The following is a 122,734-nucleotide window of genomic DNA, read 5'->3' on the forward strand; positions in this document are numbered from 1 at the left end:
CGCTGCTTCCAGGAGCTGCGCGGTACAGAGGCTAGCAGGGAGTTTGTCAGCCCCACAACGCGGTGCTGCCAACTGGACAGTCAACGGCCCGGTCAGGGGTGCTTACGTGAGGTGCCAGGATCCCTTTTCGACTGGGTGTTCCGGTCGAAAACCAGATATCTGGTCACTATACTTCATGCTGGTATCTGTCTGATAAAGAGATTAGGCCTTTCACATCCTCACGCTCCCCCAGTACCACATTGATTGCTACATGGTAGCTCTACATGGTACTGCCATAACTGCAAAGTCCATTTTTTTCCTGCAGCCTCCATACTTGTGGCCTTCTCACAGACACTTTCTCTGAGACCCTGTCTCAGTCCCCTCCCCACTATACACTGATCAGTGTGTGGCCCTTTCTGAGCAGGGGTGCTGGAACCATTTTTATAGTAGGGGTGTCACAGGCCCCAGGACTCCCTCCCTCAGCGGGTCCCATGGGGAGGCAAATCAGCATTGTATGTTGCTAATGCGGTTGTAAGCATTGCAAGGCATTCCAGGAGAGGGCCAAAGGTGTGAATGTGGAATGGAAGATTCCTTGCAGGGTGCAAGAGGCCAAGAGGGGGAAAGAAGGAAGAGCAGAGAATGGGTTAACCCAGCTCTTCAGCTAGCTCCGTGTGGAGATAAGATGCTGGCCCTGGCCCAAGTTCATGGGCTAGATGAGAAATCTACAGCTGTCCAGCAGTGAGAAGAGGAGAACCAAGTTGAGCAGAGCTGCAGAGATAGCAGTGAGAACAGTGAGAGAGAATGAGGTGGTGACGGTGAAGGCCAACAGGAGGGAAAACAAAGTCTCCGGAGCTGGTGTGTTTTGGGCAGCCGAGAAGGCCACAGCGAGCCAATTGGGACTGGTACAAAGAGCACCAGGCACAGAGGGCCCTGACTGGGACACCCCCAAAGGAACCCAGGACTTAAAACCGTCCCGAGAGCCCAAGCAAGGCGGAGATCAACAGCAGACCTCAGACAGCATGGGGCCAGGACAGAACACCCGTCCACCCTTCTCCCTCTTCTTCTTACATTACACCCAGGCTTGGCCAGCCGTGGGTAGAGCGTGTGTGAGTATGAAAGTGGGTTAGGGCTTGGGGTACTAATGCTTTCTTCCTTCCTCTGAGTGATGTAAGGAGTACCCATCACTCTCCGCTGTTATTTTATTATTTTATTAATAAAGTTTTAAAATTTAAACCCTTGGTGTGTTTCATCACCTCCTCCCCAAACGATCGTGTGGCCTCAACCTGATCACCTGATGCCTCAGGCAGATTGGTAACTGAAATCTGTCACAGGGGTGCTGAGAGCCAATGAATCAAACTATAAACCCTGTATATGATGGAAATCACTGCTAGCCATGGAGTGCTGCAGCAGCTGTAGTTCCAGCACTATGTGTCTGAGTCCCTGCCATACAGTGTTTTGCCTCTACCATGAGCTTCTGCTCCCCAGTCTCATTGCCTTGGTGCCCCTACCAGGGATTTATTTCCATCGCTCTTCAGGCCTCATCTTCCCCACAGATACCATTCTTCTCAAATTCATTCTTCAAGGGGCTGAACTGCTTTGTGTCCCATTTTCCCACACCTGAAACACTCAGGCTATCACTACTCTTCCTGCCCTCTGACAGATGTTATATTCCCCAGGTATAGCCCTACTGCTTTAATTGGCTCAATCAGGCCCACCTGCTATGGCATAGGAGTGCTAGACCTGGTGAAGGTTCAGGGCCCAGCTATCCTGTGACAGGTTGGCTACTAGAAGGAGACCTGACCACAGTCAGTTAGCCAATGTATTATATGTGCACTGCTGATAACGTACAAAGTGCATAACCTGCATTTGTGCTTTTGAAAAACTTCCTTGCAATTTTTGTCAACAGCTCTAATAATTGTGGATAAAATCCTTGTGCAAGATTTTATGCTTTCTCAAGATGAATTGAAGCAACAGTTAAAAACTCAACCTTTAAGATACATGTAAGTAAGTAAGTAATTTTTTTCTTTGATTTCATCCACACTTTATTTCACCCCAAACCCAGTAAAAGTACTTGTCTCTTTATTGTAACCTTACACGCCAGGCTGTTAGCTTCTGTTAAAATGTGCAGTGTGTATTCCTGTTAACTCTGCAGACAACAGAGGAGATTGAAATTGTGTATTTTTATATTTTTCCAAAACCTGGAGGTCTTACTCTATATTTTTACTCGGTCCTTACTCCAATAAAACATTCATTGACTTCTGCAGAAAATCTGGCAAAAACCTTCAGGATTTGGCCTATATTGTACATATGGCCCATATGGTATACATTGTAGAAACCACTTCCCACTAGCATGAATATTGTTGTAGCAAGTGTTAAGGGAATTGAGTTCCTTATTTATTTTTCAGAAGGTGCATACAAATGATGATAGGGAACTTGAACAGAGAGCATTAGGAAGTTGTGAACAGAATAGCATAAAAATGCATCCTAATTTCTAAATATGTTTTATACTCTGCAAATATCATAAGTTTCCTATCTTCCTTGCATGAAAGCAGCTTAAAGGTTTTGTGAACAGAATCCTTACCAAAGGGAATTCCAGCTGTTTTTCTATCAGAGATGCACAGTACTAGTGCATAAGTTCCTGTATGAATTGTGAAATGGAGAAAATGGAATATGAGGCAGCTGTGACTAGGTTAATAGTAAATTAGCATTTTTCTATTGGAGTGTGAAGAGGGAGGTGAGAAGCATTGTTAATTCTCAGTGTCCCTAAAGAGCTTTAAGAAAACTAGTCAGTTATCTCACAACTTAACATTTTCCAGTGCTGCTTAACATTCAGCTACAGTGACTGAAAACCAGCATTGGCTACTGTGCTATACTTATTAAAGCTAGCAGAGCATTTAAGAAAAAGATTTATGGTTACCTACAAAAAAAAATTGTTTCCAAAAAGAATGAAAATAAAATGAATCAAAGCTCAAACGCTATTTTTAGTTTAGTTCATATACCATCTATAATTTACACAATGCTGAAAACCTAAAAAAATACATAATGCTTAGAAAGAAAATCACTCAGTAATAAAATTAATATTTCATGTAATAAATCAGCTAACTTCAGTACAAAACAAAACGGATTCTACTGTCTTCATAATGAAGAGCTTTTGACTGTTGAATGATATAATCTTCAGTCCCAAAATAATGCGCAAAGAAATATGGACATATTGCATCCTAATATTTCTTTAGTAACTAGGTCTGAATATGGAGCTCTATCCAGAAGAAAATATATACCATGTTCTGGGTTATACATGCTAGTTGTGCATCAGCCCAGAATAGAAAATCTGCTTGCTGCTACATAAGGAAAAGAAGTGTGGAGGAAAAAGTTAGATGAGCTGTGATCTCACAAAGGTAAGCTAAGTAAGTAAGCATTGTTGTAGCCATGTTAGTCCCAGATCTGTGGAGCTTGAAAGCTTGTCTCTTTCATCAAAAGAAGTTGGTCCAATAAAATATATTACCTCACCCACCTTATCTCTCCCAATAAGTAAATAATTAATTCTATTCCATGTAACTCAACTCTCTTTTCTGGGTCTCTCCAAATCCCAATCTTCTTTTTAAACATAAAACAAATATACATAACATTAGTTAGGAGGTAGGTGCTTTCCCTGTTTTTCTCCTCCTCTTTTCCTCACTTGCGCTCAATTTTTCATCTATTATGTGGGTCATTGTCCCTGTCTCTGGGCCATCTCCTTCTTTGGTGATTACACTTTTCATGTACTTCACGATGTGGGAACTTTGAAAATGGTGGAAGGCAAAGTGTGTGTGTGTGTGTGTGTGTGTGTGTGTATGTGAGAGAGAGAGAGAGAGCGAGGATCTTTAGAATGCCAGGAGTGGCTTGAAGAAAATGTTTATTGTAGTAATTTTCCTACCAGTATCACAATTTATCTTGGAGACGCTAGGCCCAAGTTATTAGCCAATATTTGGGGCTTTGCCAGGTTGATTCTCTGAAGACAGTAAGAACACAGCAGGCAGCTTTGTTGCTCACGATTTCCAAGCCTGCCTTTCCAGCAAGTTGTGTATCCCAAAGAATTCTGTCATTGCTCCCTTTCAGGGCTACCCTCACAACTGCTTCTCTAGCTGTCTGCTAGCTTTCTGACACAAAAAAACACACATAGCTGAAACTAGTTGATGCTCCAACCCCTGTGTTTGCAATCAGTCCTCAGGTTTAGTGTCCATCAGACCTTGCTATGCTGGCCAATGCCTTGGGCAGTAGCTTTCTGTTGTTTCAGCTATCACTACACAAAGGGGATTTTAATTGCTTCTTCATTTAGCCAGAATGAAGTGTGCTTAGTACACCCGTTGACTTTACCCAGGTCTGTGATTGATGGATGCCATTAACACCTTCTAACACAACAGCCTGAAGAAGGATCATTCTCCTAAACCACTATTTCAGCTATATATCCTCATCTTTTTCACACTTCAGTGTAGAAGTTTTACATTATCTGCCAAGTAAGCAACTTTAAAAATCAGAAAAATCAGAAATACTGCATATGATGGGTCATGAACTTCTGTCCAATTTAAATTCTAACTGATGCATTTGTAGTAGAGTATGAATACTGATGGACTGTATTGTCTTATGTTCACATTAGCTCAGTGGTTTAAACATTGGCCTCCTAAACCCTGGGTTGTAAGCTCACTCCTTGAGGGAGCCATTTAGGGATTGGGCAAAAATCTGGGGATTGGTCCTGCTTTGAGCAGTGGGTTGGACTAGATGATCTTCTGAGGCCCCTTCTAACCCTGATATTCTCTGAAACTTTTACTCAAACAACTGTATCCTTTCCAAACATGAAGGAAGCTCAAAGGTGAATTTGTAAATAAGAAAGAGCCTAAATCACAATGTTTGGAACTGAATCTGGACAAGTTTGTCCAGACCTGGAAATTTGTCTTGGACCCATCTCTAGTAAGTTACAATTCCATCACATGTTAAAGGTAGTATGAGCTACTTATTTTGATGATAGAAGTTTGTGTCCAGCTAAGAAAGCACAATGGACTCAACCTTTTAAAAATATGGAGTATGAAGTATGGAGACCACTTAGAGATGTGAAGAGACATGATTTCATAGAAAAATGGGGAAATAAAAGTAAATTCTGATTCAGAAGGAAAAGGTAAATAGATGTTTCTGTGCTTGAACATAATTTTGAGAGAATTTAACCTACTACTATTTATAACGGGAATGTGTAATTTTACTTTTGGAGAGATAAATGAGGTAATAACTCTAGATGTTTACTTCAGAGCCCAAAGTCATCTAGTGCATGTATCAAAAGGTAGAGGTCCAACGACAGACAGACATCTCTTGGGTCATCACTAAAATGTCAACATTTAACAATAGTTACCATAGTGTGAGTCATACCTCGGATACTACAGTTATTTCTTATTTTAATGTAGGAGGAAAAACTGAGGGTATGTTTACACTGTGAAAACACACCCGCAGCTGACTTGGACTTGTAGGGCTCGGGCTGTGTATTCAATTGCAGTGTAAATGTCCAGGCCTGGCCTCCAGGACCCTGCCCCCCTCACGGGTCCCAAATCCTAGGCTCCAGCCTGAGCCCAGATGTCTACACTGCAATTATATAGCCCCATAGCCTGAGCCCCACGAGCCCGATTCAGCTGATACAAGCCAGGTGTGGGTGTTTTATTGCTGTGAAGACATACCCTCAGATACCTCCTTGTATTGAAAATGTTGACATTTTAATAGTGATTGTTTTAATAGTATTTAAAAGAACAAAAAATCCTGCTAACTGCTTTGTTTCTCTTTTTAGATTGAAAAATCGCTGAGCATGGACCATTTCTTCCTCTGGATTTTGAAAAGTGCCAAGAATGATCTCGGCACTTAAATATTACAGAACGTGTTCTTCCTGCAGGGAGAGAATGAAACATAACCCAAATTTTGTCGTAGTTCTAACAACCAAAATGTGTGACACAACAATTTCCTTACATTAAGAACTAACCTTGTTGATTGTTTGTTCTATTGAATTCCTTTGTATGATGTTATCCAGTGTATTGGAGGGGAGGCGGGGATTAAAAACCCCCACATCTGTTCTGTTTTCATTCAGATCAATGAAAAATACCACTTGAAGAAAGGATACATAAGATCCATTATCAGCGCATTCAAACTTACAAAACACAAGATGACTAATCTCTCATTTTGGGGCTCTAGAGAACTAGCAGAATGGTCTCTAAGGATTAATTTAAATGAATGCTCATTACAAAGAGATACAATTTAGATGTTTCATTCACCTTAGTCTATATTGGACTTAATAAAGAAATTGACTCTTCCATCTTTTTATGATTTGATAATTGAAATGTTGTTTCTTATTTTCCATCTGTGAGGAGCGGTAGCAAATTTGTTAAAGAATTTTTATAGTAGATCAATTAGATTATCTAATAATTATTTTACTTTGCAATTTGCTGTTCACTGATGGTGTCTTGTTTCTAACAATATTTGGCTGATTATGGCACTGTAGGATTCTTTTATACTTCAGTGCTTTTATTCCCACTAATTAACATTCACAGTTTCTAGCCAGGATTGCAGACCCATGAGTTTTTATAGTCACATCCTACAATCCATTGCACAAAATCTGCATTTAAATATCAAGGTGACCAGATGCCCTAGAAATAATGAAGATAGACTTGTGGCTACATTCTTTAATCTTTCTGCATATAGATGTTGTATTTATTACATTAACTCAGTTTACTGGGGATTCAAGTTATAGTCTCCAGATAGTAGTTGCTAGTGTTTTTTTCTTTATTAAAAAAAGATCAATACCTTATTTACTTTCTCAACTCCACAGGTATGTCTCTGGCTCTCCATAACTTATGAAATATAATTACTCATTATTCAGTAATTTTATTAGCTAATTCACTTAAAACCTTGGGATGCATATCATCCAGACCTGCTCATCTGTATATACTCTATTTCTCCTTATATTCCCTTACCTGCTATTCATCACCAGATGTTTTGACATGGTCTTCATTACTTAATCACCAGGATCTCTCAGCAGCTCTCCTAGCCCAGACATATAACTTCCAAACAAACCCTTTTGGACAGATCTGCAACCAGTTCTAAAAGCACTTGGCTCTGGGAATATTGTCTACTCCTTGTCTAGAAAAATCTCTATGAGAATAAGTAATATTGTATTATTTGAGGGATACTATTTAATGATTGTCATAATGCAAACAGACAAAGGGGCAGAATTAAGGTTGCACATGCACTTACAGCTGTAGAATTTCATGACTTCTGAGAGCTCTAAAATGCAAATTCAGTGTTCTACAGTATTAACATTTGTGTGGATCTTTTATAGGAAAAAAAAAGATATGGGGGTGGGGAAGGAGCTTGAAACTGCAGGTCTGTGAAACTTTTCTGGCTTGCAACAAATTGTAAATTGTACTTTAGGAGGGTGGCAGGGGATCGCTTCTCTTCTATGCTCCTGGGGATGGCATTTTGTTTTTGTTTTTCCTAACTACGCAGGTACTACTAAGCTGCAGCAGAGTGAATCTAACATAGTGTGCAGTGGCCCTTATTTGGTTTTGCCATGCAGAAGGCACAGGAGATAGGATGACTGTTCAAGGTGTTTGAATCCCAGCTCTCAATGAGTTTGTGCTCCTGGATGTTTCTTCTGCACTACTGTGGAGTGGTTTGGTTTTTTTGGCAGAGATGGAGGAAGGCAGATTATGAACTCCTGGACCAGGGTGGGGAGGTACAGCAGTTTCATGGTAATATTTGTCTCTCATGGGAGGGAGTTCCACAGTCCAAGTCATTCTTGTTGCTTGCATTCTGGTACACTTAGAGACGCCAACTGAGATCCGGGGCCCTATTGTTCTGGGTGCTATGCATACATTTAGTAAGAGACAGACGCTCCCCCAAACAGCATACAATTTAAATGGAAATACTTCCTTTGACTATATTTATCATCCCCATTCCTCAACTGGGAAATTGAGGCACAGAGAGATTACATGACTTGCTCAAGATTGTGGAGGACATGTGTGGCAGAACCAGAACCTGAGCCCCAGTCCAGTGCCTTAGCAACAAAACGATCCTTCTTCTCAGGTCCAGCTCCCAGGTATGTCCTGTCTCTTGCACTTCAAACTCTCATCCTAATGGATAACAGATTTGTTGTTCTGGTGGAACATAGCTGTTTAGGAAGGTCATGGTTGCAGAGGGAGAGATCTTGCAGGTAGAAATCCCCCAAAGGGCTCTCATTATTGGGAGAGACCTTTATCTGGACTCTGAGGGGTAAGAATGGCACAGAGCAGCACACCAGTGTGATGTGTTCACACTGACCCTCTACTGCTGGACAGAAGGGCAGAAAAGTAGTGTTTGGTGATCAATGGTTTGAGTATAGATATCCTTCCTTTGTCTGTGGCGAGCCAGAGGTCATCCCCCATAGCAGCAAGTGCCATCTCTGTATCAAGCCTGATTAAGAGAGATCCAGGATGCTTGTAGGTAACACAGGTGGGGTTGAAGAGTGTCATGCTAGGTTTTTTGTTGACTGAAAAAATTAGCCAAATTATTGGAAGGAGGGGGGATGCTAGTGGGTGTGCTGAGAGCCATTGAACCAAACTATAAACCTTGTATATTATAGAAACCACTTCAAGCCAGGGGGTGTGGCAGCACCCCCAGCATCCCTACTTCTAGCATCTTTGGGGAAGGTATTGTGTTTATGGTCCTGCTCTACTGTGAAGTTTTTATTACCTCCCAAAGAAGGAAGCAGCTTGACCAGGACAGAAGTTGATCTTGCATTTCTTGTGTACACTTCCAATCAAAGGATTCAGTCCAGGTTATGGCCCACTATGTGTATGGGTCTGAGTTGACCTGTGGGAAATCTAAGGTGAAGAATTAGGATAAAAAGGTTTGGTTTATCCTGACAGAGTCATTCTCTCTGTGGAGGTTGAAATCTCCCAGAGCAACAGGTCTTGTGAACTTCATCCCTTAAAAGACAGAATCTGTACTGGCTTCTCTGGAAAGGTTTATATGTCTAGGAGAGTTATGGATTAGCAAAATGGCCAGGTTAGTTTTGCCTCTGGACTCAGGGATTCAGTGTGACTGGATAACGTTAATAGAATATCTTCTCTGCCTCCAGTTTTGTCCTTCCTGCTGGTGAATCTATGGTGAATAAAGAGTACATTGGGAAGATGAAGTGAGAGCACTTGTTCTGCACTGTTAGTCAGTTTGGGTTCTGTGTAATTTTTCGTGTCTCATGATAGGCTACGTCCTCATTACCAGAGGGGGGGGTGGGGGTGTCAATTTAAGATACGCAGTTCGCGTAGCTGAATTCGACGTATCGGAGCCGACTTACCCCACTGTGAGGATGGCGGCAAATCGACCTCCGCAGCTCCCCCGTCGACGGCGCTTACTCCTACCTCCGCTGGTGGAGTACGAGCGTCAATTCGGGGATCGAATGTTGCGTCTCGATGAGACGCGATAATTCGATCCCCGAGAGATCAATTTCTACCCGCCGATTCAGGCGGGTAGTGGACACGTAGCCAGAGACAAGATTGTGGATGATGATGAACAGTTTATCAGCAGGAGATAATTTGTTCCTAAATCTTTGGCCTGGGTAGTTGTGAACGAACCCTTAAACTGAACTGAGTGAAAGACAATGCAATGTTTTCCTGAATTTCTAACAGATTGAAACAATAGGTCTGAGAAGAGTTATCTGCTCGCTACCCAGCAGTCTCTCACACCCCCAACAATGTAATTATGCGGTCTCAGTAGAAAATCTTCAGCTCATTGAGAATTAAAGGATTACATATAATGAGTCTTATGATCTTCATTGCCATTTCAGATTGCATCTATGCCCACTTCTAAAAATTATTTTGGCTATTGGAAGCTTTTCCTTCAAGATTTCATCATTCTCTCACTAATTTGATTATTTTATCCTTCCTTGCTCCTTGCCATCAGTAGTAGTTTAGTTTCCAAGGTACATTAGAGGCAGCTTTTTTCAATAAATATATTTGACTTTCATCCATCTTCAATTTTTGCAAGAAAAAAAAAGAAAGGTGGAGTATACAGAAAATCAAAAAATCACCAATTTGGGGAATATTTTTTAAATGAAAACCAGAAATCTGATCCAACAGTATGTTCAGGGAGCACTGGACCAGATCCTCAGCTGACACAGTAGTACAACTTCATTTACTTCAGTGGAACTGTGCTGTTTTTCACAATCTAAAGATCTGACCGATAGCTTTGAATGCTAGCCACAATGGTTATTTTAAAGTTAGATTGCTATCTGAATGTCTTTGTTCTTTTTTCACTTAGACACCAAAAGACTTCTGTGTACCTTAACAGAAATAGATTTAAAATATCATTTACAATATATAGTCAACATAACAGAATAGGAATAAAGTCTGGAAGGGAAAAACAAAATAAAATATAGTGGAAAATATAATGCAAAAACCACACAGCACATAGGGGAAACAAAAAGGTCATGAGCCTAGCCCTAAAGGCAGCCACTGATGTACTTTTGACTATATAGAGAGGAAGAGAAGGAAAGACTCTATCTCTCAAAATTGCATCTTGGAAAGGTCACTAATTCCAACCCACTGATTTCAGTTGCCATAATGGGAAATAGAGATTAGAGAGTCCCCTTCAGGTATGCAGCTTCTGTGTTCCTTACAGAGAATATTTTCAAAAACACAAATGAGAAAGTCAATGGGAACTAGGTGCCTAGCTGCCCTTCGTACCTCTCAAAATTTCCCCTTACAGTTCTAACTACTAGTAAAAAAACATTGTAGCACATTCTCTAAAGAACAGGCAGCCAGTGCAGGTCACACAGTGCAAGAGTTATAAATTTAATCTTATAACTCACATAGATTTTCTTGTATTTAATTAAGAGGTGGTGAAATGCTAATAAAAGCAATGATTTATGTTACTTTGATTATTAAACTTGTAAAGTGTCTTTCTTTGCTCCAAGACAGCCCTCTTGTCACAATATACACTTAGAATATTAAACTATTAACCTAGTGACATTTTATTTCCATATGATACTGAGAATGATGTACTTTAATATATAAGCCTGCATCTTATGAATATGTACATATTACTGAAATGCCATTTACTCTATATCTTTTGTACCACATAATAGATATGATTTTGCAAACAAATAAGTTGTTACATAATATGCAGCAAATAAAGGTAGCTTTATTAAAAGAAAATGCTGTTTCATAAACTAATTCAGGTCTTTGTTTCTCTTAAAGTCCCAGTTGCTGATACCAAGAGATTGCAATGTGGAGCTTGACTTTCATTTTTTTTAAAAAGGAAGTTTCTAGTCCTCGTGATTGTGGAGAAAAGATTGAAAATATGACGCAAGTGTAACTTAAAAGTTCAGAAACGAAAAAGCAAATACCCTTCCCCCCAATAATGTTTGGTTTTTTTAAAAATCTCATGGTTTTTAAGCCAATCTCATGATTTTTCAAGTTGTGACACATTTCTGAATAGTTGGTGTTGGTAGTAGTAGGATTAGATTCTCTGGATAAGAATGGAAATAGAGGGTGCTAAAGCTATACCATCTTTATGGACATATCCTCTCTTTTGGGCTAATATAGGGGCTTCTCCTCTCTTCTGATCATGTGGCAGACCTGTCTCAATCATTATTCCCCGAAGATCGATGAACATATTAAGAGCCAAATTATTACTTTACACCATGGCCCACATGGTTGGGGCAATAGGATGAGGAAGGGTTCATTGCAACAACCTGATCCCTCCTGGGACTTCTGATTCATCCAGAATTCCCCTTGAAGTTGTGGGGGATCCCATACTGGAGCCACAAGTCCATTTCCTTTTATAAGGGTGCACCATGTGATTCTTTCATTGACAGTAAATGTCAGCATGAACCAGAAGCCATAATGTAGTGCATATACTTGTGCTAGATTTAGAAAAGAAGAATGTTAATATTCGTTAAGAATTTTAAAATTAGGATTTAAATTTTCTATTTTGTGTGTTATGGAAATACACTAACCTTGCAAAAGAAGATCGATGTTTAGAGCTGACTTGCAAAGGAAATGTAGTGCTACTGCATAGCCTCCTAAAAGTTCTCTCAAGTTGTTTTGTTTTGTTTGTTTTTTAGCCTTTCCAAATGCTAAGGTTGGAGCTTGTGCATGCACAGTGTGAACTGAAATCCTGGAGTTGTGGCCAAAGTGTATGAATATTACTAACTGTGTTCAACAAGCCAGAGCTGTAAATGTTAGCATGCAGGTTTTTAGTTTTTCACTGACCCAGCCTATGGCTATCTTCAAAATTTAGTTACTTGTATAAAACTAGAGCGTATATAGCTCTTTAACATTGGGGCCAGTTGACTAAGCCAGAACTATTGCTACCTTAATGACTGGAAAGAAGATGATGTGAGAGAACTAATTATATTTTATTTTATATTATTTTAACAAGGTGCTTCTGATTTAGCCTTATTGCTAAAAATCAAAGATGCTGCCAGTTTCAATATGCAGCTTGGAACAGTAATAATTTCAATAACTATGCATGAGAAACAAAGCAGAACCTAAAAAACCAAAAATATGTGTACATATTTGGAGTATCCATGAGAAAACCAATTTTACCTTTTTATAAGTACCTCCCTCAACTGTAGCTAGTCAGCTTTGTTCAAAAAGACATTTATATAAAGTTCTGTTAACTTTTTAGTTTTTTTGTTGTGAGTACTAATTCTCTTCCAGTGCTTTTGTCTTTCCTTTTTCTCTGCTTTGCTATATGCATGTCCCTTTTCCCTCCCTTCTCCCCAGTTCCTTGTATGTCTCGCTCACCCCTCTGTGTATGCCTATTCTACAGATGGAAAACCATTAATAGTGAATTCTTCATTTGATGGTTACCCTCATTCATGGACAGGATAATCTGTGAACAGATGTATATTGTTTCTGTCCCAAAGAATGTACATTCTAAGTAAGAAGCATGACTTCTTGGCAAGTGATGCAAATAAGAATTGCCTTCAGACTGGTCAAATTTACACTCAGGGAACTCCCCAGGATCATGTGAGAGCAAAAGGTGTCTTAAACTGCTTTGTGCACACACCATGAATTGTGCTGTGTGTTCCTTAGTTGCAGCTGAATCTCTGGGCAGTAGATTCTTCAGGTATACAAGCAAAGTGTACAGTGTTCAAAGCTGAACGAAGTCAGGTTTTCCCTTCAGATAACAGATCTTCTCTTGAAAGTATTACTAGGTGCTTGGATCTCAGAGAATGTTGCCCTTGCAGCAATAGGTGAATGCCTTAATGAGACCCAAAAGCCTGTGCAACCTTTCCAGTGGGTGAAAATGTAATCACCAAGAGACTAGCTTCCAATGATTCATGGCAGCATATGTTACAGATACCATCATTATCATAGATACTACAGAATCCATAGATATAACAGTCAGAATAGAATTCATTATGTGGCTCCAAATGTCATCCGCTGTGCCTATTGTACTAATAGTAATATTAAAGAAGTGCCTAGAGACCCCATTGTGCCACGGTACTGTACATACATGTAACAGGCAGTCCCTGCCTGGAAATGCTTACGGTCTAAACCAGGGATCGGCAACCTTTGGCACGCAGCCCATCAGGGAAATCCACTGGTGGGCCGGGATGGTTTGTTTAGCTGCAGCGTCTGCAGGTTTGGCCGATGGCAGCTCCCACTGGCCGCGGTTCGCCCCCAATGGGGGCTGCGGGAAGCAGCGGCCAGCACATCCCTCGGCCTGCTCCACTTCCCGCAGCCCCCATTGGCCTGGAACAGTGATCCGCGGCCAGTGGGAGCTGCCATCGGCCAAACCTGCGGACGCTGCAGGTAAACAAACCATCCCGGCCTGCCAGCAGATTTCCCTGATGGGCTGCGTGCCAAAGGTTGCCAATCCCTGGTCTAAACAGACAATGCAGACAAAGGGTGGAGATAGGAAATATCTCAATTTTACAGGTGGGGAACTGAGTTAAAAGAGCAGCTAAATTAATAATGTTTGCAGACCATCTTTTGGTTCACTGTGCTTGTATGTTGTATCTCTTTCTCCTACCCCGAGTCTGTCTTAGCTATTGCAACTGAAAGCTCTTTGGGGCAGGGACTGTTTATACAGTGCTGAGCACAGTGGGGCTCCATTCTTGACTGGTCCCTAGGCACTACCATACTACTAATACTCAATGATAGGAGAGATTGATGATTGCATGAGCATTCTGCTAAATTCTCTCCAAAAGGGGATAGGAATATCAATATACACCCTAGCACAACACAAGCAGACCCTGCTCATGTCATTGCTATATATTTTAAACACAGTGGCCTTGGTCCAGGCATTTCTGGTAGCAACTTCTATTGCCTTTCATCATTCTGCTCTAGAACTAGAGTAGACATTGCCTCAGAGGAGATTCAGGTGCTAAATAAAGAGCTTGCTTATTAACCTCCTTTTCCCAACTGCTGTGCAAACAACTGTTTTCTTGTAAACACACCTCATTTGTTTAATAGATGAAAGGTGATATTCTTGGTTTCATGCTCATTGTTTGTGTTGTGTTATAAAACTAATGGAACGTTAGGTTTGAAGTTCTGATTTTCTATTGCTTATTTTAAATATATAAAATGAGTTTAATTATACAAACTTGGGACACAAGCACAAATTAAAAATATTAGTGTTCCACAGACTTGGGATCTGTTGAACTTTCAGGCAAAATGAATTCCAGCACACAAGGCCTGTCTGCCCTCTGCCCCATGGCATTTAAATCTAAGGACTGTTAGCATGAACATCTCTCATAATCTCTACTGCCACAATGGGAAGGGATCTATGTCTTCAGTTCACTGGGACCCAGATCATACAGGACTTTAGTGTTCATAGTTAACACCTTAAGTTGCACACACTCTTATTCTTTATTTGTATTATGGTAGTATCTAGAGGGCCCAAAATCATTGTGCAAGGCATCGGTCCCTGCGCTGAAGAGTTTATAATCTATGGACAAGACAGAGAAGTGAAAGGGGAGATTGAAGAGAGAGATATATATGGGGGATAGGGGTGGAATGAAAGGAAGAAAAGGGAGATATAGAAGGAAGGAGGGGAGTATAAAGGATAGGTGAAGTAAGCCTGAACTGTAATGAAGTGATTGTAAGGGAAGGGGCAAACAAAGGTTGAACCAACAGCCAATCAATAGAAGGGAAAGAATATCCAGAATAAAAATCAAAGGAAAAAAATAGTGTGATGAAACTGCTTTCCTGTTGAAACTGCTTCTATAGCAGCACCTGCCAGGTTGAGTTGTAGTTGGAGGAATAAGCAACAGAGAGTCCTGTGGTACCTTTAAGACTAACAGATGAATTGGAGCATAAGCATGCATGCATCCAACGAAGTGGGCATTCACCCACGAAAGCTTATGCTCCAATACATCTGTTAGTCTTAAAGGTGCCACAGGACTCTCTGTTACTTTTTACAGATCCAGACTAACACGGCTACCCCTCTGATAGTTGGAGGAATGCTTACCTATAATGACAATCTGGGTTTGGTTTGAGAAGAAGCATCTGAGCCATTTCAGGGTATTTATGTTTTCCTGTTTTAATGCACAATAGCAGTATGGTGTCAATTACTGATCCAGCATAAATTTATTCAATTTGTTCATCATAAGATCCTGAAATGCTTTGCCACATATGACTGAGTTTAGCTCAGGGATCGGCAACCTTTGGCACGTGGCCCATCAGGGAAATCTGCTGGCAGGCTGGAACGGTTTGTTTACCTACAGTGTCCGCAGGTTCGGCCAATTGCAGCTCCCACTGGCCGCAGTTCGCCGTTCCAGGCCAATGGGGGCTGCAGGAAGTGACGGCCAGCATCCCCCATTGGCCTGGAATAGCGAACCATGGCCAGTGGGAGCTACAATCGGCCGAATCTGCGTACGCTGCAGGTAAACAAACCGTCCCGGCCCACCAGCGGATTTCCCTATCAGGCTGCGTGCCAAAGGTTGCTGATCCCTGGTTTAGCTTAACTAAACTACTTTTTACACATGGTGCCATCTAGTGGCTGAACAGTATAATACAGTTAGGCATTCCATTACATCTCCCCCTTTAAGTTCTACTTTCCTACCATTTACACTATCATGCTGTATTTGAAGTTCCGTACATATCACTCTGTTAAGTGTCTCTGAATCATACTGGCTTTCTAACTATATGATGTAACTGTGTAATAACTTGGTCATCTGGCTGTCCATTAGTTGCAATAACTAGCCTATCAGTCCAGAATCCTTGAGTTTTCTTCTTGTTCTGCATCGACCATCTGTAGAGTTTGCTCTGTTGATTTTTCTCTCTGAGGAACAGACTAGCTGTCAATGGTTTCTGCTGAACTCCCCACTGTCAGTCTCAATCACGTGTGATCTGGGCATTTAATTTTTTTTTTTATGACAGCTAGAGTTGTCCATCCCTTTTCTCCATTCAGGAATAATAGAATGCTAAACTATATTATATTATTATTCTATGCATCCGAAGAAGTGGGCTGTAGCCCACGAAAGCTTATGCTCAAATAAATTTGTTAGTCTCTAAGGTGCCACAAGTACTCCTGTTCTTTTTTGCGGAAATAGACTAACACAACTGCTACTCTGAAACCTGTATTATACTGTTCAGCCACTAGGTGACAGTGTGTGTAAAATACCTCATTTAGGCTAAACTCAGCCATAGCTGGCAGAGCATTAAAGGATCTTATGACTAACACATATGGCCATAGGTACTGGAAATAGGGATGCTGGGGGTACTGCTGCACCTCCTGGTATCCATTATATATACGGTTTACAGTTTGGTTCAATGGCTCTCAGCACCCCCACTATACAATTTTTTTCTAGCATCCGTGTATCTGGTGTGTATAAGGAGCCACACGGAAGCAGGGATGGAGGCAGTTATCTGACAGATGCCATCATCATCTCATTATCTTGCATCTTAATTCCCACAACATCCTCTTCTCTGGTCTTTACAAATTCAATCTTGCCCAGCTCACATCTATTCAAAATACTGCTTCAAAGATCATTTCCCTAGCTTGTTGCTTTGATCATGCCACTCCACTCTTTGCCTTCTTCCACTGGCTCCCCTTTCTCCATCACATCAAAGATGCGATTCTTATTTTCAGTTTCAGGGCCCTTCAGGGCCTATTCTACCCTATATATCTGTTATTCACTACTGAGATGTTGACTCCCACTTCCGATCATCCCGGATGTCATGATGCCTACAAAAAACTTGGCAATGTTTAGGCAGCTGGTGTGCTAAGCTCACTACCTGTTTTACTGGCTAATATTGTTTCAATATTTCCTCATACTTCCTCATCTGTCTCTTTGCATCCACCTGTTGTCTCTTGTCTTAGAGAAGAACTTTGGGGCATGGATTGTCTTTTTTGTATTGTGCACCTAGGTGAATGTGGTCTTGGTTCATAACTGGGGCTCATGGGCATTACTGCAATTAATAAATGGTGCTTGATGAAGCCAAGGGGGCATAGGAGTCACATGAAGCTCATCAAGGGAAGAGGCAGATTTATCCAAAACCTTGATGGAAGTAATCTGTCATTTTAAATCTGATGCAATAGAACATGAGGAGCCAGTAGAAGCATTCAAAGAAGAAAGTGACCTAATCAGTTCAACTGGCCCAGAAGATGTGCCAGATCCAGGCAAGGTTCACCTCAGTTGTCTCTCCGCAAATGGCGACATGTCCCTGCTGCTCCTAGGCGGAAGTGCGGCTAGGTGTACTGCTTCTGCCCGCAGTCACCGCCCCCACAGCTCCTGCTGGCCATGGTTCCCGGCCAATGGGAGCCGCGAAGCCAGTGGGGGCAGTGCGCAGAGCTGCCTGGCCGCATCTCCGCGTAGGAGCAGCAGGGACATGTCGCCGCTAGTGGGGAACCACGTGGAGCCAGGTAGGGAGCCTGCTGGCCCCACGCCAATCGGACTATAAACCAGACTTTCAATGAAGACCTGAAATGCCAGTTTCTAGAGCTTTCCGGTTGGCAAAGTGCCAGATACAGCTTTTACTGTACATTGCTCAGGACTGTGAACCCCTCCCCCCCCCGCCTCCGAGGGACAGTTAAACCCACCTCGCCCCCATTGTAGCCAGCCCTAGGTTGACAGGATAATTCTCCTGTTGGCCTAGTTACTGCCTCAGCTATGCTGATGGGCACATCCCTTCTTTTGGTGCAGATAATGCCCACACTGAGGCGCCGCTGCAGCAATTTAGGTGTAGACGAGCCATAAGCCACATGATGGCCAGCATCTGCAAGGGCCAAGAGGCTGGAGCCTTCCTCTCTCAGCTGGGCAGTTGTCACCAGTGCAAGAGGCTGTGGCCTGGGGCTGACTGAAACCTGCAGGCAGGGAGATGCGACAGGGGCTGCGTTGCTCGGGGGGGGGCCAGGCCGTCAGCCGGGCCCCCTCCTGTGGGCCAGGGCACATTTTAGGAGGCTCCCGCCAGAATGAGCCGTGTACTCCCCGGAGCCAGCGGTGAGCAAGAGGGCACCGAGGCCGGGGCGTGCCGTAAGCCCCGCCCCCTCCTCGGCCAGCAGTGGGGGGTGGAGCTCGGGCTGCTGCTCCTCTCCCCGCCGCCGGTTCCCCTCCCCGTCCGGGGGCCCGTGGAGAGCAAATCCATGCGCTCGGCCATCCACTGCGCAGCTGCACTGAGCCCCGCCGGAGCGCGCGAGAAGGAGGCCGGGGCCGGCGGCGTCTCATGGATCCCCGAGCCGACGGATGAGGCGAGGGCCGCTAGCTCTCCCCGAAGCAGGCAGCTCCGCTGGGCTCAGGTCTGAGGGGGCGCCTGGCCCCTCCCGCGGCGGCGGCGGCTCTAGCGCGGGGCTCGGCGGCTACAGCTCCTCCTCCCGTGGCGGTGTTATGGCCCCTTGTTGGAGCACAAAAGGGTCCCCAGGCTGGCGGCCGGCGCAGCTCCTGTTCCTCGTCTTCTCCTGTTGCGGTAGGTACCCGTGTCTGGGGGGCCCCGCCGCCCCCTGGGCAGGGGGGCCGGCGGATGAAGGCTGCTTTGTCTCCTTTCTCCTGTGTGAGGGGCGGGCATCGCAGCCCCACTGCTAGGGAGAGGTTCCCTACCCCCGCCCCGGTTTCATTACCCCAACCCTCTCTGCCCCAAACCCCCTCCCCGGGCCTGATCTCGATTTAACCCCCCTCCCCCAGGCCCCCTCTTCTGCTTTATCTCCCTGTTGTTGTTTCAGTCTGTGGTGGTGGACTCTTCCCCAGGGGCTTCCTTAAACTCAGCCTGGGACTTGGCCCAGATACCTCCTTCCTCTATGCGCATCTGCAAACTCCAGAGCCAGTGTATGACTGTAAAAATCACTGAATTAATAAATCCCTGCAAGGTGCTCCAGCCTGGCCAGCTTGAGACAGATAAGGCCTGGTCATCACTGGATGTGGTTCCCCGGACTATGTTGGATGATAAAATGATAATACTCATATTATGTGATGAGTTCCTGACCCATCCTCACACAGAGAAAGACTTTGAAGCCATTCCAGAGATCTGTGCTTTTGTTTTGGCTTTTTGTTTTGTTTTTGTTCAGCCTTTGTAATGATACTGTGTTTATTTATATTAACATAAACACTCATATTTATTTCCTAAACCTCAGCCTAGTGTAAAGAAATACTTAATTTCTATCTCTTACAGAATTTCTCCTCCCAAAATGACAGGTTTCAGAGTAGCAGCCGTGTTAGTCTGTATCCGCAAAAAGAACATTTGGGCTGTAGCCCACGAAAGCTTATGCTTAAATAAATTTTAGTCTCTAAGGCGCTGCACACTGGCGCTGCACAGTGCTGCAACTTGCTGCGCTCAGGGGTGTGAAAACTCCCCCCGCCCCGAGCACAGCGAGTACAGCGCTGTAAAGCACCAGTGTAATCACAGCCTACAGCGCTGCACGCACGCTCGCAGCGCTGCAAGCTATTCCCCTTGGAGAAGTCCCGAGTGTAGCCAAGGCCTACGGTGCCACAAGTACTCCTGTTCTCCTCCCAAAGTATTTCAGAGTGACTTACAGACAATAGGCCAAATCCAGCAGTTGTTACTCAGATTTTACTGTGGAAAATTCCTGTTGGCTTCTTTGGGAGTTCTGCCTGAGGACAAAATTTCATTACGGGGTTCTGGTGTTGTTTGTTTTCATTAGGTTCCACAGTGTGTTAGTGTTTTCCTAAGGTAAAGGATGTCTTATGCTGTGAAGAGCTTACAAACTGCAGTGCTGATTCAGCAAGCTACTTAGCCCCTTGTCAAACCTTAAGTATGTGCCTAAGTATAGTGTTGAATTTGAGGCTTCAGGGTTTATTGTGCTAATTAACAGAACAGGTGTAAGGCCCTGATCCTGCAAACACTTAGGGTGTATCTCCATTGCAGCTAGGAACAAGTCTTCTGGCTGCATTGAAAGACTCATGCTAGCTTTGCTGGAGGTAGCGCACAGAAAATAGCAATGTGGACATTGAAGCCCTGGCAGATACTCAGGCTAGCCACATGAGCTCGGACTAAGTGGGTTGGGAGGGCTTGAGAGTCTGAGCCACAATGTCCTTTTTTAGCTTGCATGGGGGAGCAGAGCTAGTGCAATGCTGTGTACCCAGGCTGAGAGGCATAACAGCTGCAGTGTAGACACAACCTTACAGGTTCCTGCTCCTGAGATTTTTGCACCAGTGTAGCTGCACTAACGTAGTTACGTTGCTGACAGCATTGTAACCCCCCAAGGTAGATGCAGTGCACTACTGCAAGTTGGAAATGGGTAAACTGAATGGGTGCAAGCCCCATTTTACATTGGAGCAGCACATCTATCCTGGAGGTCTGTGTTGATGTAGCTACTGCTATGTTAACTGCAACTGCACAAATCTATAATATGAACAAGCCCTTACATGTGTTTAAATTTACACATGTGAGTAATCCTATTGAAATCATATATGAGAGTACTTGTGTGTAGAATGAGGCCTGATCTTGTATCACATTCATCCATTAGATTTTCTTCTCCCTTGCTGAAATTCCTAAGTTCTTCAGCATTTTTCATCAGTACAGTGCCCTTAGTTTCAATTATCATGCCATCAAAAGGACAGGACTACACAGCTATTTTGGCATCTTTGACAGAAGTAACATCTCCTTCAGTTTCTTCTTTTTTTAAAAACCATACCATGCAGGACTGAAGAGGCAGAGATACCAGAGCCCAAAATTTTGCATACTCTGATGCTGTCAACATTGAAATGACCAGAATTAGGAAGAATAGATAGATAGGGATAAAGAGTATAACTTGTAAGTAAATTGGTCAAGGTTTGGAATATGCACCAATATGGCATCAGCACACATGAAATAAAGCCACAGTTGGAAGAAAACTGATCCGTAGTACAGCAGGAAGTGGTAGGGAAATCTTGGCCCAAGACACTGGGAATGCTATATAATGTACTATGTGATCTTTAATTTCCATGCAAAGCAGACAGGACTTCATTTTTTAGGAAACTGTGTATGCCCATCTATGCAGTTTGCATGGCACTCAGCCACTATGGGATATTTTTTTTTAATTGCTCTGAGGCTTTTTGACTAAACCAAACAAAAAGGAAATCGTGTTTAGAATAGTGATTCCTGATGTCACTTACAGTATTTGTATAGTATTATAAAATCATATGCATGCTTTGTAATAAGATGTCTAACATATCTATATATTTGCCCACAAAAAATCTTCCTTGATCACAACCTGCAGCTTTAGTCAGGATTTGACAAGGTTTTTACCAAGGACCTACTAGTCAAAGATAAGAGGAGAACTGAGTCTGGGGACTCCACAAATGATTTCCCTGGGCAATGCCTTGCTGAGCAGCTCAACCTCCTCTGTTATGTCTATTGCCAAGAAGAAAAAGGGTGTTGAGACTTCTACCAGGGTGCTGTCTCTAACCTTTCTTGAAGGACTCGTCTTTTATATCAGTCAGTGGCCAACAGATGTCTGACTTATTTGCTGACCAGGAAAATAAATTGCTGTAGGAAAAAATACTAGTGTTCTGAGACTTGAGGTATTTGGTCCTGGACCAGTACCAGTCCAGGTTTTAGAGATATAAAAGAGTGATTTGATTTACAATAACCTTATTGTAAATCAGTTCGTTTTTCTTTTTTAGTTCAGCTTGCAGAATTGCCATGAAAACGTACCCTTCTGGGTACAAATTTTACTCTCCTGCTAGTCTATAATGATGAGAGAGGGAGGGATAATAATTTATTCATCCATTTAAAAACAATTGTTTGACTCAGGCAAGTGGGTGAGAAGAACTTTGCTAGGCTAGTTTAGTTAATTTCCTAAAGAAATGATAATTCTTGTAAGTTGATTTGAGAGCCAAAGCATGTTCTCCCAACAAGATAGTTTAGCTTAACAAGTTGCTGTACACTAAATTCAGATTCTTCAGTTACTTTGTAGTAATATTACTTTTACAATTTCCTGGACAAGCATATTTCGATAAGCAGTAATTGTTTGGAATTGCTTTTAACACAACTATTAAAACCAGCATGTTAGAATGGTTTTGTATTCCTTGAAAATAAAAATAAATTTAATGGTGTGTCAGCCTAGTTGAATCAGATAGTACAAACCCATAAATATACTTTAGTGCCTGTTATGACAAACGGTCCCAGAATTTGTCTGAGTAAAATCTTTCACCATCTTCTGTGCAAGGGTGCATAGATCTAACTTGCTCTTCACAATTGTGCTTTAGATGCCCTTTGGGATCAGGGCCAGGTTAGGTATACTTACAATAGACCCTTGCCTGTGGCTCCAACTGCAGGGTCATACTATGAAACCTAAATCCTAGCTTTCATTTAAAAAGTTTGTAGACCGCCTGGTTGCAAAATGCTCAAAAATATGACCTGTGTGTAACTGATGCAGTGATGTCTACAGACTCGGAGAACCTGCAGTAAATGGAAGAGCAGCAGCCACTAGACAGAGCAGTGTTCTCAAACATGGCCACCGTGGCCGCACACAGCTACCAGGGGCTTTTCATGTGGCCACGACAGCCTCCTGGGTGGTGATGGTGGGAGGCAAAGCATCAGCCCTTTGAATTCCTCCTTGTTGCTCCTGGATGTGCCGCCCTGCACTGCCTCTGGAGAGAGGTGAGACACAATGCTGCAGGAGCAAGATAAGTTCATGACCCACATTTGGGGGGGGGGAGGGGAGGGAGTTTGGGCAGCAGGCTCCAGCAGCAGGACTTCAGGAACCTGGCTGTGCGGACCCGGGCTCCTACCGTGGGGCAGCATGTACTGCCCCCCTCTGGCTATGGCCATGTAGTCCTGGCTTCCAGCTGAGGGGCTTCAGCCTCTGGCCCCTGCTTCCAGGTACGGGGCAGCAGGCTCTGGTCCCCAGTTCCAGTCCCGGGGTCCCTCCACGCAGTGGTAGGCACTGGCCACAGGCGCTGACCCCAGTCCCAGCCACGCTTGAGATGGATTACCTACCCTGATGGGAGAATCCCTCCTATAGGCGTAGGTAATGTCTATGCTGAAGCGCTACAGTTGTGCCGCTGTAGCATTTTAAGTGTAGACAAGACCTTAGTACTGCCATAGGGAGCCTCAGGCTCAAATGAATTCTTTTGAGAAACTGAAGCTTGTAGTAAATAATTGAAGTTTTCCATAATGAGGGTTATAATAAATGCATACAAATTATCCTTTATATAACAAAACTCAGTGTCATCAAACAGTAGTGCTAACTATCTTTCCCCCCTTAGGTAGAGTTAAAGGAAGTTGTCTTCAAAGGCACAATGACCTCAGAGGCTTAATTCACAAGATGTGGCGGTACTATGAACACCAAGGATGGGTGGTCTGCTTCCCATACTAATCAGCACATTTAGTTTTCCACTTATCCTTCTTTGTATATGTGCTGCAGGGGTTTAGGGAAGAAACTACTGTAGCATGCTTGCCTTCTTAAAGTAAATGAAAATATCTTTAACAGGATATATACAACTATCATCTCAAATTGTTTCCAACAGAACAGTTATTTACCACTAGCTTGGAAACATAACATTTAAAATCTCTGATATTGACATAGTAAAGTAAGACAGGCTAAAGCTGAATGTCTGCAAGGGGTGTTTCGGAGCATATCAGTTGGGAAAAGGAAATGTAAAATCATCATTTCACATCTTTGAATTGCAGCGCTGTGCAGCTGGATGCCATATCCTGGGGCTGAATTATATGGTGGGTTTAATTAGTGAAGGCATCTCTGTTGTGGAGACCACATCTTTCCATTTCCCTAACATGCTTCCTGTCAGAAGGTACTGAAAAAGCAACCAATTCCATGGCCAAGGTTTAATTAATAGCCCTGGGCAGAGCAGTTCACAAAGCCTGCAAAAGCTGTGGTGACAGAGGATCCTAAGTCGGGAAGGACCTTCACAAGAAGGCACAGTCATGCCTTCTATGTTGCGGAGGGAGAGGAAAGGGAGTAAGTTCTCTTTAATAGGGAAGAGAAGGAACAATATGGCCCAAACTCTGCTTGGTTTTCTTTTCTGTTTTTAATCTTTTTAATTTTTTAAATGGGTGGAGAGAGAAGAAAGTAAGGGATCCACTTCTGTTTTCACTGGGGACAGTTGCGGGGGAGGGAACAAGGATCAAGTCAGCTTTTGAGTTACTGCTTCTTTAAGAGTAGGAAGGGAAAGTAAGGAACAGAAGCACTTGGTTCAGAAGAAGGATGCTAAGCAACTTGTGCATACCCAAGTGCAATTATGCTTAGTCCTCAGGCAATGAGGTGTCATGGAAATTTTGAATCCCTGTTCTTTGCTGTTCGCCCTGATTGAGTGAATGAGCAAGCTGTGACTTGTGAATAGTCAGGTGATCCGATCCCCAGACTAGTACTGGGCGTGCTGGAGCTGCTCAGGGGCTCCTATTTGCTTGCTGAGACATGAGTGCAGAAAAAATGTTTGGGGATCAGGCCCTTTCTAGCTGTCTTACCCATTGAGTATATCCCCTCCTCTGGGGACCCAGCTAATTAGGCCTGAATGTTGCTGCTACGTTGGCTGAAGTTTGTGTCCCTTAGCTGTTACCTGATTGCTGTAGTATGTATACTGCCTAACTCCAGGCCCAGCCTCTTCTCTCCCCTGCTGTCACTCCTATGTGTGCACTCTCTCTCACAGTTATAATTAAAAGCATGAGTTGGGTAGCTTGATTACATAGGTGAGGACCAATTGAATAGGTTTGCTGGTAACCCTCTGTTGTTGTTGAACTCTTTGTCCCTTGCCTTAGGAACCTAAAAAGCTGGTGGTTCTGGAACTTGGCAGCTAACAATGTGGAGCTTGGGGACTCAACAAAATCAGCTATAAAATGCAATAGCATTTGAGAACCGTGAACAGCCTTAGTGAATACAGAGGAAGTAAAATGATTAGTTTTAGGTCCTGCTTGGTTCCAAACTCTAGTCTAAATCTACACATAGACTATTCCTTGACAACTTCTTATGGTATTGCGGAACACAGTCGAGACAAAATATGTAAATAAAATGTGCGGTATGGTTGGCAATAAACTACTACACATATCTAAAATTTGAAACAAACTTCAACAGTTCCAGAGTCTTGTGTGCATTATTTAAATTGTGATCTTTTCAAACAATAATTTTCTCAAGGATTATAATTTGGTCTGAGAAGAAAGTGGATTGGAATAGCTTTAGAAACTACAAGATGCTGAATTCTTGCCTTCATATAAAGGCCATGTTTGCAGATCAGAGGTCCCCAAACTGTGGGGTGCACCCCTGTAGGGAGACATAGGGGAATGTTATGGGGGGGGCGTGGTGGGTCCGGGCCAGCCCCCACAAGAGGTGTTTGGGAGGGAACACCATCCAGCCCCACTTTGCTTCTAGCACTGCTCTAGCCCCAGCTGCAGGCCCCGCCCCCAGCCTCAGCCCCTGGTTGTGGCTCTGTTCTGGGCCCTGCCCTCAGCCCCTGGCACTGGCTCCATTCCCAGCCCCAGCCTCTGCCCTCTTACCCCTGTCCATGCCCCCACCCTCCATGAGCAGCAGCCCTGCTCCCAGCCTTGGCTTGGTGGGGGTGGGGTGGGGGGGATGTGGTCAGGGGTAAGGGAGGGCACAACCCTGAAAAGTCTGGGGACCACTGGTGTAGATAAATATAACAAAATTACTTGCGGGTATGCACATATGAAGGAATTTATATACTTAAATGGAACACCAGCAAGTAGCACTTCCTTAAAAAGGTCTGATGGTGAAATCTTGGAAATTTAGGGACATGTTTTAGAAATGCTTGAGGTTAACAACATTTATTTGAGCATGGTGATCAGTCTTTTGCGGTTTCAAATTACTATTGTTTTGGCCCTGTTTTTCTACATTTTTTTTCTACATATCTGGAAATCTGCTGTTAATAACCTGTTTAAAATGTCTACTGTAATTATAGAATTTTAAGCAATCCATTCTTTTGTGCAAGGTAATGCAATTTAAAGAGTTAAATAGAAATTAGAGGATCCAGTCAATCTACCTGAAATTAGTTCATCAGGAGCTCCACTGTAAGAGTGGTGGTGTTTTTAAGGTGACGTTCCATAGAGCGACGTTATGAACAAATTGTGAATTTTGCTAGCAAAGAGGCTCTTAATTTGAGTAGAACATGTTTTTATTACACTTATTCTTTCTGTAAAATTTAGTGTATTGAAGCCTAACTCAATAATTTTCACCCTCCCGGGTGTATTCCTTCAACTGGAAATCTTCACTCATTTTTGTTTTTTCCCTCATCTGAGCAGAAAGGAAATTTTCTGAGCTTGATTTCATCTTCTGTGACAGCTTAGAATACTAACGACTGCACTAGCTTATTTTGTGGCATCTGTCAGGCTTTTAAATAATTACATAAAATGCTACATTTTGGAACAGCAGTATTCCTTGTCTGCTAGGATTGTTTTTGTGAAGAACAAGCTGAGAACTTCCATGTTATCACAAAATATTTTGTGGATTGGGAGCCCAATCCAATGTCCATTAAAGTCAATGGCAAGACTCCCATTGACTTAATTGGGCATTGGATACTAAACCAGGCCTGATTCAAACTCCTAGTTGTCAATTGAAATTGATAGGGATAATATCTGGGTTGGGTATTTCTAATATGCACATGACTTTGGTATGCAAATGCCAGTATATAATCTGTTTTGCTTAAAATTAATTACCAGCAATAGTTAATAGCGGTGGATCTTTCAACAACACTCAGCCTTGGCCTAGCTCTGCCTTGTTGTAGTCAATGAAAGTTTTTTACTGTTGATATCAGAGTAAAGTTAGATCAACACTGATGGCTTTTGAAAAAATCTCACTCCTGAGGTCTAGCAAAATCAGTGTGTCTGAAGCACTTTCATCATAAGTGAAGAAATTAATTTTAGACATTATGTATACACGTAATTTAATATGCTTTAATTGATCAATTCAGAATGAGTTTTTAAAAAAAACAACACCTTGGTTTGTGGACTTCAGTTGGTTAATGAAAGTTTTGACCACTCCCCAATGTAGATCTTAAAAAAAAGAATTTGCCATATTGTATTGCAAACAACACATAGTGTTGTCGGTCATTCATCTTTTTAGTTGAGGATGAAAGGTTTGGCCCTACTGAACAGCTCTAAATGATTCAGTTTCTTAGGAGAAAAAGCCAACAAAAGCAAATGTTTATCCTATGGTTTTATTTTTATCTGGCAGGATGTTTAACAATTACCATTTGGGAACTGAGCCATATGAACTCTTCAAGAATGAACATGCAGGTTGCATGAGGGATCAGCTTGGCTGCAGCTGCCCCAATACGCATGGTGATAACCTGTATATATGGATTCAGTCATTTGATAGTGGACACACATTCATTCTCAATATATCTAGTCCAACGTATCAGAGGATCAGTTTTTTTTAATGCTGAACCAGATAGCAATTTGTGTATTTTATTTGCAAAGCATAAATGTCATAAAAATATAGTACTACTATAGCCATCTCTGTGGCAAATACTTGAGTGTGAATAGGGCCTGCCCTTTACATTTAAAAATATATGTATCTACTTAGTTTTATTCAATAGCATTTAAATACTGTAAGTAAGGGAGGAAGAATTTTTTTTTAAATGGAAAATTAGGTACCATGAAATGTTTTGAACTCCCTCTTAATACTTCTCAGAACTATAGATCTCATAGTACTGTCATTCTCTTCTTTAATAGGAACCACAGCAGGAAATTAGTTCTTTTAAACTATGGCTTATTACTATTGATGGTAAGCAAGGTTGCCAGTAAGGAATTGTGCATTGATGAAAATAGATTACATCCCTTGCAAGTGTAACAGTATTTTTCATGCAAATTTAAAACAAACGTACCCTAAAGAATACAACTCCTTCTCAATATATATTTTTAGTTATGTTCACTGGATTTAAAATTTTAGAACTTGTAACATCAACTACTTTGATTCAGATGCTGTCTGAATATTGAGAGTTTTGCAATAAATGACCTTGTTTGTTTTTTGTTTTTGTTTTGTTTTTTGCTACCTTTTGTATTTTTGGGATTTCTTGTGAAAGAACTTTAATTCACAAACCAATGATTTTAGGTGCTGAGCTTCTTCAAAATGATTTTACGCTGAAAACAGTTAACCTAATTAGCTTCAAAATTCACTGTGTTTCACAAATATAATCTGCTAATAAAAATACTCCCAAAGGTTGGGGATTTGTATGTAATATGCGGTTTTGTATTGTAACTCTAGACTTCTGTATTTTCTAAGTTCTGAGTGTGTCAGTTCAGGGCAACTATACCTGTATTTCCCCTCAGTGGTCCAGGAGGATCACGCACTCTCAGGCTTCCAGCTTCTTAGCTGTTGCCTTTCTTGGAGAGACACGAGTCTCTCCCCCTTCTGACTGGAACATTTCCAGGCTGTACAGTTCCCCTCCTTCACTGTGTATTTCCCAGTAAAGACATTCTCCTTAAACAGACCTGCTTGCTTTCTCTTCAGAGACTGATAAAAGTATTGCTACTAATAATAGGGATGTCAAACGATATAGAAAAATTAATTGTGTTATTAATCACGCTGTTAAACAGTAATAGAATACCATTTATTTAATTATTTTTGATGTTTTCTACATCTTCAAATATATTGATTTCAGTTACAACACAAAATACAAGGTGTACAGTGCTCACTTTATATTTTTTATTACAAATATTTGCACTGTAAAAAACCCCAAAAGAAATAGTATTTTTCAATTAATCTAATACAAGTACTGTAGTGCAATCTCTTTATCATGAAAGTTGAACTTACAAATGTAGAATTATGTAAAACAAACAAAACCCCCTGCACTCAAAACCAAAACAATGAAAAACTTTAGAGCCTACAAGTCCACTCAGTCCTACTTCTTGTTCAGCCAATTGCTCAGACAAACAAGTGTGTTTACATTTGCAGGAGATAATGCTGCCCGCTTCTTGTTTACAATGTCACCTGAAAGTGAGAACAGGCGTTCGCATGGCTCTGTTGTAGCTGGCGTCACAAGATATTTATGTGCCACATGGGCTAAAGATTCATATGTCCCTTCATGCTTCAACCACCATTCCAGAGGACACATGTCCATGCTGATAATGGGTTCTGCTTAGTAACGATCCAAAGCAGCATGGACTGACGCATGTTAATTTTCATCATCTGGGTTAGATCCCACCAACAGAAGGTTGATTTTCTTTTTTGGCAGTTTTGGGTCTGTAGTTTCCACATCAGAGTGTTACTCTTTTAAGACTTCTGAAAGCATGCTTCACACCTCTTCTCTCTCAGATTTTGGAAGGCACTTCAGATTCTTAAACCTTGGGTCGAGTGCTGTAGCTATCCTTAGAAATCTCACGCTGGTATCTTCTTTGCATTTTGTCAGATCTGCAGTGAAAGTGTTTTTAAAACGAACAACATATGCTGGGTCATCATCTGAAACTGCGATAACATGAGATATATGGGAGAATGCGGGTAAAACAGAGCAGGAGACATACAATTGTCCCCTAAGGAATTAGTCACAAATTTAATTAATGCATTATTTTTTTAATGAGCGTTGTCAGCATGGAAGCATGTCCTCTGTAATGGTGGCCGAAGCATGAAGGGGCATACGAATGTTTAGCATATCTGGCACGTAAATACCTTGTAATGCCAGCTACAGAAGTTCTGTGCGAACATCTGTTCTCACTTTTGGGTGACATTGAAAATAAGAAGCAGGCAGCATTATCTCCTGCAAATGTAAGCAAACTTGTTTGTCTTAGCAATTGTCTGAACAAGAAGTGGGACTGAATGGACTTGTAGGTGCTAAAGTTTTACATTGTTTTGGTTTTGAGTGCAGTTATGTAACAAAAAAAAATTCTACATTTGTAACTTGCACTTTCACAATACATATTGCACTACAGTATTCATGAGATGAATTGAAAAATACTATTTTTTATCACTTTACAAATATTTGCACTGTAAATCAAATATAAAGTGAACACTGTACACTTTGTATTCTGTGTTGTAATTGAAATCAATATATTTGAAAATGTAGAAAAATATCCAAAATATGTAATAAATTTCAATTGGTATTCTATTTAATAGTGCGATTAAAACTGAGATTAATCACAATTAATTTTTTGAGTTAATTGTGTGACTTAATCGAGATTAATCGACAGCCCTAAATATAAATTACCACACAGTTTTCCAAGCAAGGTAAAAAAAATTGCAGAGAAAACATACTAAAAGAATAAAAGAACTTACATGCATGCTAATAAGCTTACCAGAGTTCATCCCAGCTCTAACATGGATTCTAGCAGGATAAGTCCTTCAAATCTCCCTCCCCTCCCCCCAACCTAGGGGAGTCCTTGTGGTTTACAAGTTTCACAGCTTCAGCTCTGATCAAGAACACAGTCCTATGAGGCTTCAGTAGCAAGTCATTTCAATCCTTCCTGTAAGGATTGGGGTCTCTGGGGACCCTGGGGTCTATCCAATTGCTGGATCAGGAAGAAGGCCCTCAGGCAGCCTAAACTCAAGCTTTTTATCCCAAAAATCTTTTCTTTGCTGATCTCTGGAGAATCTAGTTTGAACTAGTTATGAATATCTGTACAGGGAGATTTCAAAGGCTGATAATAGAGGAAGTTCATTAGCATTCCTCCTCCCTACTATAGAAGGTACATCCAATGCTATGCCAGCACATACACAGTTGCATTTTTACTATGTTACCAATAGGTTACTCTTGGGGAATTCTGTGCCACTGCACAATTAGTGCAGAAGTTCATGATTTTTTGCACAGAATTTTCTTCCCCCTCCCAGAAATGGGCTGCAAAGCTTCTGGCTGCCACTAGGGAGTATTGGACCCAGCAGAGCCCAGCTCGCAAATAGAGGGAGCTGGAGGGTTCCTGGCAGCTGCAGTTCACCTCCTTCCTTCTGGGCATGTGTGGGCATACAGCAGGGGTTCTGAAACTTCATTGCTCCGTGACTGCCTCCTGACCAAAAAAGAAAAATTGGTCCCCTCTCCTGGGGTAGTGTAGTAAAGCCTGAGCCTGCCTGGGCAGTGGGGCCAAAACCCAAGGGCTTCAGCCCAAGGTGGGGGCCCTATAACCTGAGTCCTGCACCCAGGGCTGAAGCCCTTGGGCTTCGGCCCTGGGCCCCAGCAAATCTAACACCAGCCCTGGTGAACCCTTTAAAACAGGGTTGCAACTCACTTTGGTGTCCTGACCTACAGTTTGAGAACCGCTGGCATACAGGAAACTCCGTACAAGCCCAGGGCCTAGCATCAAGCTGTTTCTCCCTCTGAATCCCTGGGGTCTATGAGGGAGAGGGTGCGAGTGTCTGGGCTCGGGCTCCGCTGCTGGGCTCTGGTGGGGAGGGAGTGAGACTGTCTGGGCTGGGAGGGGCAAAGCTGGGCTCTGGGGAAAGTGGTGTGTGGACCCCTTGCTGGGCTCTGGGGGGAGAGGGCAGAGAAACGGGAACTGATTTGTCATAGGGGTTTCCTTGACTCTCTACTCCTGGAGGAAATTTTTTGTATCTGTTGTTATAGACATAATTGCTGATAGGTGTTTTGAAATAAATTAACAAAATAATTGAAACTAGTGTATTGTATAGTGTTATTTTGGCAAATAAAATATGCAGAATTTTGCAGAATTGTAAAATATTGTGCACATAATTTTCAATTTTTTGGTGCAGAATTCCCCCAGGAGTAATAGGTATTATTTCTAATTCAGTAAGGTTTAATTTAAACTTTATTGAACAATCTTAATTACCTAAAATTTGTGCAGGATTTTACAGGATAGTGTCAGTTGGTCACACAAGTATCTAAGAAATACACAAATATTAATGAACTCTCTCACCACTCCAGTAAACTAGTAGTTCCATTTTACAGATAGGGAAACTGAGGTATGGAGAAATTAAGTGGCTTCTCCAAAATCACACAGGAATGTGGAACCAGGAATAGAGCAGATCTCCTAATTCCCAGTCTGTGCGTGCATACTGTGAGAGAACTTGACAGGGAGTGCTGAGCACATGCAAGATATGCATGTGGTGTCTGACAAACATCCTGAAGAATGGCGTATCTATAAAATGTGTGGGGAAGTGGAGGAATGGTGGTGTGGGGAAAGACAATATTCTAAAACATCTAAATAGTCCTCCCAGGAATAAAACTTTTTTCATGGGAACTGAACACGTAGTTATACAGAGGGAAAGCAAAAAGGTAGAAATTCCCCTGTTTCAAATCACCCCCCTTTTAACTTTATATCATCTGTAACAAGTAGCTCTTCAATTCCCCTCCCCCCCGCCCCAAATTCCCAGTCAGCTACCCTGCCTCTACTCCTTCTTCCTGGGAATGGCAGTCATTTGAAGACAGAGGCCATTGCTTTCTTAAAAATAAGCACCTTCTGCAAGTTGCTTGATGTGAGCCCATTGTTGAGAATCTGAAGAAGTGGGCTGTAGCCCACAAAAGCTTATGCTGAAATAAATTTTAGTCTCTAAGGTGCCACAAGTACTCCTGTTCTTTTTGCGGATACAAACTAACACAGCTGTTACTTTGAAACCTGTTGAACTGCTGCTACTACTGAAAGCTGCCTATTCGAATAAATCCTTATCTGGTGGGAACAGAAATGGCTTGGAGGGTCTTGCTGAAATTCTGACATCATCCAGTCGTCTACTGATTGTGAAACATTAGCAGCTTCTTCTTTTTACATGCACCTTTTATATATATATCTTCCTCCTCTGTCAGCTGGTAGAAGCAGTATCTCAGACTTGCATGTTTTTCCTAAAACAACAAGCAGTCTGGTGGCACCTTAAAGACTAACAGATTTATTTGGGCATAAGCTTTCGTGGGTAAAAACCTCATTTCTTCAGATGCATAGAGTGAAAGTTACAGATGCAGGCATTATATACTGACACATGGAGAGCAGGGAGTTACTTCACAAGTGGAGAACCAGTGTTGACGTGGCAGAGGGGCATTGCTGGCACATGATGGCATATAAATCTGTTAGTCTTTAAGGTGCCACCAGACTCCTTGTTGTTTTTGTAGATACAGACTAACACGGTTACCCCCTGCTAGTTTTCCTAATGATAGCTCTTTGCATCCTCTCACTTGAACTTCCATTGATCAGCTTAGTGAAGGTAATTTTGTTTTTATAATTAAATAAACTTTTTTGCAAAGTTTACCTGTTATTTAGTATGTATGGTGAAGTTGCTGTAGAGTCCCAGTGTTTAAATTCATTGAGAGAGTGTTTGTTAGGCTGACTTTCAGATATGCTGAGCCTCTCCAGTTGACTTTCTTGGAAGCTGTGGGTGCTCAGCATTTCCAGAAATCAGTCCATAAGCCTCCATATGAGAGAGAAATGTGCTATTGTTCTGATCACACAAATAGAATGTGAGTGTTCCCCTGTGCTGCTGCAGCAATTAAATATCAAACTTACCTGAACAGTTCAGTCATTGGATATTGGTGAACAGAGAACAATAAACAAGTTAACCATTTAACTAGTGCAGCAATACATACATAGAAAACTTAAATTTGATTCCCTAAGGACTGAATACCAATCCCACCATGCTTTTGTTGAATGTCCCTATATATTTTCTTTTCTTTTGCAGACAGTAACTGAATATGTAATTTATATAGCTTTAAATATTCATATTTCATACACTTTCATTCAGCATTTCTCGTAGGAGGGAGTGGAGAGAGGTGTTTTTCTGTGCCACAGTGGACCTGAAATTCTGTAGCAGCAGGAAAGATGGGGGCAGGGAGAGAGGAGAATCTTAATGTTACCTACTTATAACACTTAAAACATTGTAATTAGCTGGAAAACTCAGTTCTTCAGTACCTGTCTGTACCTCTCTCAATGCTGCAGGAATCAGCAGCTAGTATAAAGCAGGACTTGTGGGAGGGATCGTAGACACAGAATGTAGGTAGGGGGCCACAAGCCAGTTTCAGGGGGGTCTGTGATCCTCAGTGTTCTGTGGGGCAGAAGCCCTGAGCTCACGGGGCGAGTTGCAGGGGGTCATGGGGAGGTATTGCACCCCCACCCCCCAAATTACCCCAGCCCCTGGCCTGTCAGATGCGGGGAGCCAGAGTCGGGCAATGTGGGGTGGCTGCTGCTCTGGCTTGTCTCCCGCTGCTGGTGCCCAGGGCTGTGGCTGCTTCTTAGCTCCCAGCCCCTTTGACTACTTGCACAGCTGGTAAGAGCTGTGGGGGAGGGAGGGGTAACCGGCTTCGGGGCTGGCAGAGCCATCAGGGAGCATCAGCTTTGGGGAAGGCCTCTCCCTGCACACAGCCCCTAGCTACCTCTCTCCCTGCACCCAGAGTTACACTCTTGCTTGCACATGGCCCTTAGTTGACCCCTTACCTGCACCCTGACTTCCCCCTCTGCTTGTACACAGCTTTTAGCTGTCCCTCTCCCTGCACCCTGAGCTACACCCCTCACTATGCACAGCTCCTAGCAAACCCCTACCTGCCCTCTGAGCTGTTCTCAAGCCTTTTGAGCTGAGCCCCCCCCCTTTGATAATTTTTCATTGTGTCCCCCTCCCCTCCAGTCCAGACAGGCTGGGTGGCCTGCTGAGGTGAGTCAGGAGGTGGAGGTGGCACTCCCTCCCTGAGCCCTGCTGTGCGGAGCTGGCCCTTGCTCCAACAGGCCCTGCCCTGCCCCCAAATAGATGTCAAACTAGGCCTATACCTGAGGGCCCCCACCTGGTGGCTGGCACCCTGCAGGGCACACCCCTGGAGCCCCCTGTGGGCCTTGGGGGTTTTTATAGTATGTTCGGGGGTTGGGGCTTCAGAAAGAAAAAGGCTGAAACCCACTGCTGTAGAATATGGTTTTGTTTCCCCTGCTGCTGATTAGAAGGGTCTTTTCAGCTGGGGAAGAATGGGCAGGCCTAAGAGCAACAGTACTAAAGGGACTTTGGCCTGACCCACCCTCTCAGCCCTGAAGAGAATTCAATTTTTTGTCAGTCTAAAGTAAAACTATATCGCATGAAAAACACAATATTTACCATTCTAAGGCCACTTATTAAAGTCTGAAGTTATTGTAAGCTAGCTGTTTTATGGTGACTTAAGATGTTGCAGCTGTCTGTCCCATATGATAAATATTAGACATTGTTCTTAAAGATTTAAGAAAATGCTGTGTAACAATATTAACTATCTGGTAATATCCCGTGGCTGAATTCAGAGTCTTATCCTGTGGTTTCAATGGTTCAGATATTTTCAGATGCACCTCAAGCACAGAAAACTGAAGTCACTAATAATTCATTAGTGTATGGATCCACAAAGGTTTCTGTGCTTTTTTTTGCTGCCAAAGGTGGACAACAAATTCTTTGATAGGCTCTTGTATGACTTAGTTGGCCCCTTTCCCTTTGTGTGAGCTTGGAATTTGAGAGATTTCTTTCAAAGAGTGTCTGACGGAATTGATCAGTGTTACTAGAGTCCAAGGCTACAAGTCAATTGACACTTCTCTTCTGTGGCTGCTACTCTGAAATCTTACTCAGGTTACTGGTCTTCTGTTCCTGACCCTTATGGATGTCTCCTCCCAATTTGAGCATGTGATCACAAAAAACAAAATCTGCTATTCAAGTTATTGCTACTGTCTAAAGCTGCTGAGCCTGCTGGCTGCAGCTTTTGGACATGAACCTAATTCTCTGCTTGTCTTCCTGTATACATTTGTTTATATCCTCACCTTTACATAGAGCCATAGCTGTGGTATCTGTGTACAGTAATGTTACATAACACTGAGAGACCTTATTTGCTTCACAATAGCAAATACTTTACTTTTGTTGTGTGTGTGGATCTTTCAGCCATTTAACCATTTAAAAAAAAAAACACAAAAAAAAACCAATCTTGGAAGAATGTTGAGCTCAGGTATTGTCAGTGCTTCAGGTGCTGGTTAATCACTCAAACCAGTATGTGACTTCTTTGTGTAGAAACCTTTGATCTGAGCAAATTACTTGGACACATCAGATTGGGAGGGGGATTTTGATTTTTTTTTTAATTAGTTGGAAAATTATTTTTCTTTGAAATCTCACTTTATCTGGAGCTCAGTCTGAGATCATTCTTGTAAATTACTCACACGCAAATCAGACACCAAGAAAAAATATTGAGAGTAAGTCTATTTAGTTTACTGAGCCAAAGATGTAAATAGATGTGTTGATTCTACCACAAAGATTTTGCTCTTGAGACTATTTATCATTTGTATGACTATAGTGTCTAGGAGCCCTAGTCATAGACCAGGATTCAATTTTGCTGGGTGATGTACAACACAGAACAAAGAGACGATCCCAGACCCAAATACTTTTTACACTCTAAGTGTAAGCCACAAGACAACAGATGAGTACTGACAGATAAATGGGGGGAGAAGGGGAGTACAAGGAAACAATCAGACAATATTAGCAAAATTGACTGGTGACACAAGAGTTTCCATGTGTATAGTTGTGGATTACTAACTTTTCAATGCATGTCTGTTTGCCAGAGTATTGTTAAGGCTGTATGTTTGATGTCAGAGGGTCAAGGAGACAAGACTTTTGATTGTGTCCTGTTCTCTCTTCCGCCGCCCCCCCCCCCCCCCCCCGGCCCGCCCAATGTTGTCCTTTCTGAAGATGTGATGTTTCAGGAAGGATTTGAATAAAGAGGGAGTGCAGCTGGAGCAGAAGGCACAGTAGGGAGTTCAGTGGTAACACGTGGCATGACAAAGGCACAGAGGCAAGAATGAGGAGAATAATAAAAAGAAGCAATTGAGAGAAGTCCAGTAGAACCTCCGTGTTACAAACACGTTGGGAATGGAGGTTGTTCGTAACTCTGAATAAAATATTACGGTGGTTCTTTCAAAAGTTTACAACTGAACATTGACTTAATACAGCTTTTAAACTTTACATGCAGAAGAAAAATGCTGCTTTCCTTTTATTTTTAGTAGTTTGTTTAACACAGTGCTGTACTGTATTTGCTTTTTTTCTCTGCTGCTGCCTTATTGTGTACTTCTGGTTCCAAATGAGGTGTGTGGTTGACTGGTCAGTTCATAACGCTGAGGTTCTACTGTATTTGCAGTATGCATGCAGGGGATTGGACATTTCTGAAGTTACCCAAGCCGCCTTCTTATAGAATTGTCCTAATAATTCCCTTCAGGAGTCACTGGGTGCAGGAATCATTGGGTGCAATTTCATGGCCAATTTTATTGCTAGGTATAGGCAGTCTGATCAAATGATTATGGCGTAGGAAGCATATTTGCATATTCTGACTTCCTGTAAACTTTTATTTTTTGATTTTTTTGAATTGCCCAGCAACTATTGATCACATCAAGAACATAAAATTTCTTTCCTACGCCGTTTCTGCCTTCAATTGGCTAAAGAGCTAGGTTCTAGTAATTGGTTTCACTGAGCCACAAGTTGAGATACTGTGGCCATTCAAATGATCATGCGTTCATAAAGGCAAAAAGGTTGGATACTGTGCTTTCCTGCCAGGCCATGCCTACACTAGCACTTATATTGGCAAAACTTTTCTCGTTCAGGTGCATGGGGGAACCCCCCCCCCCCCCCCCGAGTGACATAAGTTTTGCAAGCATAAGCACTCAAGTGGACAGTGCTGCGTCAGCGGAAGATGCTCTCCCGTCAACATACTTACACTCATTAAGCTGGTTTTATTATGTCGACGGGAGGGCTGTCTCCTATCAGCATAACGAGGCTACATGAGCAATCTTACAGCAGTACAGCTGTGCTGCTGTAAGCGTCCTTGTGTAGACATGGCCTTAGTGTCATCTTCGTGTCTCATTGTATATTGTATGGCCATTTGTTTGAGCCAATGCTCAGGTAATATCTAGGCCCTGTAATACAATTACAAAGTGTTAATTGGAGCTGTGTTTGCTTTCTTTGTAAAGTCTTTAGTTTTCTATCCCTGTCGGGTACTCTTTTCCTCCTTAAGTGTCCTATTCAGAAAATAACTATGAAGCCCTGTGAGTCATGCAATCATTTATTATTGAAGAGGATGTGAAGCTTTAGGTGTTCATTATGCTCCCAGTAGGATTTAGTAGCTTCTTCATGGGCTAATAAGGTGAAGGATCCAACCTCTGAAAAGCATGAGGTAGCTTTGTAGTTGTTCTTATGCAAATTTATGAATCATATGGTTTCATTTAGTTTATCTGAACTTCCTTTCAGGGAGAAGCATGTTCAGGCATTGATGAAACCAGGCTAACACACAGTTTCAAATCTTGTGAGCATATCTAGTGAATAACACTTTTGTAAAATATTAATTTGTTATCCTGACTCCTGATGACAGGCCTGTCGTGGTACTCTGATCACGAATAGATGTTCTCACTCCTGTTTACAATGTTGCAACGGAGTGGACAATTGCCTACTACCACTTCCTCTGCCTGTTGTGAGGCATTAATAGTGAGGTTAGTCTGATGCTGTATAGAGCAGAAGTGAAGTATTTTGCTCCCAAGGTAGTGTAAAATAAGTAGATGGGACGAGCATGCAGTAGGTGGGCAGCATAGTGGCAAGAAAAAGCATGGTCCTGAAGCAGTTGCAGCATAGTTCCTCAGTCTGTAAAGACTCGAGAGCTCACATGTCAAAACTTGCCTCTGCTCTAACATTTCATTTTCTCACGTATAAGCTACTACTTTCTCTCTGCAACTGTGGATTCAGATGACTAGAATTACTGTTTTTAAAAACTTACAGTAGGTTCAAACAGTGGATGTTCCTTTTTTTTTAAACACAAGTAGCAATTTTATTGTAACTTTAAGATACCTAATAAATTTCAGCATTTTCTCTTTGTAATATGATATATGCATATTTGGTATGAGTGCTTTCAAAGAACACCAATCTAACAATTTGCTTTCTTATACGTAATAGGATGTAACTTCTTTGAGACCAGGTGTGTAAATCTTATGCAGGAGATATTTTAAGAAATGTGTGGGTGGAAAAACTGTTCATTGTTTGTGTCTCTCTTCCCCCCCCCCCCCCCCCCCCCGGTAGCTTCCTTGTGACTGATTTCCTTGATACATTTATTTTATTTTTAAGCAGATATAAGGGAAAATGAATTGTTTACTTTAATGTATGATCTTCAAAAGAGGCAATAGAATACCAACATATTTATATCCAATATTTCAAGTAATGTCAGTGTTTTCAGTCTTAAGTTCCTTTTTTTTTTTTTTTTTTTTTTTTATACCCTCTAGCTTGGTAAAATAAATACAGCCTAAACATATTTTCACCAGACCCCTAAAATGGAACATCAAAACCTAGAGACAAAAGCCTAAATTCAGGAAATATTTCAGCACATGCCCGACTTATACAGGAGTTGGTATCAATGGCCTACTCGCATGCTTAATGTTAAGCATCTTGCTGAATGTGAGCTAATGTCCCTGCTAGATTCCAGTTCCCATCATCTATTGCTAAAAATAAAAAAGGGATTCATAAAAAGATTGCAGAAATTTTGAGTGAACACACAGTGGCTGTCGCTTCCCCCCACCCCACCCCGGTCATGTCTGGAAAAAGTCTTAACTGTTTTTGGTGAAACTCTCAGGAAAAATTGCTCCCTGACTGAGACCAAGGGTACGTCTTCACTACCCGCCGGATTGGCGGGTAGTAATCGATCTATCAGGGATCGATTAATTGCATCTCATCTAGACACGATAAATCAATCCCCGAACACGCTCCCCGTCGACTCCGGAACTCCACCAGAGTGAGAGGTGGAAACGGAGTCGACGGGGGAGCCACAGCCATCTATCCCGTACCGTTAGGACCCGAGGTAAATCGATCTAAGATATGTCGACTTCAGCTATGCTATTCTCCTAGCTGATTTCCCCTCTCTCTCTCCTCCCCCCCCCCCCTGCCCCCCTGTGTAGGTCTGCCCCAAGTATACTGAAGAAGTAGAATTTTGAGAACCTTATACTTGGGAATTGAAAGTTTTGACCAGTCTTAATACTGGTATTTATTCTACCCATAGCTACAGGAAAACTGAAAAATACATGGGACATTAACCACAAATTTCCTCCTGTTATATAATATTGCTGAAGTGACCATGTACAGTGTGGTATTTTTTTTATGCCCCAGTGTAATTAGGGTCCCTTGTATTTGTAGACCTTGATTTTTTCCCTTCAATTGCGGAGTGCTTGGGTCTCTGTAGAAAGCTTTCCCTGCTGTCTCCTCCACTGTAAGTTGCTCTCCAGCAAGCAGAGCAAATGCATGGACTAGTGTTCAGTCCGAAGCAGCTGAGTACCGATTCCAGAGAGATTCTCTGCTTTAATAAATGTAACTGGCCGTGATGAGGAGTTGCTGCTTCTCTTGCCAAGTGGAATAGAGATGAAGGTGAAGAAGGAGGAAAGTTACCAGGAACCCGACACCCACTAATGAGAGAACCTAAGAGGTGTACGTCGGCCCCTCCTTCTGTATTACCACAACTCTTGTTCCTTTTTCTCTCAGCTGCCAAAGGTACCTGCTTCACCCACCAAATTCCCCACTACAGTCCCTCCCCAAGGTGCCAAATCCTCTGGTTTTTCCCCGGGATAATGAGATATTGTACTAAATTCTGTAGTAAACTGAATTGTGCTTTCAATTTTTTACATTGCTTTTGATTGCTGCCATCTTTATTTAATGACCTATTAAAATGAACAACATAATCAACTTTACATCAAATTAAAATACTTAAAGGTTCTGCAACTGGAAGTTTGCCAACAGAACTGAGACTATTGTGAGTAGAGAAGAACCCAGTTTAGTGTCCTTGTGCTGTTAGCTTTGCAGTGCTAGCAGGAGTAAAAAGTATTTAAAAACTTTTGTTGTCACAGAAGTGAGTAAATATTACTCAAGGTACACACAAGAAGTAGATTTTACAAATTGTCATACTTAGCATATTTCAGATTAAAACTGTGCTTTAAAAACATGCTGTTTTGCAGAGAATTAGTTGACATATAAATCTTTTTTAAAACATGTAATGTTTTATATTCTTCATGCTAAGCTATATGATAGAAACATAGTGTTAGAAGTTTTTCATCATGGTAGGATTCTAGATTCTAGGCCAGTCACTATTATTAGACAGACAGGAGATAAAGATGAATAATGATTTAAAGTCTGATTTTTTTGAAAGTGCTAAGCAACTGCAAACTCATTTGAAGTCAATAGGAAATGCAAGTGCTCAGACACTGTGAAAATCAGATCTTAATTGCACAAGTTCGTTCTTTTGCAACAGTGAAGACTTTCAGCAGCATTGTGCAGTCTTTTTATACTTAAGCAACAATTTTTCATGGCATAAGGTAGTTATTAAAAGGGCATTGTCAATTGTGCATTATGAGTCATTTAATGGCGGAATTGATTTTTCTAATTGTTTTGTCTTTTTTAAAATAAAAATTACACCACAATTGCACTTAAAATAATACTAGGTTACACTTTTAACCTTAATATGACTGCACCAAGTAATGTAAACTCTGTGTGGCTGTGTGTTTTATTCAGCGCTCTGACAGTGAATGTTTGTGCACGCATCTCATGCATTCGTATCTTAAACAAAAGTGTTTAAGTAAGCCATAATTTCAGTATATCCTCATCCGTGTGTCCCTCTTTCAGTTAAATAGTAAAGAGAAATTATCAAAGGGGATTAATTGCATTATTATACAGGTTGAACTCTCTAGTCTGGCACCCTCGGGACCTGACCGGTACCGAACCAGAGAATTTACCAAACCATGGGAGGTCAATGCAGCGGGTCTCCATAGGCGCAGGAAGTAAGGGTGTGGGGGGTGCTGCAGCACCCCCAGACTTTGCTCCCAGCATGGCCCCCTGCTTGGGGGCCCCACTGCCACCCGGGGTCCTGGCCGCTCGCCCCCAGACCGCGGGCTCCGAGGCTGGCCCCAGGTCCTCCTCCTCCCTCCCAGAGCTTAAACGCCACGAATTAGCTATTTGCGGCACTCTGGAAGCACTGGGAGGGAGGAGGAGGAGGAGTTGGTAAGTGTGGGGGGAAAGGGGGCAGAGAGCGGAGCTTGGCACCGGTGAATGCTCCGCACTCACTAATTTTTCCCCATTGGTGCTCTAGCCCCAGAGCACCCAGGGAGTCGTCACCTATGCCAGACCACAGATGTTGTTGGACCAGAGTGTGCCAGATTAGAGAGGTTCAACCTGTAATACTGTTGAAACATTCATTTTCCCGTTTCCCATGAAACACTTCACTATCACTAAATTTGTAGCTATAATATTTACAATATTTTTGCAGCAGAGATTCCTCAGCTATAGAAATCTTGTTGGTTTTTATGCTCACCCTGGTTAGGCAGGAAACTTTGGTTGATGTCTGCATAGCACCAAGGCAGTGTAATTCCATTATCTGAGCATTTGTGCTCCCATTGAGTGTCTAATTTTGTATTATTAAAACAAATGGTTATCTCTTCCTTTCTCTACCTGCAGTGGAAACAAACATCTTATTGAACAGCTTACAGTGTTAACTTTCAATTGAACATTTGTCAAATAATGTTCTGTGAATCCAATTCTTAATTTTAAAGAAAGATAATAGAGAACATGCAGTTGACAAGATTTACATATTTTATTTAACCAACGATCCTGTCATGTGTTCTTCAGCCAAACTGGAAATTATAGATCAAAACAGATAATGCCTAAAAGCCAGTTGCACCCTATCCACAATATCTTTTTTTAAATTGCCTATTGACATTTAACAATCATTACAAGATAAGTGAAGACTTGTATGGGAAGTGTGATACCCTTTCTTGCACATGCACAGGGGGTGGAGGTTATGTCTACAGAGCAAAAAAAAACTTGCAGCTTGCACATGCCAGTTGACTTGGGCTTGGGCTGCAGGATTGTTTAATTTGTGTGTAGACTTCTGGGCTTGGGCTGCATGCATTTTGGAAGATGAGATAATTCAACTTTGGTAAAATAAGTAGAGAATCTGAAGTTTCTCACGTGTATTACTAAATAAATTGTGTGAATATAGTTGTGTAAGTATTTAGGAAATACATGAGTGTGGTTCATTGTTATTTCTGTAGTGACTAGAGGCTCCAACAAAGAGAGAGGCCCCATTATCATAGGCAATGTACAGTCACATAGAGATGGACCCAGCACATGCATGCTTACAAGTAGAGCTAGTCAGAAAATAGTCTCCAGTTTGGCCCTGTCAAGGCTGCTTCCCCACTTTGAACTTTAGGGTACAAATGTGGGGGTCTGCATGAAAACTTCGAAGCTTAACTACCAGCTTAGATCTGGTCCGCTGCCACCATCCCAAAGCTAATTCCGTTCCCTGGGTAGCCTTGAGAGACCTTCACCAATTCCCTGGTGAATGCAGATCCATCCCCCTTGGATCTAAAAACAAGGAAAAATCAATCAGGTTCTTAAAAAGAAGGCTTTTAATTAAAGAAAAAGGTAAAAATCCTCTCTGTAAAATCAGGATGGGAAAATAACTTTACAGGGTAATCAAACTTAAAGAGCTCAGAGGACCCCCCTCTAGCCTTAGGTTCAAAGTACAGCAAACAGAGATAAACACTCTAGCAAAAGGTACATTTACAAGTTGAGAAAACAAAGATAAACTAACATGTCTTGCCTGGCTGTTTACTTACAAGTTTGAAATATGAGAGACTTGTTCAGAAAGATTTGGAGAACCTGGATTGATGTCTGGTCCCTCTCAGTCCCAAGAGCGAACAACTTCCCAAACAAAGAGCACAAACAGAAGCCTTCCCCTTCCTCCCCCCCTCCCCCCCCCCCCGATTTGAAAGTATCTTGTCCCCTTATTGGTCCTTTGGGTCAGGTGTCAGCCAGGTTACCTGAGCTTCCTAACCCTGTACAGGGAAAAGGATTTTGGAGTCTCTGGCCAAGAGGGATTTTATAGTACTGTACACGGGAGAGCTGTTACCCTTCCCTTTATAGTTATGACAGGCCCCCTCTTCTCCCCCCCCAGTCTGTTTTTTCTATCCCCTTTCCCGTTCCCCCTCCACCCCCCAAAAAAAATTGTTGTGGAAAGCAGGCACCTTCTGCGAAAAATGTTGCTTTGTTAAATAGTTTCAACCAAAAACATTCGTTCAGTCCTATGTACAATCTAAGTGGACAGCAGTCAAAGTGTGGGAGAACTGAGGCACACAGAAGTTGTTACTTTCCCAACAGTTACACAGATGGTAAAGGTTTGTGATGCACATACTGTGCATGAGTGGGGAAGCCAGGAATTATTTAATTCCCAGATTTGCTTTTCTAAGACCCTAGTGGCACTCTGAGCTAAGTCCCTCCTGAAACCTGATCCTTTTCTTCCAGTTCTAGTCATACTACGTAAGTGATTACATAGGTCACCTCAAATGAGCGCCGTTAAAACTTTCACGCTACACCATCATGTATTTTGTATATACCACAGAATACCTATTTTAGGAGAGTGTTTGAGATATACAAAAAAAATATTGGAACTGCCTCTTATCTCTGTTTGAAATGTCTTGGTTATTAGTGGTGACAATATACAGATTACAGAGAGAGCCTTAAAAACCTATGAATTACCCAAAACAGCTTTTCTAGAAATAAAATGGCACAGTTTAACACTTGATACTTAGGGTCTCTCCAGGGTTATATGCAAATGTTGGACCCATTAGTGAACTGAGAATCTTCCTTTCTCAATGGCTTAAAGTCCCTGATTCTATCTCTGCAGGGCTTTAAGATATCAGACTTACTAATCGTTATATTTATGTATTTACCATACTGCTGGTACAAGGTTAATCTTATCTGTTCTGGGTTTGTGGCAGGAGGAGACATTTCTGGGGTGTGTTGGACATTGTTTTAAATGTAAGGCAGCCTTATTTAGTTGGTCAGGGTTTTGGGATGTTAGAATAAATCTCGGGAAAAAATTTGTGCACCAAGTTCAGAACAGGCACTCACTGGTCAGAATAATTTTTTAATTCACAATTCTTGTAGTTTATCTCACGGATATGTGCTGGAGGTGTGGAGGGATATCTCCATATACTGTGTGTGTGTGTGAATATATGAAAATATTAAGACTGAGGCTTCAAAATTAATCACACAAGTCAAAGAATAACAAAGAAAATTGTGAACTGCAAAGCTTTTTATTTATATATAGTGTAATATGAGCTCTCACACCTTAGCTGAAAGGATGAGAAACTGAATCTGTAACAAAAATGCCCTTTCTTCAAAATGTTCATTTGTCAATTAAGTTAAATGGATACTAAAAACATTTTATTTGTTCTGACAAAACATCCTTTCCTTTCAATTGCTCAGCTTTCAGTTCCTTGACTCTCTAGTGATGTCATCTCACTGGTGGTTCAATTGCTCTGATAACGTCAGGCAAGGAAGCACCTGAATGTCTAATTAAAAAATGTTTAGGCAGGAGAAATAGAGAGAATTGCCTGGAGAAATATTTAAAGACTTCTGGACACCTCATAATGAAGCAAAATATGAACACAAGCCCAATTTTTCCCTCTTCTGGTCACCTTTACTTTGCTTTGTGTGTATGAACTACAGTACAGAATTCATTTAATGAATCATAATTAAGGCCCTACCAAATTCACAGTCCATTTTGGTCAATTTCACGGTCATACGTTTTTTAAAATAGTAAATTTCATGATTTCAGCTATTTACAACACCATGAATTTTCAGATTTAATTGTAGAGGTCCTGACCCAAAAAGGAGTTGTGGAGGGTGTGTGTGTAAAAGGTGGTTATTATAAGAGGGTGGTTGTGATACTGCTACGCTTACTTCTGCGCTGCTGCTGGTGGCGGTGCTGTCTACAGAGCTGGACAGCTGGAGAGCGGCAGCTGCTGTTCAGGAGCCCACCTCTGAAGGCAGAGCCATCACCAGCAGCAGCACAGAAGTAAGGATGGCATGGTGTGGTATTGCCACCCTTACTTCTGCGCTGCTGCCTGCAGAGTTGGGATCTGGAGAAATGGTCTGAAGTAAATAGGATGAAATTCAATAAGGACAAATGCGAAGTACTTCATTTAGGAAGGAACTATCAGTTTCACACATACAAAATGGGAAATGACTGCATAGGAAAGAGTACTGTGGAAAGGGATCTGGGGGTCATAGTGGACCACAAACTAAATATGAGTCAACAGTATAATGCTGTTGCAAAAAAAGCGAGCGTCATTCTGGGATGTATTAGCAGGAGTGTTGTAAGCAAGACATGAGAAGTAATTATTCCCCTCTGATTAGTCCTCAACTGGAATATTGTGTCCAGTACTGGGTGCCACATTTCAGGAAGGATGTGGACAAACTGGAGAGAGTCCAGAGAAGAGCAACAAAAATGATTAAAGGTCTAGAGAACATTACCTAATAAGGGAAAATAGAAAAAAATTGGATTTATTTAGTCTGGAAAAGAGAAGACTGAGAGGGGACGTAACAATTTTCAAGTATGTAAAGGTTGTTACAAGGAGGAGGAAGAAAAATTGTTCTTAACCTCTGAAGGTAGGACAAGAAGCAATGGGCTTAAATTGCAGCAAGGGAGGTCTAGGTTGGACATTAGGAAAAACTTCCTAACTGTCAGGGTGGTTAAGCACTGGAATAAATTGCCTAGGGAGGTTGTGGAATCTCCATCATTAGAGACTTTTAAGAGCAGGTTGGACAAACACCTGTCAGGAATGGTCTAGATAATTAATCCTGCCTGGAGTGCAGGGGACTGGACTAGATGACCTCTCGAGGTCCCTTTCAGTTGTATGATTCTATGATTTAGAAAAGCTTGACTTGCACAAGTCCACGGGGCCGTTCTCAGTGGTGGCAGATGACAGAACAAGGAGCAATGGTCTCAGGTTTCAGTGGGGGAGGTCTAGGTTGGATATTAGGAAAAACTATTTCACTAGGCAGGTGGTGAAGCACTGGAGTGGGTTATCTAAGTGGGTGGTAGAATCACCATCCTTAGAGGTTTTTAAGGCCTGACTTGACAAAGCCCTGGCTGGGGTGATTTAGTTGGGGCTGGTCCTGCTTTGATCACGGGGTTGGACTAGATGACCTACTGGGGTCTCTTCCAACCCTAATTTTCTATGATTCTTCTGTGACATGTTTTTCATGGCCGTGAATTTGGTAGGGCCCTAATTATAATCTTATTTCTGCTAAACCCCACCACATTAAGGTTGAATAGTCAGTTGTGAACAAAACTGTTTATCCTGTAGGTTTAGTAAATAGTTATATTTTGCTCCTAAGTCTCAGATCAGATCTCCATAATTTGACTGCTGTCTTGTTTACAGGAATGGTTTTAAAATGAGCAAGAGATCTTTAACTTAAATTGCCCCAATTCAGGTCAGGCAAAGACTTTAGTTTCGTTTCCTGGTTTGTTAAGAATATTTATTTGGCATGAACCTTTTTGAATCCTTACAACACTCTCCAGAATAGGGGATTGGATAATAATGGGATTTGGAATCTCTTTGGGTCTCATTATAAATCTGATCCGAGTTGGGAGTTGAGTGAAAATGGTTACCCTTCTGACAGCTTTTGTATAGACAATGTGTAATAAGCTGTTTAGTCCTGTCCAGTTTACACCACTACAACTGGCACTTATTTGCACCATTATCTCTGCTCTTATCTGATAAGTCAACCATTAGATGGGTACAGAGGCTGAACATCTCACTTCAGGTCAGAGTGACAGGGAATGGATCACTTGATGATTTAAACCTTATTTTGCAGTTACTGCAGTGTTAATTTCTCTAAGCAAATGCATTTACTGTGACTGTACATTGGTGTAATGGAGAGCAGATTTAGACTTTCAGTATTCAGGGTTGATGATTGTCTGTGCGCCTGCCTCATTCAGTGTACAGGTAGGCAAGCGTGTAGTCAACAAGATCATGGATTGTACGCACCTGGAAGTATAATATTGAATGATAATTTTTTACATATTAAGACAGTCTTCCAGATTTGAATCTGATAAAGAATGCCATATAACGTTGCCATGCATATATGCACAGTAATACTTAGACCATTGGAAGATCATTTTAAAAAAAAACCCAAAACTTGTTTTAATTTACCACATGTTTGGAATTAAGATTTTTCAAACTATTGTGATTCTTCTAAATCAAAGTGAATCTCGATCAGTAGGTACATGTTTAATTTAAGGTCCCTCTCCTACGTCAGAGGGGATAGAAAGTGAATCTGCTTAGGAGTTATTGTTTAAATAAAGATTGCAAACAGTTGTTATAATGGCAAAAATATGTGGGAGAAGTATTTTGTTTGACCATAAAGTAACGAAAGAATACATGTGCAATTTAGATTCTTAAACAACCTATTTTTTTCAAGATGCAGTCTGGTTAAATTTTGTGTTTTGGCTTTGGTAAGACTTTTCTGATAACAAGCAAGTGAATGTATACCTGCATTATGACTGAGGAGTCCTGCAAAAGGGGTGGCCACACATTTCTTGCCGAGTGAATGTTTGTCAGGTTACATAGATAGACAGGCATTGGAAAGCAGCTGAAGGAAACCAACCAGAATGGCTCATACAATGTATTGTGCTGAAAATTACAGCAAATTGAAGTGCACATAGTGTGGTAAAGCATATTTGGAAATGTTTGTTGTATAAGAGCTGTTCATTTGACACCTTATCCCTGATAGTTGTGTGTTCAACAGAAGTGCTTCCATTCAATCTGGTGCTATGGCATAATGCTAGCACATTACATTTTAGCTTTTGTTAAATTAGCTATAGTTATCACTTTTTATAGCAATTTTGCCATGGCAGGTCTTCAATTTATAAACCTCTATTTTAGGTTTCATAATCTGGCTATTAAAAATAATGGCCCAGACTTAATCTTGACATGGCAGGCTTCAGCTTGTGAGAAAACATGTCTGCAAAAATTTTGGAGGAGAGGAATAATTACTGGGTCTGATTGCAAAAATATAGCACAGTTAAATCTTCATATTTTGCACTTGGATAAAGACCTTTTTAATTTCAGCAATAAGATGAATTCCTCTTTAAAACAGGCTTTGCATTTCTTTAGTCTGTGTGTGTTTACACATTTTCCCTAAATTTAATGTAATTAATTGAATCAGTAAAGTATTCCCAGGCAGTGCATGTATATATTTGTGTGCACTGTAAAATATTGAACACTTTAAAATAGGATTTACATAAATGCAATATAATAATGACCAGTCTGACTGAATACAATAATAGGAGTTTACAATTAGGGTGATGTTTGGCATTTCACTCTTCAACACTGAGGCACAATTAGTTGTTGTTAATCTTAAAATTCCAAACTGCAACTGTTGTTAGCCCCAGACAGGGCCCCCCAGAGGATTCAGGGGGCCTGGGGCAAAGCAATTTTGGGGGCCCCTTCCATTTTAAAAAAAAGTTGCAATACTGTAGAATACTATATTCTCATGGGGGGCCTCTGGGGGGCCTGGGGCAAATTGCCCCACTTGCTCCCCGCCCCCGAGCGGCCCTGGGAAAAATAAACATTTAAAAACCTTCCGCATCTCGGCACAAACCCAGTTTTGAGAGAACTTCTTTTCAAGTCACCTTTACAAGGTATCACTGGTTCTCAGCATCAGCTAGTGCTAAACGGCACTAAAGCTCATTAAAAGGGTTGGACAAATATTTTCCGTCAAAACTTTGTTTGGATCGAAAACCAGGGGTTTTTAAAAAGCTGAAATTAGTCTGCCAAAACCTGGACATGGTTTAGGGTTTCAGAAGTGTGTGGCCAAATATTTGCTGCTTGCAGTATTTTATTGTTTAAAGAAACAGTAAAAAAAAATTCTGCTTAAAAAATATCCAAAACTTTTGAACCACCTCAGCTTGTGACCAAACGCCTGAGCCCATCCAGTCAGAGATTTTTCCAGGTTTCTGATACTCTGATGGCTTCCTTGACTCATATCTGTCTCCATAACTTTGGGTTCATTTAGGTTAGAACATAAGAATGGCCATACTGGGTCAGACCGAAGGTCCATCCAACCCAGTATCCTGTCTACTGACAGTGGCCAATGCCAAGTGCCCCAGAGATTGTGAACCTAACAGGTAATGATCAAGTGATCTCTCTCTCCTGCCATCCATCTCCACCCTCTGACAGACAGAGGCTAGGGACACCATTCCTTACCCATCCTGGCTAATAGCCATTAATAGACTTAACCTCCATTAATTTATCTGTTTCCTAGAGACTGGCTCCATGGGGTCCCTCACAAACTGGAGATGGTTACTGTGGGTTTGTCTTTAGTATAGCTTATGTACATACTCCACGAACTGAGCATTTGAGCTTGTTCCAGAATCTGGGATGAGCCTATGTTGTGAAAACCGAAATGCTCAAAATAGCACATGCATGTGAATAGACACAGGGTGCTAAAATTAAATTAACCCAGGGGTTCTCAAACTGGGGGTCGGGACCCCTCAGGGGGTCACGAGGTTATTACTGGGGGTTGCGAGCTGTCAGCCTCCACCTCAAACGCCGCTTTGCAACTAGCATTTATAATAGTGTTAAATATATAAAAAAGTGTTTTTAATTTATAAGGAGGGATCGCACTCAGAGGTTTGCTATGTGAAAGGGGTCACCAGTACAAAAGTTTGAGAACCACTGAATTAACCCCTGTGGAGCCTCGGGGAATGCAGGGGAGAGGGGTCTCCCTTGGTATGGTTAGGAAGGAGGTAGGTAGTGTATGATATTGCTCTTCTCATGTGATCCCTCCCCCATGGCTCTCTTGGCTCTATCACTGTTAATCTAAAGTGGCTAATTTTTAAATGAAGCTACCCTCCCCTGGCATGAATCTCCCTCTGGCACTAAAATTAAATGTAGACTATAATTTGGTATTTGAGAAGTGAAAGGGATGGTAGCCCTAAGGGAAAAGATAACAGCTTGGCTCATTATGTTAAATAGCTGTCTACAAGCCTCAAACTGCTGAATGAGCTTTAGGGTAGGGAAGGCTGTGCCTCCCCAAACAGCCTGGCCCTGCCCCCATCTGACCCCCACCCACTTCCTGCCCTCCGACTGCCCCCCTCAGAAACCCCGACCCATCCTGTTCCTTGTCCCCTCACTGCCCACCACCCCGGGACCCCGCCCACCACTAACCCTCCTGACCCCTATCCACCCCCCCCCCCGCCGAGTCCTGACAGACCCCCGGAACGCCCACGATCCAACCCCCCGGTTCCCCGTCCCCTGACTGTGGTGCCCCCCCCCCCCCAGCAACGCTGTCCAGGGCCGCTCCTGAGTTACCACCCCCTCTCTCGGAGCCTCAGTGAGCCTCATCTAGGAGCTGCCCTGGCCCCTGGACAGCGCTGCAGCGGCATGGCTCCGGCGCAGCCCTGCCCCCCTACCATGCGGCTTTGACTCAGTGGGAGAAGCTCAGGCTACGCTGCTGTAGCACTGTCCAGGGCTGCTCCTGACGTGGCACGCTGAAGTGCCGGGGGATGGGGGAAGGCGGAGGCAGGGCTGGGGGAGCCTCAGACCTTCTCGTGGGGCCGGGGGCCCCTGCAGGGCCCGGGGCAAATTGCCCCACTTGCTCCCCCCTCTGGGCGGCCCTGGCCCCAAATCGATAAGGATAGAAATACTGGTCTATGCAAGACTAGCTTCTGATAGAAAATGAAGGCACAATTAGTCAAAGGAAAAATTGTATGCAATCAGTCTTCAAGATGCTTATTTTTGTATCATTGTTCACCTTGTTCATCAGAAATTTCTCTTGCTTTTAGTCTGCACTGAACTTTGCCTACATCAGAGCACTTCAGATAATCTGTAGCATCCTGTACTTTTTACCAGTGCCATGTCTCTCTTTTCTGGGAAGAAAGAAATATATCCATCCTATTTGGACAACTGACTAATTTGGGCAAAAATCAGAGGAGCAGACCATTTCAGCACTACATGGTCACAGTTTAGTACTTTCTAAGAATCACGATTGGCTAATCATTTGGGCGAGGCATTCTTTCTTCCTATCTCATGAGTAAGCCACATTCACTATCTTGTTAGACAGGATGTTGGTCAGAACTAAAAATTGTGAAATTAAAAGCTTGGGTCACAACTCCGTCTGCCTCCAAGGTGACCTCAGTGTGTCTCATCTCTTCACTCTGTAAGTATGTATCCAAGTATTACTCCTGAGGGAATTCTGCAACAAAAAATTAAATTCTGCACACAATATTTTAAAATTCTGCAAATTTTATTTGTCAAATAAATGTGGAGGCTCCAGCATGGCGTAGGGGAGCACAGGCCACTAGGTGCACAGAGGTGGGAGATCAGTGTGCTGCACGCGCGGCGGCATGGCTCCAGGGGAGGGACCAGCGGCTTGCTGCACTTGGCCCGGTTCTCCGGCCCGAGAGCGTGGACTCCGCTGCTTGCCGCACCGGGAGGGTGGGGCCATTTGCCCACCCCTGCATCAGGGTGGGCCTAGGCACACCCCGTGCGCATGCCTATGCTTCTGCCCCCGCGGGGGTGGTGGGGGGAGTGGAGGGCGGAGAAGAGCGGGCCAGGCTGGGCAGGATTTTTAGTGGCACACTGCTGCCGGCCGTGACTCCATTAAAAAAGTAGTCTCGCATGCCATTTTTGGCATGCGTGTGCCATAGGTTGCCAACCCCTGGGCCAGACCTTTGTAATTCCATTAAAGCAATATAAAAGCAGCTGTTTAAGAAGAAATATAAAACTAAAATGAGCCTTGGCCAAACATGTAGTTGAAGGACAAGTGCAGATCAAGACAGCAACCAAACATTTTTTTCAAAATCTCAAGCTGGAATAAGCATTCATTGAAAATTTTTTTGTTAACTTTAAATTAAAATCCTTTGTAGTAATGATGTGTAAACTTAAGTTTGGAATCCATTTCTAAGTAAGATTTTCACTTCAAGAATGGGGAAAAACAAACAAAAAAGAGAATCAATGCCTATTACACAGGACACTCGTGCAAACATGTTCTTGAAGGGTGTTACCAGAACACTCTGATAATACATTCCCCAAAGATAAGAGGAACACATTGACCTTTGAAAGATAAGGTCAGGATGACAGTGTGATGGACAGATATGTTTTGATCAAACCAACATGTACAAGGTAGAGGGTAGTAGCTTACCATGTTAGAGGGTGGCAGCTAACCACGTCAGAGGGGCAACTTGTTTGTATCGGTGTATAAAATGGAGTCGCAGAGGAATGTCTTTGGCTGGTCTAAGGGGCAGTGGAAAGTCCCACTGCTGACTTAGTTGGTCTATTGTGATGGATATACATGTGGTCCTGTAGATACTAGGACCTGTGCTTTGTTAACAATAAACCTGGCCGGGTGCTTTCACTACTGAACGGGTCTATGGTTACTGGGTAGTTCGATTGGAACCTGTTGTACAGGCTATCTGGCCAGAGCCAGTGCAGCGCACAGAGAGAACACACACGCAGCCAACATCTGACAACACAAGTATTATAAGATGTGAATTTTCTTGAAAACAAACTCTAAACCTGTGGCATGTATTTGTTTAACTGGACTAAAACTATTTATCATTAATAAAGTTTTTGAAATTTTTCAAATTTTGTTTGTTGGAATGTGGTGTTTCTTTAAAAAACAAACACACTCAATTTTGAGATCTTTGGATTTTGCTAGTGTTCCTTGAAAATTTTTATCACAAATGTTATTGAACTATCAAAATCATATTGAAATTTCAGTAACCTTTTCAATAAAATTCACAAACTTTAGGAAAATGATGGAAAATGGATCCTTTTTTCAAATACTGAGAAATGGAAACAACTTGGAAATTCTTTTTTTTTTTTTCAGTGTTTTTTCATCCCAGCTCTAGTTATTAATAGAGTTTTTAATACATGATTGTACAGTTTTCTTGGGAAGTGAGTGAAAGAATAATCTCAATCCATCTTTGGTGTTCCTTTGCTATCACACAGGAAGCATTTTTTTTGTAACTACTAAACACAGCTGTTGAGCACTGAGATGTGTTCTTGGCCATAGGCTTTTCAATTTATGTTAGAATCTTCAGAAACACATACTTTCTCCTCATACTTTGTCTTGTCACTTTTTTTATATATTGTCCAGTAGACGAATAGAAGAACCCTTCGGCCCATCTCTTTCCCTCCCCTTCCACTCCTCCCCCCAACATAAGTTCTGAATTAAGAACTCGGCCAGATCTTTTTGGGGTTGAGTCCTGTTTGTGGCTGCCAAACTGTCTTACTGGTCTGGTTCAAGCTATAGGTTCCTTTATCTGATCAATGTAAACCATTTATCAAAACAGTTGTCTTGCATGATCTGCAACTTCACATACAGTAAATGGGCTGCTGCATAGGCATGTTTGATTATTAGAAGGCTCCAAAAATAGTTGTAAAGTTTAACAAAAATTGTAGCGGTAAGAAAGAGTGAAGGTTGATGTGCTACAGGGAGAAATGCACGAAGAAACAGAGGAATAGAAATGAAAAAATAAATATATGTACATAAAATGGGATGAAATGAACAAATGCAAAAAAACCCAACGTGGAGAGGAACAAATTCCATCCGAGAAACATTAACTTAAATTTGTAACATAGTGTAGCAGAGCAGTGGCTGGCAATAAAAATATCCTTTTTTCTTGGCCCTCAGTTTTTAATACCCTTTTTTCCATACAGTCTCTGTATGGCACATTTAATTTGCAGTGCACATTGGTGGCTAGTCACTGGTTAGATCGAAATTTATCTTCTCGGATAGATGAGCAGGCAGCATTCATTAGCAAAGTTATCTCTCATGGATGTCTTTGTTTGCATAGCAATTGCTTTCCTTTTTGTTTCTCTGTTTAAAAAAAATGGTTCATTAAACTAACTTCCCCTGAAAAACAAAACAATTGAAATAAAGTAAAAGTGTTGCAGGAAATCCAAATCCTCTTTTTTTAATGTACTGGAAGTTTCTCAAAACCCAAAAATTTACCGGGTTTTCCCTCCCTAATCTTCCAGTTTATTCAACCACTCCATACAGACTGATAAAAGTGCTTTGTTTTCCTCATAATTGTACAATAGTTGTGTTTTTCTAATCTCTCTCAAAGGTGGTGTTGTAGAAGAGGCCTAGGATCTCAAATATTGAATATTAATCAAAGCAGCTCAGTTTTGTTCTTTCTCTTTTCTATAGAAGGGTATCTGAAGAATTTTTACAAATTTTTATCTTGGAAATTAGTTTATTCATTATGTTTAATTTTAGGAAATGGTGCTCTTGCAGAACATTCTGAAAATGTGCATATTTCAGGAGTGTCAACTGGTAAGTCATTTTTTGTAATGTTTAAATTTCATGCATGACTTAAATGGTAAATATTGAAAGCCACCTGGTATCTTAAGAAGAGATATTTGGCTATAAAAATTATTACTGCCTTTTGCAGCATGTAATAAGGAATGAAGCAACTGGAACATGGAAAAATTCTCATAAGATAAAATTGATACCTGCATGCTCATGAACAGATTATGCTTTTCTAAGTGGACTGCTTAATTATTTTTCCATACAAACATTGAACTAAGAGAAAAGTTGGTTTAAGTTGAATTGATATTTTCTTTCCACAGTAAAGTTTTGTGAAATGAAATTTATTGAAATGTAATTTTCGACATTCTTGCTATCAAAGAATAACAACTCCAGAAGTTATACATTTTGCTTGATTAGATTGACACAGTACCTGAAACTACTGTTCACTTGACTGCACAGTTTCTTTAATAAAAAAAAGAAAGAAATTTGCAGCTCATGAAATTGAGGAACTGATAGATGCTGGTATAATACAGGCCATAGTGTGGACAAGCAGTGCTAAAGGGTTGCTACACTCCTTTGCCAATATACTATACCACAATCCTGCCTGCACCCATCTAATTATTGTAGTTCTTGGGTCTTTCCTGAGGAGTAACTACCATTTGGGCTGAATTGTGTGTTTGTGGTGTGGACAAATGTCCACAAAGGACTAGGTGACACTCAAGTAATCTTGATTCAATCTTCATAAAAGGCTAATAGATTGAAACGCTGTCAGGTGGGCTGTGGGCAGAGTTTTGCACGGCTTATACGTATATTTAGGATATTTGTACTCCAGAGAATTAAGCCACTGGTAAACATACAGATGAGAACACTTATGTAAGGACTGGTAATGTAAATTGGCTGTTCAGTTGCAGTTTTTACCTTGCAGCCATCTCTTCGCTGTACTGCACAGTTTCCATTACAGTGCTTTCTTGGTATCTATCCCACATTTTCTGGCACATCTTCCCAAAGCAGTGGTGGTGCAGTGTATGCACACCCTATCCCCTTTGAGGTGGAGTGGGGTTGTGGTGGCACCATGGTAACAGACAACCAGACTCTCCTGGGACTCAAAATAGTGCGGCGCAATGGTCAGAGTCCCCCCTGGAACTCCTATCCCTGACTGCCCCTCGCTGCCCCATCCAACCCCCCCCCTCCTTGTCTGCCCCCGGGACCCCTGCCCCCATTCAACCCCGTTCCCCACGACTGCCCTGAACCCTATCCACACCCCCACCCCTGATCTCCATCCTGAACTTCCCTTCCCTCTATCCAACCTCCCCTGCTCTGTGCCCCCTTACCGCGCTGCCTGGAGCACTGGTGACTGGCAGCGCTACAGCCACGCCGCCCAGCTGTACAAATTGGGATTATTTGGGTTTTGTAAAAACGATTCAGTAAATTCAGTTTCACAGGAAACGGGGGTGTGTGGATGAGGCAGGGGTCCCAGAGGGGCCATCAGGGAACAGGGGGCATTGGTTGGCGCAGGAGTCCTGGGGGGGGATGGGGGGCATATGGGAGGTGGGGGCTGGGCCGGGCCATGACGCCCTCTCCTAATCGGCCCTCCATACAATTTACGAAACCTGATGCGGCCCTCAGCCAAAAAATTTGCGCGCTCCTGCCGTAAGGGGCTGCCAGCCCCTGAGGAGTAAGACTTCAATATGGTTCTTAATTTTTGTAAATGTCAGTTTCCAAATATATATATTCCCAGCTGGAAACAATAAATAAATAGTTTAATTTACCTATTACCTTCTTTCTCCTAAATGTGCGTGGTGGAGATTTTTCATTGCAGATTTTTTTTTTTTTTTTTAGTTTCCTTGCCATTGACATGCTTTCTGCACATTAATCTCAGATTGTTTTGCAATATAATGTAATGATTAAAATGGAAAGGGTGGAGGTGAGTTGAAGAATAAGTTCTGGAGAGAAGAAAACCGCCAATTGATCCATCTGTACCCTGTTTTTAAATGTGTCCATGCCTTATACTGCAGATGCTTGAAGTATGCACTTAAATCAGTGAGGATAAGGACATACTGCACATGTACAATATCTGCCTTTCAAACAACTACGATTGTATTTTCAAAACTTCCCCCCCAAAATTTATCTTTCCTCATTGAGGATTACATACACCAGTGAGTCAAAACAAAGTAATTTTATTAGGACATTTTAAAAAGACAAAGCAACTTCCTTAAACCCAGTAAACTTGTTTAAAAACATTTGTATCTGGTGAACAAAGGCATTTGCCCTTTGATCTTTTCAAATTCAACTTTAAACTTGACATTGGAAAAAAAACAAGCCTGAAACTTTTTTCAGAAAGTTGATTGAAGAGGGGTTTAGAATGAAATGGCTGTCTTGACTTATATGTAGACTTCTGATGCTGCTATTCTAAAACTACATTACTAAGCCATGCTTTAATATCATAAAATACCATGATCCCTGGTGTTTTTGTTATAGCAGGTTGTGTATGTCAGACTAGCACTTGCTCCTTAATACAAATGAGCATATCTTTTTTCAGCATAGCATTAAAAGACAGAATCATATTGTCGGTGTTCTTGTTATGAGCATTTTTTTGCGTGTCAGCAGCCATTAGTGTAACCAGTGTTTGGACCTTCAAAAATATCCAGGTTGGGGAGAGAAGTGCCAGTTTGGAATTCTTCAAGGGGCATTTCTTCAGTAAATAACACCTTCGGTAAATAAGTACTCCCTAGTCTTTCATTAAGTATTTTTTTTCAGCATTTCAACTTGTTCATATGCTGCATTTGAAAATGTATTTTGTACAATATAGTTAATATTGCTATCTTATTCCCTGAGTGATGACTCAGTTCCCCCCTCACCCCGTTTGTGTGAGTCGTTCACATGGCAACATGTGAGAAATATATTTTTTAATAGGAAAGGGGTAGATGTAGTCCCTATAAAATTCCCTACAAATTTTTATTTTTAAATTGTCTAGATTGCAAGCTGATAATGGTGACCCTTTACAGACCTATTACCTCAGTTTCCCTAGAAACCAACCCAGGGTTACACTTATATTGGTTTTATTAAATGCTGCTATTGGATTAAACAGAAAAGGGATGGAACTTATTCATGCACGCACACACTCATTGTATTCATACCCTCATGCACCCACACACTCTCACAGACGGAGAGTTACCGGAGACAGCAGAGGAAGCCGAGAAGCCGAAGCATAGTAGATCTGGTGTGTCTGTCTGCGGTCACGGATCTGAGCCGACGAGTAGGTCAAGAAGCAGGGGGCTTGTGTGCATGCCTTCTTCCTTTTATTGGAACTGGGCGGCTCCTGTCACGTACACTGAGTTTCACTTCTGTGTCCGTCACCAAGAAGCATTCCCAGGCCTCGTTCCTTTCATGCGTACCAGGTTCTTCTTTTCTTTACAGCACCCCATGATTGCCTTCTCAAGGCAGATTACATCAGACACACCTGGCTCCAGGCTCTTTTCTCCTCACAGTTCCTCTCCACCCAGTCCCCCACACACTCCCTTATTCACACACACTCTGATTGCGTGATGGAATATTGCAAAGCTTGGAGATTTATACAAGTGGTAACTGAAAAGGTTACAAACTTGCAAAAGTTACAAAATTTAAAAGGCTATGCTAACAATAACTAAAGTTACACATTTGCAAAGGGTTACAGAACTTAATGATCATGCTAGCAATGATTGAAAAATTACAAATTTTACAATCTCATTCTACAGGATTGAGCGGAGGCTTTACATAACAGGACTCATCTTTATTGTGAAATTGAATTTACTGAATCGTTTTTACAAAACCCAAATAATGCCAATTTGTACAGTTTTAACACCTCTCTGTATTGGTGTTGGTTTTTTTTTTTAAAGTTTTTTAAATCACTCTCAATGTGCCTTGTTTATAAAAATTGTTTGAGAACATTGTCTGTTTTGCAGTGCAGATGGTGGCCAGTGTTTTAGCTGTCTCCTCCAACATTTCAGCTGAAGTTTTTTTTTTTTTTTCAGCCTGTTCTAGAGGCTGGTAAATGTTCTCCTAAAGACACTTTTCTGGCTCCTTTCCCCCTTTAACAATCCTATTAAATCTGAGTCAACAATTTCTGATAATTACTCCCTCTTCCCCCCCCCCCCCAAAGAAAAAGAAAATGGGGGGGGGGCACTGAAATCCTCCCTATTTTTGACTTGAACTTTACCACAGTCTTGGTCCTTTGTTCTGTTTTTGCTATAAAGCACTTTAAATCCCTTCACATTTCTTACTCAGCTGCATCCATAGCCTTACTGTGTCTGGTATAATGCAAACATATTTGATCTTCTTCTGGTTCACACTTGTAGCTAATTCTTTTCTTTTTAACTAAACTCCTTTTATTATTATAAAGATAAATTCATAATCTGCTGTCCCTTACTCTAGTGATATCCGTTTTCCCTGAAATGTTGCTCATTGTTACATCAGATAAGTTTACTTCTCTAGTTCTTGCTAGGTAAGTTTAGCTTTGTTTTTCTTTACTATTTTAATATTGGTTCTTGCAAAACTAATGTATCATGATGTTTCCAGAAACTCTTTCTTTGCTTCTCTTCTCTGTTCACCCCAGGCACTCTACTAATGGTTTAATGTGATGTTTCCTGACCTGGGGAGATGGTAGACTTCTACAGATTGGGGGTGTGGGGGAAGCATGGAGCAGAGGACGGTAGTTGTGGAAATGGGGAAAGCTGCTTGACCCTATAATGTGTACTTAAAGCTAGCCATAGCAGTAGTCCATATGTGCAGGGATGCAGACTATGGCAGCAGTGCAAAATGTAGAGAACATTAGTAAAGAACAGAATCATCATACACCCAGATGAACACGATTTGTTGGGGGAAGAGTCAACATAACTTTTGTAAAGGGAAAGCATGCTTCACCAATCTATTAGAATTCAACGTAAATATTCCAGTGAGCTCTTCAGTTGGCTCATTTTAAAACTCCTGGATGCAAATTATCTGGACCTGCTGATTTAGAAATGTCTAACTTTAGTAGCTGCTACTTTCCATTCCACTAGTATCTGTGGAGGATGGTATGAATGTTATATGATATGACTACATCTTTTTTCCCCAAATACAAAACAGAAATATTTATTGAACACTTCTTCCTTTTCTGCATTATTATTGATAATTCTGCCCTTTCCTTTGAGTAATGGACCAATACCATTGGCAGGATTCTTTTTGTTTCTAATATACTTTTATAAACTCCTCCTCTGCTGGTCATGTATTTCTCCTTGTGTTTGCCTCCTTTATTAATTTTCTACAGTTCCTAGCTTCTGATTTGTTCTTTACTATCAGGTTGCCCTTTCTTCTATTTTTAAAAAAATAATATATAGCTGCCTTCATTTCCCCTTTAAACAAGGCCAGTTTTTTTCAATAAATACAGCCTTTTCCCTTCATTTTTGTATTTTTTTGGGCATCCAGTAAAGTGTTCTTGAACTATTCCTAATTATCATTCATGTTTTCCTGATTAAATTCTTCCTCCCAGCTGATCTGGTTAATAATTGTTTTCAGTTTTGTGAAATTGGCCCTTTTAAAACACCAAGTATATATTTTATTACTGTCTGGACTTTATTCTTGTCCACATTTATAATGTGCAAACAGTTATGGTCACTTGTACCTAAGCTACTATTAACTTTCAGTCTGTGATCAGTTCCTCTTTAGATGTCAAGATGAGGTCTACTATAGAATTCCTGTGTGTTGGATGCAACACATTTTGAGTTAAGAAATTATCTAAAATATTTAGAACATATAAGGATGTTTTAGTAATGGAAGCATGAGACTACCATCATATGTCACTCAGATTGAAGTCCCCCATGATCACACAGCTTTTTTTCATACATGTTATAGATAGGTGCATAAAGAGCCAGTCATCTGTTTGCTAGTTTGATTTGAGCTGTGACAGGGTATTACCTGATGTCTATCTTGTGTTTTATCTGTTAGGACATTGATCCATAAACATTCAAGATAATTTTCTTCTGAGTTATCAATGACTCGGAAACAGGTAATGCAATTTGTGAGAAAGAGAGAGAGCTACTTCCCCTCTCCTTTTTCCCATTTGATCCTTCCTAAATAGGTTATAATCATCTATTAATGTTCAAATCATGTGAATCATCCCACCAGGTTTCAATAATACCAACAAGATCTCTAATTTGTGTTCATAAATGAGCAATTTGAATTCATCTTGTTTGTTACCCATGTTCCTTGCATTTGTGCTAAGGCAGTTCATGAATTTCTTCTTTTCATGTCCTTTCTTGATCAATTTTTTGTTCTCAGTGCTTTTTTTTTTTTTTTTTTTTTTTGTGCTGAGCTCTCATATCTTCCTTTTCTACCCTCCTCTTTTGTTAACACCATCTTCATTACTTTAGCCAGCCTCTTCCCAAGGAGATAATTTTCACCCCAGTTGTAGGGAACCTATCCACACAATGCTACTCTCTCTCCCTGTAAAAAAGGGACCAATATGCTACAAAACCAAAACCCTTTACCATACACCACTTACCTAGCCCATGGTTTATTTCCAGCATCTTCAGCTTTCTGTCTTCCTTTGCTCGTGGGACAGGAAGGATCTCAGAGACTATCACTTGGATATTCCTTCAGCACACTTCCAAGTATCCTGAAGTAATCTGTTCTCTATGAGCTATCCCACAACGCAGTATCTTTAGTGTTGATGTGAACCATCACCATTGGATCCTTGCCCAACAACTTCACAAGCCTGTCCAATCTTAGTGATATCTTATGTCTTGGCTCTGAGAAGGTAGCAGCACACTGTCCTGTTGTCAAACTCCCTTGCAAAATGTTCTTTCGATTCTTCTGAGTATTGAATCCTCAACAAGGATTGTCCATCTTCATTGAACAATTGGAGAACTTTTTGTGGGAAACTTGATTTTTTTTTTTTTCCTTACAGATTGGGCTGAGTTGCAAAGTTTATCTTTGAAAATTCATGGCGATCGGGGGAGGTCCTGGATGACTGGAAAAAGGTTAATGTAGTGCCCATCTTTTAAAAAAAAAAAAAAAAAAAAAGGGAAGAAAGAGGATCTGGGGAACTACAGGCCAGTCAGCCTCACCTCAGTCCCTGGAAAAATCATGGAGCAGGTCCTCAAGGAATCAATTCTGAAGCACTTAGAGGAGAGGAAAGTGATCAGGAACAGTCAGCATGGATTCACCAAGGGCAAGTCATGCCTGACTAACCTAATTGCCTTTTATGAGGAGATAACTGGCTCTGTGGATGAGGGGAAAGCAGTGGATGTTATATTCCTTGACTTTAGCAAAACTTTTGATACGGTCTCCCACAGTATTCTTGCCACCAAGTTAAAGAAGTATGGGCTGGATGAATGGACTGTACGGTGGATAGAAAGCTGGCTAGATCGTCGGGCTCAACAGGTAGTGATCAACGGCTCCATGTCTAGTTGGCAGCTGGTTTCAAGGACACGGTCCTGGGGCCGGTTTTGTTCAATATCTTCATTGATCTGGAGGATGGCGTGGACTGCACTCTCAGCAAGTTTGCAGATGACACTAAACTGGGAGGAGTGGTAGATATGCTGGAGGGTAGGGGTAGGATACAGAGGGACCTAGACAGATTAGAGGATTGGGCCAAAAGAAACCTGATGAGGTTCAACAAGGACAAGTGCACAGTCCTGCACTTAGGACGGAAGAATCCCATGCACTGTTACAGACTAGGGACTGAATTGCTAGGAAGCAGTTCTGCAGAAAAGGACCTAGGGGTTACAGTGGATGAGAAGCTGGATACGAGTCAACAGTATGCTCTTGTTGCCAAGAAGGCTTACGGCATTTTGGGCTGTATAAGTAGGGGCATTGCCAGCAGATTGAGGGATGTCATCATTCCCCTCTATTCGACATTGGTGAGGCCTCATCTGGAGTAGTGTGTCCAGTTTTGGGCCCCACACTACAAGAAGGATGTCTAAAAATTGAAAGAGTCCAGCGGAGGGCAGCAAAAATGATTAGGGGGCTGGAGCACATGACTTATGAGGAGAGGCTGAGGGAACTGGGATTGTTTAGTCTCCAGAAGAGAAGAATGAGGGGGGATTTGATAGCTGCTTTCAACTACCTGAAAGGGGGTTCCAAAGAGGATGGATCTAGACTGTTCTCAGTGGTAGCAGATGACAGAACAAGGAGTAATGGTCTCAAGTTGCAGTGGGGGAGGTTTAGGTTGGATATTAGGAAAAACTTTTTCACTAGGAGGGTGATGAAGCACTGGAATGGGTTACCTAGGGAGCTGGTGGAATCTCCTTCCTTAGAGGTTTTTACGGTCAGGATTGACAAAGCCCTGGCTGGAATGATTTAGTTTGGAATTGGTCCTGCTTTGAGCAGGGGGTTGGACTAGATGACCTCCTGAGGTCCCTTCCAACCCTGATATTCTATGATTCTATGATCCCCTTGAACTGTCTGTATCTTGAGAGGTATCTTCCACAGTTTCCACATTGAGGGCCTGGTATCGATTGGAAACTTCTAGCTGTATGAATTCCTCCTGGTCCTCTTCTCTCTAGAGGCCACAGCCTGCCCATCCTCATCAGTCTCCAGCCATGTAGAATGCCCACATAACCTCTTGCCTATAATGGTTACGAACTGTCAGGCTTCATCTGACTTCCTGTCTCTCCAACTCCTTGGTGGCCAGCTCCTTTCTTCCTTGAACCTGGGGTGGGGTAAGGTGAATCTTCCTTTTGAACCTGACTGCCTAGGAACTCCTCAGTGTCTGTGATTCTCAGTAGTGTCTGTTTGCCCCTCTAATGCAAGAATCTTTTCATCCAGCACAGCTACCAACTTAAGCTTCATATACAAGAAGTCCCATCTGACTTCAGAGGAATGAAAACATGCCATGGACGTTGCAGGTCACCACCACTGTTCAGTCTCAGGCCATCTTGAAATCTCACAAGCACTGTATCTTGAAGAAAAGACAGTCACAACCCCTTTCTCAATTCCTTCCTTCCTGTTAGCTGCCTCTGTTTGTGGCTCTCAAGTTGGCCCAGCAAGTGACTTTTTATACCAAGTGTCCCTGCTTAGCTCAATTATCTCCATCCCTTCACCAAGGAGTGATTGACCCTTGTAGCTGTTTGACGTCTGAGTGGTTAGTGTCTCCATTCTTGACAAGAATACTTGCTTAACTCTCTCATTGTCACTTGCTATTCCATATGTGGGCCTCAACTATGATTGCCAGGTTCTTTCTCTTCTTAAGCCAGGAACCCAGCAACCAGAATATAGATATTCAATCCCGTTCCTATTAACAAACAATATGGGAGGAGATTTTCAAAGAAGTCAGTTGAGAGTTAGGCACCCAACTTCCTTCCTCTCTCTTCCTCTCCCCGGGAGTTGACTAGTATTGGCCCTTTGTGCCTTAGGAAACTTCCCTTATGATTTTCAGGATATCTCTATTCTTAAAAAAACAAAAAAAAACCCAACAACCCTTTATTCCCTTCTCTTAGTAGATCCCAGCACCACTGACTCAACTTAGCCCCTTCCCACAGCTGCTTTTTTCTCCAAAGGTCTAATCCTATATGGGTTGTGCCTTCAGTGGTTGTGCCAGTACTTGTCTTTTGGTTTGGATTCTTTTGATTTTATTAAGCTGTAGGGAGAAATTTCCCTCTTTCCCCCCAACTTTGTTTAATCAGTTCAGGCTTTGCATTTGTGCATTTGAAGGTTACATTTTTTGCCTAAAGGGGGAACTTTGTTTACCTTATTCAAACCTTGGAACGCGATCTGTGATTTTACTAAAAATTACCATGACAAAATCTTAACCTTAATTATAACCCAGTTGGCTTGACTATTTGGGCAAGACATTCTTGCTTTTTATTGCACATCTCCCTAATTCTTCCTGTGGAAATGCAGCTACTATTCACCACCATTCTAATATTATGCACTGTGTCAGCCTGTCCCATAAATGTTTTAATTTGTTCCTTCAGGTAGCTATCATATAAAATTCAGGCTACACCGCTTCATCATTCTACCTGAACTGCTGAACCAGATATCATGTACTAAGGCCACTCACTACAGCAGACTTCCCATGTTAGAACTCTTCTAACCCATTTACCTAGCAGCCTTGCCATTCACAGAAACTTGTAATAAAATTTGCTAATCTGCAACACTCACTAATTCCTACCATTCTTTACAGTTTTCCTTTGCACTTTCCATTGTGACTACATTGCATCCCCCCTTCACAAAGCTTAGGTATGTCCTGGACTATTTTCTGACTGACTTCTCTTTTTATCCAGCTACTGTTTGTGCTGGTTAGTGCCAGTGCTAAAGTAGCATCTGTCTGTCACTCTCATGCTCCCCAAACCACCCTGTTAATATAAAGTGCTATATTATTAAAACTCATAAAATATCTGGTATAAAACAAAAATGGATAGAATTTCAAAAACTTTTGTGGCTAACCTGCAATTACCATCTGCTTCCAGCACATCAAATCCCAAAGGTCATTTGAGTTGAATATTCTGTTCCGAGAGTGACTCCTAGAGAAATATACTCTCATATGTACAAATGCAAATTGACAAGGAAAACAAGACAAGTGAGAGCTCTGTCAAATGTATGCATTCCTACTTGCATCACATGAAAGACAAACAAGAACAAGTCTCAATAAAATACACCTTTCTTAGGGCTAAGAAGCCAAGCAATGAATGGTCTGGCATGTCACAAGAACAAAAACTTGAGTGTATATATGATAAGTTAAAGACCTATGGGATGGTAAGTATAGTGAGGTTTGTAGTGATCAGGAAGAAGAGATTTATACATGTTTTAAGACCGAGCTGTTTGGTATCAACATCATTAGGCTTCTGTCTTGTAGTCGGCTGAGTGATGTGAGCGATAGGTTATGATAGTGTGTTAAAAGCAAAAAGCAATCTTCCTTGTTTCAGGAGGAAAATTCCCTCAGTGGTATGCAAGAATAACTGCTAGAATTTCATGTTGGTTTTTTAATTGTGCTGGTAAAATATAGAATTATTTTCAAATGAAGAATAGGTTGTGGTGACTTTTAAGTCGGGCTGCCGATTAATTACAATTAACTAACATGAGTAACTCAAATTTAATCGCAATTAAATTTTAATTGTGATTAATGGCAGTTTTAATCACACTGTTAACCAATGGAATACCAATTGAAATTGATTAAATATTTTGCATGGTTTTTTACCTTTTTCATATATATTGTATTCTGTGTTGTAATTAAATTCAAAGTGTATATTATTTATTCCCAATATTTGCACTATAAAAATGATAAACAAAAGAAAAGTATTTTTCAGTTCACTTCATACAAGTATTGTAGTGCAATCTCTATTGTGAAAGTGCAGTTTACAAATGGAGATTTTTTTTGTTACATAACTGTTTTTTGTTTTTGAGTGCAATGTAAAACTTCAGAGCCTACAAGTCCACTCAGTTCTACTTCTTGTTCAGCCAATTGCCAAGACAAACAAGTTTGTTTACATTTACAGGAGATAATGCGGCCCTCTTCTTATTTACAATGTCACTAGAAAGTGAGACCAGGTATTTGCATGTCATTTTTGTAACTGGCATTGCAAGGTATTTATGTGCCAGATATGCTAAACCGGGGGTTGGCAACGTTTGGCACGCGGCTTGCCAGGGTAAGCACCCTGGTGGGCCGGGCCAGTTTATTTACCTGATGACATGGCATCAGGCAGGTTCGGCCGATGGCAGCCCCCACTGGCCGCGGTTTGCTGTCCCGGGCCAATGGGGGCAGTGGGAAGCCGTGGCCAGCACATCCCTCACCTGCACTGCTTCTTGCCGCCCCCATTGTCCCGGGACAGCGAACCGCAGATCGGCTGAACCTGCCGCGTCAGCAGGTAAATAAACTGGCCTGGGCCGCCAGGGTACTTATCCTGGCGAGCCGCATGCTAAACATTCGTATGCCCCTCCATGCTTTGTTATTGAGCAGAACCTGTCATCAGCATGGACACGTCCCCTGGAATGGTGGTTGAAGCATGAAGGGACATATGAATCATTAGTGCATTTGGCACGTAAATATCTTGTGATGCTGGCTACAACAGTGCCATTAGAACACCTGTTCTCACTTTCAGGTGACATAGTAAACAAGAAGCTAATAGTATTATCTCCTGCAAATGTAAACGAACTTGTTTGTCTGAGCGATTGGCTGAACAAGAAGTAGGACTGAGTGGACTTATAGGCTCTAAAGTTTTACATTGTTTTATATTTTTGAATGCAGGTTTTTTTGTACATAATTCTACATTTGTAAATTCAACTTTCATGATAAAGAGATTGCACTACAGTACTTGTATTAGGTGAACTGAAATTACTATTTCTTTTTTTTACAATGTAAATACTTGTAATCAAAAATAAATATAAAGTGAGTACTGTAAACTTGGTATTCTGTTTGTAATTGAAATCAATATATTTGAAAATCGTGATTAATTTTTTTAATCACTCGACAGGCCTACTTTTAAGTAGTGCCATGCCTACTCTGAGCTACTCAGAAATTTTCATTCTAATTGATTTTGTGTTTTTAACAGGCTGATAGTTAGACAAAGGCAGTTATAGCTGAAATGTAAGCATGGTTTCAAATGAATAAAGAAGCGGAGTTCACTTTAAGAATATATATGTATTGTAGAATCTAGCCCTTAAAGCGTAAAGATGCTTTAAAAGTCTTTCTTTTTCAGTGGAAGCAATAAAAACCCTAGCAGGTAGCCATGTATGTTACAGGCTCTCCCATTCTGTTCCTCTTTCACAACAAAAATCACATGCAGAAGCTTGTGGTGCCTCTGATTTGCCTAGGGCCCTACCAAATTCACAGTCCATTTTGGTCAATTTCATGGTCATAGCATTTTAAAAATCATAAATTTCATGATTTCAGCTTTTTAAGTCTGAAATTTCATGATGTTTTAATTGTAGGGCTCGTGATCCAAAAAGGAGTTGTGGAGGGGGTTGCAAGGTTACTGTAGGGGGGGGTTACAGTTCTGCTACCCTTACTTTTGCACCGCTGCTGGTGGCGGCACTGCCTTAAGGGCTGGGTAGTTGGAAAGTAGCGGCTGCTGGCTGGGAGCCGCCACTCTCCAACCACCCAGCTCTGAAAGCAGCAACACAGAAGTAAGCGTGGCATGGTATGGTATTGTCACCCTTACTTCTGCACTGCTGCTATGGGGCGCGGCCTTCAGAGCTGGGAACCCGGCCAATGGCCGCTGCTCTTCAGTCACCCAGCTCCGAAGACAGCACAGAAGTAAGGGTGGCAATACTGCGATCCCCTTAAAATAACCTTGCGACCCCCCCCCCCCTTTGCAACTCGTTTTTGTGTCAAGACCCTCAATTTGAGAAATGCAGGTCTTTCCCATGAAATCTGTATTGTACAGGGAAAAGCACATGACCAGATTTCCATGGCCGTGAATTTGGTAGGGCCCTACTCATGCACAGTAGTCATAACATGCTTCAATGTACATGCTTTTAAGGCATTGAAACAATATTTTGCCATGTTACAAGACCTTATGCTAATACCGGTCTGTGGAATTTGTTGGTTATATAGTTAATAAATACTGCAACTTTCTTACCGATAATACTAAACTAACAGAATTTTCATGTAGGTGGGTTTTTTTGCATAACAAGTGAAAATTGTTTTTGGTGCCATCATTTGCACAGATGACTTACTCTTACAATGTAATTTCTTTAGCAAATGGCTGGGAGAGGTTGATTGTGGGTGGTTGGGGAGTTTGGTACGGGGGGAACATTGTATCAAGAACGGGAAGAGGTTGTAAGACTTAGTTTCTTAATAGATCTACAGCTATTGCCTGTTTTTGGCACAACCTTTTCTTAATGAATGTATTATGTATATCTTGTAATGCTGAACTTTCTAAACCCCTACATCCTTCATAAATTTGACCGATGTTTTGGTGGGTATTTTGAGATTCTAATAGTGTTTCACTTGCCCTGATATTATATATGTAAGCCAATTTAAACATTTCTTGAAATGAATCATATAGCAAAGTTTTATGTCAGGTTGCAAACTTGCAAAACCAGATGGATTTTCTAATTGTGTGTATTTCGCTTGAAATATACTACTTTTAGTTAAGATCTGTATTTTGTTAACAATGAAGTACTTGTCAAGAATAACGTTTCATTTAAAATGCTTTAGATGCGTTTTTCATCTCTTAATCTGTGGTTTTTTGTTCATGTTAATAGGATATTCAAGGAAAATTAGTAAACTTTTTTTAAAATTTTTCTTGCTATTCATTGAGTCTGATTCTTGTCAGTAACATGAGTATCAAACACTAACAGTGTGTATTTCAGTGTTAGCACATGGAATGTTAACTGCATTTCTAAAGTATAATGGGGTAAGAGCACCACCTATGGGGTTTACTGGAAACTAAACCAATTAACTTTTACTAAGTGAACAATTTATTGAATAATGAATAAAAAGATATTTCTTTATTTTGATATTTGCTTTTTTCGCCAATCTTATAATGTGTATCATAAGTATGGCACCACTGTATAACTCCTCTGTTTAATTATAAACCTCTACTGTGTGGGAATATATGGGGTGAAATTATAGTAATATTGCCAATCCCAAACATTCAAAAAACAAAAAATTGTCTGAAAGATTTTAAGAGTAATAAATTCTCCATGTGCCTTCTGCTTTTTTTGAAACAGCTCTGGAACCAGGAGAATAATGAACTTTTGAAAATGAAAGCTGAGCTTCTGGACTGCTCAAATGGCTTTGTCTAGGGCTTAAAGAAAAAACAGTGTAGCAAGATTTGCAATAACATTGCAAAAGTTAGCAAAATTGGTATAGAGAAAAACACGACTCAGTTATGGGGTATAGTTATGAATAGTGGCTACCTAGATCATGAGAGCAAAGCTGAAATGTTTTATGTAGTCACTACAGTCCAGAGGTGGAATGAGTCCCAGAAGTAAATGCAATTAAACAGGAAGGTTTTGACAAGTGACTACCTGCAGAGGTCAGGAATGGATGCCCCCAAATGGCACTTGGAGGAGTCAGTGGGAGGCGGGTCTCCTTTCTCTGGAGCATCAGAGAATGAGAGATGACCGCTTCTGGAGATGGGACATTGGGTAGGGTGGGTCAGGACTCTGAGGTGGCACTGAGCATTCTCTCTCTCTGGTACTTGTCTGGCTGGTTCTTGCTCACATGCTCAGGGTCTAACTGATCACCATATGTGGATTTGGGAAGGAATTTCCTCCCAGATCAGATTGGCAGTGTTCTTGGTTCCCCCCCCCCGCCCCCCCCCCCCACCTTCCTCTGCAGTTTGTGGGTCAGATCGCTCACCAGGATTATCAAACTTAATCATTTCTCTGCCATCACAGTGGCCTCAAGCATTGGTGCACTTCAGTCCCTCCTATTCTCTGTCTATTGCACTTAATAGTCTTATCTCCTATGGGCTGTAATATTTTGGCCTAATTTCATTTGTTGGGTTTTGTGTGTGGGTGCAGTGTGTTACTGATCTGTGATATATAGGCTGTCAGACTGGATGATCTGGTGAACCCTTCCAACCTTAAACGCTGACTCTGATATTGAGCACAATCAGTACTTTGCTTTCAAAGCACTTGCTATCATGAGGAAAATTCACCTCTGTGCAGACTACTTAAATCCAACTTACTCCTCAAAATATGGTTTAATTGGTGGACAGGCTTTGTGCTGGCTCTCCACACAAAGGTGAATTTCAGCTATTTTTTTCATTATTGCACTCTTTCCTAATGCACCTATCAGCATAGTGTCTGAGTACCATAGTTTAATTCTACTGAAAGAATGCATTATGTCCCAAATTACTGTATGCCTCACTTTGCCAGTATTGCTTTCTTAAAGGTGAGCATACCCCATGCACGTCAGGAGACAGATTTTCAGGGATGTTCTAGTTCTCATATTGAAGAGAAACTCTGAGCAAAGGAGGGAGGAGTGTGGTGGTGTCCTTTAAAAGGGTTGAGGTAGACTCTTTCCAATCTTTTAGTGTGAATTAGAGAAAATGGCATACTCTGCACCAAAGTCCCCTATGGGGGTAATCCAAGTAACAACCGTTACCATCTAGATAGTGATATTCCCATTTTACAGATGGGGAAACGCAGGCATATGTTGCTTGTAGCAAGACCAAGGGCATGGAGGAAGTTTGCCAAAGTTGGGATTAATAGTTGAGCATGCATTGGAAGTCAGAAATGCATAATGCCAGGAAACACCTCTTTCTGGATAAGTATTCTGACCTATGCCCTTCATGGGCCATACTGGTTGTTGTTGTTGTTATCCAAACTTAATGTCATTGCTTTCGACTGATACAATGATTTTAATCTGTGAAAGTAGAATTTGTTTTATTTTCTGGTAAACCTTGATTCATTTTGTTTTGCGAGTTTTTGAAATGTGTAGTTAGTCAAATTGCTTTCAATATCTTTCAGCTTGTGGAGATAGTCCGGAACAAATTAGAGCACCAAGTGGGGTAATCACGAGTCCAGGCTGGCCTTTTGAATATCCTGCCAAAATCAACTGTAGCTGGTATATCCATGCAAACCCAGGGGAAATCATCACTATAAGGTAATTTTGCTATTGTACCACCCTGGTGTATTAAATAGTCATTAATTGCATATTACTAACTATGGATTACATATTTCTCAACCTCCTCTATTCGAAATTTGGTACTTGCAGTGTTAACCCCAAGATCTGTCTTTATATTTTTCTACAGCTATTTTACTTTACTTTGGCTTGTAGCATTTGGGCCCAGTTCTGCAATCTCGATGTACTCCAAGGCCCAGATTTTCAAAAGAGTACAGTACCCAGGAGCTACCATTGCAAACAATGGGGCTACTGAATGCTGAGTTGTTCTTAAAAATTTGGTCAATTAATTTAGATACATGAATGGGATCTGAGTGCTTCTGAAGACCTGAAACCTGGCTCAAGGTCTGGGACTGGGCACTTCAGAAAATCTGATGCAAAATTCTCATAGAAAGTGGTAGGAGTTTTGGGTGTACAAGTAAGTTATTCAGGGTTTATGTAAGTAGAGCCCTGCAAATCCACGGATAGCCACTTTATATCCACGGGTCTCCAGATGCGGATATCCACAATCATTTTTGCGGATTGGAGATTGGATGCAGATACAAATTTTGTATCCGTGCAGAGCTCTATATGTAAGGAAGGAATAGACCGAATGCTAATGTTATAAATGTCAAATAGAATGCCTGCATTCAGCGATAAGTTGTAATGGAAAACTTGATGGTTTTAATGTAGTCATTGGTGCTGAAGAGAAAGTTGCTGCAGCTTTTCCATTAAAAATTCCTTTTGGCTAAGTCTTTTTAAACCAAAGTTCATAATAGTGGTCATGCTTTCATACTTATTCAATTTGCTTTTAATTTCTCTGTAGCACTACAATCCATGTTTTTTGTCAAGGTTTTTTTAAAGGTACATGGGAAATTCCAAAATGCTGCAATGTTGATAGATTTCATCTTATAGAAATCTAAAATAATCACAGACAACAGTTACAAATTTTGCAAAGGTTTACTTGTATTTTTTTGATATCTATTTCATATACCTTGTAAGTTTATAGAGGAAATAATGTCCCGTCTTTTGTACCATATGTTCAGGTACTTATCAGTTCACACCCTTCCCACCCCTCCATAATTTCCAGGGAAATCAAAATTTGTTTGAACATCAAGTTAGAAGTGGGACTGTATACAGTCCACAGTGCTGATTATGAAACTGCTTTAGCTGCAGAGTTTGTTTGTTCCCAGTGCAGACTTGCTGACCAGGAAGAAAGGAGGGTTCTATCAAAATAAACACTGGGCTAAGAATGTAGTCTTTTTAAAATTGGTTCAGTTCAGAGCTTTTATTTCTACCCAAATTTTTTTTTACAGTGGCATGTCATTAAGTTGCAGGGTACAGTGGATGCAGCTGTTCAACCACAAAAATGTTTCCTAAAATCTTTATTCTAAGCTAGGTTTATAAGATTTGTTATACATCAGTGCTAGCTTTCTTCTATCAATGTACTGCGTTTTATTAGCCATGCCATTTCGGTCTAGTGCTTTGTTCTCTGCACTGGCCTGCTTTTACCCAGACACAAAGATATGTATGGATGGGAGCCATACCATTCTGTGGTAATCGAGTCTCGTGAATCACCTATATTTTTAGTGTAGTTAGGATCTAGCACAGTTCAGTCAGCTAGTGTGGACCGGGCCAAATCATGTTTAAATCATGTTTTAATCATAATTCTCATACAGTTTGGCTCCATCTACAATAGCAAGCCCAACCATAGGAAGTTGCTTTAACTGAAACAATGTTGAGACTTGGTTTAAATAAAATCTCTTAATATGATTTCAAAATCATTAGAGATTGGGCCTATAAAAAGTATCTTTGCAACCAGAAGAGTTAAAACCTTTTTTTAAAATGAAAGCTAAAATTCTGTCAAACACAGAAGTTGCTAAGTCTCAGGGGCAATAGCCTAACAGCTTGGAAGGGGTGGGGAATTACAAGCATGTGCATTTCTAGGATCCTGGTGATGGAAAGACCATTTCTGTTACATCATTACAAAGTGTATAGTAAAATTCTGTCTGCAAAAAAGGCAATAAGACCTTACTGACCATTTTCTTAGGCCTGGTCCACACTAACCCCCCACTTCGAACTTACCGCGGGTCCAGACACGGCAGGCAGTCTCCCCCGTCGACTCCGTGTACTCCTCTCACGGAGCAGGAGTACCGGTGTCGACGGCGAGCACTTCTGGGATCGATTTATCGCGTCTTGTCTAGACGCGATGGATCGATCCCAGAAGATCAATTGCTTACTGCCGGACCTGGAGGTAAGTATAGATGTACCCTTAGTTTTTCAACTTCAGACCAGTAAAAACTCCTTCCACTCATTTCCATTTTAAACAGCAATAATTTATCAAATAACTTCTAAAATGGCCACTTCATTAGCAAAGTTTGATTCTTTGTATCTTTTGCAGTTTTCAAGATTTTGATGTTCAGGGATCACGGCGATGCAGTTCGGATTGGTTAACAATAGGAACCTACAAGAATGTGGAAGGTTATAGAGCATGTGGCTCCTCCATTCCATCACCATACATCTCTTCACAAGACCATGTTTGGATCAGATTTCATTCGGATGACACTATCTCCAGGAAAGGCTTCAGATTGGCCTACTTTGCTGGTATGTTTCAAATAAGGACCATTGATAAGTTTTTCTTATTACTAGGGCCGTCGATTAATCACAGTTAGCTCATGCGATTAACTAAAAAAAATTAATTGCAATTAATCGCACTGTTAAACAATAGAGCACCAATTTAAATTAAATATTTTTGGATGTTTTTCTACATTTTAAAATATATTGATTTCAATTAAAACACAGATTACAAGGTGTCCAATGCTCACTTTATATTATTTTTTATTACAAATATTTGCACTGCAAAAATGATAAAAGAAATAGTATTTTCAGTTCACCTCATACAAGTACTGTAGTGCGATCTCTTTATCATGAAAGCGCAACTTACAAATGTAGGTTTTTTGTTACATAACTGCACTCAAAAACAAAACAATGTAAAACTTCAGAACCGCCAAGTCCACTCAGTCCTCCTTCTTGTTCAGCCAATCACTAAGAGAAACAAGTTTGTTTACCTTTACAGGAAATAATGCTGTGCACTTCTTAATTACAGTGTCACCTGAAAGTGAGAACAGGTGTTCGCATGGCACTGTTGTAGCTGACGTCGCAAGATATTTACGTGCCAAATGCACTAAAGATTCAAATGTCTCTTCATGCTTCGGCCCTCATTCCAGAGGAAATGCTTCCATGCTGATGATGCTCATTTAAAAAAATAATGCGTTAATTAAATTTGTGGCTGAACTCCTTGGGGGAGAATTGTATGTCTCTTGTTATGTTTTACCTATATGTCCTGTTATAGCAGTCTCAGATGATGACCCAGTACATGTTGTTCGTTTTAAGAACACTTTCACTGCAAATTTGACACAGTGCAAAGATATCAATGTGAGATTTCTAAAGATAGCAACAGCACTCAACCCAAGATTTAAGAATCTGAAGTGCCTTCCAAAATCTGAGCAACAAGGTGTGGATCATGCTTTCAGAAGTCTAAAAAGAGCAACACTCTGATGTGGAAACTACAGAACCCAAACCACCAAAAAAGAAAATCAACCTGCTGGTTACATCTAACTCAGATGATGAAAATGAACATTGCTTTGGATCATTCAGCAGAACCTGTCATCGGCATGGACGTATATCCTCTGGAATGGTGGTTGAAGTATCAATCTTTAGCGCATCTGGCACGTAAATATCTTGCAACACTGGCTACAACAGTGCCATGCAAATGCCTGTTCTCACTTTCAGGTGATCTTGTAAACAAGAAGCAGGCAACATTATCTTTTTCAAATGTAAACCAACTTGCTTGTCCGAGCGATTGACTGAACAAGAAGTAGGACTGATTGGACTTTTAGGCTGTAAATGCAGCTTTTGAATGCAGGTTTTTTTTGTATATAATTCTACATTTGTAAGTTCAACTTTCATGATAGAGATTGCACTATAGTACTTGTATTAGTATTTTTCAATTCACCTATCTTTTTTTTTACATTGCAAATACTTGTAATCAAAAATAAATATAAAGTGAGCACTGTACACTTTGTATTTTGTGTTGTAATTGAAATCAATATATTTGAAAATGTAGAAAACATCCACAAATATTTAAATAAATGGTATTCTTTTATTGTTTAACAGCGTAATTAATAGCGATTAATTTTTTTAATCGCTTGACAGCCCTGCTCATTACATGAAAGTTTCTTGTAGTCTAGGTTTTAAGACCTGCACAGTTCCTTTCAGCAGCATAAAAAGTATGGTATCTTATACAGTCAAATAATGATGCATTGCGATGGAAGAGAAATATACATTGCCTGAAGTATTTTAATAGGTTGGGAAACTTCAAAATATAACTGCATACCTAGAGTTTGTGGTAATGAAGAAAGTGAATGAGGTTGAAAAGAGCTCCCTTATAAAACAGCCTGTTTAGCTACCCATAATTTTTTTTTTTTTTAAATTGCTTGGGCTTGAAATTCTCAACCTCAAAATTGAGTATTTTTAGTAAAGTTTTTAAGTAAATGGTTTCACTTGTTTGTGTTGCTTAAGTGTCTGTGTGGGAAGAGGAAGGAAGTACTTGTTAGATAACTAGTTTTAAATTTTTTGTATTTTGTATCTCAAATGGCTGTAAAATGAATTTCAAACTTGGTATATTTGAGTACTTAGTCCACTTCGAAACTTGGTACTAGATTAACAGTTGTGCATGCAAAAGTGCACAAATTTAATCTTTCTGATAACACTGCTCTACAGCCAAAATGCTTCTGAAATAAATGTAGTCAAACTTTACTAATTCTGGGTCACTGAGAACGAAAATGATGCTTAAAATTGTTGACTGGCTCTACTTTTCAAGATATGCTATTGGGTCAGTATATACGACCCTTGACTTGGGAATGACAGAGGATAAGTGAGTTATAAAGGGAAGGGATCTCAATTTAAACCCGAAATGACTAAAATACGTCTTTGACTGGATCTATGAATAAATCTATGACTGGGTTTGGACAGTACTTGCTTTTTAGGCAAAACAATGAATGATGCAATCTGAAGCTGATATTGCGTCATACATGATATGAATTGCATCATGTTAATCCTAGAAGTCATGGATGATGCAATCATAACGAAGCTTACATCACTCTGCTGAACAAATTGCCCTATATCAGCTCTAGAAATCATACTGTGTCGTGCTCTCTTATTTGTCAGTGTTTGATTTTGCAAAGGGACACATTTCTGTTTAGCCAAAGTGAGCAGAGATGCCTCGTACTTGTGTGAACAGTGCAGATAACTTTTGCTATGTTTGTGGTGAAGTGACTTTTGCATCACAAAAGCGCAATATAACCACTATGGTTAAGAAAGCCTATCATCTTTATTTTGGCTGCAAAATTGGAGATCAGGACAAGAGGTGGGCCTCACACATATGCTGCAACACTTGTGCAACAAATCTTTGCCAGTGGTTGAACAGGAAAAGGAAATCTATGCCTTTTGCCAGTGCCAATGATTTGGAGAGAGCCAACAGATCATACCAGCAATTGTTACTTCTGCATGGTGCCTCCAGTTGGGAAAGGTGTGTCAAAGAAGAAAAAGTGGACTGTGCATTATCCAAACATTCCATCAGAGAAGGACTGCCAGTTTCTGATGCACCAGAATCATTCTCACTTGAGTCAGACGAGGAAGAGGATGAAACTTCTGGTCCTGAACCATCAATGTCACAGGACCCACATTTTCTCCCATCCTCCTCCTCTGAACCACACCTCATAACACAAGGTGAACTGAATGAGCTTGTCAGGGATTTGGAACTACCCAAGAGTAAGGCAGAGCTGTTGGGCTCCAGACTACAGCAGTAGAATCTCCTGGCAGGTGATGTTAGGGTTTCCATGTTCCGTGACCGTCAAAAGGATCTTGTCCCATTCTTCTTCATGGAAGGTGATCTTGTAGCCTGCAACAACATCGATGGTGTGATAGCAGCCTTCAAGATCGTTCACGATCCGGATGAGTGGAGACTGTTCATTGATTCATTGAAGACGGGTCTTAAAGCTGTTTTACTGCATAATGGCAATGTTTGGCCATCAATTCCAGTTGGTCCTGCAGTCCATATGAAGGAAACCTATGACAACATGAAACAACTTTTGAGGTGCATAAACTATGACCAACATCAGTGGCAGCTTTGTGGCGATTTGAAGGTTGTTGCTCTCTTGCTTGGTCTGCAGACTGGATACCCAAAGTACTGCTGTTTTCTCTGCGAATGGGATAGTCGTGCAAGAGATTCCCACTACATCAAGAAAGATTGGCCATTCCAACAGTCATTGGAGCCTGGGAGGAAAAGTGTTCAGCATCCACCACTTGTTGAATCAAGGAAGATTTTGTTACCACCCTTACACATCAAGCTGGGTCTGATGAAGAACTTTGTCAAGGCCATTGACAAAACACAAGCAGCTTTCAAGTACCTCCATGGAAAATTTCCAAGGTTAAGTGAAGCTAAGATAAAGGAAGGTGTCTTTGTTGGTCCTCAGATTCGTGAACTTCTTCGAGATGATGCATTTGACCATGCACTGCGTGGCAAGGAAAAGACGGCATGGGAAGCCTTACAGTTAGTGGCAATACATTTTTCTCGGAAACAACAAGGCAGACAACTACAGGTTGTTGGTGGAAAACCTCCTCAAGGCATACAAAAGCCTTGGTTGCAACATGTCACTAAAGATACTTTTTTTGTACTCTCATCTAGATTTTTTTTCTACCGAACTGCGGAGCAGTGAGCGATGAGCACGGCGAGCGATTTCACCAGGACATTGCAACGATGGAGAAACGCTATCAGGGCAAATGGAGCCCATCAGTGCTTGCAGACTATTGCTGGACAGTGACAAGAGATGCTCCATTTAATGAATACAAGAGACAAGCCAAGAAGCGCCGAGTAGACAGTGAATAGGACTAAACTATGTACAGAATAGTTTTTTGCCTTTTGTTTCATAATCAATTTTATTTATATAATCCTTTTGCTGATTTTTAAAGTGTTCCATAAACAGGACAGGTGAAATATTATCATGTAAAGCAACCATAAACACATGAAAAGACCTAGGTTTACAATTTATGATTAAAACTCTATCTACACAATACACATAGACATAAAATGTAAAAACTTAAATATCTTAAACAGTAGCCAATCAGTTGTTTTAATTGTCATATTTGAATTCAGCACATCAAAATACATAATAAATAGCACATTTTATCTCTGAAGCAGACGACTTCTCAAAAATTGTAGACCAGTGTAAATTATTCTCTGTTCATATGACCTATTAGGTAATCCTCAGTAGGTAATAGACAGAGTTTGTAAGTAATAGACAGGACTTCTTGCCCAGCCTGGAGGGCAATTCTTGAGCTGCCACTTTTCCCATTGGAGAGAAAGGGAAGCTAGTAGCAGGACAGGGAGTAGATTGCCAGGTTGCTGTCTGGCTTTAAAAGAAGGATGACATGGTGTTAGAGTAATTCTTTCGGAGAAGCTGAAGCGAAATGGAATTAACTGTAAGCAATGAGAGGGGTACAACAAACTTAACAGGAAAATAAGTACTTCAAACTATGATGCCTTGTGTGTTGCACACCATTGATTTAACTCCTGAGGAAATAAAACAATCCTATATTGCACAAATGGATATACAGACCTAGCCTCTCATGATTTATGCTGCTTTTTAACTTAATGCATTTTACTCAGTTTAGACAACAAAAAATAATCCAGTTGTACTTAGTTTACCTTGATTTTTTTTTTTTTTTTTTTTTTTTTTTTTTTTTTTTTGCACCAGTGCATTGTTGTAGTGTTTGAGTTGCAAACACTTCAAGGAATGCTTAAATCCAAAACTGTTTTCAGGCATTTTTTTTTATTTAAAATATTTTTACAAATTTATGTTGTTAGACACAGTCTTTACATAAATCTAAATTTTGGTCCTGAGCTACTAGTTTCCTTTCAACTTGATGCACTGTTTTGAAGATGTTCAACTTTAAATTTAGTACAGTAGCTGCTTCAGTTGACGAAAGCAGTCCTCAAGTGTCCCCTGCAGAAGGAAGGACTGGGAGACCCACACAGATCTTGTCTCTGTGATCCCTGCTGTTTGTACAAGGAGATCTTGAAACGCAAACACAGTTTCCTCTGAGCATTCAAACATACCAGTCATCATTATGTGTACATTTAAGCAGCTATTGCAGAGAGGGAATCAGAGCTGTCACTTCTCTGAATCAAGTCTACAGTATTGCTGAGACAATGGTCAATATGTTGAGTTTCTTTCCAGATGGTCAGTAGAAAACACAGTAAGATGTGATTAACTTAAATGGATATATTTGCCATGAGTAAAGGTTGCAACATTAGGCTCTTAGTTTGTATTTCTGCAGTGGCTAAAGAATACTAACATCTAAATAACTGATATCTGATAATTGTGTGCAGCACTAAAAGTACCCACGTATGTTTCTTAATATGAAATCTCTTATTAATAGTGCATAATCATGACTAAAAATTATTAGTTGTGCGATGGTAGTAATTTGCCATGTAGTATGATACCTAATCATGAGTAGAGAAATGTTGAAGAAATAAAAAATCAAACACTCTGAAAACAAGCAGTAATGGTATCTTGTCATGTCAACAGACCTATACCTCCTGTGGTGGCTTACTTAGGCCTAGTCTACACTAGGAGGGGGATCGATCTGTTACGCAACTTCAGCTACCTGAATAACGTAGCTAAAGTCAACGTACTTAGATCTATTTACTGTGGTGTCTTCACTGCGATAAGTTGACGGCTGACGCTCTCCCGTTGACTCCGCCTGTGCCTCTCGCCCTTGTGGAGTACTGGAGTCGATGGGAGAGCGCTCAGCAGTCAATTTTTCGCATCGACTAGACGTGATAAATTGATCCTCACTCTATTGATCGCTGCCCGTCGATCCAGCGGGTAATGTAGACAAGCCCTGACTTACAAAAGGGAAAAGTACACCTCATTAAAATACTTCAGGTATCCAGATATAAACTAAATTAGTGCATGCTAGAATTACGTATTGCAGCAGGGAATGAGGAGTCTACTTGATTTGGGTCAGCTAGTTCATTATTCTGTACCTGATCATTAATCTGTATAGGAATGGAGTTGGAGTGTCCATATCACAAAATCAGCTGACGAGGAAATTTATTTAGGCCACCATTACAACCACCGTTAATGAGCACCCTTCTTGGCAAGTTTGGTGATTCATAGATCATAAGCCGAGAAGGGACCCTTGTGATAGTCAAGTCCTGACCTCTTGTATAACACAAATCATAGGACTTATGTGACTTAATTCCTGTTCGAACTAGAGCATATTTTTTAGGGTAACATCCAGCCTTGACTAAAGAATTTCCAGTGATGGAGACTCCACTACAGCCCTTGTTAAGATTGTTTTCTGTGATTAATTACCCTCGATGTTAAAAACTTACACATTTCTAACCTAAATATGTCCAGCTTCAACATGTTCCTCTTCGAGTGATGGTACATGTCAGTTCCACTGTAGGTGTGTGTGAGCCTTATGCACAGATGTTGGAGATTTTCTTCCTTCAGCCTGTCGGGGTGGCTCGCGTGTCACCCCTGTCGCTGCACAACACTGCGTGCTGGTATAAGAGGGTGGAGCTGCTCCCAAGCCTCCTCAGTGCCTTGATACCTCCAGTAACAATTGTTGGAGCAATCTTGGACTTGTTTACTTAGGTGCATCCCTCACTCATTGTAAATAGTTGAAATTAATTGTTTTAGTTTTTCAAGTAAGTTAATGCCAGGTTTTTGTTTGTGTTCTTTGGGACCAATTCTTTCCTTTTTGGTAGCAGGCTCAGTACTGGAATGATGCCTCGCTCCCTAGGATTAAGTCCTGTGGGACACATTCAAAGCCTGTGCCAGTCAGTAGTCCTCATTCACTTAGAAGTGCTTGGGTGTGGCCCACGTGAATGACAAGTGTCACATTGGCAAGGGCGTCAAACCCCATTCAAAAAAGGATAGAGCAGTGAGGCTTAAGTGCTTGCTTACGGAAGCATCACTTTGACTCCCCCCTCTCCCCTCCCCAGCCAAGTCATCACATTGAGAGAGTGCTTCAAGTACTTCAGCATTGGTATGGCATGCTCCACCAGGCTCATAGTTCCCCAGTACCGAAGAAGAGACCCAAAACTTCCTCTGGCTCAGTGTCTCATTCATCTACTTCTGTACCGACGTAAGAGGTGAGGACTCTACTCAGGGTGAGGCTTCTGGAGAAGTTCTGAGCCTCACCCTGAGTAAAGAGGGGTTTGCTGCCTTTGGAGCCTGTGCCAGATCCATCAAGGCTGTCCCCAAGAAACGTTTGAGGGGCCAGCAGTCTGGGGTGTTATGCATATGTATCTGGAAGAGACTTGCTTAGCCTCTTAGTACCAGTTCGCATTTGAAACTGTCCAACTGGTTTCTCCTCACTCCTCACCTCACAGAGAATCCACAGTACTGCTACTTAGATCTCTTCTCAAACCAATTTTATCAAAAGGGATACCTCCCGTGGTTTCTCCAGTACCACCAGGATTAGGATACCTTTCTCTGGTACCATTTGCATCAGAGTCTCCATCATCAGAAGCCTCTGATTCCTCATCCAAGGCTGGGACACAGTGCTTACCCTCCTTTAAGATCATCAGGATCATGGACGATGCTGCAACACCAACAGTGGCCTTTTCTGAAGGGGCAATGGTCCGGACAAGGATAGGTCCCAGGTCCATACTAGTGGCCACTCTGGGCTCCATGGGATGGCTGTCCTGCAGCCAGGACCTCATCTCAACACTCGTAGGGAGCGCATCAGACTTGATGGCACCAGAAACGTCATTCCCCAGTACCCGATGTTCTTAGTACCTGGTCCTTATCTCAACATTTCTGCAGTGTCCAGCCATTTTAAAAATTTCATGTCACATTAGCTATCCTCCAATCATTTGGTACAGAAGCTGATATAAATGATGGGTTACCAAACCACAGTTTTAGTATTTCTGCAATTTCACATTTGAGTTCCTTCAGAACTCTTGGGTGAATACCATCTAGTCCTGGTTATTTATTACTGTTTAATTTATCAGTTTGTCCCAAACCACCTGTAATGACACGTCAATCTGGGACAGTTCCTCAGATTTGTCACCTAAAAAGAATGGCTCATATTTGGGAATCTCCCTCACGTCCTCAACCGTGAAGACCGATGCAAAGAATTCATTTAGTTTCTCCGCAATGGCCTTATCGTCCTTGAGTGCTCCTTTAGCATCTCAGTCGTCCATGACCCCGCTGATGGTTTAGTAGGCTTCCTGCTTCTGATGTACTTAAAAAATTATTGGTATTACTTTTTAAGTCTTTGACTAGCTGTTCTTCAAATTCTTTTTTGGCCTTCCTAATTATATTTTTACACTTAATTCACCAGAGTTTATGCTCCTTTCTATTTTCCTCATTAGGATTTCACTCCCACTTTTTAAAAGATGCCTTTTTGCCTTTCACTGCTTCTTTTACTTTGTATTTAGCCATGGTGGCTCTCTTTTAGTTCTCTATGTTTTTTAATTTGGGGTATACACTTAAGTTGAGCCTCTATTATGGTGTCTTTAAAAAGATTCCATGCAGCTTGCAGGGATTTAACTTTTGGTGCTGTACCTTTTATCTCAGGGTCTGCAGCTCAGGATCACAAACTAGCAGGCACTCCTGAGTCAATATGACTACATGCTGTGGGAGAACATTGCTAAATTAAAGGACAAGTTACTAGAGGATTGCAAATAATTCTCAGTGATGGTGGAGGAGGGTAAACTGGTCACCAGGACTGCTCTCCAGATAAGTCAGTATAGTGCAGATTCAGCAGCTCAAAACATGGCATCAGCGATAGTCCAGACTACCTACTGAATTCCAACAGACCACACAGGACCTTCTGCTTGAAGGTCCTACTCTGGTCTCTGAGAAAGTTGATGACCGGCTTCGCAGCCTTAAGGTTCTAGGGCAATACTCAGATCCTTTGGAATGTACACTTCAGTGACAAAGAAAGCATTTTCAGCAACAGCTTTTTAACATCCTAGCTTTGCTCCCCATTCCCAGGATCCCCCTAGGGAAAAAAAAGAAGGAATTATAGAAGGCACCCTCCACCACTGTCCTCTTCAGCATCCCCAGGCTCATCCTGTCCAGCTGCCTCCTCCAATCAGGCATTTTGACGGAGTTGTTAAGGACAGTATACCAGTCTCCTCACTTCTGTCTGTTCCCCCTTTTTTGTATTTACCAGTTGCCTGTCCTGCTTCCTAAGTGCTTGGATCCACATAACATCAGACCATTGGATCTTAAGCACTAGGGAATAGGGGTATGCCATCCAGTTTACTTCAAACCCTGCCTTCCCCACCATCCCTCTTCAGGGACCATTCTCTTCAACAGGCGGTCCAATCTCTCCTTCAGACAGGGGCCATAGAGGAGTACCATTGAACCCAGGGGAAAAGGCTTTTATTCGTGTTATTTCATGATCCCCAAATTGAAAGGATGCATCAGCCTCATTTTAGCTCTAAGAGAGCTGACCAAATTCCTGAAGAAAATAAAATTCCGTGTGGTTACCCTAGCATCAATTATCTCTTCCTTGGAACAAGGAGACGGTTATGCTGCCCTCGACTTGAGGGGTGCTTTCTTACGTATCTCAATATGTCTTGACCATCTAAAGTCTCTTATTGTTGGTGAATGGCTGTCGCTATCAGTTCACAGTACTTCTTCTGTTCGGCTTGGCAGCTGCTCCTCGGTATTCACAAAGTACATTATGGTGGTAGCCGCTAATCTTCAAAAATTAGGGGTCCTGGACAACTAATTTATCTGCAGTTGATCAGAGTCTCAGTCCTGTCTCTAACATATCAACTGCTCTATCCATATTCAATACTCTGGCGCTCCTCGTGAATTGAGAAAAATTAATACTGATGTCTGCACAAACAATAGAATTCATTGGAGCAGTCCTCTATTCCACAAATGCCAGGGCTTTTCTGCCACAAACCAGATTTAAAACCATTCAAAAACTGGTATTCAAATGAAAGCTTACCGACTCAGAACAGCATGCAAGTGCCTCAATCTGTTAGGTCACATGGCAACATGTACCTATGTAGTGCAATACTCCAGTCTGCGACTCAGGATGCTACAGATGTGGGTAGCATAAATATATATCCTGAATCATGATGCCTTGGGCAAGGTGATTCAACTGCCTGAGCTAGTCCTGTTGTCTCTGGATTGGTGGACAGACCTTCTAAAAGCTTGTGTGGGAGTTCCCTTCCTTCCCACACTACCAACACTCACTCTAGTCACAGACCTATATTCCCTAGGTTGGGGAGCTCACATTGGGACCCTTAAGACTTATGGTTTTTGATCATCTCAGAACCCAGAGGCTCACATAAATGTCAGAGTTAAGAGCAGCAGGTCTAGTCTACTCAATCCCTCCTCCCCCACATAGTGGGGGGGAAATCTATTGATTCTGATAGACAACTCTGCGACCATGTTTTACCTAAACAGGCAAAGAGGAGCGCAATCAAACTAACTCTGTCAGGACTCTTCTGTAGCCCACTCGATTCACCTTAAAGCTACTTAACTTCTGGGGAAACAGAATACAATGGCAGATCAACTGAGCTGATTCTTCACCGATCAACACAAGTGGTCATTATGCCCAGACATAGCACGGGCCATCTTCCAACTTGGGGTGGATTCCCAAAGTGGTAGTCTCAGCCCAGGCTCCCTAATAGATGCCTTTATCCTGTCTTGGGAGAATTGCCTTCTATATACCTTCCCTCTAATTCCTTTGCTCCTCAGAGTAGTATCCAAAATAAGGAGGAATCATGCTCATCTCATCTTTATAGCACCAGTGTGGTCCTGTCAATATTGGTACTCACCCCTACTGACACTGTTGATAGCGCCACCTCCTATCCCTCCTGTTGGATCCAGACATAATTTCCCGAGACCATGGCCACATTCTGCACTCTAGCCTCCGCACTCTGCATCTCACAGCGTGGATCCTTTGACTGATGGCCTTTGAAAGGTTTTGATCACAGAATGTCAAAGTGGTACTTCTAAATAGTGGAAAACCCTCAACTAGGATCACTTACCTGGCTAAATATAAATGCTTCTCCATTTGGTCTCATGAGAAAGGTGTATCTTCTCAGCAAGCATCCCTTAATGTGTTGTGCTGGACTGTCTTCTAGATCTAAAACAGAATCAGTTAGTTCTGTAAGGGTGCTTTTGGCTGCTATCTCAGCTTTCCGTATATGGATGGATAATAAGCCCCTTTTCTCCAACCACATTTTACTCAATTCCTGAAGGGCCTGGCCAGATTATAACCTCAAGTGTGGGACCCCATCCCTTCTTGGGATCTCAGCTAAGTCCTGGCAGGTCTACTGGAACCCTCCTTTGAAGCCCTTGTGACTTGCTCTCCTTTACCCACTCCTACAATTTTTTTTATAAGGATAAGGTTTATCTCAGGCTGCACCCAAAAATCCTTACAAAAGTAGTCTCATCTGTTTGCCCACATTTTTTCCAAAACCCCATCACATATGCATGAAGAAAGGCTTCACTCATTCAATGTGAAAAGAGCATTAACTTTCTACCTAGAGTGTACTAAATCATTCCAGAGTTTTATGCAGCTGTTTGTCACAGTTGTGGACAGAGTTAAGGACAATACAGTTTCTTTCTAGAGAATGTTCTGGATCTCTTCCTCCATTTATTTATGCTACCAACTAACTAACAGCTAGAGTACTGGTGCATTCCAATAGAGCACCAGCAGCTTCTGCAGCTTTCCTGGTTTGAGTACCAATTGCAGACATTTGTAAAACAGCAAATTGGTCTTCAGCCAACACCTTCACTTCTCATTACGCTATTAACTGGCAGTTCAGAGACGTTGCCAGCTTCAGACAGGTGGTTTTACAATCGCTGTTCAGATAGACTCCAACCCCCCCTCTGTAGCTGTATAGTTGAGTTACCTACAGTGGAACTGACATGTGCCATCACTCAAAGAAGAAATGGTTACCTATCTTACAGTAACTGTAGTTCATTAAGATATGTTCTACATATCCATTCCATGACTCGCCAACCTTCCCCTCTCTATCAGAGTATGTCCAGTACAAAGGAACTGGGTGTGGGGGAAGAGTCAGCAGGTGGATCCGCCCTCTTATACCAGCATGCAGTGGCACGTGGCAACACAGGGCTCTCATGCTGTCCCTACAGGTACCACTGAGGGGAAAAAACATTCTGACATCTGTGCACAAGGCATATGCACACTTAGAGTGGAATGGATGTGTGCAACACATCTCTAAGAACAACAGTTATAGAAAGGTGGGTAACTGTTTCTTATACATGCTTCTGGTAGACCGAAGAGCCCTGTTATAGCCCCTCTCTCTTATATTCCATTGTGCTACTCCCCTCTCAGTTCTGCCTGTGTATCATAGAATCATAGACCCATAAAGTTGGAAGGGGCTGTAAGGGTCATCTATTGTAGCCCCTGACCAAGATGCAGGATTTGTTGTTTGGACCATCCAAGACAGATGGCTATCCAACCTTTTTTTTTTTAAACCTCCAGTGAAGGAGATTCCATGACCTCCCTTGGCAGTTTGTTCCATTGTCCTACTGCTCTTACTGTTAGGAAGTTTTTTTCCTAAAATTTAATCTAAATCTGCTATGCTGTAGTTTGACCCATTGTCTCTTGTCCTGCCCTCTGTGGCAAGAGAATTTTTCTCCATCTTTTTTTATGGCAGTCTTTCAAGTATTTGCAGACCACTATCATGTCTCCCCCTTAATTGCCTCTTTTCCAGACTAAACTCATATGGCTTGCATTCCATCCCTTTGATCATCTTTGTCACTCGCCTCTGGATCCTTTCCAGTTTCTCTACATCCTTTCTATACATTGATGTCCAAAATTGGATACAGTACTCCAGCTGAGGTCTAACCAGTGCCAAATACAGCAGCACTATCATCTCCCATGACTTGCATGCTATGCCATTGTTAATGAAACCCAAATTGCATTTTGTTTTTTGCAACAGCATTGCATTGTTGACTCGTGTTGAGGTTGTGCTCCATCACACCTCCCAGATCCTTCTCAGCAGTACTGCTGCCAAGCCAGTTTTCCCCCATTCTGTATTTGTGCATTTGGTTTTTCTTCCCTGACTGTAGCGCCTTACATTTGTCTTCAAATTTAATTTTGTTGTCTATAGCCCAGTTCTCCATTTTGTCAAGATCCCTTTGAATTTTATCTCTATTCTCCGAAGTGTTGGCATCCTCCTCCCCCAGCTTTGTCTCATTTGCAAATATGATCAGTTTGTTCTCTATTCCTACCTCCAGGTAATTTAATAAATATGTTGAGTAACACCGGACCCAGAACATATCCCTGTGAAACCCCACTTGAGACCTCCCTCCAATCTGACATCATTCCATTAATAGCTACTCTTTGTTTGCGATTGTTTAACCAATTATGTATCCGCTTAATGGTAGTTCTACCAAGCCTGCATATCTCCAACTTAGGAAAATGTCGTGTGGGACTGTCAGAAGCTTTGCTAAAATCCAGGTATATTATGTCCATCACATTTCCCCTATCCACCAAACTAGTTATCTTGTCAAAGAAGGAAATCAAGCTGGTTTGGCATGATTTGTTCCTAGTAAATCCATGTATGGGTTACTAGACTCTTTGAATCCCCTGGGAACTCTGCTGTTCTTCTGTTCTGGTTTGTCTGCTCTAGTTCTGGCTGTTATACTTGACTCTGCACCACCCAAACCCTTTCTAAGCTCACTCAAACATCCATTTTCATTACAGCTTCCAGTAGCATTAAAACACACAATAGTAAAAAACATGAATCGCCAGTGCGCATTTTACTTGGCTGGCAGCCTCAATAACTAAAAATTATCAAATATAAGCTGCTTGTCTTCACTGTCAATGCCCTTCACTGCCTAACTCCCACCCTACTGATCTTCTCTCATCATATCGAGATGTTGTCTCTGGTCTATGGTTGGCCCATGATACAAACTTCTGTTGCCCACTTGTTAAATTTCCAAACAAGCATCTTCATTCATTCTCCCATGCTGCCCTTCACATTTGGGAAATGCTTCTGGTAAACATTCACAAATCTACCTTATCGTCCTTCAGATCCCTCCTTAAAACTCTTCTTTGCTGTGATTCCACTACTTCCCTAGGAACAGGTAACCTAGGTGAGCTCTGTGACTTTATCCTCGCACACAATTATTTCAAATTTGGTGGCAATATATACCTCCAGACCAGTGGCACCACTATGGGCACCCGCATGGCCCCACAATAGGCCAACGTTTTTATGGCTCACCTGGAACAACGCTTCCTCAGCTCTCGTCCACTCATGCCCTTTCTCTACCTACGCTATATTGATGACATCTTCATCATCTGGACCCATTGGAAGGAGACCTTGGAACAATTGCACCATGATTTCAACAGCTTCCATCCCACCATCAACCTCAGCCTGGACCAATCTACACGGGAGGTCCACTTCCTAGACACCACCATACAAATAAGCGATGGCTACATTAACACCACCCTATACCGAAAACCCACTGACCGCTACGCCTACCTTCATGCCTCCAGCTTCCACCCTGGTCACACCACACGATCCATCATCTACAACCAAGCACTGAGGTACAATCGCATCTGCTCCAACCCCTCAGACAGAGACCAACACCTACAAGATCTTCACCAAGCATTCTCAAAACTACGATACCCACACAAGGAAATAAAGAAACAAATCAGCAGAGCCAGACGTGTACCCAGAAGCCTCCTGCTACAAGACAGGCCCAAAAAAGAAACCAACAGAACTCCACTGGCCATCACCTACAGTCCTCAGCTTAAACCTCTCCCAACGCATCATCAGTGATCTACAACCCATCCTGGACAATGATCCCTCACTTTCACAGACCTTGGGAGGCAGGCCAGTCCTCGCCCACAGACAACCTGCCAACCTTAAGCATATTCTCACCAGCAACCACACACCGCACCATAACAACTCTAACTCAGGAACCAACCCATGCAACAAACCTCGATGCCAACTCTGCCCACATATCTACACCAGCAACACCATCACAGGACCTAACCAGATCAGCTACAACATCACTGGCTCATTCACCTGCACGTCCACCAATGTTCTATATCATAGAATCATAGAATATCAGAGTTGGAAGGGACCTCAAGAGGTCATCTAGTCCAACCCCCTGCTCAAAGCAGGACCAATTCCCAGCTAAATCATCCCAGCCAGGGCTTTGTCAAGCCGGGCCTTAAAAACCTCCAAGGAAGGAGACTCCACCACCTCCCTAGGTAATGCATTCCAGTGTTTCACCACCCTCCTAGTGAAATAGTTTTTCCTGATATCCAACCTGGACCTCCCCCACTGCAACTTGAGACCATTGCTCCTTGTTCTGTCATCTGCCACCACTGAGAACAGCCGAGCTCCATCCTCTTTGGAACCCCCCTTCAGGTAGTTGAAGGCTGCTATCAAATCCTCCCTCATTCTTCTCTTCTGGAGACTAAACAATCCCAGTTCCCTCAGCCTCTCCTCATAAGTCATGTGCTCCAGACCCCTAATCATTTTTGTTGCCCTCCGCTGGACTCTTTCCAATTTTTCCACATCCTTCTTGTAGTGTGGGGCCCAAAACTGGACACAGTATTCCAGATGAGGCCTCACCAATGTCAAATAAAGGGGAACGATCACGTTCCTCGATCTGCTGGCATCATATGCCAGCAATGCCCCTCTGCTATGTACATTGGCCAAACTGGACAGTCACAATGCAAGAGGATAAATGGACACAAGTCAGATATCAGGAATGGTAATATACAAAAACCTGTAGGAGAACACTTCAACCTCCCTGGCCACACAATAGCAGATGCAAAGGTAGCCATCTAACAGCAAAAAAAACTTCAGGACCAGACTCCAAAGAGAAACTGCTGAGCGCCAGTTCATTTGCAAATTTGACGACACCAGATCAGGATTAAACAAAGACTGTGAATGGCTATCCCAACTACAGAAGCAGTTTCTCCTCCCTTGGTGTTCACACCTCAACTGCTAGCAGAGCACCTCACCCTCTCTGATTTGAACTAACCTCATTATCTCCATACTGATTTATACCTGCCTCTGGATTTCTATTACTTGCATCTGAAGAAGTGAGGTTCTTACCCACGAACGTTTATGCTCCCAATACTTCTGTTAGTCTTAAAGGTTCCACAGGACCCTCTGTTGCTTTTTACAGATTCAGACTAACACGGCTACCCCTCTGATAGGTGAGATTGTGGAAATCCATTCACTGAAGGTTTTTAAGAATAGGTTAGACAAACACCTGTTGGGGATGGTCTTGGTTTATTTAATCCTGTCTCAGTGCAAAGGAATGGACACTAGATGACCTCTTAGGGTTCCTTCTAGCTCTACGCTTCTATGATTCTATGCCTACAAAAAACTTGAGGAGAAACTGTTTTGGCTGTGGATGCACTGATGCCACTGTCTGTCATGCTGCCTAATATTGTCTCATTTGTTTCCTTGTACTCCCTTGTCTGTATCCATCTGTTGTCTCTTACCCTATATTTAGATTGTAAGCTCTTTGGGGCTGGGACTGTCTTTTTGTTCTATTTATACAACACATAGGACAGTGGGTCCTGGTCTATCTCTTGGTGCTATGTTAATACAAAATTTTTTTAAAAGGGTTAAACGCTCTTGTATTTCAAGTTATCCAGTGGTGAATGTGGTGCTGTATGTTAGGTCAGGGGTCGCCAACCTTTCAGAAGTGGTGTGCCGAGTCTTCATTCACTCTGATTTAAGGTTTCGCGTGCCAGTAATACATTTTAACATTTTTAGAAGGTCTCTTTCTATCAGTCTATAATATAGAACTAAACTATTGTTGTATTTAAAGTAAATAAGGTTTTTAAAATGTTTAAGAAGCTTCATTTAAAATTAAATTAAAATGTGGAGCCCCCCGGACCAGTAGCGACAGGCAGTGTAAGTGCCAATGAAAATCCGCTCGCGTGCCGCCTTCGGCACACGTGCCATAGGTTGCTTACCCCTGTGTTAAGTTAACATGCCAAACCAATAACAAGGTCTGTGTCCCGAGGAGCTTGATTTAAAGGCACAACAAGTATAACCGTCCTTAGCCATAATGCTTTATGGAACAGGTAGGTAATTAGAATTATTGTTGTTCTTTTAAGGGATAGCAAGAAACTTTTTCATCCAAATGGGTAACTTTTTCCAGAAAGTTTAAAAGCGTGTGAAAGTAAGAGTTTAGATGTAAATCACTTTTGCCTTCATTATTATGGTGTTGCTTTTAATTCTTGCCTCTTTCATCACCAGTAACCCTCAGAAACTGTCTTCTGTCTCGTTGATCAACCAACCCTTTTCCATTTATGTATTCAGAATACTGAGGATTTAAAAAAAAATTTCTTTACTTATTACTAAAGAAAACTGTGTTTGCAATCTTGCAATATGATCAGTGCAGGCCCAACAGTTCATCCACATGGATCCAATTGCAGGACCAGGGCCTATATATATATAGGCCTATATATATATATATATATATATTTTAACACAAATGCCTACAGTATTTTTAGTAATTCTGTAAAGAGCAACTTTCCTAAAATGATGATATTGTGTTAATCCAAATCTTTAGTCACATGGCCTTCATTAGGTTCTTTGGGAATTTATCTCAAATTCTCAAACACACACACCTTGGTAACTCCAAATTGTAGGTGTGCCATAATGCTTGGGGGTGTATAGAGACAGCAAGCTGCTAATTTGCAGTTGAGTGTATATTTATTGTCAGTTGAAAGGCTTTTTTTTTTTTAAAAAGTGTCAATCTGTTCATTTAGTTAAAATACCGTTTATTAGCACATCAAAATATTTATCAGTGAAACAAGGCAATGTCACTAATAACAAATCTGGTTTTCCTTTAGTTGCTGCCCTAACAAGGTCAGCATTTTCTAAAGTGCAATCACTCACTGATTTCTTATCCCTTCTGTGCCCTGCTCTCGCTACATGTCTATCTGTTTGTCAGTTAAACCCAGTGAGCACTGCCAAAGAGTGCTTATCACTTGTTTGCTTTTTATTTTTCTGTGTATTTTTTTTAAAAAGCCTTTAGATTTTAAAATGCCAGAGGTACTGGGTCATCCTTTAACTCTGTTCCTTTCCTTTTTAATTGCTTAGATGATAAACTTAATATTTAATTGATCTTTTGCAAGATAGTATTAGATGTTTAGGTTGAAGTTGAGGAACAGAGAAGTGACTTGGCCCACGGTCACTCAGCAGGTCATTAGTGGCGCTGGAAATACAACCTACATCTCCTGAGTCATAGTCCTGTGCCCTAACCATTGGAGAATACAGCCTCTCTATTGCTTTCTTTTAAATACCTTGTGTCTACTAATACTGTTTAAAGCTCTGTTCATCAAGCTAAGTTCCTGAGGGTGTGCTGTACAGAGTCCATCCGTCGTACAACTTTTAAACCGTACCTGGGAGCTTTATAAATATGGGTCATAAGAACAGCCATGCTGGGTCAGACCAAAGGTCCATCCAGCCCACTATCCTGTCTACCAACAGTGACCAATGCCAGGTACCCCAGAGGGAGTGAACCTAACAGGTAATGATCAAGTGATCTCTCTCCTGCCATCCATCTCCACCCTCTGTCAAACAGAGGCTAGGAATACCATTCCTTACCCATCCTGGCTAATAGCCGTAAATGGACTTAACCTCCATGAATTTATCTAGTTCTCTTTTAAACCCTGTTATAGTCCTAGCCTTCACAACATCCTCAGGCAAAGAGTTCCACAGGTTGTGTGAAGAAGAAATTTCTTTTATTTGTTTTAAACCTGCTGCCCATTAATTTAATTTGGTGGCCCCTAGTTCTTCTATTATAGGTACAAGTAAATAACTTTTCCTTATTCACTTTCTCCATACCACTCATGATTTTATATACCTCTATCATATCCCCCCCTTAGTCTCCTCTTTTCCAAGCTGAAAAGTCCTAGCTTCTTTAATATCTCCTCATATGGGACCTGTTCCAAACCCCTAATCATTTTAGTTGCCCTTCTCTGAACATTTTCTAATGCCAGCATATCTTTTTTGAGATGAGGAGACCACATCTGTACGCAGTATTCAGGATGTGGGCGTACTATAGATTTATATAAGGGCAATAAGATATTCTTCGTCTTATTGTCAATCCCTTTTTAAATGATTCCTAACATCCTATTTGCTTTTTTGACTGCCGCTGCACACTGCCTGGACATCTTCAGAGAACTGTTTACGATGACTCCAAGATCTCTTTCCTGATTAGTTGTAGCTAAATTAGCCCCCATCATATTGTATGTATAGTTGGGGTTATTTTTACCAATGTGCATTACTTTACATTTATCCACATTAAATTTCATTTGCCATTTTGTTGCCCAATCACTTAGTTTTGTGAGATCTTTTTGAAGTTCTTCACAGTCTGCTTTGGTCTTATCTATCTTTAGCAGTTTAGTATCATCTGCAAACTTTGCCACCTCACTGTTTACCCCTTTCTCCAGATCATTTATGAATAAGTTGAATAGGATTGGTCCTAGGACTGACCTTTGGGGAACACCACTAGTTACCCCTCTCCATTCTGAAAATTTACCATTTATTCCTACCCTTTGTTCCCTGTCTTTTAACCAGTTCTCAATCCATGAAAGGATCTTCCCTCTTATCCCATGACAACTTAATTTACACAAGAGCTTTTGGTGAGGGACCTTGTCAAAGGCTTTCTGGAAATCTAAGTACACTATGTCCACTGGATCCCCCATTGTCCACGTTTGTTGACCCTTTCAAAGAATTCTAATAGATTAGTAAGACATGATTTCCCTTTACAGAAACCAAGTTGACTTTTGCCCAACAATTTATATTCTTCTATGTGTCTGACAATTTTATTCTTTACTATCGTTTCAACTAATTTGCCCAGTACTGACGTTAGACTTATCGGTCTGTAATTGCCGGAATCACCTCTAGAGCCCTTTTTAAATATTGGCGTTACATTAGCTATCTTCCAGTCATTGGGTACAGAAGCTGATTTAAAGGACAGGTTACAAACCATATTAATAGTTCTGTGATTTCACATTTAAGTTATTTCAGATCCAACTAACATAGCTTATAACATGGTTTGGCAAAAACTTTTTTTTAAAACCTGTTCACATTTATTTAAACATGGTTCTAATGTTTTTGTCCCAACCTGATTGCAGAACCAGATTAAGTGTTCTCAAACCATGCTTTACAGTGGAGTATAGGTGGAGTCTTAATAAATTAATCCTTGATGAGAAGTGCTATTGCAACTACTAGATGGCTCTGGAAGACAGTAGTGGCCAATACAGTGTGTGGCTCTCAGGATAGGGCTTAATACTGAATACAGTACTAAATACCTTGATGCTGGTTTTAGTATCTCCCAAGGCTATCAAGATCTAGGCATACCTGTCAGGTATCAGGCCCACCCCCTACTATCTCCAGCTTCCTGGCTATATATTTTTGTCTTCTGTTCTGCCTGCCTGCTGCTGGGCTCTGCTCTCCTATCTGTTTGAGGGTAGGCAGGAGAAAAGTAGGAGCAGCCAAAGAGAGTGGTCTTCCTCTTGGTCCTGTGGGGGGGGAGGGGTTGATGAAAGGTATAATGGCTCCCAGCTCCTCCTCCTTCCTGTGGATTCCTGGTTGCAGAGAAGGAGCTGGGAAGCATGCAACATGCTGTGAAGGGGAGTGGAGCCTGCTGCTGTAGTGAAAAAAAGCCTGTTTCCTAAGAGTTACTGGGGCACGACAATCTTGTGATTTGGGTGGGAGGGGGAATTGATTTTTATCTAACCCTTGTTATCTAATCATTTTGGGTATCTTTGTGCAGACAAGGGGGGCAGATTTTCTATTGTTGTAAATTGTCATGGCTCTGTTGACTTCAGTGGAGCTGTGTTGATTTACAGAAGCTGAGAATCCAGTTCAAGCTGTCATATTGGCAGAATTTGCTGTTTAAAATACTGTATTATATTTGGATGTATTTGGGGTTGCAATGATTTACAGAGACCTAAATAGTTATAAGGTACTCTGTAACCATATGATATTTATAATTAATATGCAATAATGACCAGAAAGTACTGGAGTCTAATAGAAGTTACCTATATTTACAAATCGTTAAATGTGTGTTTTCAGGAAAATCTGATGAACCAAGATGTGATTGTAACCAGTTTCATTGTGCTAATGGAAAATGCATTCCAGAAACTTGGAAATGTAATAACATGGATGAATGCGGAGACAACTCTGATGAAGAAATCTGTGCCATAGCTAATCCTCCAACAGCTTCTTCCTTTCAACCTTGTGCTTACAACCAGTTTCAATGTCTTTCTCGCTTCACCAAAGTTTACACCTGCCTTCCAGAATCTTTAAAATGTGATGGAAACATTGATTGTCTTGACTTAGGAGATGAAGTAGATTGTGATGTGCCAACATGTGGGCAATGGTTAAAATATTTTTATGGTACTTTCAATTCTCCCAATTACCCAGACTTTTATCCTCCTGGAAGCAACTGCACCTGGCTAATAGACACTGGTGATCATCGCAAAGTAATTTTGCGCTTCACTGACTTTAAACTTGATGGTGCTGGTTATGGAGACTATGTCAAAATATATGATGGATTAGAGGAAAATCCACGCAAACTTTTGCGTGTGTTAACTGCATTTGACTCTCATGCACCCCTTACAGTTGTTTCTTCTTCTGGGCAGATAAGAGTGCATTTTTGTGCTGATAAAGTAAATGCCGCAAGAGGATTTAATGCTACATATCAAGTAGATGGCTTCTGTTTGCCATGGGAAATTCCATGTGGTGGGAACTGGGGTTGCTACACAGAGCAACAGCGCTGTGACGGCTATTGGCATTGCCCAAATGGAAGGGATGAAACCAATTGCAGCATGTGCCAAAAAGAAGAGTTTCCCTGCTCCCGAAATGGTGTTTGCTATCCTCGTTCAGATCGCTGCAACTATCAGAATCATTGCCCTAATGGTTCAGATGAGAAGAATTGCTTCTTTTGCCAACCTGGAAATTTTCACTGTAAAAATAATCGCTGTGTGTTTGAGAGCTGGGTATGTGATTCTCAAGATGACTGTGGTGATGGTAGTGATGAAGAGAATTGCCCGGTCATTGTACCCACCAGAGTAATAACAGCAGCTGTCATTGGGAGCCTTATCTGTGGATTGCTGCTTGTCATTGCACTGGGATGTACTTGTAAGCTGTACTCACTGAGGATGTTTGAACGAAGGTAAGTAGCACATGTTCCCAAAGCTAAGATAAAGTATTGTAATTATATAATTTACACAGTAAACAATTTAACATAAGCGTATATCAATAAGAATGGTCTTATTAGTATTGTGTAACTTCTAAAAGTATTCTTCCCTCTCTATATTTTTGAAATTCTTATTGGCAGTGATGGTGGGGATGACGGGAAAGAATAATTTTGATCACTTGCCTGTGGGCAGCTAAAATGTCCGATTTAGTTGTCCAACAGAAAAAAAATGAAAAGGTGCTAATTTTCAGTCTGTGGTCTCATTCGGAAGTAAATTAAAATTAAATATTGTTGCCATGATTGACTGGCAGCATTTCTGTGTGTTCTGCTTGTTCTGTTTTGGACTGTCATGTGCCAGGGTTTCTCACTCTTCTTTTTCTTAATGAGTCTACCTCTCACTGACTAGTGTGTTTAATTGTCTTTATTTTAATATGAATTAGAATGCTGCTTTTGTCACCAGTCCTATACTGAGAGTAGCACTGGAATTGTGTAATCATGTAATCAAACTGAATTTAAAATTCTATAACCATAAATAATATGAATCTTGATATGGCCTAACACAGGGGTTGGCAAACTATGGCCCACGGGCTGGATCTGGCCCCTCAGGGCTTTGGATCCGGCCCGCGGGATTGCCACCTCCATGGCGGCGCAGGCCCTGTGATGCTTCTGGAAGCGGCCAGCACCACATCCTTGTGGCCCCTGGGGGAAGGGGGGCAGAGGGCTCCGTGCGCTGCTCTCCTCTCCAGGCATTGCCCCCCACAGCTCACATTGGCCAGGAACGGAGAACCACGGCCAGTGGGAGCTGTGGGGGGCAATGCCTGGAGGCGAGAGCAGCATGCGGAGTCTTCTTCCCCTTCACCTCCTCCCTTCCCCCCCCCCCCCCCCCCCGGGGCCAGGGCTGGCAGGGAGCCCATCTTATCCCTGTTACACGCTGGTGCCACCCCAGCAGTGCTCCAGGTAAGTGGCGCTGGGCTGGAGCCTGCACCCTGAACGCCTCCTGCACCCCACCCCCTGCCCTGAGCCCCTCCCACACGCCGCATTTCCTCCTGCACCCCCTGCCCCAGCCCTACATTCATGGCCCTGCATGCATTTTCCCCATCCAGATGTGGCCCTCGGGCCAAAAAGTTTGCCCATCCCTGGTCTAACCCCTGTCTATGAACACGTGCTATCTGTTTATGTACTATATAACTTTTTATTCTTCTTGAAAGATCATTTGAAACACAGTTGTCAAGGGTTGAGGCTGAGTTGTTAAGAAGAGAAGCTCCTCCATCTTATGGACAGTTAATTGCTCAAGGCTTAATTCCACCAGTTGAAGATTTTCCTGTTTGTTCACCAAACCAGGTAAGGTGGTTTCTGATTATCCCAAAATAGCAGGCCATCCAATTTAAATTTTTACAAACTTTGCTTTCTAACCATGTTATGGGTTTTGAGGTTTATCACTTTCTTCAGCCACCTCAATATTTTTGTACCACAATTACTTTTAAATATTGGACTGCTCTTCATCATAAGAGATGGTGACAACAAACAACTGAATCACTTTGCAAACAACTTAATTTTTTTTAAAGGAATTTTTTTAAAGGAATGCCAATATCTCACAATAGTAAAAATTACAACTGGTAGGTGCAGTGGTGGATGTTGTGTATATATTCCATACAAAGAACATTAAAGTTGAAAAGTCAATCACTCAGAGGTTGGGAAAAGTCAGAATTAGGATGGTTCTTCGAGTGCTTGCTCATGTTGAGTCCAAGTAGGTGTGCCCGTGCCACGTGCACAGTCGTAGAAAGGTTTTTTCCTTAGTAGTACCCATCAGATTGGCTGTGAAGCCCTCAGGAGTCGCTCCTTCATGGCATTGTATATAGGTCCCTGCTGACCCACCTTCTCTTCAGTTCCTTCTTACCACCAGTGACGGTCATTGGAGCAGCTCTTGCTATGGCAAGCAATCCCCTAGTGGAGACTTTCTAGTGTTTCTGTAAATAGTTAAAAACTTCGTTAGTTTGAAGTAGTTCTTTGTTAGATAAGTTTCAGCTGGGGGTTCTCTCCCCCCCCCCCCATGTTTCCCTTTCCTGGGTCCGTGGCCTCAAGGGTTCAAGCCGTGCGGGTCCTGTCTGAAGCCTATGCCAAAGGGAGGACCCACAAGACTCCTGTTTAAAGTGTTATCGGGAAGCCAGTCAGACTGAGAAGTGCAAGATCTGTAGAGGCGTCCACCAAAGATCTAAAATGGAGAGGGACTTTAGGCTAAAATTGCTCCACATGGAGTCAGCCCTTCATCCCTAGGCAGCACAGGTGGCATCTGACCCCATGTCCAGCACTTCAGTGCGGAGTGCACTGGCCTTGGTAAGAGAAGCCATGGTGCTGAGAAAGGACTCTGACTCCAGGGATCCACAGAATTGCCACTCCCTGGCACTGAAGACGACCTCCAGTGCGAGTGCCCCCATTCACTGGTGCCGCACAAAAGGAAGAAGACCAACAGAGGTTGCTCTCCCACTAGAGCAGTGAAATGAGGAAGCACCAGCGGGGTGCGTCACGTGCCAGGACACCCTCGTTCAGCTCCGACTCAACTGACACCATCGACTCTGGCCTCACTGGGAAGTCTGTCGAGTCTGGTTCTAGTGGACTTCAGTGCAGGTGCCTCAGGAGGAGGACTTAGACCTTCTCTCCATACAGGACACCTTTGAGGCAGCTAGGGACCTCATAGCAATGACGGCACAATCCCCTGTGCAGGCTCTGGCGCCACCACCAGGGTTGGCATTGCAAAGAGGTACCATGCCCTCCAGGGGCAAGCCAGCGATGATGTGGCACTACTCACCCTCACTTCGGCACCACTCCAGACGGAGTCCTCATGGGACTCAGAGGCAGTCATTCGCCTCTAGATGAAGCCGGCACCGCTCCAGACCAGAGGAGGGGCAGCCATTGCCTATGATGTCATGGCCACCACAGGGTCAGGCACTGGCTCAGTGGCCCTTCTGGACCCTCTGGGCTTACCACTGGGGCCAGGGGCCAGATCCTTGTCAGTGGTTTTGGAGGCGCTGGCCCCTCCATCTTCAACATCTGTAGTTTGGGAACTTCTCTGGGCACAGGAGATGGGCACGCAGGCAGGCACCGAGACCACAGTGGGGCCCGGCACTGAGACGGGCATGGAGACCAGCACAGCTCCCAGCGCCATGCAGGGTGTTTCAGCACAAGGGGATCCCTGCAAGCCAGAGGGTCAGGAAAACCCAGAGCCCCTGTGGGCATCTTCCTCATCCTCCCCAGATGAAGTGGTGGCTGGCATATCTACCATGTTGCCGGCCATTGACAACAGAGCCTACCAAGAGTTAATCAGAAGAGTGGCTGAAAATTTGGACATGCAGGTAGAGGAGGTGTCGAAGGAGTCCGAACCCCGGGTCGACGTTTTGGTGCTGCAAGGTCCTTTGAGGGTGGCTTTGCACCTCATTAAGGCCATCCACAACACTACTAAAGCATTGTGGCAAGCGCCCATCTCTTCCCCCCCCCCCCCCCCCCCCCCGCAGCTGAAGAGGTGGAGAGGAAGTATTTTGTGCCATTCCAAGGGTATGAGTATCTGTTCACTCACCATTAGCCAGGCACTTTGGTGGTGGAGGCGGCCAACCAGAAGGAAAGATAGGGACAGCCGAGACTGACACCTAAATCCAAAGAGGCAAAAAAGATAGGCCTTTTTGGTAGGAAGGTATATTCTACTGGGGGGGCTCCAGCTTCACATTGTCAACCAGCAGGCAATCCTTAGCCACTACAGTTTTAATTTTTGGAACATGTCCAAGTTTAAAGAACTACTTTCCACGGAATCCCATTCAGAGTTTGCTGCCATCTTTGAGGAAGGCAAGGTCATCACAAGGACCTCCTTACAGGCATCCTTAGATTCGGCGGACTCGGCAACCTATACCATGGCAACAGCTGTAGCCATGAGAAGATGCTCATGGCTTCAGGTGTCAGGACTCCCTCATGAGGTCCAGCAAACTATTCAGGACATGCCTTTCGACCGCATAACACTATTTTCGGAGCAAACAGACACTAAGCTCCACAGCCTAAAGGATTCAAGGCCAATTCTGAAGTCCCTGGAGCTTCATACACCAGCGCCCCCAAAGAAAGCATTTCAAACCGCAGCCTGCTCCTTGATTCTACCCAGCTCCTCCTACGCAGGACTATAGCAGGAAGCGGGGCAGAAGTAACAGACAGAGACCCTCTCAGTCCTCCTCTAACCAGGGCCAGGGCTCAGCAAAGCAGCCCCCAGCCTCCAAGCCAAACTTTTGAATGTGCGCCAAGGGGGTGATGCACCAGTTCAGATCCTGGAACCTTCTCCTCCATTTGTGAATCGTCTATCCCATTTCTACTATGCCTAGGCACAAGTCACCTCAGGCTACTCGGTCTTAAGCACAGTAGAATTGGGATATTCTCTCCAATTCTGTTCCCTCCTGCTTTTCCAGCCTCCTTCCCCGACCCTTCTCACAAGTAACTTCTCATGCAGGAGGTGCAGACGCTCCTACATCTCAGGGCAGTAGAGGAAGTCCCTTTAGAATTCAGGGGTAGGGGGTTCTATTCCTGGTATTTCCAATCCCAAAGGCGGGCTCAGACTGAAGGACATAAATCCACACCGTGTAGAGGTCAAAGCATAGGAGTTTATTACACACAGCGCTGGCGGAGTGTCACCTGGCTTATTAGGCTCAGAGACACTGTCAATCAATTGATTACAATAGAATATGTAGATTTTCCATGGGGGGGGGGGGGGGGGGGGAAGGTGACAGGGTAGGCAGTTCCACACCCCAGGATAGGTTTTGCAGCAAGACAAGATAGCACAATAGCCAATGGTTAAAAGGTTACACAATGTCTCCGCCCATGGTCTCAAGTTAGCAAGTTAACATTTAATTAATACTTTCATAAAACATTATTAGTATAAAATATATATGTTGAATTCTGATTTGGGGTCCATAGGAACGGAGCAACTCCTTTGATTGTCCGACAGCTACATGTCTAGGGGATAAAGCAAAGAAACAGTGAAAGGATATGGAAATAGAGATTGTCTCCTTTATGTCTTAAGGCAGGGCATTGGTCCCTTGGAAGGGAGGTGGAAGGATGCACTATCATTATAGTGACGTGCCCTTTTTTTCATAAACTGAAGGTTGGATCTGTGGGAAGACTGTTTTCCCTTTAGGAGAAACACAATAGGAACAGGGATCCTTTGTTCAATTTGAAACATTGGATGAAACATAATTATTCAGTTATTGCCTCAACATCTGGCATTTCTACTGACCAAACATATCTTAGCAAAGGCAATGTTATCTTGTTTATTCTGCTTTTCTCTTAGCTAATCACTATTTACACGGCTTCTGGTCTCCAGACCAAACTCTGGACTTTGGGTCTGAGAAGAGCTGGCAAATCCATATACCAGGTTGTTATATAACACGCACATGGATTTTAACCCTTCACAGACCTATTGTACACTTGTGAAACCTCAACAAATTCATGAGGAAGATAAAGTTTTGCATGGTCTCCCTGGCTTCCTTTATCCTCTCTCTGGATCCGGGGGACGGGTACACCGCCCTCTACTTGAAGGACGTATATTTTCACGTGTCCATAGTCCTATCCCACAGATGGTTTTTCCACTTTATGGTCAACAACGCTCACTATGAGTTTACAGTTCTCTCCTTTGGCCTCTCGGCGGCTCACCAGGTGTTCACCAAGTGCATGTCAGTCATGGCAGCCTTCCTGCAGAAACGGCAGGTGCAAGTACTCCCATACCTCAACGATTGCCAAATCAAAGGACAGTCCAGGGCCAAAGTGGAGGCCTATGTGAGCCTAGTTCAGACAACGTTCCTCAGGCTCGGCCTCTTACTGAATGTAGCAAAGTCTACCCTAACACCAACTCAAAGAATAGAGTTCATCAGAGCTCTCCTGGACTCCATCAGGCCAGGGCATTCCTCCCAGAAACTCACTTTCTCACCAGGGGTGCCATCATAGAGGAACTCAGGTGATACCCCACCTCTACAGCACGAAATTTCCTGAAGCTGCTTGGCCATATGGCCACTTGTACATATGTAGTAGAGCATGTCAGGCTGCATTGAATCGGGACCGCCTAGACAAGTTGGTTACACTCACTCCCCCTGTTAAAGTCCCTCAGGCGGTGGCTCGACCTGAAAGCCGTGTGTGCAGAAGTGCGCTTTTCTGGGTCTCAACCCTCCCTGTCTCCAGTAACGGACATGTCAGCATTGGGTTGGGAGGCACACTTAGGCAGACTCAGGGCCTCTGCTCCCAGTCAGAACTTTCGTGGCATATCAATGTCAGGGAGCTAAGAGCAGTCCGCCTTGCGTCCCAGACATTCCAGGCCTATCTGCAGGGCACGTTTATCAGTATTGACCGACAACACATCAGTGATGTTTTATATAAACAGACAGGGTGGTGCTTGTTCCTCTCCCCTGTGCCAGGAAGCCCTCAAGCTGTGGGACTTCTGCATCGCTCATTCGATACATCTAGAGGCATCGTACTTTCCAGATTCCCAAAACGAGCTGGCCAATAATCTCAGTAGGTCATTTCACAATCATGAGTGGTACCTCCACTCGGATGTTGCGATTAACATCTTTCAACAGTGGGGGTTTCCCCAAATAGATTTGTTTGCAACGAAGTACAACAGGAAGCATCACCAATTTTGTTCCTTCCTGAATCATAGTCAGGGCTTACTCGCAAATGCTTTTCTCCTCCCTTGGAAGGATCATCTACTATACACTTTCCTGCCCTTCCCACTTGTACACAAGGTACTTCTGAAAGTCAGAAGGGAGAGAGCATCAATGATCTTAATAGCACCAGTGTGGCCTCGCCAATACTGGTTTACCACGCTTCTAGACCGATCGGTGGACACGCCTATAACCCTGCCCCTGGACCAATATTTGATCACCCAGGACCACGGCCTCCTCCAATCTGCAGTCTCTCCATCTCGTGGCATGGAAACTCTGTGGCTGAATCCCTGGGAGCTCACATGCTCAGACCCTGTTAGAGAGGTCCTCCTTAGTAGCAGGAAGCCATCCACTAGGTCCACCTATCTGGCAAAGTGGAAAAAATTCTCCATTTGGGCATTACAAAAGCACACTCCGCCCTTACAGGCATCAGTTTACTTTATCCTGGACTATTTGCTGCAACTAAAACAGAAAGGTCTGTCAGTATCATCAATAAAAGTGCACCTGGCAGCTATCTCAGCTTTCCGCACCAGTTCAGCCAGGCGCTCAGTTTTTCGTGAACCCCATGGTAGGCTGCTTCCTCAAGGGATTAGACAGGCTCCTCAAGTAAAACAGCCAACTCCCCAATGGTATCTCAACCTTGTGCTCTCTAGACGGATGGGACCTCCTTTTGAGCCCTTGGCAACATGCTCCCTCCTCTACTTCTCCTGGAAAGTAGCATTCTTGAAGAAGAAAAAACAGTTACCTACCTCTCATAACTGTTGTTCTTTGAGATGTGTTGCTCATATCCATTCCAAGACTCACCTGCCTGTCCTCTTGGAGTATCCGACAAGAAGGACCTGAAGAAGCGGCGGGTCGGCAGGGACCTATATACATTGCCATGAAGGCACGACTCAGGGGCTCCACAGCCCACCCGACGGGTACTGCTAGGGGAAAAATCTTCCAACGACTGTGCACATGGCTTACACACACCTACTTGGAATGAACATGAGAAACACCTCTTGAAGAATTACAGTTACAAGAGGTAGGTAACTATAATTTGCACACAAAAAAATAACAATTTGGATCCATTGTGCATACACATGTTGATATAGTCTAGAGCTAAAACTAAAACTCTTCATCCAGGTAAGGTGTCTACCAGCTCTGTCTATAATGCGTGCCTAAGTTTCCAGAGCTGACTATATTTAAAGAAAAACTTAAAACATCTTTCCTCAAACTTCCCTTTAACTGCACATCTTGAAATCTCTTGACACTTGATTGAGTGGCTACTCTGTCATGGAGCCTTTCAGGAAAACTTGGTGAACTGCAAAGTACATGGCATTTTCCTGAAAATAATATTAGGTACCAATCCAACCAATGTCAAGAGCATCCATAAGCTGTGATGCTAATAAATACTTGTAGTAGTCAAAATTGAATGTTTTGTCTTAAGTGGGGGGTCTTCTACTTGTAACTCTCCTTAGCACACAGCTACCCATACGTCAGACTTTTTAATGTTAACTCATATTAGAGCTATTTGGTGATCTGAGATTCCAGGTGTGACGTTGTGCAGTCTATATAGTTTTATAAAAACTTGATCATAAGTCAATATAATGTAACTGGGATAGTTTTAGAGAAAATATGGTAATAAGTGAATATAACGTAACTGGGATATTCTTCATGCAAAAGGTCTCTTGTAAGGTATCATTACAAAGCTTATAATCTACTGTGTATGATCATCTGATTTGTATAAATGTACCACTCTTGTATCTAAAACTAGAAATATAAAATGTAACTCTGAGGGCCTATTGTAATTATGTAAAGTGTGGGCCATTAATGATGGTTTGGAATCTTGATGACTCCCATTAACCAGGACCATTGTCTGCAGATGGTTGTGTTTACCTGTTAGTCTTCCTGTATATGGGTGTGCTGGCAAGTGGGCAATGAAGTCTTGCAGTGACATGTGATCATGTCACCTGAACTGGAATCCATCTTTAACCTGGTGCTTTTCCAGTGAGGGGGGGTGGAAACCCAGAGGGAAAAAGGGTTCCTGCCTTATGCAAAAGATATATAAAGGGGTGAAACAGAACAAAGGGGAGAGAGGAGCCATCACGAAGAATCCCCTAGCTACCACCTGAGCTGGAACAAGAGCTGTACCAGGGGAAAGAATTGTGCCCAGGCCTGGAAGGTGTCCAGTCTGAGAAAAATGTACTGAAGCATCTCTGAGGGTGAGATTATCTGTATTTAGCTTGATTAGACATAGATTTGCGCATTTTATTTTATTTTGCTTGGTGACTTACTTTGTTCTGTCTGTTACTACTTGGAACCACTTAAATCCTACTGTCTGTATTTAATAAAATCACTTTTTATTTAGTAATTTACTCAGAGTATGAATTAATACCTGGGGGAGTAAACAACTGTGCATATCTCTCTATCAGTGTTATAGAGGGCGAACAGTTTGAGTTTGCCCTGCATAAGCTTTATGCAGGCTAAAACGGATTTATCTGGGTTTAGACCCCATTGGGAGTTAAGCATCTGAGTGCTAGAGACAAGCACACTTCTGTGAGCTGATTTCGGGTAAACTTGCAGCTTTGGGAAAAGTGATTCAGACCCTGGGTCGGTGTTGGAGCAGACAGGAGAGTCTGGCTCAGCAAGACAGAGTGCTGGAGTCCTGAGCTGGCAGGGAAAACAGGAGCAGAGGTAGTCTTTGCACATTGGGTGGCAGCTCCCAAGGGGTTTTCTGTGATCCAACCGTCACACCAGGTTTCAGAATGACTGAGATATTTTTGCATAGAAATTGGGTGAGTGTTACTTTCCTAATGCATATTAAACCAAAATGGAACAGCTGGCTTCAGTGATGGAAGCAGGTGGAGACACAAAGCTAACAACAACAGATAACTTAGCAACTTTTGTAGGAGATGCTATCCTGCATATTTATCCTGGCAAAGATGGTTCTTTTCTCTGTCTGGAAATGTTTCATGTTCAGCAGTGACTTCGGCTGTGGATAGGATTCTGAGCTGCACGTATGTAATAGATAGTAGAATCTGCCTCTATGTGAGACCTGTTTAGAAAACAGTATTTTGTATTTACAGATGTGGCTCATACAACTTGACGCTTCCTTTTCCTATTTTAACCATAAGCAATTTGTCTTCTGATTCAGGAATGCAGGCTGTTTAAGCTGAACATCATAAATCCCAGTTGGACACAACCAAGTTCTTTCAGTGTTTGGTAACATTCAGAATAAAGAAAATAACAGGCTATATAGAAATTGGTAAGAGATGAGTTCCCCCCTGTAACAGAGGAAAGAAGGAATATTCTTCACAGAACAGTTATTTTTCTTCAGGGAACTAGGATGATGGAATTACCCTGTTGGGAATTCAATACAATAAATCAGAATGACTTCTTTGTCCCTTAATCAAAATTGCTTCCAGATCAAAGGAAGTGGTTCTGTACTACTTGTATAAAATATCCTCGTGACCCTCCTGTGATGTGTGTAGGACTCCAAATTTACTCCTATAAAGGAAGTTCAAACAGTAGTACAAATTTCTACACACATTTTATAGAGAGTCAATAGCTCTTCATGTGTTTCTGAATATCATAGAAACTTAGAAGATATAATTTTAGTGAAGAGGACTATACTGCAGTTTTGAGAGTAGATAAGTAAGAGGGAATGATAGACGTATAAAGAATATTGAATGGTACAAAGCAGGTAAATCAGTCTCTTCTGTTCACCTCTTTCCATAATACGAGATCAGAATGTATATGTGAATTTTCTTAATAAACCACAGGGTTTATTAAACCACAGTGCATTAAAACATTTTATAATTTTTGGAAGTAAAGTACAGTAGAAACTAATAAATGGGATTTACTGCAGATTACTGCAATTTACCAATTACCAAATGTAAATCAAGGAATATAGTAATACCACATCACAAAACATATTCACATCTTAATAGTTTTTTATGATGGTTTATAAAAGCACAAGTGAACGTACAAAAATTATTTATAGTGAAATGACACTAATGAACTCCCAACATTCTAAGGCTATGAACCTGCAAAGTCATGTATACTTAAATTTAAATTCATAATAAGTAGTCATAGAGCAGGGGTGGGCAAACTTTTTGGCCCGAGGGCCACATTGGGGTTGCAAAATTGTATGGAAGGCTGGATAGGAAAGTCTGTGCCTCCCCAAACAGCCTGGCCCCTGCCCCATAACCGCCCCACCATGTCCCGCCCCCGCCTACCCCCCCTCAGAAGCCCTGACCCATCTTCCCCTCTTCCCCGCCCCCCCCCAGCTCCTTGTCCCCTGACCACCCCCTCCGGGACACCACACCCCTAACCACACCCCTCAGGGACCCCACCCCCTAGCCAACCCCGCTCCCTAACTGCCCCACCCCCTATCGACACCCCCGCCCCCTGACAGGCCTCCTGGGACTCCCATGCCTATCCAACCCCTGCCCCCATTCTCTGTCCCCTGACACACATCCCCCTCCCCAGAACCTCTGCCCCATCCAACCGCCCCCTGTCCCCTGACTGCTCCCCGGGAGCCCTCACTCCCTGCCCTCTTACCATGGTGGACCCAGCCACGCTGCCACACATCCTCTATGGTTGGATGATTTTGTGTGTTTGTTTGGTTTGTTTTTTTCCCAATAAGAAGCTACTAGCAGAGCGGCTAGTAGCAGATAAGATTAATTCTTCATTTCCTTTCGTGTGACCAATTGGGTAGGAAGTCGCAGTAGGATTACCAAAGATTCATAAGGTAATAAATATTCAATAACTTGTGATATGTCATTACGGATTGCATCCCAGTACTCGCTAATGACTGGACACGTCCACCGTATATGCATAAAAACACTTTTCACCCCAGTTTCTCCGTCATTTATCCTCATTTAGAGAGTGTGTTTGTGTGCGTGCGCATGTGTGTTTATATATTTAGGTATGGAAGCAGTATCTTAAAGACTTTTTCTGTTGTTGTGCTACAAACTGAGGTGGCTGGTCCTCTTTTCCAGCTCAAACTCTATTCCTCCACTGCTCATTGAAGAGGGAGAAACAGTAACAGGAAACTTGGAAATGGCAGAGATGCTTAATGACTTCTTTGTTTCGGTCTTCACCGAGAAGTCTGAAGGAATGCCTAACATAGTGAATGCTAATGGGAAGGGGGTAGGTTTAGCAGATAAAATAAAAAACAAGTTAAAAATCACTTAGAAAAGTTAGATGCCTGCAAGTCACCAGGGCCTGATGAAATGCATCCTAGAATACTCATGGAGCTAATAGAGGAGGTATGTGAGCCTCTAGCTATTATCTTTGGGAAATCATGGGAGATGGGAGAGAGTCCAGAAGACTGGAAAAGGGCAAATATAGTGCCCATCTATAAAAAGGGAAATAAAAACAACCCTGGAAACTACAGACCAGTTAGTTTAACTTCTGTGCCAGGGAAGATAATGGAGCAAGTAATTAAGGAAATCATCTGCAAACACTTGGAAGGTGGTAAGGTGATAGGGAATAGCCAGCATGGATTTGTAAAGAACAAATCGTGTCAAACCAATCTGATAGCTTTCTTTGATAGGATAACGAGCCTTGTGGATAAGGGAGAAGCGGTGGATGTGGTATACCTAGACGTTAGTAAGGCATTTGATACTGTCTCGCATGATATTCTTATCGATAAACTAGGCAAATACAATTTAGATGGGGCTACTATAAGGTGGGTGCATAACTGTCTGGATAACCGTACTCAGAGTTGTTACTAAAGGTTCTCAATCCTGTTGGAAAGGCATAACAAGTAGGGTTCCACAGGGGTCTGTTTTGGGACCGGCTCTGTTCAATATCTTCATTAACGACTTAGATATTGGCATAGAAAGTACGCTTATTAAGTTGGCAGTTGATACCAAACTGGGAGGGATTGCAACTGCTTTGGAGGACAGGGTCATAATTCAAAATGATCTGGACAAATTGGAGAAATGGTCTGAGGTAAACAGAATGAAGTTTAACAAAGACAAATGCAAAGTGCTCCACTTAGGAAGGAAAAATCAGTTTCACACATACAGAATGGGAAGAGACTGTCTAGGAAGGAGTATGGCAGAAAGGGATCTAGGGGTTATAGTGGACCACAAGCTAAATGAGTCAACAGTGTGATGCTGTTGCAAAAAAAGCAAACATGATTCTGGGGTGTATTAACAGGTGTGTTGTGAGCAAGACACGAGAAGTCATTCTTCCGCTTTACTCTGCACTGGTTAGGCCTCAACTGGAGTATTGTGTCCAGTTCAGGGCACGGCATTTCAAGAAAGATGTGGAGAAATTGGAGAGGGTCCAGAGAAGAGCAACAAGAATGATTAAAGGTCTAGAGAACATGACCTATGAAGGAAGGCTGAAAGAATTTGGAAAAGAGAAGAGTGGGAGGGGACATGATAGCAGTTTTTAGGTATCTAAAAGGGTGTTATAAGGAGGAGGGAGAAAACTTGTTCATCTTAGCCTCTAAGGATAGAACAAGAAGCAATGGGCTTAAACTGCAGCAAGGGAGGTTTAGGCTGGACATTAGGAAAAAGTTCCTAACTGTCAGGGTGGTTAAACACTGGAATAAATTGCCTAGGGAGGTTGTGGAATCTCTATCTCTGGAGATATTTAAGAGTAGGTTAGATAAATGTCTATCAGGGATGGTCTATACAGTATTTGGTCCTGCCATGAGGGCAGGGGACTGGACTCGATGACCTCTCGAGGTCCCTTCCAGTCCTAGAATCTATGAATCTATGAAAAATTGTCTATCCAGGTCCTTTTCCCAGTATGCCAAATATGGATTTTTTTTTTGTGTTAGGAAAGTTGTCTGCCAAGATTGATATCGGTTAGTTATTTTTTTGTTTCTTGATTGACCAGGTGCCTTCACTTCTGTTAAGGTTAGATTTCTGTACAGAAGGGTTTTTTTTTTTAGGCATTATGTTTCTTAACTTTTTCTAACTTGAACCACGGGAGAGAAGGCCAGTTAAACTTAGTTTTGTTTCTAAATAAAGTAGAAAAGTTTCTTTATTGACTAGCTTTATTCTATGGCGCTCTCAATCTTTAAAACTCTGGTTTGATTTGGGTTAAAATCTAGATTTGCAGTGGGTGTCATTGATGAGGGAGAATAACATACCTTGTTTCTAATTCTGTCCCAAACTCATAGAGTAGTGTTTGCTGAAAGATGTGTATACATTTCTGGCGGGTGTTAATATATATATATTTTTTTAATTAATCCATGGTAGCCTAGCAATGCTTACATTCCCACAATTTTTTATTCAATAAAGGCTTAGTGTTTGGCTGGATTACAGCAAACCCCTAATCCACTACTGTTCTGAGTTGGCTGGCTTGATACCATAGAATATTTGGAATATAATAGGCCTGTACAAACTGTCTGCAATCATTCTTGTTTTTTTCTTATTCTAACATAATCCTCCTCATTCTTGCTAGGATTTTATCTGGGATAATTACAGGAAGATTTTGAAACAAGAAAGATATCCTTGGGAAAATGTTCATTTTGACTGTGGCTATTCTTCCCAATCAGGAAATTGTGTACTATCCCTGGTACTCCAGATCATTTTTGATATGCTGAAGTAGTTTGACGTTTAAATCATAGAGCTCTTCTAGATAGTTTGAAATATGGATTCCTAGGTATCTTATAGAGTTTGTTGTCCATTCATATCCAAATGCTTTCTGGAGGAATGACTTTTAAGAGTCTGACTTTCCCAAAGTCCTGGATTTCTTTAGATATTAATTTTAGGGAAATATTTGTTTTTTGGTAAAATACATAATCTGCCTATAAAGCGATTTTCTGATGTATTCCTTCAAGTTTTATTCCTGTGATAGATTTATTGTTTATAATCTGCAAAAAGCTCCATAGCTGGTGCAAAAAGTAAAGGAGACAATGGACATGCCTGCATAGTCCTGCTACATAATTTTACCCCATTAACTAGCACACCTGCTGTTGGGCTGGTGTAAAGAGCAGTTATCCATTGAAGGAACTGGGAGCCAAATTCCATATGGGACAGGACTTGAAACAAAGTTCCGCTCTGTTCTCTCAAAGGCTTTCTCTGTGTCTATAATAACAAAAGAAATGGATCTCTTTTTGTTCTGGCGTTATGGATGTTTCAAAATATTTTCCAACAATTGTTTATCTTTAATTAATCCTGTTTGATTGGGGTTTATATAAACCGAGACCATGAACTGCAGTCGGCTAGCTAATATTTTTACTTAAAGCCTCTGTCATAATTCAACACTGATATGAGTCTCTAGGAGTTGCATATGGTAAGGTGTTTTCCAACTTTAGGGTCAACAACCACAGTAGCTTCTTTCATAGACTCTGAAAGTTCCTCTTCCAACAGAATAGTGAGAGTTGAGGGATACCCCTCAAGGAACCACTAATACCTCCTTTAATACTTTGTAAAAATTTAGCCTACACTTTATATTAAAAGTATGCAAGCATTTATGCAAAATTTGAGAGCTAATTTCATTCCTTTGCCAACAACTGGGAAGCTCTTGTTTAGGAACAGATGCAACATTACAAAATAGATGCATGCTGTCTAAGGAGGTGGAGAGAATATTATCTGAACTGTTTATAAATTACCCACCAATTCATGCAGTTTTGTTTTTTTTAAAGTTTGTCATTTGCCAGAGCTAGTCATAAAGGACCATGTCTTCCTCCAATTACAAAAATGGATGTACTCCTAATTTCTATTGATGTCATAGAATATCAGGGTTGGAAGGGACCTCAGGAGGTCATCTTGTCCAAGCCCCTGCTCAAAGCAGGACCAATTCCCAACTAAATCATTCCAGCCAGGGCTTTGTCAAGCTTGACCTTAAAAACCTCTAAGGAAGGAGATTCCACCACCTCCCTAGGTAACCCATTCCAGTGCTTCACCACCCTCCTAGTGAAAGTTTTTTTCCTAATATCCAACCTAAACCTCCCCCACTGCAACTTGAGACCATTACTCCTTGTTCTGTCATCAAGTACCACTGAGAACAGTCTAGATCCGTCCTCTTTGGAACCCCCTTTCAGGTAATTGAAAGCAGCTATCAAATCCCCCCTCTTTCTTCTCTTCTGCAGACTAAACAATCCCAGTTCCCTCAGCCTCTCCTCATAAATCATGTGCTCCAGCCCCCTAATCATTTTGGTTGCCCTCCGCTGGACTCTTTCCAATTTTTCCACATCCTTCTTGTAGTGTGTCAATAGTTGTTCTGATGTGAAACTGGTGTGAAGAAGAGAATCGCATCTAATGTGTTCCAAAATAGGAATATGAAATGGAGAAGGAAAAAAATAATCCTTTTTTTTTAAATCTGCATATATAAAGTTACAAAGAATTCTTCATAATGATTTTTAAAGTGTTCTTTTTTAATATTAAATCAGGATGTCTTAAGTATTTATTCCTAATGTCTTGATCAGCAGACACATTTCAAATTTGCAGATACTTTTTAGAATTTAAGCTACAAGTATATGGCTAAGATTTTCCAAAAGTTACTAGTGACTTTGGGTGACTTTCAAAAATAGGATGCTAAAGATAGGCTACTAAATCTATAGTTAGGGCATCTAAATAAGTTTTTTGGTTCAGAAGTGCTGAGCTTTTAGAAGTTCTTGTTGAGATCAATAGAAGCTGCTGGCTGCTCTGCACATCTAAAATGACAAGTTATTTATTTAGATGCCTAACTTTAGACTCCTGTTTTTGAAAACCTTAGCCTTTGTGTCTAGGCTTCATTATCACTTAAGCTTAGAAATTTGGTGTTTGTGTTCAACTCTCCTCTCTCATCCTCCTTCTAACCAAAAACATTTGCCAAATCTGGTCACTTCTTTTGAACAGCTAAAATCCATTATTTTATCTTTAACCTTCCAAATAAGACATTCTTGATATACCTCAACAACTGCAGCCTCCCTGCATTTCATTGTCATTTCATCCTCCTTCCCCTTCCCCTATTGCTCTTCTAACCAAATTACATACCATTTCATGTCCACTCACCTCATACAGGTCCTTGAATTTTGCAAAACCACATCCCATCTACATTACTGTTCTAATTTCCTCCTCCTCTCCCACCTCCAACCAAGCCTTCATGTTAGTTGCCCTATTTATAGTATTTTCCACACCTTCCAGGATCTACACATCTTCCATACCAATCTTATATTCAGAAGAGTCTCCCGCTACTCATATTCCCAACCTCTCCATTTATATCCCTCTAAAATTTGCACTTAGTGAAGCCCTTAATTAATCTCCCAAATATTCCAACAGCATTCCAAGTTTATATCTACAACCTGTGTATTGCCTGGACTATATTTGATTTTTTAATATAGGTTTCTTGTCTCACACTCATCACTGTAGTATCTGAGCACCTAGATTTAGATCTCTCTTGTTAGAGGGCTTTCCCTTCACCCTTTCTCCTGGTTTTCGTCATGCAGCCAAAAAGCAAAAGACCAGAAATCCGAAGTATAGACAATGCAATGTTTTTATTGGGGTGTAGTTCCAAACAAACATATTCCGAAGCCCTCCACACCAGTCGGGCTTATCTCTATATGCCAATCGAGTTGAAGCCCTTCACACCAGTCAGGCTTATCTTTGTATGCTGATAGTCTTCCCCTCCCCCAACTATAGTTCCGTACGCCAGTAGAACCCCTTCTTCTAACTCCTAGCTCCGCACACCAATGGAGCTCCCGCTTCCCAGTGTTCTGTTTCCAGCTCTGATGCCGCAGAGCAATTTCTGTGTCCCCCTTCCCAGCTCTGATGCTGCAGAGCCTTGCCTGTGTCCCTGTTCCTCATTCCCCTATTCCCAGTCCCCCATTTGCCCATTACTGTTCCCAATTCCCTCTTCTTAACAGGCCCAGATATACAGTAACTCCTTGCTTAATGTTGTAGTTATATCCCTGAAAAATGTGACTTCAGTTTCCCCATAAGAATTAATGTAAATAGGGGAGGTTAGGTTCCAGGGAAATTTTTTTCACCAGACAAAAGACTATATTTTTTATTTTATAAAAATATCTCTCTCTCTCACTCTCACTATAAGTTTTAAACAATTTAATACTGTACAACGCAATGATGATTGTGAAGCTTGGTTGGGGTGGTGGAGTCAGAGGGTGGGATATTTCCCAGGGAATGCCTTACTGCTAAATGGTGAACTAGCACTTGACTGAGCCCTCAAGGGTTAACACTTCGTTGTTAATGTAGCCTCACACTTTACAAGACAGCACAAATGGAGGGAGGAGAGACAGCATGGCAGACACACACTGTGTGTGTGTGTGTGTGTGTGTGTGTGTGAGAGAGAGAGATATGCGCATTGCCCCTTTAAGTACAGTGACTCCATTCTAAGTACATTGCCTGTTTAAGTAGATCAGCAAGTTGAGACAGCAGCTGCTGCCAGCAAGTTCCCTCTGGCCTGAGCCCTGTCCTGTCCTCCCCTGCTCTTTGGAAATGGGGTGGGGAGGGGACACTGACAGCCCCCCTCTTCCCACCCTCACCCCCTGCACAGCAAGCAGGAAGCTCCCAGGAGCAGCTCCAAGGCAGAGGGCAGAAGCAGCACATGGCAGTGGAGAGACAGCCGAACTGCCAGTAATTGATAGCCTGCTGGGCGGCTGCTGCACCGGAAACTTAGGGGAGCTGATATGGGGCTGCCAGTCCACCCTGGTTCCAAGCCCCATCAGCTAGCTCCAACGGGCTGCTCTTCCTGCCAGCAGTGGACAAAGCAGGCGGCTGCCAAACAACATTATAAGGGAGCATTGCACAACTTTAAACGAGCATGTTCTCTAATAGATCAGCAATGGGACAACGTTACCCGGGACAACTTTAAGTGAGGCGTTACTGTACCTGCAATGCATGCCCCTAGTCACACCCCTTATAACTTATGGTCATGTTCTGTTCTGGAGGGTTGTGAGTGGGGGTCTTCATCCCACCCCTTTTGTACCCCATGGGAGGTGGTAAGGAGTGAGGTTGTGCTCCGGTCAGGGGCAGGCATTTCTCTGGTCTTTTAGTGTTTACCCCCCATCCTCCCTTGCCCCTCCCGACTGATTGCCTTTGAGATAAGGAGTTGAGGCAGTTGTCAAGGGTGTGCTCATATATTGCATTCCCACCATGCCCAATAACATTTTAACTGCTCTATCCATTATTTCTTTTCACTATACGAAAAGCCCCATCTGGTTGTGGGAAATGCAAAGCATAGTGTCTTTGTTCATTGTTCTTCATACATATTAGTATAAGATATAAAAGTATCAAAAAGTCAAACCCAAAATTTTCTCTCAGGCTGACAAACAAGCCTATATGTTAACATCTCTCATTTAGGTTGTGTGCTCCTTTGGGCAGGAGCTGTATCTTCCTCCTTTTCTGGCACACTATCAGCTCTCAGTGACTAATTTGTGTGTCATTTTTTTCAGGCGTCAGTTTTGGAAAACCTGAGACTAGCGGTGCGATCTCAGCTTGGATTTACCTCAATCAGACTTCCAATTGCTGGCAGGTCAAGTAACATTTGGAATCGAATTTTTAATTTTGCAAGGTCCCGTCATTCTGGATCACTGGCAGTAGTCTCAGCAGATGGAGATGATGTTGTTGCCAGTCAGAGTACTAGTAGAGAAGCTGAAAGAAATAATACTCACAGAAGTCTATTTTCAGTTGAATCTGATGACACAGACACAGAAAATGAAAGAAGAGACACAGCAGGAGCAGTTGGTGGTGTTGCTGCAACTCTGCCTCAAAAAATTCCACCTGCAACAGCAATAGAAGCAACAGTAGGAGCATGTGGAAGTTCCTCAGCTCAGAATACCAGTGGCAGTAATACAGATAATGGAAGAGAAATGACAAGTGTAGAACCCCCAAGTTCAAGTCCAGCACGCCACCAGCTCACTAGTGCACTAAGTCGTATGACTCAAGGATTACGTTGGGTACGCTTTACTTTAGGGAGATCAAGCTCAGTAAATCAGAACCAGAGTCCTTTGAGACAGCTTGATAATGGTGTTAGTGGACGAGATGAAGATGACGATGTTGAAATGTTAATTCCAGTTTCTGATGTAGCATCAGACTTTGATATTAATGACTGTTCAAGACCCCTGCTTGATCTCTCCTCAGATCAAGGACAAGGGCTTAGGCAGCCTTACAGTGCAATGCATCATGGAGTAAGGTCATGTAAACGAGATGGCCCATGTGAGCGCTGTGGTATTGTACACACTGCCCAAATACCCGACACTTGCTTAGAAGCAGCACTGAAAAATGAAACTAGTGATGATGAGGCATTGTTACTTTGTTAGGTACGGTTTGAATATGGGAGACTGTATACAAGTTGGAGCAATATCAGTCATTGTTTTGTACTTCATAGTTAAGAAAACTAGATTCTAGTTTTAAAAAGTCCAGGGCAAAATCATGTGAGTAACATGTTTTTTGCCTGTGTGGTTGAATAAGCATTTCTTATATTGGGTAACTCTGGACTACTAAAGTGAACGTTTTAATGATTCAGAATAAATGTATCCTGTATAAATGAGTTACTCTTTAAGTAACCAGTGTTCATCCAGTTAGTTTCAAATAAGTTTTTCCTGGTACTGTAGTTCACAATAGAAACATGGCTACTCAAGACTTATTGACTGCCTGTTTGTTTACCCCATATTAACAGGTTAATTTGTACAGAATTTTTCCTTTGGAAATTGAATCCATTGTATTATTGCAAACATACTTGTAACTTAATATACTAAATGCTGATAAGGATTGTTAATGTAAAAACGTGTATTTTTCCTTTTGAGGTTTAGATAACATTTTGTCTAAATATTCTTGAATTACATCATGTGAACTTTTTCAAAGGGAGAGACTTTCACCATAACATTTCTTTCTTTCAAAAGTTCAAAATACAGTGATGTATGAAATTTAGGTATAATTAGATAAACTGATGGCAAAAGCCCTTTTATAGTCTTTATAACATTGGAATCCGACATTTAATAAATTGCAATCCAATATGGTACAACTAAGTAGGATATAAAATCCCAGGTCATTCGTTATCTCAGTTTGAGGACAAAAAGTCAAATAGCTGAAGATGTTACAATATGCATTCTTAAAAATGTCTGATATAGGTACAAATACTAAACAGGATACGTTCCAACTGGTAATAGATCTTTCCCCAGTAATATAGGTATAAAGCTTATTTGGATTCAAGGGATTTGCACTAAAATCATATTGAGGTCTCTAATGAGCTTAGTGCACAAGCACTATCACTTTAAGTACTATTCTCTAATACTGCAATTGCTATATATTTCCATGGCTCTTTTCTTGGGGAGTTGCATTTTGTTACAATTGAATTTCCTTTACTAAATCCCTATTTATTCATTGTATTTAAAAAAAAAAAATGGTTTACTTGGTTTCAGACTGGTGGTTCAAAAAAAAAAAAAAAAATCCTCTTCGGTATGTCCATTTTTTTTTTTTTTTGTAATACAAGTTGGAGCAAAACAGATCAGTGAAAAAAATTGTTTATAATTACCAATTTTGTGATAAGCAAGTAAGTGTGGCAACTAGCGTGATAGCAGGAATCTACATCTTTTAAAAACAAACAAAAAAAAATTGTCAACTACTGTCTTATTTATTCTTTGCCAGTCTGTTTTGAGTAGGCTTAATGATTCAGTATGAAAAATGTATTTGTGTGACTGTATGCTATTTATTAAATTTTAAATACTTTGCTGAATGTCATTTTAAAGCATGTTTAAAGTCTTGTGCATTTCTGTCATGTTATGCTGTCAGACAGAACTAAGATGTTTTAATATGTATCAAAATTAAAATGAATTTTTGTTATGTTTTGAGGTACTTTTTAAAGATAAACCAAAGATCTACTTGTTTTTATTTTTTTGTTTTGTTTATTTTTTTAAAAAACCCTCACCTATGGAGTACAAACGCATCTAAGAGAAAAAATTGAATAGATTGCAAAGTAGACATCTCTCGCTCGCTTCATTCACAGCAATCTGAGAAAATGAAGCAAAATTTTACAAACTATATGTTGACTTTATTCTCAAGAGGTAACAGATATATATCCAGCTCAGGGTATGATCCTGCAGATTTGAGCTTTGGGGAACCTATGTGCAGTACAGGTGTTGAGAACTCTTTGAAATTAGTCGTTCTTCAGTTCCCAAGTGCAAGTATTAAATGCAGTTGTGCCAGAGGTATTAGGGTACAAATTAGCTCCGGATTTTGCAGCCCTTATTCTCATTGACCAACACCATATGCTGTTGATTTTAGCGGGACTACTTGCAGAGCAAGTTACTATGCAGCATGAATAAGGTGCAGCAAAAACTAGCCCTAAAATACATATGAACCAAGTAAAATCTTCACTCCAGGTTCTGATGTAAATTAGTATTTTAATATTTTAAAAAAAAAACCACCCTGATTGTATCAATGACTTTGGAAAGTGGTTCTGAAACTGTTTGAATAACTGAGGTACAGTCTTCCTATCAAGCATTAGTACAAGGCCTCACGAAACATGTCAGACCTACACATACAAACAACAAGTGAACAGTATTGATTCTATTAAAGTCTATAGGTTTGCGTATAGAGATTTGTTAGGGGAGAAGTGAAGTACAATGGTCAGTTGTTCTCAAGGAGAATGATTATATAGAAAATGTGGGAGTAGGATTTGATTGGGAATTGGGACATTGGCCATTGAAAATACCGATTTTATTTACAATCGGTTACAATGCTTTTAATGCAACATAATTTAAGGGTAGCTATCTAGCTCACTGTTACTGGGAATACAAATAGTATCCTTAGCACTCTGAGCAGACAGCTGTACCTCTACACATTTGTTTCCGTCTGAACTGCTGGAAATATATCATTAAGTGGTTTTTTATTTGTCTTTTCTGGAATGTTGAGACATCTGAAGGAAATGCTAAACATGCATAGTTGCTGTCAAATAAACCTTTTACTTATATTTAATTTTCTTTTAAATATGACATCACGTTCATCTACCAGCTCTAAAGATCACAATTTTTAGAAGAGGTTTCTATTTTCTATGCATGACAAAGTTTCTAAATGTAGAAAGAGTTAGCATGTAGATGTAATTTGTTCCTTTCACATATCACATTTTCTCTTTCATCATCTATCATGCAGTCCTAAATATAAGGTTGGTTGCTTGTCTCTCTGTAGCACAACTATTTCACTTATCTAGTTTCCAGTTACAAGTCCACCATGTGCATGAATGCAAGTGAATATTTTTGACCCATCCCTGCTCCAAAATTAATTCCAGTAGAGCACCCTGAAAATAAAACAACTTCCTCAGAGTTGTAATTATTGTGTTTTATTTACTACTGTGCTAACAAAATCAGAACTCCCAGGCAAAGTTTATGCTTGTTCAAACTGCTAATCTTAGTGCTAATTCTGGGAAATTCATATTGATTTTCATCAATGAGTGTTAAATCCTTATTGCAACTGGGACTTAATTCACAGGCTCTTTGAGTGATTGCACAAGTCCATTTCATTTCACTTCACTTGAGGTGTGTGCACACCCACTGCACCAGTGTGAGAGATTGCCCCCTTTGCTGCCTCATGCTGCTGTGTAATGGTATAAAGGGTGGAGCCACTCCCCTACCTCCCTCAGTCCCTTCTTACCGACTGTGGTTGGTAGTCAGAGCATTTTAGTTTACTTCTGCAATTTCCCCCCCCCCCTTCAGGAAAATTGTTTTCTTGTATATAGTTGGTACTCATTTTTGTAGTGTTTTCTAGTTTTCATAGTATAGTTAATAGATCTGTGTGTTCCCGCTCGTGATGCCCAGTACTGGGGAAGTGCCTCAGTCTCGGCTTTAAGCATTGCTTGCACCAGCTGCAGGAAATCCATGCTGGTAAGTCAGGTGTACCGCCCCAGTCAAACTCCCCACCTGACACTGTCCCCGGAGCGGGTCGCACCCGGCACGCGCCGGGCGCTTGGAGCCAGAAGCGAGAGCCCCTCGGGGCTTCTCCTCACCGAGGTAAGTGACATTCTCATGTTTAAAGTGCCTCAGTGCGGTTACATCTGGGACAGGTGCCAGATCTCCAGGAACTTTAAGCCCTGAATCAAGAAAGATAGAGACAAGGCTTCATCCCCTTCTCATGGAGGCTGCCCTGTGTCCAACTTCAGAGCATTCCTGTTTGGTGTCAATACTAAGCACGTCGATTTGAATAAGGAGTGCTCCTCCAGACATTACTGAATCCTGGAGCCTCTTTCCTTCCCCAGTGCCAAGAAAGAAACATTGTCAGGGTGTTCTGAAGAGAACTCATCCTCCAAAAGGTTGAGGTCTCCAGCACTGTCAACCAGTAAGCAGGCAGGGAATTGTGTGTCCTCAGAGAGGAGGCAATCCCTGGTGCCGATAATCGCAGGCAGGGTCATGGACTCCTGCTCCAAGGTTGGTGTCATTGAGGCCAACCATTGCCACGACCCTTGGTACCAACCCTTCTGATGTAACAAAAGCAGCATCAGGGGACCCTCTTTGTGCCAAGAATACTGGAGGCTTACACTGTGATATAAGATTTCTTGTGCCTTTTAGTTCCAGATTCCCCAGCGGTGCAGGAGTCACTCATTCAGGGGAGTGTGCAGAGGATATGCAGCCTGCAAGTGTGCTGCATCCCCTGGTACCATAGCCTGCTTCAGTCAACCCAATGTCTTGCCTGCTACTGTCAAGAGGCAAGCCAAGCATGCTCTTCACAGTGCCTAAGTCTCTGGAGACTCAGTGCCAGACCTCACTGCCAAGTCAGTGCTTCTGTGTTCAGGAGACTTGGGCTCTTTCTTGGAATCAGAAGTAGGCCATCATGTCTACCTTGTCAATATTTCTGTGGCTCCAGAGAAGTAAAAATGCTAGGGCACAAATTATTTTTACAGTCTCTCAAATCACTGAATTATAGTGTAAGAGTGTAGTATGAGCAAACATTGCTCAACAACAAACTCTTTTACGCAGTACAGGGTCGGGTACTGATTATATAATAAAGACAATTTTTAAATTGAGTGAAGGGAAGTTTGGAAAAATCTTTGGGGAAGGATTTTCAAAGGAAGTAGGAGAACAAGTCCCACTGGAAGGCAAAGATGCTTAATAAAAATCCCACCCTAGGAGAAAGACATCAGGAACAGGAGATTATGATGAATTCTCTTCCCAGGGGATCCAGTGGGAGGTACTTCTAATCCTGTGGGGATAATTCAGGCCAATCCAACAAGGTGTTGTTGCACTATGACCATATCAAACATTTACCAAGTTTATGTAAATGTTGCTGGTACAAGATTTTTTTGTCTATGTGAACTAAATAATTGGAGAGAGCTTCGATATCTGCCAGCAATATATTTAGCTCCAAGGGTAAAACTTTCAAAAGCACCTAAGTGACTTAGGCACTTAAACGTGTGCCTCATTGAAAGCCAGTGGGATTTAGATTCTTTTCTTCATCCTGCAGGCACCATGCTACAGTCCTCTGTTTGAGGCAGTAGAGATCAGATCAAATCCCTTTCTAACTGGCAGACAGGTTGTCTGGGCCCGGTAGAACTGGCATGAAGGACTTACCACATCTGCAGTGCTCCCACTCTTTGTCGGGGCTCAGCTTATTAGCTAGTTCCTTATTATTATGTGGAGTTAGATATAAATGTGGGTTGTTGGTTCAAGGTGCATTATTCTCTTTGTCAATCACCTCTGCACTTCTCATTGATAACTGAAAAATAATTCTCAGGGGTTTAAGTTCTTAGCTAGTTACCTTGACATCCTAGGAAACCTATTAGCAGGAGAGGGTAATTGTGTTATGTGTTAAAATGATCCAAGTGTTCTAATGTGTGCTTTGTAAACCGCTATTTTACAAGGTCGTCTTTGCTTCCTCACTGGCCAAACTCCCTTTATTTTTCTTGTTGGACAGATATTTACAAATAACGCAGACATTTTTCAGTCTTTAATTTCATTCCCCTTCTTCTTTTAGGACCTGATTCTGTAAGGTGTTAACCATCCTCCACCTCCAGCATGAAGC

At 41.8% G+C, this 122,734-nt stretch overlaps 1 protein-coding gene across 2 annotated transcripts; it reads left to right on the forward strand.

Moving 5' to 3' along the window:
• The first annotated feature begins 18,583 nt into the window (after positions 1-18,583).
• LRP12 (LDL receptor related protein 12) lies at positions 18,584-118,615 on the forward strand. Of its 2 annotated transcripts, XM_054019869.1 has the most exons (7): positions 18,584-18,884; positions 55,318-55,374; positions 71,731-71,866; positions 74,265-74,467; positions 96,027-97,128; positions 98,361-98,493; positions 116,179-118,615. In XM_054019869.1, the coding sequence occupies exons 1-7, from the start codon at positions 18,665-18,667 to the stop codon at positions 117,043-117,045; spliced, it is 2,718 nt and encodes a 905-aa protein (XP_053875844.1). In that variant the 5' UTR covers positions 18,584-18,664; the 3' UTR covers positions 117,046-118,615. The 2 variants fall into 2 exon arrangements, with proteins under 2 accessions (XP_053875844.1, XP_053875845.1); XM_054019870.1 differs by lacking the exon at positions 55,318-55,374.
• The last annotated feature ends 4,119 nt before the right edge of the window (positions 118,616-122,734 follow it).

Source organism: Malaclemys terrapin, chromosome 2 (genome assembly GCF_027887155.1).
Source record: "Malaclemys terrapin pileata isolate rMalTer1 chromosome 2, rMalTer1.hap1, whole genome shotgun sequence".
NCBI classification, from domain to species: Eukaryota; Metazoa; Chordata; order Testudines; family Emydidae; genus Malaclemys; species Malaclemys terrapin.

What these genes read in the sequence shown, in the direction of transcription:
- LRP12 (XM_054019869.1), top strand. Translation starts at nt 18,665, where the DNA reads ATGAGGCGAGGGCCGCTAGCTCTCCCCGAAGCAGGCAGCTCCGCTGGG. An exon ending in GGGGAAATCATCACTATAAG is followed by an intron (nt 71,867 to 74,264) that starts GTAATTTTGCTA and finishes TATCTTTTGCAG; the next exon opens with TTTTCAAGATTTTGATGTTC. An exon ending in CAGATTGGCCTACTTTGCTG is followed by an intron (nt 74,468 to 96,026) that starts GTATGTTTCAAA and finishes GTGTGTTTTCAG; the next exon opens with GAAAATCTGATGAACCAAGA.